This window comes from Nannobrachium achirus (assembly GCF_963921795.1).
Source record: "Nannobrachium achirus genome assembly, chromosome: 2".
Classification (NCBI taxonomy): Eukaryota; Metazoa; Chordata; class Actinopteri; order Myctophiformes; family Myctophidae; genus Nannobrachium; species Nannobrachium achirus.
Genome location: NC_137811.1, coordinates 29,802,453 through 29,946,311, shown reverse-complemented (window position 1 = coordinate 29,946,311; position 143,859 = coordinate 29,802,453). Strand labels below are relative to the sequence as shown.

The following is a 143,859-nucleotide window of genomic DNA, read 5'->3' as shown; positions in this document are numbered from 1 at the left end:
AGCGTGTTTAAATGTTGCATTTGTTTTTTACACCTCCGATCAGAGTTAAAGAGGGCTTCAGTAATTGTTCAGCCACATACTCATTCTGCCCAGGTTTGATGTTAAAATGTTTTACAGAAGGACTCACTAGAGGCAATTAAACCAGACACAATGTTATCATACAGCACTTGACACACTGTTCAGTAGAATGATGTGGGTCTTTACAGATCATATTTAAGAACATTAGGGAATCCTATGCAGTTCTATATAATTTAATACATTGTCTGACAAGATTGAATATCTATCAATGTCCTCTTTGGTCAGTTTTGTCCAATCCAGCTTCCACTTCAGTAACAGTCAGCTGTGGTACATTCTCAATATTATTATTATAGTCCACCAAAGAGTTTTTGCTCTGTTGGAACAGGCAGTATAGACCAGGATTCAACGACTGTAGTAAGATCATAATAAATACAGAGTACACGTAAGAATCATGAGTGAATGATGCAAAGCCCCCATTTAAAAATATTATTGTTCTAATTGTGCAAGGTCTGAGAGATGAGTCTGTTTCATCAGTGGGCTGGGTGAACAGACATACTCCAAATGATTTGATGAAATGTATTGGTAGCCGGGGGCACGGTGGCGTAGTGGTTAGCGCTTCGCCTCACAGCTAGAAGGTCCTGGGTTCGATTCCCGCCGGGGGACGCTGTGGGTGCTGGGGGCGTGTTTCTCCCTCCGCGTCATCAGCGCCCACACCTTAGGTGGGGTTGGCGATAGGGCCTTTCTGTGTGGAGTTTGCATGTTCTCCCCGTGTCTCCTAGGTTTGATACCCTCACAATAAACATGCAGTAATCCTGGTCTCAATAATGCCTCCCTCTGGCCAGCCGGGGCGCTTGATGGAGGGGAAGGAACTGGTTGGAATAACGTGTTCCTTCCACGCGCTACGTCCATCCCGGGGAAATCCCCCCTGTCAGGTGAAAAGAAACAACTTGGACTCCTCATGCATTGAAGGAAGCATGAGGTCAGTCCGTTGTCTCCCCAGGCGCGGCAGAGGGAGAGCAGAGCCCAGCCTGCCCTTGGCCCCTTTCGGGGACCCTGTTTAAAAAAGGTAAACAGGGTCCCGAAATCCCAGTGTTGATGTCAGTTGAGTTCACCTGTGTCAAGTTAGTCTTTGTTTATATACTGTATATGACCTGCGTGTTCAGTTACTTGTCACTTTGTTGTCATAAATGATGTGGTTAGGAATGTTAGTAATGGAAACAAAGATGTCATGTCATTGATGTCATGACAATGAGTTTAAAGGGAACACTTTTATTTCTAAAGCAATATATACCAAACACTAACTCAACTGTAAAGGGTGTGCTCACTATATTTACCCTTATCAGGTAGGGTGTTGACTGTAGAACCAAAAACAGTTTGTGGTTAAGTGTCTCCAGCTCAGGGACACCTGACACATTGCCGGGGCCCGGAATAAACTTGGGGCCCTCTGCTTCCCAGCCATGCTCTTTCAGCTATTCAGATTCAGATTCACTTTATTTGTCACTTAGATGCACTGGGTACATACATGTGAAAATATTACGCTCGGAAGCGCCAGTACAATAAAAGCATGATAATAAAAGCATATAAAAGACCTACAGTAAAAGTACGTAATAGACAAACACAAGGTATGGCAATAATAATCAGTCCAATAAAGTGCAAAGAGTTATTGCACATTCCTGACTTTGCATTTAAAAGTCTGATGACCTTTGGGAAAAAGCTATTCCTCAGCCTGGTGGTGCACGCCTTGAGGATCTTGTATCCCTTCACCCTCTTTGATTTGAGAGGGGAGAAAAGTCCTTTGTGGGGGTGGGTGGTGTCTTCAATAATCCTCAGGGATTTGTTGAGGCAGCGCTGGTTGTAGAGATCTTCCATCTTGGGCAGCTCACATCCGGTGATGTTCTCGGCAGCCCGAAAACATCACATGAGCTATGGCCGCTCAGTCAAGTTTTTTAGCCTTTATGTGTTGATAGAGACAGGAAATGCAGAGAAAGTGTGTGTGTGGGTGGGGTGGGGTGGGGTGGAGAATAACATTCAGCAAGGCTGGCCAGCTGGGAATCCAACCATGCATCTCACTGATCGGAGCACTGTGTGAAATGTGGTATGCGCCCAAACCTTAGCAAGCGCTTTCTGGTTTATTTTGTATTTCTCGCAGCCTCTCATAGCTGGGGAAAATAATGCCTCCCCCCTTTAGTTCTGGCTCTGGTGGTGTTCCGAACATGACATCCACTATAGGGTTTGCAGCTCTCTACTGAACATATAAGAGCTACTGGTGTGCACTGGATTGGACAGGATGTGTGTATGTATATTGTGCATGACAAAAGATGTTCCTTTATTGCAGATCCAGTTTTATGATCTTTTAGTGCCCAATGGCCTTAGGCGCATGGTTTATAATACCTTTTATGAACGAGAAAGATGAGCTATGATCCGTAAAATCTGGCAATTTGGATTAAATTAATAGACTCAGCTATTGTGGGGGTTTTAAACTTGTGATTGCTGAACAGTTCTTTAAAGTGCATTAATTAATGTTATATTTATTGTCTCCTCGCCAGGCTGATAGGCATGTTTTCGACCATGTCCGTGTGTCTGTCTGTCCATGTGTCCGTCCGTCTGTTACCAGCCCATTCGCTGTTGGCCCAGTCACGGCCAAACTGTGCACACACACTGCCTGGATGCCAATTCAGAACCTCTGCCCAACATTTTTCACATGGGCCTGTTCTAGCGCCACCATATGAGGCAGATTCTTTTATATTCCTCCTTCAGATTTTATCCACAAATCATACGAATCAGTGCACAGCATAGTCATGTGATCAAGACGGATCTGTCCGATAGTTCATATTTCATCCTAATTGGCTAACATTGGCTTCCAAAGTTTTGGGTCATTGGGGTCAGTTTGGTATTTCAGTTTGTTTATTGTCTGTGGTTATGAGCAGTTCTTTGCCATATTCGGTTTATTTTCTTGTTCGTATATGAGGGAAATTATAATCTTACCAAATTGTCTAATTAAGCACACTTTGTACGTATGTAGGCCTACACTTTGAAGTCGGGGTGTCATTGTTGGTGGATAGTGATTCAGTGGGCCTGTTAAAATTAGTGGAAACGTAGAGGACTTTATTCATTTTCAGCTACATCATAGCAAAGCTATGATGTAGCTTTGCTGGATAGCTTGACATCGGAGCAAATGTTGAAAGCACTATAAGGTGGATGATTCAAGTTTTGACAATCGTCTCAAGGGTACTGTTAAGTCTTCACAAAGTAAGGAGAGAGGCAGTAGGGGCGGAGGTTTCGGAGCCTTTATAGGTATATACCTGGTAGACAGCAGAATTTTACTTTTGAGCAAAGGAAAGAGTTATGTAATTTCAGTTGAAAGAGGAGAGTTTCGAAGAGGAGAATATGACGTGTGAAAGAAATAGCTAAGCATAGAGTTACAGCACTGCAGGCTGTTGATCACAGAAGGTATGCTTTCAGGTGAAGGTCAATCCAGGTCTTGTGATTCTGGTTCATCTAGATTCTAGGCCGGGTCTGACATATCTGTTAAGTTGAGGTTGTGCCAAGGTTTAATGAAAGTGATCCTGACTTATTAGGGGCTAAGCACAACGTTTTTTTCATTTACAAATAATCGCTGTGTTATCTCTACGGTGCTGTAGTTTTTTATGAAACTGGGCAGTAGAGGGCTATGTCAAGGGTCAGTGACACGAAGCCCACAACCATCGGCCAAAGGGGTGGCGCTTAGCAATCAATTGAATGCTGTTGTCCCAGTCTGGCCCTGCCTGCTGAACTGGTTGGAATAACGTGTTCCTTCCACACGCTACGCTCAACCGGGGAAGCTCCCCCCTGTCAAGTGAAAAGAAGCATGCACTGAAGGTAGCGTGAGGTCAGTCTGTTGTCTCCCCAGGTTGGCAAAATCTCGATATATCAATGTCCCGTTGTTTCGAGGTCCCTGTACTCCTGATCTCTTCTCGCCTGTCTATAAGGGAGAAGTGATAATTCCACTTTTGGCCTCATGGAAGGTGAATTTCCAGGGCTAACTCATCAGCCAGAACTGCACGAAAGAGGACTTGCGGAAAAGGACACATCATTTGACTCTTAGACAATTCCAGCAGACAGAGAACAAAACAAAAACAGAGAAAAAATATATAAAAAATATCAAGTCAAGTGCATTCATCATAAATAAACAATGTTTTTATTATTGTTTGATGTGCACTACACTGCTTTCATAATTATACATATTTAACTAGCCTATTGACTTTATCTCTTGGCATTATTTGAATTAGCAGTCCATAATAAGATGAAAAGGCAGTGGCTAAATAGATGTCATGCCCACAATGAGACGGTTGGGGCTCAGAGCAGAACATCCCATGGTGCCCTTGTGTTCTTTGCTTCGCGTGCGTGCGCATTAGTCCCTCCCTGGCAATACTGCTTTGAAAATGGTGACGGCACAAATGGGTTGCATTGTAAATTCAAGACATGATTGAACAAACAATAGCAGTAGATTGAAGCACAAGCTTCAGTGTCGGTTCACCGATACAGGAAGCAACGTCTCCCCTGTGTATGATGATGACTGCCAATTATCACAGACAGAACAGAATTTAGCCACGAGAGAGAAAGACACACACACACACACACACAAGTTAACAGGTCAGACAATGGTCTATTGATATGCATACAGCCGCGTTCTTTTGTTAAATCACCCTTGTGTGACACTAAAGCATTTGTAAACGTTGTCGAGGTGTGAGCTTGGGAGTTGTTTTGCATCGATTCATATCTGTGCACTTGAGAGCCATGACACTGATCAGAAAAGATAAGGGACAAAGGTTACGTTCACAAAACATGGCATGTGTACATATAAGCATATCACTGAGCACTTTATGGGTATAAGTAATAGTGTCTACACACCATATGGCAGCAATTATTATGGCAGAGACAGCACAGTACTCCTTTTTGGGCATCCCAAATTGTTGACACCCTCCAGTGTGGGTATGTCCTAGGCTGCCAAACACAAAAACAAATAGTTTGACTCTGCACCTATAACCCAGCTCTGAGATGATATGTAGAAGTGGTTGGTACAGTATTTAATGGCCATGGTCATTAAGGCTTCCTCTAGGCTAAGGTCAAAGGTGCAGGCTATCTCTGTACCGCCACAACATCTGATGTATTAGCTGTCAAAGATGTTATCACAGAGATAAATACACACACAACACACACATGCAGCACACACACACACACACACACACACACACACACACACACACACACACACGTGTTATGGCATATGAGGACACACACACACACACACACACACACAGAGCACACAAAAAGTCAGATGTGAAAATGTAACGTGAAATTCCCCTTTAAACAGTGTTGTTAGTACTGTTACTGAGGACTTGATATGGTTTATGGACTTTGCATGCGTGTGTGTGTGTGTGTGTGTGCGTGCACTTCGCCTGCTATGAGCCTGGGAATTCTAACACGTTAGAATTCCCAGGCTATAGAACCATTGATGTAAGATTAGAACAGCTGAAGCCTTATGCTAAATTTGAGGAAGTCCCACCTTAGGTGAGACTCAGGATGCTTCAATCTATTCTTCCCTGTTTTGTCACATAATGGCGTGAATGTATTATTTCCTAGTTCCTGTCTTTTTGTTGTCAACTGTTTTAATTACATTCCTCCCAAAACATGTTGTGGGAGTGACTTGGCTCAGTATATGAGATGATGCTTTGAATGTATGCGGCAGAACTTCTCTGAATAAAACCATGTAAGGATGTCTTATTTTGGCCTCGCGTCTTGGTAAATTGTTTTTTACTCAAAGGTTTAAAATCCTTTTGTATCAAATCACAAATCATATACTGTATATTAGCATTTTTATGGTGTATCTACTATCTATTCTGCATCTAGCATGAGGCACATCTATTCTGCATCTAGCATGAGGCAACATGTTTAACCAGCTCTCTCTCTGTGTGTGTGTGTGTGTGTGTGTGTGTGTGTGTGTGTGTGTGTGCAGGCAGGCGGGTGTGTGCGCAGGCGGGTGGGCGGGTGGGCGGGCGGGCGGGCTGGGGGGGGGGGGTAGCCATTAAACGAAACGGGTATTTCTTACATTGACTACATATTATCATGCAAGCACCAGTTAAAGTTACTTTCCATCCCTCATATACTGTATGCACAGTGCACATCCCATAACCCACACACTGCACATCATTTTGGAGCTCATATCTTTGAACGGGTAAGGGCTAGTTATATAGATTGGACATATGATCACCCCAGCCTGGAGCACATGGAGGTCGGATTATTATTATTCGACACTCCATGAAAACTGCCTCTACGCAGGGAATCAGGGATCCGCTCTCACAGGTGGGGGGAGGGGGGTGCTGCAGCATCCTCGTCTGGAGCTACTAGACGACCTGGTCTGGCCTGTGAGAGGATGAATTTGGATGCTCAGGGGCTCTCTGTGTGGGTCATCGCTACGATGCAGGGCGCTAGAGCCTCATCCACTAGGTTTCAGTATGTGGTCCCGTTCCAGGCTCTGGCAACCGAGGTCTTGAACTTCCTGCAGGACCTGATGGACAAGGGCCTGTCGTTCTCCACGATCAAGGTGTATCTTGCTGCAGTAGAAGCATGTCACATTGGCGTAGGCGGCAACCCGGTGAGCCAACACATGTGGGTTGCATGAAGGGGACCAGGTGTCTGCAACCAGTCCCGAAGTCCCTGGTGCCATCATGGGATCTGGTGGTAGTGCTGGACATGCTGTGTATGCCCCCTTTTGAGACTTTTAGAGTCAATGAGCCTGAAGTGCCTGTCTCTCAAGGCGGTTATGCTGGTGGCTGTAATGACGGCCAAATGAGTTTGCGACATTCATTCTCTTTCCATGAGGCCCGGAATGCTAAAGCGCGCACTTTGGTGAGACTTGAGTGGTTCTGAAACTGAATCCTGCATTCCTGCCCAAGAACCTTCTCTGTATGCAATCCGTTGGAACTTCTTTTCCTGCTTACGTGAACAGGACCTGGGCGACGACACAGTCTGACCGGATGTTTGTCTCGTGGGACACCTGCAGGTCCATGAGAAAACCGGTCACCAAGTTGAGGTTCCAAAGGATTGTGGAGACCATACTGTTGGCTTATACTGGGGTGGGCATGACTACGCCCGTGGGGCTAAGGGCTCATTCCACCAGAGGTATGTCGGCATCCTGGGGACTATGTAGGGGTAGCTCGATCCAGGTGTAGCAAACTGGTCATCTGACCTTTGTTAGCTTATACAGACTGGACGTGGTCAATACTTCCCTAGCGCGCACAGTCCGCACACGGTTCTCTGGGTGGCTGCCAGGCGAGCGGTGACTCTACCTGATGGCCCAACCGAGGAGGAAGATGGGTCCCAGTAATGGTTTACTGACCTTCCATGGCGCACTCCCTACAAGATGGGCATATGACTTTGCACAAGTTTCATACTTCCCATTATGCGAGCCCTCTCGTAAACGTAAACTATAGTTTACTTAGGTAACCCCAGTTATTTAACACCGGCGAGAGGGCTCGTCTGACGCCTGGAGTTCCTTCTTGTCTCTTTGTCCCACGACGAGAAGGAAAGGTTTGTGGAAGAAGTTGCTCTGTGACCCTCTGGGCTATATAAACTCCTCTGAGTGTATATGATATTTCTTCCATCTAACCCGACGTTAGATTCCCATTAGGTGAGCCCCCTCGCCGGTGTTAAATAACCAGGGTTAACTAAGTTACCTTTCCAAGTGGGCAGTCACTGTTCAGCTCTATGGCTTATAAATACTCCACTCCAGGTTGAATCTTAAATCACCGCCTCTGCAAGGTAAGAAAATACAATTCTGAACATTTACCTTCACATTTACATTGATATTTTTGTTCTCTCTCTCTCCCTCTTTGTGGTGTTGTAGTCTGACTAAAACAATACTGTATATTTTCAACAGGTTTGTGTCATGATTTCCAGGATCTGGACCTTGGTGAGAGTCCTCGCTTTACATGGGGAGATTGTTCTGTTGGTTCTGTTCATACAGAATGATACTGGAAACAGCCTGCTGTCCTCGAGGGCCAAGAGATCTGCTGTCCAGTTCTCCTGTGGCGACGTGGTTTGTCCATCAGGCGAGGACTGTATCACTGTTGACGGGAACCCTAGCTGTTCAGATCCCTGTGATCACTACACAGTAATGAACGATGTGTGGAGAAGCATAGATACAGTGAACGGTGTCCCTCGCTGTGACATCAAAGATCACGGGTGGCAAGGGTGGTATCGACTGACCCTATCGAGTGACAGTGCCCAGATACCAGACATATGTGTTGAAAAGAACAGGTGTAGTACACAAGTGACTCTGTGGTTGAACCAGACTCACCCTGCAGCATCAGAGGGAATTGTGCAGCGTGGCGTCTGTGGCCACTGGGGAGATGACTGTTGCCAGTATCCCTCACATCCCATCCATGTGAAGAACTGTAACATGAACTACTATGTCTACAAGCTTGTACGGCCGATCACTTGTAACCCAGTGGCAGCCTATTGTGCAGGTAATATAAGTAGGCTATAAGTATAGTATAAGTACAAAATAGATTCATAAAATATGAATCTATACTATATGGTGTTGAAGGTTGCAGTGTTTTGTTTTGTTTTTTGTTAAAGATGTGCTGTAATAATTAACTACTTCTTTTTTTTTTACCTTCCTAGATCTCTCCTCAAATTATCCTCAACCCACTCCATCTTCTGTCACTCAACCTCCAGTTACTGTCACTCAACCACCTTCAGCTCCTGTAATTATTTGTGGTCAGAGTCAAATCCAAATTGGCCTGGAACTGACTGGTCTTCAATCGTCTGGTTTGAATGGATCCTCTGGTCACCTGGCCGACCCGCGGTGCTCATCTTTCACAGAGCGTGATGGAACAGTGTGGTACCAAGTGGAACCGGCTGACACCTGTGGGAACATGTTGACGGTGAGGATTTGTCTGCTAACATGTCGCGGTTGTTACTTGATTGTCTCTGTTGGTTGTGAAGTTAGTTTTAGTTATAATTTTATTTCCCAGTCTGGCCCTGCCCGCTGAACTGGTTGGAATAACGTGTTCCTTCCACACGCTACGCTCAACCAGGGAAGCTCCCCCCTGTCAAGTGAAAAGAAGCATGCACTGAAGGTAGCATGAGGTCAGTCCGTTGTTTCCCCAGGTTGGCAAAATCTCGATATATCAATGTCCCGTTGTTTCGAGGTCCCTGTACTCCTGATCTCTTCTCGCCTGTCTATAAGGGAGAAGTGATAATTCCACTTTTGGCCTCATGGAAGGTGAATTTTCTATGAATAGTTGTCTAGTCATAATTCAGCACTGTTGGCTACTAAAGTGATGCTCTTGAGTGCATTACACAGTTGTATAAATCCATGTAAACCATGGATTTCCTTTTTAGGGAAAAATCAGTGACTGATATATTAACTTTTTAATTATTGATATATTAACTTTTTAATTATGTGTTGGATACTGATACTTTGTGTGCGGCTGGCTAGATGATTCACTGGACTGACCATTCAGTTAACCTCTGTCTTTCAGACCAACAGCACCCATGCCATCTACTCCAACAGTTTGTTTATCTATCCTGCAAATAACGTCTCACTACCTGCACCTGAGAGTTTTCCCTTCTCCTGTGACTATCCCCTGGCCATAGAGACCAGCCTAGATGTGGCTATAAGACCAATCCTTCAGTAAGTTATTTTCAAAGGTTTCAAGTCTATACAATATGACTTTCATACTGTTCTGAAATTAACTGAATCCGAAGGCTTCTTTAAAAATCAAACCACAATAATTTGCAAAATGGGTGGCAGACTGGCAGTAATCTCAAGTAGTTTTTCAATGTTTTATACATGCCAGACCATATGTACGGTTTGATCCTTCAAGTGCCATGTTTCCTTTTACAGGCTGCAAGGTTCACCACCAGTTATGGCTTCAACAGCTAACGTCACTATATCCTTGTTCCAAGACTCCAACTACACAGAGCCTTACCCAGCAGGCCCAGTCTCCCTTTCTGTGGGCTCTGCCCTGTACATAGGTGTATCTGTAGGGGAAACGGATCCGAGGTTTGTGGTCGTTCTGGACGACTGCTACGTCACTAACTCTACCAACGCTGATGAGCCCACGCAGCACTTCTTCATTCAAAACAAGTATGTTTCATTCTTCAGCATCTGTGTCCACAGTTAACACTAATGAAATGGCGGGTTGGATGGGAGTGTGGTATGGGTTTTGTGAAGTAGACCAGTGGTTCTCAACCTGTGGGTCGGGATCCCCAGGGGGGTCCCCAGATGATTAACTTAATGTGCAACATTGTTTTCTCACTCAACAGTAAACCAACCAACATAAAGTTAAAGTGTATAGAGGGTATCTGCACATTTCTTAAGTGACAATTTAAGCACTTTTTAACTCATTCCCTGCCAGGCCCGATAGTCCCGAGATTATTCCAATGTCTTTCCCCGCCAGGCCCGATAGTCCCGAGAATTAAAAAAAAAAAAAAAAAACAATTTTTTTTTTTTTCAAAAACATTTTTTGACCCCCATAAATGGAGTAGGCATGATAGCAATCGCGAAATTGCATGTTTAACCCCCATAGCAACCCCATCTTTCAAGCATGGCAGCCATTTTGGCAGCCATCTTTGTTAAACATAGTGGCTGTTATCTCATGAATGCCTGAACGGATTTCCATTCGGATTTTTTTGTTTGAAAGCTGTGAGCAATGTGGACACACGTGGTGCATTATCTAGGCATGGGTGTGCATGATCCGTGCACACCCAATTACATGGAAGTCTATGGAGACGAATGGCAGGTGGGAGTACGGAGGTATGTTAAAATGGCGGTCAATGTGTTAATACCTCTAAAATGACAAATTAGACATTGGCCAAATTGGCAAATATTAGAGGCAGAAATTGTGAAAATAGGCGTTGTGAGCATGTAGATCTGCTATTTTCACAATAGAACCATGTTATACAAAATGTAATGCCTCAACTCTTAAAGGACCACTTCACCTCTGGGACAACCAGATCTGCAACAACTGGTCATATGATGCAAAATGCATCATATGACCAGTTGTTGCATGCTGAAATACTAAAATATCTAAAAACACAGATTGAACACAAAAAATAACTCAGGATTGTGTTGATCGTGTCCCAAACAACAATAAAATAAGATCTGGTTGTCCCAGAGGTGAAGTGGTCCTTTAATGCTCGTCAGGGTGGGGGGGGTCCCCTGTTAAAATATTATTATTTGGGGGTCGTGGCCTGAAAAGGTTGAGAACCCCTGAAGTAGACAACCAATATGAATACAATCATTAGTCCATTATCTTTATAGGAAAAAAGGGAATATCCGCACTCTCTGGAGTAGTTTCTTGTAGATTTATTAAATCATTATTTCACAGCATCTCACCGAATAGACGGACCGGTTTCGGCCGTGTGGCCTTCCTCAGCGTCTCAAAACAGTTTTGAGACGCTGAGGAAGGCCACACGGCCGAAACCGGTCCGAAACTACTCCAGAGAGTGCGGATATTCCCTTTTTTCCTGTTACTTACTCGAATCCTGCACCCAGTAAACAAAAAGACTTTATTACTCTCGCAGAGAGCGCGTCATCTCCAGACGGTTTTGTACCGGCTAGGAGATTTGTCCTCCATTATCTTTATAAAATGAATGGAGAATGAGGGATGAAATAGTGATGTCACTTTACAACGCAACCTTTCTTTATTCCAGGTGTTCTACAAACCGCGGTCAGGTGACCGTGGTCGAGAACGGCTCTTCCCTCCGGGCTCGTTTCTCTGCCCTGCTCTTCCTGTTCCATGGAGACTACAGAGATATCTACCTTCACTGCAAACTCCACCTGTGTGACCAGAGAGCCTCCTCATGTGCTCCCGTAAGTTTCACACTTTCTTTCCACACTCTGCTGTTTCACACCAGACAGTTGAGTCAGTAGTAGTAGCACACTGTGTGCTTACTAGGGCATTCACGAATAGTGATTTTTAGTATTCGAATTATTCGACCTCAAAGTATTCGAATAGTCGAATATTCGACAGGACTGGCCAAACTGTCAAATATTAAGTAAGCAAGAGGCGGACATTGTGAAAATAGCCGATCTACATGCTCACAACGCCTCGCAGCATGTAGATCAGCTATTTTCACAATATTTATCTGCGGAACCGAGTCACATTAAATGTAATACCTACAATTCCAAGTGCTTGTCAGGGTGGGGGTCCCCAGTTCAAATATGTTTATTTTGGGGGTCACGGCTTAAAAGGTTTGAGAACCCCTGGTATAGACTCATTCTTATGACTTCCTATCTAGCCAAGCTTTATAAACTATATATTTTTTAAAGAGAAAACAATAAAAAATAAAAAAGATAAGCGAATATTCGACTTCGGTGAACAACGTCGAATAGTGACTTTGATATTCGAATATTCAAATATTCGAATATTTGGTGAATGCCCTAGTGCTTACTGCTGTTCCTTCACCATTCACAGGTTTGCCCAGGGAGGCGTCGTCGCTCCGTTCCCTGTGCACTGTACACTGCTGTACACGTCAAACCCATCTCCATTGGACCAATCACCTGTGAGTATCAAAAACAATAAGATTCTGAAGAATTGAAGTGCTGACATAATGTTAAAGTGGATTACATTGTGTTTCTGTGTTGTTTTTTCTCCTTTTTTTTTCTTCTCTTTTCTTTAGATCTTCAGGGGACAAGCTAGAGGAGTGAACCAGCGGTCATCTTTTAATGACTCCAATATATTCACTTTTCTATTCATATGAGTGCATGATTTTTACTACTAGAAGCTGGGCCGCCCTTCGGGCGGCCCAGCGTCTAGTCGGCGACCTGGCCAACTCGGGAACGATGTAAATAGGGAATGAATGCCCCGCCCTTTAATGCAAATCCCATTATACTGTTGTCATAGGACCCGTTTTGACCATCTGTGTCCATTTATGCCCATATATGGAGATATCTGTATCTGTCTGTCTGTCGGCGTCCATTTTATGTCCATATATGGAGATCACTGCAGATATAGTTCTGGGTCCATTTTATGCCCATATATGGAGTTATCTGTCTATCTGCGTCCATTTTATGCCCATATATGGAGATCTCTGTATCTGTCTGTCTGTGTCCCCTTTATCCCCATTATGGAGATCTCTGTATCTGTCTGTGCCTCCGACTGTGTTGCAGACACATGTGCTGGTTCCCCCTTTAATGCAAACCCCATTATACCTGTTGTCATAGGACCCGTTTTGACCATCTGTTTGCCTGTGTCCATTTATGCCCATATATGGAGTATCTGTCTGTGCCTCCGACTGTGTTGCAGACACAGTGCCGTTTCCCCCTTTAATGCAAACCCCATTATACCTGTTGTCATAGGACCCGTTTTGACCATCTGTTTGCCTGTGTCCATTTATGCCCATATATGGAGATATCTGTATCTGTCTGTCTGCGTCCACTTTATGCCCATAATGCAAACCCCATTATACCTGTTGTCATAGGACCCGTTTTGACCATCTGTTTGCCTGTGTCCATTTATGCCCATATATGGAGTATCTGTCTGTGCCTCCGACTGTGTTGCAGACACAGTGCCGTTTCCCCCTTTAATGCAAACCCCATTATACCTGTTGTCATAGGACCCGTTTTGACCATCTGTTTGCCTGTGTCCATTTATGCCCATATATGGAGATATCTGTATCTGTCTGTCTGCGTCCACTTTATGCCCATGGAGATCTTTGACCATCTGTTTGCCTGTGTCCATTTATGTCCATATATGGAGATATATGTATCTGTCTGTCTGCATCCATTTTATGCCCATATATGGAGATCTATGCAGACACAGTGCCAGTTCCGGAAAATGCTGATGTCAGACATCAGAATCCGAACCTTTCGTGCTGGTTCCAGAAAATCGTGTATCGGGTCGGGTCGAGGCCGAGCACTGCACTATGCGTCCATTTTTTGTTGACTCATGTGGCGTACGTGATGTCAGAGCCTTTTATGAAGTGATGTCACTATGAGTCAGCGCTTGCGCTGATTTCCTCCGGGAAAAGCCTGATGTCAACAATCAGCCCGCATAAAGGAGATTCCGAACGTTTCGCACCGGTTCGGGAAAACCGTGCGTCGGGTCGGGTCGAGGCCCGGCACTGCACTCCGTGCCGCGGCGGGGAACGTGCGTGCCGAATCTGAAGCCGGTGGGACGAACGGTTCTCGAGATACGCGGATTACAGACACACACGCAGAGACTTCTCGCATTTATAGATAGATATACGGAGATATCTGTCTATATATGCCCATATACTGTATGGAGATCTCTGTATCTGCCCATATGCCCATATATGGAGTTCTCAGTCTTATGCCCATATACGGAGATATCTGTCGGGTCGAGGCAAGATGCCCATATATGGAGTTCTCAGTATACAGAGATATCTGTCGGGTCTAGGCCCCTGTATCTGCCCATATGCCCATATATGGAGATCTCTGTATCAGTCTGTGTCCCTTTTATGCCTATATACGGAGATATCTGTCTATATATGCCCATATACTGTATGGAGATCTCTGTATCTGCCCATATGCCCATATATGGAGTTCTCAGTCTTATGCCCATATACGGAGATATCTGTCGGGTCGAGGCAAGGCCCGGCACTGCAGTGATGTCACAATGAGTCAGCGCTTGCGCCCGGCACTGCAGTGATGTCACAATGACCGATTTTGCGCCGATTTCCTCCGGAACAGCCTGATGTCAACAATCAGCCCCGCATAAGGAGATTCCGAACGTTTCGCGCCGGTTAGGGAAAACCGCGCGTCGGGTCTGGTCGAGGCCCGGCACTGCACTCCGTGCCGCGGTGCCCATATATGGAGATCTATGCAGACACAGTGCCAGTTCCGGAAAATGCTGATGTCAGACATCAGAATCCGAACCTTTCGTGCTAGTTCCAGAAAATCGTGTATCGGGTCGGGTCGAGGCCGAGCACTGCACTATGCGTCCATTTTTTGTTGACTCATGTGGCGTACGTGATGTCAGAGCCTTTTATGAAGTGATGTCACAATGAGTCAGCGCTTGCGCTGATTTCCTCCGGGAAAAGCCTGATGTCAACAATCAGCCCGCATAAAGGAGATTCCGAACGTTTCGCACCGGTTCGGGAAAACCGTGCGTCGGGTCGGGTCGAGGCCCGGCACTGCACTCCGTGCCGCGGCGGGGAACGTGCGTGCCGAATCTGAAGCCGGTGGGACGAACGGTTCTCGAGATACGCGGATTACAGACACACACGCAGAGACTTCTCGCATTTATAGATAGATATACGGAGATATCTGTCTATATATGCCCATATACTGTATGGAGATCTCTGTATCTGCCCATATGCCCATATATGGAGTTCTCAGTCTTATGCCCATATACGGAGATATCTGTCGGGTCGAGGCAAGATGCCCATATATGGAGTTCTCAGTATACAGAGATATCTGTCGGGTCTAGGCCCCTGTATCTGCCCATATGCCCATATATGGAGATCTCTGTATCAGTCTGTGTCCCTTTTATGCCTATATACGGAGATATCTGTCTATATATGCCCATATACTGTATGGAGATCTCTGTATCTGCCCATATGCCCATATATGGAGTTCTCAGTCTTATGCCCATATACGGAGATATCTGTCGGGTCGAGGCAAGGCCCGGCACTGCAGTGATGTCACAATGAGTCAGCGCTTGCGCCCGGCACTGCAGTGATGTCACAATGACCGATTTTGCGCCGATTTCCTCCGGAACAGCCTGATGTCAACAATCAGCCCCGCATAAGGAGATTCCGAACGTTTCGCGCCGGTTAGGGAAAACCGCGCGTCGGGTCGGGTCGAGGCCCGGCACTGCACTCCGTGCCGCGGCGGGGAGCGCGCGTGCCGAATCTGAAGCCGGTGGGACGAACGGTTCTCGAGATACGCGGATTACAAACACACACGCAGAGACTTCTCGCATTTATAGATAGATGATTTGATTTATGATTATTTTCTATTTCTCTCTTGTGAACAAATACTGTAAATCAAAATAATTTACTATTTGATTAATTACATTTGCTTGAAATGGCAAATCTGTGTCTGCTTATTCAAAGTTCATATCCCAAATAAAACAATATATGGTAAGTTAGCTATAATATAGAAATGTTTAGTATATGTAGTACATGCTACATTCCTCTCATATCTGCTAAACTGCATAACTCCAAGGTGTATAATTTTATGAATTTTGTTTGATACTCTGAGAAAGAAGAAAACAGACCATAGCATCACTTGCCTGCACTGTTTCACATGTGATTGTACATGAGGAAACTTTGGTATTGTGGATGTTGACACATTATTGTGTATGTTGACACTTATTATAGTGTCGTAATCCAATTGTCAGTTCAAATTAATTGCGATTCTAGGGAGCAGTTGATATCAAAACCAGCGCCTCATATCAGTCAGTCACGCATGTCATGCTTCATATATGTCCTTCCTTGTCCGTTTTATGCCCATTATATGGAGATATCTGGGCATAAAAGAAAATACCCTGATGTCATCAATATTAAGCCCATATCTGGGAATACCCATATATGGACATATTGTGTCAGTCTCATGTGGTCTGTCTCTTTTATGAATGTGGGAATGCTCATATCGGTCTAAGCGTGAAGAAAGCACCATTTGGACGCTTTCTCCCTTCCCTCCTAACTGCACTTAGTATTTAAGTAGACTACTGATCCTTTTGATCCTTTTTAAAGGAAAGTAGTGTAGACTAGTCTTTGTTGAGCTTTTTCTTTTGGGTGAAGTAGAATGTGTCCAGATCGAGGTGTACAAGTCCCTCACAAGGATAGCAATCTTAACGGTCGTTTTCGGTTTGTTCATCATATCCTGAGCTTTAGAGACGTATTCTTTGTGTAGTTGCCTCAAGCATATCAACTGACTGAATGGAAATGTGTCTTTCATAACAGTAGCCTACCACCCTTTGACTTGATGATTGTTGAGATGTATTGTCCTAACTCGAATAGTCAGCTCAAATAAATCTATATCTAGATAAAAGTGTAATTTGGATGCTTGCTCCGTTCCTTCCTAACTGCACGTATTGCATTGAATTACTACAGTGGGTTTCTCTTTAAATACATGATGCAATTGCAGTCCATGCCCATGTTTCAAAGGGATCTATGATATCTTGTGTGTGTAGACTAATCTTTTGCATTTTTCTTTTGGGTGAAGCTTTAGAAATGTATTCTTTGCATAGTTGACTCAAGCATATTAACTGACTTAATAACAGTTCCACCCTTTGATGTGATGATTGATTGACTGTTCTTTTTCAAACTTACCAACATACAAACAGAATGTATAGTTATTTCTGGCCTGAGGGCCTAACCCAATCTATAAGTCTGTCGAGATCAAGCTTAAGTGCCCCCTCTATTTCACCATTTGAGTACGACACAGCTGTACCTCTGTATCTGCAAATATCACATTTAGACAGTACATACGAAATATCATTGATACACAATGTATACAGCAACAAACCCAGATAGTAGCTCCCTTGAGGGACTCTACACTGAAGCTGGAATGGTGGTGGAAAAAGCACCATTTACATACAGTACACTGTTTCTGTTCTATGAGACAGATATCTGATCCACTCAAAAGCTTTCTGATCAAGATTACACTGAGAGAGTTTTTCTAATAAAATATGAATGCTGCACTAAAATAAAAAAATAACACCACAACAGACTTACTGTTATCAATATTCAACCTGCACTCATCCCTATTAAGGCTGTTGCAGTGGAGTGATCCTTACGATAGGCATGTTGATTTGGTGAGATGATATTGTTTAATTCCAAATAGTTCCACATATAGTTACACGCTACTTTCAAATACTTGGTTGAACCCTAATAGGTCAACTATTATCAAGTGGACAAGTAATTTGGGGTGCAGGTAAGCAAGGCTTTGCTAGTTAGTTGCTAGGGAGGTTTGATAGGAGAACAAAGGTTTCAGCCTAAACAAACTTGACAGTCATGAGCTGTGATATTTGTTTAACCAGTGTGCCTTCCACCACTGGTCTTGTTTTTATGGTTTGGAAGATGTGATAGTGGCTGGCGGGCACGGTCAGTGGAGTACAGCTGCATAAAGAGACTGGGGCTAAGGTTCCGGGTGGAGGAGGGTGCATGTTTATCACACACGCGCACTCTCTCTCACTCACACACACACACACACACACACACACACACACACACACACACACAATTTGAATTTCTGTTCAACAGCCATGGCAGCATGCTGCAGGAAGGGAAAGGAAAACAGTGTTTCTGTGTCCTTCCCACTCAATTGTAATATACACTACTAATATTAAAAACCTGTTTGACACATCACATGAACCCTGAGATCATGTTTACCTAATTCCATTAAACAAATCTGTTGAGCATACGCATTCATAATTTAAGCCTATGGCATTCTGTAACATAGGCCCCTCTTGCAAATGGTAGTTTGGGAGGCAATAACAGCTTAAAGGAGTAGCAAAAAGTGTGGTTCAGTTAGACATTGGACAAAACATAAAGTAGCTGGTATAGTGCCACCATGAATCTGATTAGATTGCATTGCAATCTGCATTCAAATCTCCAATCGGTCCAGAGTATTGCAAGACACACACACAGACACCCCCCCCACACACACACACAAAATAAATCAAAAGGCAAACAACACTGTAACAAAAAAAGTGAATGAATTAAAATAATGAATACCAGTCATCTATAACTGGGTTGAGAAATGACATTCAGTAGCTAAAGGTCTTGCAGTCCAGACAAACAGCCACGAAACTACACAAGCCTTAGGCTTAGGCCAATAATAGCAGCAAACAAACATGAGGCAACAGCCACACTAGGCCTACATGAAACAAGGTTCATGGCCTTTAACTAACTTTATGGTCATCCCTGCGGTTGCCATTAAGCTCCATGCCCCTATGAGTTCTGTTCTAGCCTTATTCTCTTTGGCACATCTGCTCAAAGACCATATTCACACAGTTGGCATTTTGCATTGGAAAAACCGGGATGGCATTTCATTAACCCAAGCAAAATGGACGTTGTGTGAATATGATCTATGGACGAAAGGGATGTATACAATGGGCCTGCTTATAGGCTACCTGCTGTAAATAATTCACCATCAATAGATTGCATATTGCTCACTATAAATCGACTGTACATAAAGATCCAAATGTATACGTTGTGCCTGGCTGTACACATATCAGTCTCACATCATATCCATATTCTTTGTTTTACATTTTATCTTTATTTATTATGATTATTGTTGTTGTTGTTACCTTACTTACAATTATTTTGTATATCTCTATTCTTTACCTGTGTTACCTGCTGCGGTGTTGCTATGACTCCTGAATTTCCCCTCTGGATCAATAAAGGATCTGGATAAGAGCTACAGTATGTGGTTTGTCTAGTTTGACCAACCGGTCTGAATGCTGTTTTACAGGGCCAGGGCCAGCACTAACTGAACATTATCATGGCAGCCATATAGACATTAGATAGTAGGATAAACACAAGTGTTTTAATCAATATGACACTAATTAAGGCTCTGTTCCATTTTGTAGCAGAGCCTTTCAAAGCCAATCAGGCGGAAAGCTTCAGTTTATTTTTTATTTTTTTAAATGAGGCCAATATGGAAGAGCCATTGTCGCTATTGCTGGCTGCAGAAAAACTACGAGAAATCTTGAACTCTGTTCAAGAGGTTTTGGCCGGACTTTACTATTGATTTTATTACCTTACATATTCATGAATAAATCAATCTTGTATGGTGGTGGTCCCTGGCATAAAATATTTTTCAGATGGGAGTCTGCAGGCAAATGCAGTACATGTTAATTTGGGGATCTTAACATGAACATGTCATGTTGGAGAACCACTGGTTTAAATAACATTGAGAAGGATGCCCATAAATGCAACTACGCTTTAGAAATAAGCCCCTCAAGGCCCCCTGGGGGCCTGGAGCCCACTTTGAGAACCACTGTCCACACAGATACAGGAAAACTATTTTGGGGGTCTTGTTCAGGGAGCCATAAATACTTTGTGGTTCCTTCGCTAGTTTAAAGCCTCGTTTCAATCAACATGATATGCATTTTGTAAAAATATATATTATATTTGATGTTAAAGCAGGATATGCTGAAGGAGGGGCTTGTGACCATAGCCTTGTGATGATGATTCTTTATGTGCTTTATTTTCGGCAAGCTCAACACCACATTCTTCCAAGTATCCCTGCGGTTACACGTGACCGTTGGCAGCCAATAGCATTCGAGATGGTACTATTTCTACCAATGAACGTTGATTTCTATAATGATGGCGGCAAAAAAAGCTTAATTTTCACAGCATAGAAACCAATGGTTTCCCACTGTCCATATTTTTTAGACTATGGTCTTGTATTTGTATTTAGTACGGCCTCATCTCATTTCTCCCCTCCGCAGCTGGGCGTGGCTAAGGCAGTTTAGACAGTAGACACAGAATAGCACCAGAGACCGCAGACAGATGACTATGGAACACACACACACACACACACACACACACACACACACACACACACACACACACACACACACACACACACACACACACACATCTACTGTACTTGTTTGTCTTGTTCTGGTGGTACACATTTTGTTCCCTGCTCCTATTTCCCCTCAGCCAATCTCCTCTTTATATTATTACAATCTCAACTTCCCTCTCCCTGCCCTTAGGCCAAGTCTGATTGCCCTGAGAGCCACCATCACCTATAGGACCAGTGTTGCCAGATTGGGTGTTTTTTCAGTATTATAAGACTCATTGGGCTGGAAATATTCTACTCGCTGTATCCAGTCCTTATTTAACACGCATGCATGCATGCACTGTTTCCGTATCCACTCTAGACTGGACATTTATTTGATCCAATAACAGCTATGTTGTGAGTACGCATAGGCGGCCCGGTCACTGTCACCTGTTTAATGCTGACACGGGAGGGAAACGATTTATTGTGTGTGGTTGGTTACTGGTTATTATATTATCTGTAGGCATATGTTTTGCATTTCAAACTCGATGTTGCGGAAATGGGCTGGTTTTAAGTTGTGCTTGGGCTGGAAACCGTCATTCTGATCTGGCAACCCTGATGAGGATTGGGTGAGGAGCCTGAGACTATAATATCGTCGTTGTCGGGTGAAAACCTTGTATGTCCAAAACCCTTCGTTTGCATTTATCATTTTAAAAATGATCTAAACTAGTGAAAACAGCCGATCTACAAGCACACGGCGTTGTGTGCTTGTAGATCTGCTGTTTTCACTACTTTTGTGCGACGGCCTTGTATGAGGAAGCAGGGCTTTACTTTGCGAAAGATCATACAAATTTAAAACTTGGAGATACGAGGTTTCCACCCGACAATGACGATATAAAGACTGTGTTCTTCTGTGTGTGTAAAGCTGGGTCATTGTGTTGTGTGTCAGGTGTACTCATTACCGGTGTTATGTGTACGCTATGTTGAGAGTGTTTCTGACGTCGGTAACTGACGCTCTGGAAAATCACATCAGCTCAAATTCAACTTGACACATCACAAGTGTACAGTGTTTTGCAAGTTTTCCCACAAACTGCAATTTATTATTTAAATAAATAAGAGTAAAAGTTACAGTAAAAATGTTAACTATAAAAATAACAAATTTGTTTTTTGGTCATACTCTCTGCCAGAGATGCTATGGTCATGCCAGTCTTACACGCACCAATCCTGCTCTTATTTATTCTTTAGGGCATATAATTAGGCCTACCTAATTATTATGCTAATAACAAATAATCAGCAATGCCTCTCCGATTTATGATCAAGTCATCATTCAGCACAAGGTAAGAGCAGATGTTGATGTTAAAAAATATGCATCTGGGAGTTGAATTCTCTTATTTATCTTTTAACAGAAAATTAAGAGCAAATATAAAAGACATTTAAGAGAATTGTGCTGCATGCTATGGGGCCTGTCATGTATTATACATACAGTACAGTAAGTACAGTGAGGAAAAAACAAACATGGGAATCAAACAATGAATTGTTTTTCTTTCTTTTTTTAAATATAAAAGTATGTTTGTCTCTGTTACTTTAGGAACAACCAGCAAGTTCCTAAATAATTATGTCCTCTTCAAAGTCAGCCTATAGCAACAGCATTATTAGGCTATCATTTGAAGCCTATTGTTTAGTATATTCCTCTCCTGAGATGATACCAGGGCCGGATCTACAATATGGGCACTTTGGGCACGTGCCCAGGGGCCCTTGGCACCAGGGGGCCCTAAAAAAAATAAAGAAATGTCAAAAAAAAAAAAAAAAATCATTTAGTTGTTATCTAATCCAAATGAAATGAATTAAATTATGCCCCCAAGACCCCCAATTTGGTGGTCACAAATGGTATTTTGTAATTTTTGGGGGGAAGGATATGTCTTGTTTTGACCATAGTAGTACTATAATAGTACATTGTTATTTAATTTTTTTCATTGTCAGTGGCCACACTGCCACTGTTTCTTACCTCAGACTGTTATTGTCTTAAATGTGTTCACTGGCTGCTGATATCGTTAAGTTACTTTTTAAAATATTGAAAGTGGTTAGTCTGGAGCCCTGTAGCGCGTACGCAGAGGGGGGCCCTTGGAGCTTCAGTGCCCAGGGGCCCTCAGAGGTGGTAATCCTGGCCTGGATGGTACACCTGTATCTATGTCTTAAACGTGTGTAAAGAAGGCTTAGAGTAAGACTAAAAATACCAAGGTTTTGGGCAACAGATTTGATATTGATGGATAAAGGAAAAAAGGGATGACTGAAAGTGAGAATGTAAATGAGCTGAGTCAATTAATCTCTCTCTCTCTCTCTCTCTCTCACTATCACACACACACACACACACACACACACACACGCGGCTACTTCGGGGTGCCAATGTCGACAGTAATAAAAGTGTAAAGCCTGTCTTTCACAGTCTCTACAACACGATATTGGAGGGAGTTTATTCCGTCTCTGTTCATGTTAAATCTTGTATTACTCAGCACGTTCCAGTTATTGGGATTAGGTTCATTGTGTAAGTCTCTGTCATGTTTTATCATTGTGTATCTGGCGACCTGCAAGTCGGGTCGAGAAATAGCCATGCCTCTAAAAACTATCCGCTTGTACATGCCGTCGTCTTCGCCGCCCCATCCCCAGAAATTATTGGAGAAACCGTTGACTCTGAGGAACTGCGCCCTGGAGAAGGCCAGGGCTCCGCCGACGAGCTGGTCGTAGCCCAGGGTGAAGTTGAACTTGTCCACGGCCACGGCCAGGTGTCGAGGCTGCGCGTAACACCTGTAGGGGTTGCGGTCGTCCATGGGGATGATGTCCACGTCGTGGAAGATGAAGCAGTCGTACTCGTCCTCCTTCAGCGCCTCTTGGAAGCCCGCGTTCATCAGCCTGGCCTTGTTGAACTTGCCGTCTCCGTGCTGGTTGATCACATAGAGGCCGTAGTGCGTCTGCTGCCGCTGGAGCAAGGGATGGAGATAGTGGAGCAGGTAGCTGATCTGGTGATGCCGGTTGCGGAACGGCACGATCACGGCCACTTTCTGAGCGGCCACGCACTCCGGGGGCTTGAAGCGCCCCCCGGGCTGAAGAGCCGGGTTCTCCTCCCTGACGGTGTCCAGACTCAGCGTCTGGTTGAGGTCCACCGGGTACGGACCGGACAGGTGCGGTGAAGTACCAGGGCACGGTCCCAGTTCCCCCACATGTTCTCCTCCTGATGCTGCTGCTGCTGCTGCTGTTGGCCTGGAGGTGATGCTTCTTATTTCTTCAGTTTTGCTCTCATTCTTCCACGTCCATGTGCCTGAGCCTGTTGTGTGCCAGCTGTCTCCGTATTTAACAGGTGATTCGCCGTATTTAAGGCACAGCAGGGCAAAACACACTAATATCAATAAAGTCACTAATGTGAGCCAGCGCCTTGTCCTCATGTTTGATTAATATTTGTCAAGGAAATCTTCCTCTGAAGACGATTAACCCCTGGCCCTTTGGAATAGATTGCTCGCATGCCTACCGCGGAATGGCCAAAGTTCATTATGAGTCAACACCCAGGCTGATTCCTGATAAAATAGCTAGTTCAACCTGTTGGTAGGCCTATCACTGTGATCACATGACTGTTCTCAAGTTTCTCTCTCTCTCTCTCTCTCTCTCTCTCTCTCTCTCTCTCTCTCTCTCTCTCTCTCTCTCTCTCAGTCTCTCTCTCTCTCTCTCTCTCTCTCTCTCTCTCTCTCTCTCTCTCCCCCCCCCCCCCCCCCCCCTCTCTCTCTCTCTCTTGCCCCCCTTCTCTCACCTCTCTGTGACTGGTGACCGTGATCTTATTTATTAACTGTGGCAACACACTGACAGCATCTTTGCAATCAATTTGGTAAAAAGGTTAGAAAGTATTTTTTTTAAAGTAAACTAATTAAAAGATTAAAGTAAACTCATTAAAAATATAGGCCTATACTCCAAAGTAGGTCTACCTATTGTCTTTTTTTTATTATTACATTTAATATAGCCGCAAGTTCCTATTTATTTAAATCTGCTCAGTTTGTATTGTAATAGCCAAAACGTTTGTTCTTGATGTAATACAAAATACAAAGAGAAAGCTAACTCTTGCCACTGTGTGCGACCCATTGCCTATATAAATGTTGATGATTCAGGATACCGCTCTAGAGAAAGTCAGAGCGTTTTGGTAACAAAAAAGGCTACTTCTCTATTTGCACATTGTACTTTGTACTACTTACCCCAGCAGAAACAGGAGTTATTTATAATCAGTCATTTGCTTTACAATCTCTGCGTGTGTCTCTCTCATAATGTTAAAAGCAATATAAACAGGAACACTTGGTTTAAAATCCCAGCAGTAGCCTACTGTACCCTCAAGCTATAATGTTTCCAACTCACTGTAATTGTGTTTTTGTAACATGAAGCTGTTGTCACTTTTGAACTCAGGACATTGCGTCTTGAGGTAGAATGCATTCTTACCAAGCAGGGTTCAGAGCGATGGGTAGTTTGTAGGAAAAAGGCAAAACACCACATAGATTCTCTTCAAAGTATTTACTGAAAAATATTCTGTGCAATAGCCTACATAAATACAGATTGGCATCAGGAAATTCAAAGATGCTTTGTTTGAAACTGAGACTTTTGTAACACACAACACCCTAGACATGTAGAACTCCAGAGTTTGTGTGTGTGTGTGTGTGTGTGTGTGTGTGTGTGTGTGTGTGTGTGTGTGTGTGTGTGTGTGTGTGTGTGTGTGTGTGTGTGTGTGTGTGTGTGTGTGTGTGTGTGTTTCCAGTGTGCTTGTAGCATGAGGCCAATCAAACAACACACACTAATTAATTGGATCATCAGATCATGAGTTGTGTCACTGTCAGTATAATCAAATTGAATCATCATGTAACTTTAGAATACAGACCTCATTTAGGACAATAGGGCAATAGATTAATCAACCCCCATAAAACATGTCTGGCAAAACATTGCAATGTATGTGGAAATTAAACCCTGCATAACATAGGCCTATAAGTAGCTACTAAATTAAACCAATCAGTCCTCTTCAGTCTTGTGTGTGTATTTTCATAAATTTTTTATGGTGTTAAAAGCAGGACAGAAAGAACATGATACTCTTATATCAGGTCATGGGTTTAAGTACCACCTGAGGTGTTGTTCATATCCAATGAATTCTATTGAAATCACTCAAAATTGACAAAAGACATGGATGAGTATGTTACTACTGGCTTTATTGTGTGTTTTACACTCTTTTAACTCTATGTGCCAATCCAGGTGTAAGAGAGAGAGACAGACAGAGACATCATCCGTGAGAGGGTAATGGGAAGAGCAGGTAATTATGCATGAGGGGAACATGAGTTGTAATGGAAAAAGGAATGTGGTTAGTCATGTCCGCTGGTCAGTGGAGGCTGAGAAAGAAGGATGGGAAGATGGGTGCGGATGCGGACCAAGAGAGGTTTTCAGGGGTTGGCTTCCATGGTATCTTGAATCCAGTATAGAAACTCGCACACTTTGACATACACACCAGGATAGCCAGGCACGGCACACCCCTGGCCCCATGACACCAGACCTGTGAGCTCTCCAAGACACACCAGAGGACTGCCAGAGTCACCCTGTACAAAACAAAAAGAGGGTGTTATAATTTTTCACCTGGTTTTGCCTACTGCTATAAAGATAGTTTTATATTGGATATCATCTACCACCGTTTTTTGGCCCCCTATGAGTGTGGTCATGATAATGTGCATTGTGCATCAATACAAATGTTCCATAAAGGCATGTGGAAGTTGTGATTAGAGCCATGTATGATTTTTCATAATCATCGAATTAATTATTAAGGTGATGTTTTATTTGTAGGCCTTTAATTACAAGGTAGGCTATTTGCAGTTACAATATTGGAGTGGTAGTGTAGTAGATTATATTAGAATTTCCACCACAGTAGTTATTAGCTTTATTATAACTTAAGAGCTGTTTCTATCAGTTTGGCAAGATATATCGTAGAAAAAAAGACAAACAAAGATAGTGGCTGTCCTTGCTCATTTGGTGCCCAAGGCAAGCTCAAACAATATAACAATATATACATTTGTTTTGTATTATCCCTGTGCTTATTCTAGTAACATAACTCCTGTGTAATCATGACACATGATGTATCAGCCACACAATACATTCATGTAATTTGCCATGGTTTGGTTGGATGGCCTATAGATAGGCCATTAAAAATGAGCCATGGAAAATGGGCCTGCGAGCTGCTGAACCTGTTTCATAAGCAATGTGGAACAAAACAAACAAGTTGTGCCAGGTGCCAGGCACATCCAGGTCTTCTGTTATGGAAATATGTACACACGCAGACAGCATACAATACCAAGCTAGAACTTGGTGTTAAAATTGCCAGGGTTGACGTTAGGTCGCTACGTTTGTTTACACAATTTAACCCATCCCAACTATAGGAGCACGCAGACGCAATCACAGGAAATCTCTGTGACCATACGGAGAGAAAACAAATACCAACTACGAGGTGTATTTGATATGCTATTGAACTGTACCTTTTACACATTTATACCGTAACTAATTTAATTAAAGCTACAAATCAGGAACTATTTCAAAGAATAAAACATGCCAATTTAGAGTGTATTTGATATGGTATTGAATGTGTATCAAACTGTACATTTTACACATTTATAACGTAATTAATCTTATACAAATCAAATACGTTTTATCGATAAAAGATTATCAAGTGTTATAATATCACAAGTTGACACAGTTACCTTTTCTGTTACAAGAAATACAAAGGAAAGAAAGAAGAAAGAAAAAGAAAACAACAAGAACAAAGACAAAAAAATAAAGCAAGATGACAAATAGAATGAGAAAAATAACCCCTTTCCCTCCCACCCATACTGCTCAGTGACATACATAACACATGATAAAATAACAGATTGATTTGTTAATTTGCGTGGATTTTAATAGACAGTCTGTCTAAATAGTGGTATGGTCCAAATCTTAAGTCCTTCTGTTTAGGTAACGAACAAGGAGCAAACCTTATCAAATTGTGCCTCGCTATCTTTTAATGAATACCTTATTTTCTCAAGGTTGAGTGTGCTAGTACAAATCAGAAACTATTTCAAAGAATAAAACATGCCAATTTAGAGTTTGTTATTACAATAGCATATCTGTTGTGGTTGGATATGATCTCCCTGCCCTTCCATTGAGAAATGTTGACTCTGGTGCCAAGTAGGACACCTGCTGGTTGACAATGTAAATAAAGTTTACGGACCATCCGGATTGAAGGTCAGACATCTTTGCATTTACCATTAACTTTGAAAAGCAATTACATATACTTTGGTCACACTTTCATTTGAGTGGACCTCAAAGCCTGGAGGTCAACTAAGTAGTTACCTACCCCTTTGTCACACAACAGTGTGCATGGACAAAACAAGTTGTGAGCTTGTAGATCAGTTATTTTAAGTATGTTTGAAAGCTTTACATTTTTATTGATCATTTTGATGAGATCCGTTACCAACCGCTGTAGCTGTACATAAAGGCAAACGTTCTCAACCACATAAAGCAAATAGGTCAATCACTTCACAAATGATGCTTTATTCTTGTCTTTCTGAGCTAGTACTTACATTGCATGCATCTCTGCCTCCATCCATGTACCCAGCACACATCATCCGGCGAGTGATCATACCGGGGTAGGCATTCTCGCAGTCTGCCTCATCCGTAATGGGCACATCCAGGCACTGCAGACGGACGGGCATGTTGACTGAAACAGGCCAAACACACAATTAGAAAGAGAGAAATGGTTGTGCACATACATCAGAAAACATACAGTATTTGGTAAAAGGCTTCAAAACAAAGAGGGGGAAAAGACATTGGGCAATGTTTGTACCAAAGTACACCAAGAGAAAACATCAAGTGTGTAAATCTGAAGCTGAGAAAGAATTATTACATTTGTATCCTGCCAATTTTTATAGTCCAAAAAGTTAAAGGGCCATTTCACCTCTGCGATTGTCTGTTTTTATCTGTTTTTTTTTTGTATCTGTTTTTTTTTTTTTTTTTAGATATTTTAGTATTTCAGCATGTACTAGTGATGCAATTGCATCACTTGTCATGCTGAAATACTAAAATATCAACTCAGGATTGAGTTGATCGTGTCCCAAACAACAATAAAATAAGATAGGGTTGTCCCGGAGGTGAAATGGCCCTTTAACTTAATTTGGAGTGTTGCAGGCATTGTGCTTTGCAGTGCTTTCTCTTCGTGTACGGAAAGTAACAAAAACGGTATAGTGGAAAAACACATGCATATCAGCCACTGTCACACCCGCAAGTCCATTTGAACCCCTGGTGGGCCCAGACCAGAATGCTGCAGTACAAGGATCAGTGTTATCAGCTCACCCTCGTCTCCCATGGCAGTGTTACCCCAGCCAGACACAGAGCAGGACAAGCCCCCATTGGGACAGAATGTGGGCAGAGCAATGGGTGCCACTGCCTCGGTCACCTCCACAGGGTGGTAAAGCTTGATCATCATGATGTCATAGTCCAGGGTCTGGTAGTCATAGCTGGAAACCGGTTAACACGTGAATAAGACGTGTATTAGAAGCGCCATGATTTGTTATGTTTTACAAAATCTATATTTAGAAAAAAGGGCTCACTTCTAAATTATATTATTGGTTTTAACAATTTTTTAAGAACATGTATGCATGATCGGACGGTGTTAATAAGGTTTTTGAGTAGATCATATTTAGAGTAATATATTTCATATATTTCAGTATATAATCTCCGATGCTGCATATGATTGTACAAAGTTTTCGGTACATAAGGAGTCCATTAGATTTGGTTCTGTTGCTTAAAAATACAATTGAATCACTTTATTTAGTATATATAAATCTACTTTAAAACCCACCAATAGTTTACACTGAACCCTATTTAACCCCTATAATACATGGACAAATTGTCCCCTTATTGGTAAATCATTGACTGTAGAGGGCCAAAGAGATTTGGAGTAGAGTTGGGTTTTCGCCAAATTCCTTTGGTGAAAATAGCAGATCTACCAGATCACAAAACACGTTTTCACCAGGGCAAGGGTTCCCAAACCTTTCTGGCCCCAATTCTCCAAAATAATAAGATTTGAACTGCATGGGAACCTGCACCCTGACAAGCACACAGCATTGTAGCATTGTACATTTAATTTTACTTTGTTCCACAGATATACAGTAGCCTATATACGCACTGCAAGGCGTTGTGAGCTTGTAGATCGGCTATTTTCACAATGTTTGCCTCGTTCTTACGTAATATTTGACAATCTGGTCATTTTGGTATTAAAAAGGTAAATTGTAACTTAAGAAATGTGCAGATACCCTTTATGAACTGTATTTACTGTATGTTGGTTTGTTTACTGTTGAGTGAGAAAACAATGTTGCACATGTAAGCTAATCATTGGGGGACCCTGTGACCCATGCTCTGCACTATAGGGGTTCATTTGGATGAAGGAAGGTTTTGCTCACTCTGGGTGCCAGATGATGGTGTTTGTCTTCACCAGCTGCTCGGTGCCCTCATACACACGGAGGTCGTGTTCTCCCAGCATCACCTGCATGTAGTAGGGACTGAGAGAGGACCGGATGGCATTATAACAAGGTCATACATCTACTGTCTACGTCTACAAACATTGCTAAAATAAAGTATTAATCAGTTAAAGTGTGTGTGTGTGTGTGTGTGTGTGTGTGTGTGTGTGTGTGTGTGTGTGTGTGTGTGTGTGTGTGTTTGTGTGTGTGTGTGTGTGTGTGTGTGTGTGTGTGTGTGTGTGCGCGCGCTCACGTGTGCACCTAGTACTCTATAGAGCAGGTAGCCCTGCTCTATAGAGTACTAACCAACTTAAGATGGTTCAGGGGCCAATCAGCAAAATACCAAAAGTCCAAGGGCCACAAGCTAAAAAGTACGGTCCTATTTTGGACGTTTAGAGAATGATTTTGTAACACACTACATGACTAGTCTAAAAATTAAGGACACATACAGATAACAGCCAAGGCCAAACCTCACTGAACAAAACGATTGTCATGGAATGATTAATGATGATGAGTCAAAAAAAAAGAAATCGGAGAGAAACTGAAAAATGACATCAGAAATTATTTGTCCACACTGAAAGTATAAAAACATTATGACCATGACGGGCTGCATAGACATGCCACAGGGCCCGCATGCGGCCCACAGGCCGCAGGTTGAATAACGCTGCTATAGAGCCATACTGTTGAGGAAGCTTAAAAGCACAATAATTGCATAATAATGCTGCTATAAACTGTATTGTACTGTATTATGTACTGTATGTGTTTCTGAGTTATTCTTGTTACTCACTTGTACCAACAGTGGGCGACAGAGAGCACCCACTGCTTGTTGATGAGAACTCCGCCACAGAAGTGATAACCGTAGTTGAGAGAGGCCATGTAGGGCCGAGAGTGAGGCTCACACTCCTGCCCTCCAATGATCCTCCCATCCTCACGGGGCACTGCCGCTGAGATACGGAGGGAGACATGAACACAAGAATATGTTAGTAACACAGATTCACAACCAGGGGTGTCACACTAAATTCTGTGCCCTGGGTACAAGGGTTCACTGCGGGGGGGGGGGGGGGGGGGGGGGGGGATATACAAGCTCACTGTGCTGCACCGAGTGCCTTGCTGCAAGCTTGTAGATCTACTATCTTTGAAAAATCTTGATTTTATTTAATTTTTTTGTCAGTGGTGCTCAAACTTTTTCATGTGAAGGACCCCCAAAATAATATGTATTTGGTCACGGACCCCCAGCTCAAAATATTTAGTTCCAGGGACCCCCCAGAAGCAAAATTTGAGTTACAAATGTTCGCTTAAAAAATACATATTCAAAGATTTTCACATATTTTCACGACTCAAAAATAGCTAAATTATAACATAATTAAGGCCCCTCCACCTTGGGCCCTAGTAACTCAGTCCCACTCCCCCCCCTTGTGACACCCCTGTTCACAACAATTCACACTGTATCGTAGGCCACTTAAAATTATTCGCACAGCTGGTTACTTATAAGCCCTGTATACTTCATCATATGACGAATTGTAGAAACACACAACATATTTCATGGCGATGCGTTGTGAGCTTGTAGATCTGCCATTTTTTAAACGCTCACAGAAGAAATCACAAATACAAATACATGCCCAAATATGAATCCGCAGTTTAATGTGGTTAAAGCATTTGTTAAATCAGATTTATTGATAGCCTAATTGTAATCTCAAAGGATAATACTATGTAGCTCTTAGAAGTTCTTTGAGCTTCCATGCAGCCTACAGTGTTTTTCTGTGCGTGCATGTGTGCATGGTCATTGCTGGTATATTATACTATGTGTGCAGTACCAGTGCATGCACGCGTGTGCATATTATGTGCTTCTTCTTCTATACGTCATGGTGTATTAGTGTGCATGTGTGGATTACCAGCAGCTCCAACCAGCAGTAGAAGGGCCAGCAGTCTCATCATGATGTCTGGTGAATGATCAGAAGACACCTGGAAACACCGTGGCTCCTATTTATATATCCAACCAACAAGTCCATTCTGAAACCCTCCACCCACCCCTTTAACCAAATACCCACATCCCAGTCCTCACCCCCTCACCACCACCTAAACCCCCGCTCGTGCCCCAATTACCTTATCGGTCTACTGCCACCACCCCTCCACCGTACCCCCCACACTCACACGCACACACACTACCCACTGTCTTCCAAAAATGTTCCACAGAGTAACCAAGAGCCAAGGTCATCATGCCTATTTTGACACTTCTGATGATTAACCCAGGCCAAAGGAACACTGGCAAACAAAGTTTTGGGGACGGCTGCCAAATGAACGACAATTCTCTTTTCTACATTTTTGTCAAATTATATAAGAATATGTAATGAAGCACATTTTGCAATGAGACATTTTAACAATCCTGCAGTACAAAAATGGAATGTAATATTATTCAATATAGGATGTTTGTGACATCAACATGTTAATATGCTCACCGCGTTGACATTTAAAAGGTCTCTTAAGACTATATTTTTGGTTGACTATGAACTGCAAGCCAAGAGACGTGAGAAAAATATCACCTGTCCACTGAAGTGGAAAACTTTGAAGTCTCATAACAGACAACACTTGTTCATGTATTAGATAATACAAGAAAAAGTAAATACTGTAGCTATATAGTTATCATGCTGAATCAAAATATCATTTTGCATATTAAATCTGTAAGTACCTGTACATGTGTGTTAATCTGCTGCCTGTCATGGTCAGGTATCCTTGGGAAATGGTCTACTCAAAGGTCTACTCTATAAGATTAAATATTTCGTTCAAATGAAGCTATTCTATGGTATTGAAATTGTGATTCTTTCTTTTTTCATTCCATGCCTTCATTCCACTTGCCTGCTGTACTGGTTACCACTATTGAATAGTTGACCTATAAGGCCTACTGCACAAAACTACAGGAACCAAAAACTAAATAATGTACATAAAACTTGCCCGGTGTACAGCTAACAGTGTAGCCCCTAAGACAAGGCCAGGGGTCATCGTCATGCTGGCTTGTGGTGGAAGTTTTGTCCAAATTACATTTTTGCCATGGACATGCAAATAAGCGGACAATAAACCAGAAACACATAAAGAGATAGTCCTAAATTACCATTACGGGTATGTAACTCTGAGCGTGTACAAATGAAAATGGATTTGTACACATGCATGTGGTTGCAACAGGTCCCTAATGCCAAATCTGAGACTCCTGCAGGAGGTGTGTCTGAAGCATGTTTCCAGACTTAAAAAGAAAAGGAAATGTGTATTATTTGAGGAATATTATTACGTCCCAACTTGCCAACTATTGTACATTTTGAAATCTTGTCCCCACAAGATTTCAAAATTAACAATAGACTCGGTGTAACACATCATTTTTTTCTGCACTGAATATGTTATGTTAACTAATTGACCCGAAAGAAAGAAAGAAAGAAAGAAAGAAAGAAAGAAAGAAAGAAAAAAATTACGATCCCATTAAAAGCAAAGTGAACATAGCAAGAGATATTTTTAATTGTATGAAGATTATGTGTGACTTTTCCCAGATGTGATGACATCAATTTAGGAGATTTTCTGGGTGGGAACTGGGGCAGAGGGAGTAAACAGGGTGTGGGTGGGATGGGGAGGGGGGTGTTCTTTCTGGGTAGCACACAGAGGAGATAGATGGCATGAGGTAAGGTATAAATGCTGTGAATGACACAACAGTCCTGTCCAGTCAGGTAGAGAAGACTTGAGTCAGCTGCAGGATGATCGGCCTTATTGTACTAACTCTCCTGGGTGCTGCAGGTAAAACATGTTCTGTTCACGCATGCACACGCGCACGCACGCACGCACACAAACACACACACACACGCACACACACACGCACGCACACACATTCAATTCTCAATTTTGTCTTTCTGTAGTCAGGGGTGTGCCGGGCATCTGGCATACCGGGCATATGACCGGACAAAAAAAATGTTGTCTCTCTTTTTTCAATTTGTTTTTCTTGCTACCATTTTAGAATAGTTACAGTAATTTTTGGGCTGGGCGGCCACTAAGCTACTGAAGTGGCCAACTTCAGCAACGGCCCACAGAGCAGAGAGTCATCACATGATTGGCCCACTGGCTTGTCTATCATCTGAATACTGGCCTAGTAGCCCAATCACAGGCTACTGTGGCCCAGGAGTCCCACCCAAATATTTAACAACTGATAAAAGCCCACACGTACAAGCCTCGACACGTTGTGGGCTTTCTATGTCCGGTTCACGCCGGTTGTGGTGGGCCGGTCTGGGCGAGGATGCCAGGGCCCAATTTATGTCCCAGTCCGGCCCTGTCTGTAGTGTAACAACTGTCTCTCCCCTTTCTGTCTTTCAGCGGCAGCCCCCATGGACAAGATCGTGGGAGGTTACCAGTGTGAGGCTCACTCCCAGCCCTGGCAGGTGTCCATCAACCTGGGCTACCACTACTGCGGAGGCTCCCTCATCAACGACAAGTGGATCATCTCTGCTGCCCACTGCTGGCAAAAGTTAATATTACATTGTGGCTTATTTTTAGGGCATTTTACTGCATCACTTTCATTGAATTTCATTATGTTCAAGAGAGATGAAGTATGGCCAACAATACATCATCAAGAAAACATTAAGAAATTGCAAACAATCAATGCATTTAATAGTGGATAAATGTATCCAAGTGTAAAATGAAAACAAGCAGACACATTTCTTTCGCCGTGGTCTGAAGACTCACCTCTTCAGACTCCACCTTAGCCCATAGCACTTACCGTAGCACTCGCCTCCCCTCAATGACCATATTACCATGTCATTTATATAGCATTTTTTCTATGTTTTTTATTAGTTTTTTAACGTATTTACTGAATAGGTGCTTAGTACTATTTTATTTAATACTATTTCTATGCATTTGATCTATTAATGTTATTGTATTTATTGATTTATTACCTTGCTTATTGTAAGCTCTGGTAAATGCCTAAATTGTAAATTTCTCTCTCTCTCTCTCTCTCTCTCTCTCTCTCTCTCTCTCTCTCTCTCTCTCTCTCTCTCTCTCTCTCTCTCTCTCTCTCTCTCTCTTCTTCTGTCTCTTAATTCAGCCCCTTCTCCCTGATCGCCATCCTGGGAGAGAACCACATCTGGAAGTACGAGGGCACAGAGCAGTACATGTCCGTCGATGCCATCTACTGGCACCAGAGCTACGATTACCAGACTCTGGATTATGACATCATGCTGATGAGGCTGGCCCATCCTGCCACTGTGAACGAGTACGTCAAGCCCGTAGCCCTGCCCAAGGCCTGCCCCAAGGCCGGTGACATGTGCCTGGTGTCTGGATGGGGAAACATCTACACTGATTCAGGTATATGGTTTGAGAGTGATCAAAAGAGTGAGTGATGAAAATAATAATTTTTGTTTGACGTGAAGAATTGTTGCTTTTTGTGTGGGAAACATGCAAATATGATCAGAAAATAGATGTGAGAAATAGTAAGCCTACGTATATTCTGCGGCCGGGAGAGGAAGACTATTTTCTCCCTCCTGTCTGTGTGTGTGTGTGTGTGTGTGTGTGTGTGTGTGTGTGTGTGTGTGTGTGTGTGTGTGTGTGTGTGTGTGTGTGTGTGTGTGTGTGTGTGTGTGTGTGTGTGTGTGTGTGTGTGTCCGTGTTTGATTGAGTGATTGAGTTTTAGACACATTTTAGACAAAAATGGAGAACATAGTCAATACATTAAAAGAATATAGTACAGTACAAGTACAGTTAAACACCCTGCCTAAAAGGAACATACCGAATAAGTCATTTTACAGTCTTTTTTTACGTCGGAAGTCCTAGATATTCAGCTCAAGGATATAACAAATAGCACAAAAAAATAATGTCATCACAGTTATAAAAAAAGTATATGTACAGGGTAGGGGAGATAAGGGGGGTGGTTCTAAGGCAAGGGGGGGGGGGGGGGGGGGGGGTGGTAAGGGGAAGCTCACTTCTTGCCTGTCTATGGGAGAATAACTACCTCCGCCTCTGGCCTCCTGAAAGATGAGTTTTCAGGGCAGTCTTGAAGTGTGTCCGTATGTCTATTCACCCTATTCCTGGCCCTCTCCATGGGCCATTGACTTTTACAGAGGGTACCATTGAGTTTTTCTCTGTGTGCTGCTTCATTCAACATCTTCTCACTTCCTCCCTAGTAAGGAAGTGAACACTAGCCTGATTTCAGACTCAGCTAAACAGTCCACTCTGAGAGTGGGCGGGATCTATGGGCTGGAAGCAGGCTAAGTGAACAATGAACTGAAGGGAATCGTGTGTTGCCAGATTTATCCAAAGAAACACTCTCAGTTTTAATACTTTACATGCAGGCGGCACCCCTCTATTGTATTATCTTTCTCCCTCCGTCTCCACCTTTCTATCACCCCATCCAGTGTTCAACCCATTTTACCTGCAGTGCTTGGATCTTCCTATCTTGTCTGATAAGGACTGCGACAATTCCTACCCTGGCCAGATAACTGACCGCATGGTGTGTGCCGGATACCTGGAGGGAGGCAAGGACTCCTGTCAGGTATTCAAACACTATATACTGGTGGATCATAATATGCTGTGTAAATAAAACAATGACCGCAGCTACTGCTCATGACAATATGTGAATCAATGTAAGTGTTTCATATGTAATGTTTTTGTCTCTTTTCCTGTCCTCTCACCACGCATCTTCTGTCTTCTCCTGTCCTCTCGTCTTCCCTGTGCCGTTTGTCTCCTCTCCTCTCCCCTCATTCAGGGTGACTCTGGTGGTCCTCTGGTCTGTAATGGGGAGCTGCAGGGCGTTGTCTCTTGGGGAACGGGCTGTGCTCAGCCTAACTACCCTGGAGTCTACACCAAGGTCTGCTCTCTGCTACCTTGGATTGATGAAATCCTCACCAACTACAGCTAGGCCTCAACATCCCTTCACAGAGGACCAGGAGCAGAGGACTGGAGACGTGCAAAGGAAAGGAGAAGAGAGAGTGAGAGAGAGATAGAGAGAGAGAGAGAGAGGTGTGTTACTCTCCAGTATAGCACCATCAATAAAATGACTTCCTTGATACCAGATAACATTGACTAAGTGTGTTTGTTTTATTTGAATATTTGTTGTAGTTGTTTATGAAATTGCTAACACAGATGTACTTTACCAGTACTGGGAGGTTTCCTTTGAACCTGTATTAAACCTGGCAAAACATATATAATTAAGAGCATATTCCTATTTACAATATTGTGGCCTGTCCAAAAGCAAGGTCTCCTTGAGGACAGGGTAGAGGGTCTAAAATAAACCAACATTCAAGTTAAAAACATAAAACACACACGCAATTTAATACAAAACACTGTAGAAAAGAGGGCACTCTTTCACACATTATTACTGTACCTGGATGAGGTCCTACAGAAGTGTACTCTTGAGTCCTGATTGGTTTGAAATTGAATACAGAGGCTGGATAGTCTAACACTGCTGTGTCAACATCTTTGTGTCTCAGCTATGGTACTGTTCCTCCCCACATACTGTAATCACTGTCAGTGGTTTGGAAAAAAGATGGCCCCCAAACAATCACAGAGCACATGTAGCTTTGGAGGAGATGCTAACATCATCACATTTGAAATCCCTGCAGTTTTACAAATAAAATGTGATAGTTTTGATTTTAGATTTTTCTTCAACCACGCCTTTTTTGATTGTAAATGTGCATGTTCACTGTGTTGACTGTGCTTTCAATTATTGTAGCAGTAGTTAGAGTAGTATTAACTTGCCTCCTTTAATGCAATGAGTAATATTTGCAGCAAGCAGAGAGAGAGAGAGATGGGTGGATGGATGGATGGATGGATGGATGGATGGATGGAAGAAGCCTCTTGGTGTTAATCCAAATTGTAGCATTACATATTTCACAAATCTCATGCAAGGCAACTGACAGGTTTTGTTTCTTGAGATAATATGTGATTATGCAGATAAGATTGGATCAGATATCTGTGTTAAACCTGACTCTCCGTCATGCAATTGAGCTTAGTTATTGTCATGTCTTGTGTGTAGACGGAAGGCAAGAGTTGTTTTTAAGTAGCGTGGTGCCAGACCGTGCCACTGACAACAAGTTTGTTCCTTATTGTTTACTTGGGCTTCTTTGACCTCATTCCTTTTACTTTGTACAGTATGTGCAGCCAGAGAGGTAATTTCAATTCAATGTATTTTTCATTTATTCATTAATTATTTTTTTTTAAATGTATTTGTTATTAGTTGTTTTATGTTTATTTATCATGATCGTTGTTTTATTTGTGTTAATAGTTTTGACGTTGGGCATTTGGCAGTTGGGCAATCAGGTGATAAGAATCAGGGGGAAGACAGCACACTGATTTAAGTTTATATGAATATGCTCTTGCATGAGAGGAGGGCATTACCTCCACTAGCAGTTTGTTCATTCTCCCCACACAGAGACGCAAAGGACAAAAGACTCAAAGAAATGATGAACACCATTTATAAGACATATTAAGCTGGTTACGTAATAAGTCACCCTCACATTAAGCCTGATAGCCCTGGATTTCACAATATATTTTTAGATAGTCCATGACAAAGAGACTGGGAAGGCCTTTAATCAAAAGATCAGAAACCTAGCTAGATCTAGTTTTTGTTCCTCATTCCCTCCATGAACTGCTGCTATGGAAGGGAGAAACCGGCATCTCTTTTTTTCCTTGTTCTCTCAATTACCCATACTTTGAGAGCAAGTTCAAGCTGCCAAGAATGAGGAAAGAGTGCTGACAGAGCAAGCAAAGATGAACAGGCTGTGAGACTTTTTTTAATGTAAATATATCTGAAAAGCTGAAAAGATTTGAAAAATAGAATAAGCAGTATTATTTTCTTGAAGCCTATGATAAATTGTCTGTTATTTTACTGAATAATACAAATAAAAATAAAAAACATTTCTCATTCATATTCACTGGTCCATATGATTAGAGTTCACATGCAGTTCTGATCAAATTCACAGCTATTTAGGTAGCCTGTCTCTGTGATCATTTTAGATGGACAATATGTGTTTTAGATTGATCAAACTATGGTTATCAAACACTCAACACTACAAACCTTTGGGGAAACCCATACAGTGTATCCTAATACCTACTTCCTGGGTCAAACCAGTTTGACATGTTGGAACAAATAGAACACAACAGAAGAGTTTTGTTGAAATGTGCGTTCACATCCTTGTAGCAAAATGAAATTGATGAGAAACTACAGCACAGAGACAATAAAATAAGACTTGCACATGCAAATATGCATTTTCATTTTCATTCAATCATAAATATGGGGATACATTGCACCAAATCGCTCCACCAAAAATAGATGATCTAAGCGGTGCGTCGTGAGCTTGTAGATCAGTTGTTTTGGCTAATGTTCCCCCCAGAATATGGATGCTCATTTCTCAGCTTTGCCAAGACATTACATTTTCAACTTAACACATTTTGAGTTGTATTGTCCATTTACATTGTTCTCCCCACAATACCTGTTCCCAAAGGAGGGGTATAATTTCCTTAGAATAATACAGATTCCTTGTGCAGTACAAAGTGCTTTGAAATTAGAGTGACAGTCCAGCACAAGGAAAAGAGGTCTAGATGTTGACGTTTTGGTGTCCAGTTAAATTCTTACTATAAATATTAATCTTCCATCTATTGTGCCATGATTGCTAATACAAGCCATCAGACATGGTAGGCTACAGTACATTCAATCATTCTAATGTAAATTGAATGAATGAATGAATGAATGCATGAATGAATGAATGAATGAATGAATGAATAAATGAATGCAACAATGTCTTGGAGCCAAATTGTCTTGGAATCAAATATTTGTAAATGTCCAATGAGCATCCCCAAACAGCAGTTTTATTATTGATTCCTCAACCCACTGATATTACAAAAGCCACATATCATTGGCACTATGACTTGAATGTGTCTGGTATGGCCAGTCAGACCAAAAGTTTGCAAAAAGATCCTGATACCAGATATTAAGTCCAGCCTCTTTCCTATTCAGATAGTCCATTGATTGGTTGGATCAGAGCCCGAAAATAGATTTGGCTCAGTCACTACCTGTGGCCACACCCCAGCCACTCATCCTAATCATATAATTGAATCCAAAAAATATTATGCTACGGATAACAGAAGCCTCCAGGTGACTGTGGGTGACAAAGAACTTGAGCAGTTATTGCAGTACTGTATAGGTTAATATCAGATGTTACCGATCATAGAATTACCTAATCCAATAACCTCAACAAAATACTGTCCTGTATTTCTCTGCATGTGCAACACCCAGTGATTACATTCAAAGGGCAGCCATAGGACAGGCATAAAAGGTAATGTATCTATACAATACATTATTTCAAAAGGTGTGGTTGTAAATTGTTCCCATGCAGTTGTGTGGTTTTAATTATTGACTTGCATGATGATGTGCATGATGATGTGATCTTGATAGTTTTTTTGTGTTATTGTAACCAATTTGAAAAAAGTCGGTAAATTAAAAAAGTATGTACTGTATACCGTTAATTTCAATGATGATGAATGATTAAGTTAAGATGAATGCTGAAATCTTTCAAAGCACAAACATATCATGCAGTGAGTTCATCTCCCATTGGAATTGAGGAAACCTATGATAAAGAGATCATGAGTGATGTCATGAGTGAAGCGCAGGACTATGTGAAAGTGGACCCTGCTCAGTCATCAGCTAAAGCAAAAGTGATTCAAGACCAGTTGGAGAATGTGAGTCTAAACATTGCCATTACTGGAGAGAGCGGGGTGGGAAAGTCCTCCTTTGTCAACGCCTTGCGAGGTCTTTCAGATGGAGATGACGGGTCAGCAGAGACCGGAGTGACTGAGACCACATTGAAAACCATTCGATACAGTCACCCCACCATGCCAAACGTTTACATCTGGGACCTGCCGGGAATTGGTACGCCCAACTTCAAAGCTAAAAAGTATCTCAAAGAGGTCAAGTTTGACACCTATGATTTCTTCCTCATAATTGGCTCTGTTCGGTTCAAAGAGAATGACATCTTGCTGGCCAAAGAGATCAAGAAGATGAAGAAAACGTTTTACTTTGTCAGATCAAAGATCGACCAGGATGTGCAGTCTGAAATTCGGAAAAAGAATGTAAGTGAGGAGCAGGTTCTCTCCAAGATCCGTCTCAGCTGCAGAGAAAACCTGATGGCCGTTGGAAGCCCCACCAAGGTCTTCCTGATCACCACAATGGACCTGGGGAAGTATGATTTCCAGAAGCTGGTTGACTCCCTGCAGGACAACCTGTCTGACCACAAGTGGTCTGCTCTGCTTCAAGCTCTGCCTGTATGCTCCCTGAGCATGATTGACAAGAAAAGAAGACAGCTTCAGAAAAGTGCAAGGGCCGTTGCTGCTGCCGCTGCATGCACAGTAACGGTCCCTATTCCTGGCTTAACAGTGGGCTGTGAGATTGGTATCATGGTAAAGTTCCTAGAGAAAGCCTGGGTGTCCTTTGGTCTGGATGAAAAGTCCATCCTGGCGCTGGCAGAGCGAGTCAACAAGCCACAAAGTGAACTGAAATCAGTGATGCAATCTCGCTTTTCCGAGGGAGTAAATCACGAAGTGGTGACCAAAATGCTTCGCACAACAGGCATGGTGGTGGCAAAGACAATTGAGGCTTTGTTGTTTGGTGTCCCGATCATTACATTGGGGATATCATTTGGCACAACCCTTCACATTCTATCTCAGGGAATCAAAGAAATGGCAGAAGATGCTAAAGCTGTGATTGTTGCAGCAGGTTTGTGTTGAACTTATTGTAAAGTGAAATGCAGGTTCAGTCATCTTGTACCGGTATTTACTGTAGATACAGTAATTACAAGATGTTGGGGTTTTCAGTGTAGGCATTAGCTTCTTAGGGGTAGACAAAGGGCCAGTTTTTGTATGGTAATGTAATTTGTAATATTAAGGAGGCTTTAAAACGTTCTTATAGTGTATGAATGTTGTCTTTTCCTGGCACACATGAACACACATTTTCCTTGTTTGATTTATATGACTTCTACAGTACTGTGCGCCATAATTTCTATCACACAAACAATGTTCTGAATAATGTACATATATTTACCATTCAAAACTACAATGTATGACTTTTCATTTAACACATTGCTGAATCTTACTGGATTTCTTATTACTAGTAAGACGCCTCAGGGCGACATGCAACCTCACCCTATCTGGCCAGTGATGTATATCGGACCAGTTACCCATATATGGAGATCCATGTACTGTATATAGTACATCCCTTTTATACCCATACATGGAGATCCCTGTCTGAACCAGCCTCCCAGATATGGGCTGTCTTCCTCCATATATGGGCATTCCAATATGAGTATATAAGTCCTGTTAGATATGGGCTTAATATTGATGACATCAGGGATCTCCATATGGGCATAAAAGGGATTCTGTTAGAGTGGTTCCCATGACATCACAACATACAATATATTTTATGCCCATACATGGAGATCCCTATCTGAACCAGCCACACAGATGTGGGCAATGTCTTGGCCATCTGGCCAGTGATATATATATCGATGACATCAGGGATCTTCATATATGGGCATAATAGGGATTCTGGGGAATACCCATATGGACTTTTACATAGGTGATGTCACCTGTGATTGATGTCACATTGATGTGTCAAGGGAACCAACCCATAGACTGTAAAAATGTGTACACACACGTCTACACGGACACGGACAAGCTGTGAGTCGCAATTACAGAATTTTTGAATTATTGTAAATGGGAAATGACTCAATAAAATAAACTAAACTGAAACCATATATATATATATATATATATGGTTGTGTGATTGTGTAATTGTTTTCACTGATTGTTGTCAACACTGCTTTATTTCTGTATTAATTATGTTTGTAATTCTCGGCATCATTGTAAATGAGGATCTCCCTCAATTGATCTTTTCGAGAAATTAAATAAAGGTTGAATGAATGAATGAATGAATGAATATACAGTATATACAGGTATATTGTCAAAATGACCTGAAATACTGTTCTGCAAAACATTTAAATGAATGATGTTGCTATTATGTATGTATGTGGCATTTGGTTTGAAAGGTAAAACAACTTATAGGTGGCACCAGGTCTAAATGGGTTTAAACTTAGTGTCAGGGAAGCCCAAAACGAGAGTGAATGCCAGCAGAACAGTATTTCAGGTAATTATGTACATTTTTTGAGGGGCGCTACCCACACGTTTAGCTGTGCTGCTCATTTACAAGCTGTACCTCGTTGTAAAGGTGACTAATCGACAATAAAAATGATATAAAAGTTCTGGTTTTATTAAAGGTAGATATAGTTTCCTTTTGTGCGTAATGTATATATGCTCGACCTCTTTGCACATTCAGACAGTCTTCTCACAGGTCGGGTAAATAACATGAAAGCCTTTGGCAGGGTGGAGGAATTTCCTAACAAATGTTTTTGTTTTTAGTTTTTGAACGTCATTTGTATGTTCCTTATGATAGAAATGGTTGACTGTATGGAGATAATAGCAATCGTCATTTGTTCATGTAGCCTACCGTTGATCGGTAACCAGATCACTCGCCCCAAATTCACACTCGCCCTGATTTCTTCCCGCCGACCTCACGCTGACTGCCCGGTGGGGTGGTTCTTGTGTTTGTTTTTACTGAGGATAAGGTTAGAAATAAGGTTAGGTTTTGTCATCATTTTACTGAGGTTAAGCAGTACTGTGTTGTATTGCAATACAATACAATACAATACAATACAATACAATACAATACAATACAATACAATACAATACGGTATTCAAATGCATACAGACTTGTTCCTTTGTTAAAACACCCATTTGTGCACACTAGCGTTTGTAAACGTTGTCAAGGGTGTGATCTTGGGATTGTTTGCATGTCCGAGCACGTGAGAGGCGTGACCCTGCTCAGAAAAGAGCGGGACGGTGCCTGCCCTCGTGACCGGAGCAATACAACACTGGGAATAAGGTTACGTTTAACCGCTTAGGCATAGTTTACCGAGGTTACGTTTAGGAATACCAGGCAGGTTCTACCATTCCGCCGGATAGACGCCTGAGGCGAGTGTGAATTGGGGCGAGCGATCTGATATTCCAGTTGAACTCAGTGCTGTTGTTAGGCCTACTTGTTAGTAATAGCAACATGGCTAGTTAGCCAAATAGCACACGTAAACCCCTGTTGACTTTCAGGTACATTCAGGTAATCCATGTCCAAGAACTGTACTCCATCGATTGAGTATGCCAAACACTCCAGGATAGTATATCCTGGATATTAAATAGCATATACTTTTAACATGTATGATGTATCATTGCCTCCAGGCTACCAAGGCAGCTAGTAGGGGAGAACGGGGTAAGATGAACCACTTTTTGCTTAAGTTGCCCTGGAAGCAAGAAAAAGTGAGATGGCAGCTTCAAAACATCTAGACATATTTCAGGATGTCTTCTATCATTTGAAATCACGAGTTAGCATCTATGACAAAGGGCCATAAAAGCATGCCTTATTAAAAAAAAAGTGGTCATGTGGCTCAACTTGCCCCAAAATCATGCAGATCGGTACACAGTATCTCTGTAGCCGTTAAATGGAACGGGTATTTCTTACATTGATGCTCCTACATATTAGCATGCAAGCACCAGTTAAAGTTACTTTCCATCCCTCATATACTGTGTGCACAGTGCACATCCCATAATCCACACACTGCACATCATTTCGGAGCTCATATCTTTGAACGGGTAAGGGCTAGTGTGTACCTCTGTCGAGGTGCCAGCTTGTCCACCCACATACTGTACATACAGACAGCACTGAACAGCACCGATCACAGTACTTGCGCGCTCTGCTGGCGCACAAGTTGGCCATATATGGTCACGAGTGCACAAGATGCAAGTTGGCACCTTGACAGAGTGTGTCTAGTGAATTTACTTATTTATTGTGTGGGAGAATCAGTGGGGACTAGGCAGGTCATTATTGAGAAATAAATCAGGGTGATCAGACCCTAAGCGGAGGGGTCAACCCTGATACTCATTGCATTGCGTTGTGAGCTCATAGATCAGCTAGTTTCACAATATTGATCTGTGGAACCGTGTCAAATAAAATCGAATGCCTCAACTCAGGGTGTGGGGGTTGTTGCCTAAAAGGTTTAGAACCAACTGCCCTAGGGTGCCAGGGAGGGCACCCATGAGACACCACTGGAAGTAGTTGTTGCTCCACACTCCAATAGGAAGCTGGAAGGGGCTGGCCTTCATCTCACACGAGCACACACGCACACGCACGCATGCACGCTTGCACGCACACACATACCGGTACACACACACACACACACACACACACACACACACACACACACACACACACACACACACACACACACACACACACACACACACACACACACACACACACACACAGCCCTCACATGGTGAAGACATTCAGTCTTCATATGGTGAAGAGTAGTACAACACTGCCCCCTCCAGACCACTATATCAAATTAAATTTACCATTTGGGGGGATCTATAAATACATAGTACAGACAAATCATCAGTATCAACAGCAACTGCATTACTCTTAAGTTAACACAGTTGAATAACTTATAATGCTCACACAGCAGTATCATCTGAGCCACAGATGCTGAATGTCAGATAATGATTGTAGTGGGGGGTTTATGATGACCTGTTGAGCTTCCCAGCAAGCGAATCAGTTCTAATAGTGTTCTAATTTTTCTTAATATACCAGAGAGTATTAGTGTCACTCTGTTTGTTTCTGGAGCAAAGAGAAAAAAGCAGACCACTTGTGGTCTGACAGGTTTTGTTGCCAATCTCTATAGGTTGTGCCAACATTTTCCTGTAAGACAGAGCACGGCACATTACAGTCAAAGGCCTCTTCAGTAACTTTAAAACACGTTACCGGGATTCTCACAACAGGTTTATGGGAATAATGCCTTAGTTGGTCTCCCTGAGGGTGGCTTCATACACTGATTATCACTCTCTGACAAAAAAACACCTTCTAGACTCAAGGTACCGGAGCGCAGGAGGCAGCTCCAGGAGCCGAGCTAAGCCAAGCGCCGGCATTAAATAAGGCTTGTGCTCAGGGGTCATCAACATGCCCTTACACAGACAAATCTGTCCGTGGCAAGACTTGTCTGTGGCCCATTTTAGTTTTATTTATTTCTTTTGAATGAAAAATATAGTCTATACATATATTATTTTTGGTAACTTGTAATTGTGTTGGGATGACATGCTCACTAATATGTGCATGAGATGTGTGGTATTGTACATGGTATTGTACATGATTGCATCAGATGAGGAGAAGACAGATTGAAGTAATGTTTGATTATAACTAGGCCTACCATAATTCCCTGAAAATAGCAAAACCTGTGTATAATCCTTTGTTGAAAAATATTTTCACCTTTGAGAGAAAGTGTTTGAAAGTGTCAATCAATAACAATATATAACTAATAACATGTTCCACATATCTCTTACTTCACACCAATGTAATGTCTGACTCTAAGACTGTCTCATCATGATAGAAGATTTCTTATCAATATATCACCGTAATGGTGATGGAAGGAAACCACAACTATCGAAGCTATCATACCAAAAATATTTTTTGAATTACCAAAAATATTTTTTGAATTGGTAAGGTAAAACTGGTAGAACTTGATCTACTCCTGACTTCAACTGTCCTCTGAAAAGCCAGCAAACTCTGCAATAACCATACTGACACGCACTCACTCACGTCTGCACCTGCAATGTAAGAACTGTACTGATAAGACCCAATTATTGAAATCCCAAATACGGAATAGACTTTCACCATGCCACTGCTAATAAGCCTCCAGGCAGTCTTAAGGTTTTCTTCAGAATACCTTAACCTATTTAACCCTGGCATCCCCCATTTGGGCATTGTCATTATAGGCCATGTAAATACATTTCTGAAATATTTCTAAGATCTACAATCTCTCAACATGTCATGATGTAATGGGTCATTGTGAGCTTGTAGATTGGCTTTTAAAACAATTGCTTATATTTCTTTTTGGCTCAGTAATTATTGCAGACATACTGTGGACTGCAGAAACGTAAAACCTAAAAAGAAATGCATGCATCCTGCACTTCTTGCATACCCAGACAGGAAGGCAAAATGTGGCTGCACACACGTGCTTAACCTCAATACCGCCATACTGCGGTTTGTGTAATACATTCCGCAGTGTCGAGTTCATTACCGCGATTAATCTTTAATCATTTGTCATATTTATTTATTTATTATTTCATTCCAAACAACATTTTGTGGAGATACCGCCATACCGGTAAAAGGTATTAACATGATAATGAAAAATCCATCCACCGCACCTGTATAATATGAATGATGCATGCACAATCAAACGCGGACAGACATAGCACACGCAAGCACACACCAGAAGGCAAAGCGTGAACGCAAATGCATTGATTGATTGATTGATTGATTGAAGACTTTATTAGAAGTTTGCATAGGAAAAGGTACATTTTCATGATGGTACAGTTCACTGGTACAAGGTCTACTTAAAGGAGATCCATGAAAAGACTAAGCTTATTTCCACAGGAAACCATTAAAGTATCTCATATAACATTGAATGTCAGACGAATAGAACACAGTATGCAGTAGATATGTAAAGGGCTCATAGCATGCATGAGCCATAGCAGCAACCTGCCGTTTCAATCTTTAATTAGCTGTATTTGCCATATACTAATACACGCACGCGCGCGCGCGCGCACACACACACACACACACACACACACACACACACACACACACACACACACACACACACAAAAGTCTAAAAATAATCTAAACAAATGTAAAAGCATGCCATATCTTTCCAACATAATTTTTGGAGCATTTTATTGGAATGATTATTCATCACTTTTACAGAAGTCATTGATCAACATGGTTGTTGTGTATTCATTCATTCATTCGTTCTTAATATACCGGGGTAGGCCTATTATCATCTTTCAATAGAGAGCAGAAACGGGTGGTCTGACAGGTTTTGTTGCTAACCTCTCGGGACAGCCTTTTCCTGGAAGACAGACAAAGCACGGCACATTCCAGTCATTAACTTTAAAACAGGTTAGCAGGCATTATTCCCATAAACAGTTTAGTTGGTACCCCAGGCCCAGAGGGTAGCTTCATACACTGATTATCACAGATAATCTGATTGTCTGATTTATTTATTGATTGATACATTTCCCTTTTTTACTCCTTGCATTTACAGTATACATATGCTACTGTAAGAAAACTGTCAAAACATGTAAAAGCATTTTATCAGTTTCAATTGCATAGAATAGGAAGAGGCCTCTTTGATCTATTCGGTTTCTGGTCAGAAACTACCCATTGACTTAATGTTATCATGTTACAGTATCTTGCATCACTATACTAAGCACAACCATGGCATATTCTGTCATCTACTTTTTCCCCTCATGGGGTTTGATTGATTGATTGATTGACAGTATACACAGAACAAAGCAAACGTCAAAAGGATGACACAAAAAAGTGTTTGTGTGCGTGCGCCTCCTTTTCATTGAGGACATAGGCGGCGCTAGGGGGGTGCTTGCAGGTGCTTTAGCACCTCCAAAGAAGCCCATAGCACCCTCCGTAGCACCCCCAAGAAATGCTCAAACTTTTTTTTTCTGTCATCAAATAAAATGATCTTTGTTCAAATCTGTGACAAAAAGATTCCTGCCCACTAGAAGTCCTTCATGATAAGTTAGGAGAAAAATAAAATGTGACAGAAATTATCAGTATCTGCATTTTGTGCAGCCTATAGCCTGCCCTATACATCACTCCTTTTGTTGATGGTATTACCATTTATTTAATGTGACTTAACACTTGCGATACTTGAATGGTACTGATTGAACAGTGATTTGCTTTGTCAATAATAGTACACTAGGCTTTTTTTGTTTTTGTTTTGTTTAACAGAATAGCGGATGTTGCACTGCAGCACAAGATATTTGGCTGTACGTATAGGCTTTTGGAGCCCAGCAAAAAATAAAATAAAAATAAATACAGTTTGTTTAGGCTCTTATACTGTATATAAATTGGTAGGCTATATCCACAACTACTTAGCACATCCATTAATAGCCAAGCTCCCTTCCAGCACCCCCATTAAGAATTGTATGGAGCCGCCACTAATTGAGGATGTCAGGATCTTCATAAAGAGACTCTTCTGACATGGTGAATCAGATAAAACAAAAATGTTAAAGTCTTTACTATGTATGGTTTCAGTGAATAGGAAGCTCAAAGTAAAGTTAATCGTGCTCAGGCCCAAGTTTTCAATCCACTCATAACCACATAAAATCAAACACAAACAGTTAAACACAACACTGTCATTAGGCTATATAAGGGATGATACTGTGCTGCTCAACAATGCCTGACAAAATAGTTTAAAAGTGATTCAAGATATTTATTCTTTATACAGCAATGGTGCTGGAAATGAGATCAGTTGTGCTCCCTCCCCCGAGTGTGGAATCAACAGCATGTATCTGCATAGTTGTCATAGATTCATGACAGGAACATATTTAACTGGCTGACTGACTTCATAAGTTTGTTATTTGCACCTGTGAATCCTGCCTGCAGCATTGCCTGCAACATTGTGCATAGAAGCTACATGCGTATGACAGCTATAGTCTCATCAGGGTCATCATGGCTGAACCTATCTATGAAACTGCTGAATCGAGTGGGGCAAGCTATCATAACGAGATAATGGGTGAAGTTATGAATGAAGCACGGAGCTATGTGACAGTTGATCCTGACCAGTCAGCAGCCAAAGCAAAAGAGGAACAATTCCTCTTGGAGAACGTGACTCTGAACATTGCCATTACTGGAGAGAGCGGAGTGGGAAAGTCTTCCTTTGTCAACGCCATGCGAGGTCTTGGAAATGGAGACGAAGGGGCAGCAGAGACTGGAGCGACTGAGACCACTTTGAAAGCCGTTAGATACATCCACCCCACCATGCCCAACGTTTACATCTGGGACCTGCCGGGAATTGGTACGCCCCACTTCAAAGCTAAAAAATATCTCAAAGAAGTTCAGTTTGACTCTTATGATTTCTTCATCATAATTGGCTCTCTTAGGTTCAAAGAGAATGATATCATGCTGGCCAAAGAGATCAAGAAGCTGAAGAGAATGTTTTACTTTGTTCGATCGAAGGTTGATCAGGATGTGCATGCTGAAACCCGGAAAAAGAATGTCACTGAGGAGCAAATTCTCACCAAGATCCGTCTCAGCTGCAGAGAAAACCTTGCGGCCGTTGGGAGCCCCAAAGTCTTCCTGATCTCCACCATGGACCTGGGGAAGTATGATTTCCAGAAGCTGATTGACTCCCTGAAGGACAACCTGTCTGACCACAAGTGGTCTGCTCTGGTTGAAGCTCTGCCTGTATGCTCCCAGAGCATGATTGAGACGAAAAGGAGAGACCTTAAAAAGAGAGCAAGGGCCGCTGCTGCAGCTGCTGCCGGCACAGTGCACATTCTTCTCCTTCCTGGCTTCTCAATTGGCTGTGAGATTGGTATCATGGTAAAGTTCCTAGAACATGCCTTGATTACCTTTGGCCTGGATGAAAAATCCATCCAAGCACTGGCAGTGCGAGTGAACAAGCCGCCAATGACACTGAAATCGGTGATGAAATCTCGCTTTTCCAGGGGAGTAGATAAGACCGTGGTGGCCAGTATGTTTCACACAACAGGCATGATAGTGGCAAAGGTTTTGGAGGTTATGCTGTTTGGTGTCCCGGCCCTTAACATGGTGATAGCATTTGCCACTACTCTTCAACTTCTAAATCAGGCAATACAAGAAATGGCAGAAGATGCTAGATTAGTGATTCTTGCAGCAGGTTTGTGATGAAATGATTGTAAAAATGATTGGCATGTAATGTTTTTGTACTGTAAATGCTTGAAAATCTGGTATTTACAAAAGGTTACAATAGTGAGATTAACATGATTTATGTACAGTATACTGTAGCAATGTAATTGTAAAACTACCCATTTTAGGAGAATTCAGAAGTTTTTTATACAGTATTACTGTGGTCTCTTTTTAGAGGTGATTTATAAGACACACTATATATTGCATAAACAGTATAGGTTTGTAAATAATGTACGGTATAACCTTTCATTTAAAACAGCTGAATCCATCTGGAATTATTAGAATTCCCGATCCTTATAGACGTAAGATAAATAACATCAATAACATATTTAAAATATTGTGAATGAATTCATTATAATCTTACCATGTTGTGAGTATGCTTGTAAAGGAATGTCCTAGAGACACCGTTTTAGAGGAAGGCGTGTAGATAGAAAGGACACCTGCTTTTTATTTTGTAATGTGAACGAGGAATTCATAACAAAATCATCAATTCAATCATTTGTAGAGGTGCATGGACACTGAATGAATTTATCTTTCTTATTATTGTCATCTGTTCATCTGTCATCAAATAAATATACTAAAATACATTTACTGGTAATGTTGTATTCTCTCAGCAAGGACATATTAATTTCCAGCCTAGTTATTACAGTATATCCAAGTCTATAATTTCTATACTGAGAGCTGATAATCACAAGAATAAAACACAATAAATCAAAATAAATAGAAATGGTCATACTGGTACATGAACATCACATTTTATTTACATTTCCCAGTTCACAATTTAATGTAGGAAATTCAGGTAAACATGGCAAAACAGCACGCTGCAGAATTTAATACACAGGGACTTTTTTATGTTGACCTAGTGTTTGATGGTAATTGTGACTGCAAACAGAGAATAATATTATATCCACAGTTCATGTGTACTGATTTTATTCCATTTGAATACGTAGCCTACATACAAATCAAATTATCAATTTATTTTGGATGGAAATGTATTTAATATAAAATAAAATTGCATTGAATTTATTTTGTTTTGCACCTGTTCCCACTTCCCACTTACATTTTGTACCTACCAATTCTGCCATGCTCAGCTGAAATTTAAACAAGGTCATACAAACAAAGTTAATGATAACAGAGGCGTGTACAGTTGTGATTAATGTGACTAATATTTTATTTGTTATTTAGTATTTTAGGGTTGAATAATCAGTTTCCCAATGTGTGTGTGCCATTATGTTCTGATTGATTGGTTGAAATAAAGACATCTTAACATTCAAAAACCTAATATATCTCAACAAACAAATGTATTTTGCTTCAGGGTATCTGAGAATATATCAGAATAGTCTACTTGTCGTCTGCCAGGTTTCGCTGATAACCTTGTAGTTTTACCCACCATTCTCTTGTAGAGTACATTCCAGCACTCGTCAGTTTCAGTACTGAATAATGCCTTAGTTGATATCTTGGGGTGGCTTATCCCCAGCAAGACCCAAATTAATTTCTACTTGGAAAAAAAAGTTCAAGTTCAACCTTTCAGATGGAGTTATAGGGGTACTTTGGAGAGGAAAATAAATCATGCTCTACATTTGGGGGATATCTTTCATAATAATAACATATGTACATTTTCTAGACATTCTAATGATCACCAAAAAATAAAAAATTACATGAATTTTACTTTTGTGAGGAATAGCTTCAGTGAAAAAGTGAGATGTTGTTCGTCCAGAATATCGTGGCCAATGGCATTGTATTACTAAACAATAGGATCCAATGGTTATGTTAAGGTGAAAAAAGAACAGGAATTTTTTTTTAATAAAATATAAATGTTGCCAAAAACATCGCTGGGCCTTGCAGGGATAATTATGCAATTATTATTAATGTCCGATTAATGTCTGAATCAAATGATCCCATCCCCTGTAGCACAGCCCCCTCCACTCCCGGGAAGGAGAAGACACAGACAGACAGCCTCAGTCTGGAGAAATGCTGGGTTTTCCATTTCAACAATTAAACATAAACAAGCATATTCACACATGAACAATGGGGGAAGTAACAACCAGATTTGGGTGGAAATATAATTTTTATATGCACAGATGTATATATAAATTTGTGTCTTTAGCTTTAGCTTTAGTGCTAGCCCAGTAGCCCTGTGGGAGCAGAAAAGTTGCTTTCTGAGGCCTGCAAGAGCGACCCTGCGGGCGATGGGAAGGGAATGTACATTGTACAGACATACAGTAAGTAACAGTCAATTAATTCATTTGATTGGCATTCCCACAATGACATAAAAAAAATATTAACTTGTTTTTAAGATGATTTATTAAGGTGACAGTACCACTTTAGGTGACATAGCCCCTTTAAGTAGCATTTATAGACAACATAGCATTTATACAAGAAAAAGGTAAAATCAACACACCACAGAATACAGAGGCTGACATCATTTTATTGGCATTCAGTTTGAAGACATATTTGACTAGTCCAGGTTACAACTTGCCCAACAAATCAAGTAGATACAACCACTACCCTCACAGCAATGACATATAGTTGTTGAGCTAAGTCATGAGCTAAGCGTACCGTACTGACAGTGCATGCATGGTCTAAACTTGCTGCTTGCTCTCCTACAGTGCGGACGTATCGCTGCTTGCTCCCGCTTAGGCTCGCTTGTGCTTACATTCTTCTGCTGATACTGATGTTTTATTTTTTCTCTGAGAAACTACAAATGGATCTTGGATACTTATAAAACTCCGGGATTGTTTTGCTGTACTGCAATATACTATTTTTTGCCACTTGGTGACTGGATACGTAGCATCTAGCTAACTAGCAAGATGGCCGGACCAACCATTTCTACAAGGGTTTATCAGAAACTGCTTCAGAGGATTGCAGTACTGGAAACGGAATTATTCCAATTAAAACAAACCCAAAGACTGGATAAACCACTCGCCTGGAATTCCCTTGGTGCAAAGCCAAAGATGAAAGAACGGACGACGGGCAGGACACCCTCCCAAAGCCCTCTTATCACCGACGAATGGCCGGAATTACCCCGGCACAGCGCTGCTTCGACCCCCCTTCATAAATGGGCAACTGCCAAGGGGAAAAACACTGCTAAAAAGTCAAACGCAGTCCAATCTCCACACACACCGAGTGTGCAGCTGGCAAACAGATTCACGCCACTGGCCGAGGATGACAGGGGTAGCATCTCCCCAAGCTGGCTAACAGAACAGCTACTAGAAGCCCCCCGAAGTCCCCCTGTTGACAGAGAGAACGTCCCACCCAGCAGGGTAAGAACCACCTCAGTGATTGATCCTGACATTTTGATTGTGGGCGATGCTGCTTTAAAAGGTGTCAAAAGCATAAGAAAGAAGAAGGCAAAAGTTATGTGTTTTCCCAAAGACACAGTCTCTGACATGAAAGACAGAATTCTGGATCTTGTCAACAAACACCAAACGGTGAAAACCCTGATTCTACATACTGGCACATATGACACAGAAGAAAAACAGTCAGAAATCTTAAAGGAGAATTTCAGGGCTCTATTCAACACATTGAGCTTCCTGAACAGTGACATAGAGCTTTGGATCAGCGGTCCCCTACCGCCTATGAGAGGCACAGACGAGAATTTCAGCAGACTGTTCTCTCTGAGCAAATGGCTTTTAGCTGCATGCACCGACAAAAATGTGCATTTTATTGACAACTTCAGTTTTTTCTTCGACAGAAGACACCTATTTGCTGATGAACGGCAACTAAATAAGCTAGGAGCAAAGATATTTTTGCAGAATGTTCTCCATGCTCTGGCCTTGGCCAGAACACAGCAATCCAAAACAACAGATTGTGATGAACAACTCTTATCTGCAACCCACGAAGAATCCATAACAAGAGATAGTGTTATGGTTACTGAACTGCCCCCCTCGGCCGAGGGGGGAACGGCCTTGGTGAACGGAGGAGCTACCGTTGTCCCTGCCCTCCCTGACGAGGAACTGATTATGGTGAACGGAGGAGCTTCCGTTGTCCCTGCCCTCCCTGACGAGCATGACAGTATGGTTACTGAACTGCCCCCCTCGGCCGAGGGGGGAACGGCCTTGGTGAACGGAGGAGCTACCGTTGTCCCTGCCCTCCCTGACGAGGAACTGATTATGGTGAACGGAGGAGCTACCGTTGTCCCTGCCCTCCCTGACGAGGAACTGAATATGGACAACATCTCCGCTGAAGAGTGGAGTAGACGAATGAATGCAGAGTTGGAGTCACTCAGGGAAATGTTCGAAGAGGACAGTAATGAAGAAGAGTTTTGTGGATTCCCTGCTTCAGCCGTGGCTGGCCCGAACAGTGAGCAAAGTGAACTGGCAACTGACAACGGAGAGTTGACAGAGGAAGAGGAGGGGGCGGGTACAACCGCCCCATCACCCCAATCCTCCTCTTTCTCCCTATCTCCAATGCCTCTTCTAGAATTCACGAATGGAATGAATGAACTCATTAACACTGCGTTAAAAATGACCCCGGCCAGACACACGGTCAATGGCCCGGCGGCACAACCACCACAGGACAAACGCCCGGCACCACAACCACCATCCCTGAAAACGCCTGAAATTGCCCCGGCCGTACCCCAGAAATCTGTGGCCTGGGTATTTTCGCCCCCACCCATCCCTCCACGACCACAACGACAGAAGACCCAGACCTCCCAGCTGGACAATACGTTTAGCCGTTGATGTCAGCTGGGTCCATTATACCCAGCAACTAACGTATCTGGACCCGATGCTCCTTCAAGCGCTTTTATTAAGCAGGCTCACAACATTTCTACTGTAATTTCAAATAGAGAGTCCAGGATAAGCAGTGGCTCTGCTAATTTAGCTAACTTAACTTACATTCCCTGTAGGGGCTATAGTACAGTAAAATGTCATAAAATAAACCTGGCACTTTTTAACATCAGGTCACTTTTAAACAAGTCCTCCTCTGTAAATGATATAATCTGTGAAGAGAAATTAGATATAATCTTTTTAACAGAGACATGGCTGGGCAACGATGGAGCTTTTGCACTTGGCGTCGCCTGCCCACCAAACTATCACTTTATTCAATCAGTGCGCGAAGGAAAAAGAGGCGGAGGCTTGGCATACATTTTCTCTGACATTTTTAAATTCAAGTGCCTGTCCCTTGGAAGTTTTTCATCCTTTGAATATCAAGCTAACTTATTTGAGAGTCAATCCTCTGTTCTAATGATTACGATATATCGCCCACCAAAATGTAGCAAAGCCTTATTTCTTACAGAAATATCTGAACTTCTATCTATCTGTTCCACGGACTATGAGAGAACCCTTATTGCTGGTGATACTAACTTGCATGTGGACACTGTTACTGATCTTACAGCTATGAGTTTCTTACAGTTACTGCATTCCCTTGATTTTGATCAGCATGTTACCGGGCCAACCCACAATCAAGGCCACACCCTTGATCTTGTGATCTCTAAAGGGCTAAATATTTCTATGGACAGGATTATCGCTAAGCCTGATTTATCAGACCACTATTTACTGTGTTTTAATATGACTGTCTCTGATCTAGAAAAAAACAATAGAGAATATACTATAAAAAAGAGATTTTTCGGTTCCTCGGCAGCAGAAGAGTTTGCCAGCCTTCTTGCGTGTGCACCCCGCCTTCCTGATATTCCCTCAGTAAATGATATGGTTCAACGTTTTAATCTTAAATTGGAGTCAGCTCTGGATATAGTGGCTCCTATGAAAACTAAAAAGAAATATAATTCCAAAGTAACACCCTGGATAAACGATCATATACGTTCACTCAAAAAACAATGCCGCAGAGCAGAGCGAGCTTGGAGAAAAAATAAATTAACTATCCACCTACAGATATTTAAGGCGTCAACAGCCACCTATAATAAAACCATGCGTCTGGCTAGGCAGGCCTATTTTTCCGGAATTATTAATGAGAATAAGAACAATGCTAGGGTCTTATTCTCTACCATTGAACGCCTTTTAAACCCCCCCCAGTCCTACAAGCAGTCACTCCCTGCCTCTAAAGCAAAGTGTAATGAGTTTGCATCCTTCTTTGACAACAAAATTGTTAACATTCGAGCTGGTATTACGAATAATACTGTCACAAATGCAAATGCGGTTAATGGTGCCATGTGTAAAAGCATCGATAAATCTAGGGGGAGCCTAGTATCATTTTGTGCAATTGATGAAGAGGAACTTCGTAAAACCATATCGCAAATGACATCGTCTTCTTGCTCGCTGGATGCAATACCCACGCCGTTTCTTAAAGAGGTTGTAGACTGTGTTATTGAAGATATCCTAAAAATAGTAAACAGCTCTATACAATCAGGTGTCTTTCCAGACTCACTGAAAACGGCTGTAGTTAAACCCTTACTCAAAAAACCCAACCTTGACCCGTCCGTGCTGGATAATTATCGACCCATCTCTAATTTGCCTTTTCTGGGCAAGGTCCTAGAAAAAATTATCTTTCATCAATTGGATGTGTTTCTGCAGAACAATAAGGTGCACAACAAATTCCAATCCGGCTTCAGGAAAGGACACAGCACAGAAACTGCACTTTTAAAAGTTATTAATGATCTTAGGGTGGCTGCTGATAACAAAGATGTGTCCGTTCTCCTACTGCTGGACCAATCGGCGGCTTTTGACACAATTGACCATACAATTCTAATACAACGTCTCGAACACTGGGTAGGACTGTCAGGTACAGCTCTGTCCTGGTTTTGCTCTTATCTGACAGGCAGAAGCTACTCTGTTAATCTAGCTGACTTCGAGTCAAACAAACACAACATCTGCTCTGGTATTCCACAGGGCTCGATTCTTGGTCCTTTATTATTCTCCCTCTATATACTGCCGCTGGGAGAACTTATTTCCGCTCACGGTGTGAATTTCCATTTCTATGCTGATGACACCCAGTTGTACCTTTCGGTGGCTACGGACGACCCCTGTGCTCTAGACCCATTGCTGACGTGCGTGTCCAGCATAAAATGCTGGATGAGTGAGAACTTTCTCAAGCTAAATGAGGACAAGACAGAAGTTCTCATAATAGGTTCTACTGCCCAGAGAGAATCAATAATAAATAGACTTGGTAACCTGGCTAAAGAAAATAACACCTCTGTTAAGAACCTGGGGGTGATCATTGATGCTGAATTAAATTTTAATACACACATTAATCATGTCACGAAGATTGCCTTCTTTCACCTTAGAAATATTGCGCGAATTAGAGCCTATCTGTCGCTGAACGATGCAAAAACGCTGATCCACGCTTTTGTTTTCTCTCGGCTTGATTACTGCAACGCACTTCTCTCTGGTCTGCCAAAGAAAACAACTGACAGATTACAACTTGTTCAAAATGCAGCAGCCAGAGTTTTAACACAAACTAAGATAAGAGAACATATTACTCCAGTTTTAGCGTCGCTACACTGGCTCCCGGTTGTTTTTAGGATTGATTTTAAAATTCTTTTACTTGTTTATAAAGCTCTAAATGGTCTGGCACCTTCGTACCTCTATAACTGCCTGCATAGATATGTTCCAACCCGCCCACTCAGGTCCTCTAGTGCAGACCTACTTGAGGTGCCAACAATGACATATAAAAAATATGGTGAAGCAGCTTTCTGCTTCTATGGACCGACAGCTTGGAATAAACTACAACTACACCTAAGACAGGCAGCCTCGGTGGATAGCTTTAAAGCACAGCTCAAGACCTATTTCTTTACTCTTGCTTTTAGCTAAATTTTTTAATCCCTATGCTGCTATTGACGTCCGCACGGCTCTGAAATTGTTCTTCAATGTTCTATGCTTTTATTTTTTCTTGCTTTATTGTAATCATTTTACTTATCTCTTTTTTATGTATTTTTTATTTCTATTTTACTTTTTCTCTGTTAAGCACGTGTGCTTCATTTTATGCTCTGTAAAGCACTTTGAGCTGCATTTCATGTCATGAAAGGTGCTATACAAATAAAGTTTTATTATTATTATTATTAAAGAATGACGGGTGCAGACTCACAGGATAAATATTTGTATTTTTTCATTTATCGCAGCAGTATCTAACAATTGGATGTGTTTCGGCTCCTCAGGCCTTCATCAGCATTTCCCGCATTTCCCCCGACCTGGGCAGACATGACCTAATATGTATAGCAAAATAAATATTTGTGTTTTTTCATTTACCGCAGCAGTAATCTAACAAACGGATGTGTTTCGGCTCCTCTGGCCTTCATCAGCAATTCCCCGACCTGGGCAGACATGACCTAATATGTATAGCTGTTTGCCGTATAGCTGCATTATGCCAATCACCATGCAATACACAATATAATAACAGTGTGAAAATGCATCAATGAGAATACAAAATTGGATACAACATTAAGTAGCCAAGTAAGGTAATACACATTAGAATAAAAAGTTTAATTACAAACCCACAGTAGTATACAGTAAAGTATACTTTTAATAGTATACTATTAAAAGCAATTCAACACTAATTCTTCATTTAGTCATTTTGGAAATGAATATGCTTCTCTTTGGAGGAGTAAACAGTCTCTGTCACCTCCACTTTTCAAAGTATTCACCTGGAATCTCAACCTACAGACCTCATGTCCGCTGTGGTATTAAAGTGCCTATATAGCTGGAGATTCCTGCTGTTACTTTTATGTTCACTGATTCTGGTCTTTAGTTCTCTTTTTTATTTATTAATTTGTTTATTTATTTGTATTTACATTTTTAGTTTGCAGGGACAATGCAAAAAATAATGTATCGTGTTAAAAACAGGAGACCATTGCATTTAGGGTTTCTAGGCAAGGATCATAAAATCCCTTGTCCCTCGTTAAGCCTTTCTACACCAGATGCTTACGAATGTAAAATAATAATAATAACTAGAAATACTGTTCCTACGAAACAGTGTGGGCTCGCTGCTTCCTCATTGGCTAAAATCCCTGCCTTTGTACGGCCAATGTTTTGTTGTTGTTGTTTATATCGGGTCGCACTTGTTGGTGGTGATGTCACCAAGAACGCTGCTCCTCATTGGCTAAAGGCCCTTCCTTTGTATTGTCGGTCATTTCTTTTAGGAGAATAAACTTGACCTATAAAGTTTTGGTATAACATACAGGTCTTGTCTTTCAGACGAGCCCACAATAATAATAACTCTGACATTTCCCAACATAACAAGGACATAAAAAAAAAATCAAACCTCGGTTCGAAGTGAAGCGGTGGACAGATAAAACCTCTATTCTGAATGTATTTGTGGCTTACTACATATTTTAAACCCTGAAGGCCAAATTATCATGTGAAGCTTGACCAATCCTCAAAGTATCCATTCATCTAACCGGGAGGGACATCGACATTTTGCTTTTTGAAAAAGCCTATTCATTCTGGACTGATATTTTACACGTACGGGACAGGAAAGACCTGTTCATTCTGGCCTGGAGTGACCATATATGGACATAAGGTAACATACTTTGTGTTTTTGAAAAACCCTGTTCATTCTGGACTGAGATCACCATATATGGTAATTAAACGGACATTCTGTGGGACAGGAAAAACCTGTTCATTCTGGCCTGGAGTGACCATATATGGACATAAGGTAACATACTTTGTGTTTTTGAAAAACCCTGTTCATTCTGGACTGAGATCACCATATATGGTAATTAAACGGACATTCTGTTTTTGAAAAAGCCTGTTCATTCTGGACTGAAATGACCATATATGGGCGTGATACACACAAAGCCATTCATTGGAAGCGGGTTTCACCGCTTCAAAAACATAATGTAAAACTATATAATTTCGTTTTAGAGATAAGCCTCCTGCTGATCACAAACAGACTGACCCACTGGGAGTTCTGCCTGTTCTCCCGATGGTGAGTCCAGTGTCCACCCCTGGCATCTTTTCTCCCTGTTCTCCCGATGGTGAGTCCACTCTTGGCATGCTTTCTCCTTGTACTCCCGAGGCTGAGTCCTCTCCTGGCATGTTTTCTCCTTGTACTCCTGTAGGTGAGTCCACCCTTGGCATGTTTTCTCCCTGATCTCCCGATGGTGAGTCCACCCTTGGCATGTTTTCCAGCATCACGATACTAAGCACAGCTTTGGCATCCTCTGCCATCTCCTTTATTCCCTCACGGAGTAGATGAAGCGTTGTGGAATAGGCAATCCCCATTGCTCCAGCACCACCAAGAGCAGGAATAGCGGTCAGAAAAACCTCAAAGGTCTTTGCTGCCACCATGCCTTTTGTACGCATCATTTTGGCCACCACTTTCTCATTGACCCCCTCAGCGAAACGAGACGTCATCATTGACCTGAGATCCTCTACTGGCTTGTTGACCCTCTCAGAGAGTCTTCGGAGAGATCTCTCGTCTAGCCCAAAGGAAATGAGGGCCTTTTGCAGAAACTCTTGCATGATCCCTATCTCGCATCCTACAGACAAGCCTGGGACGGGAATTGCAGCAGTGGCACAGGCAGCACCGGCAGCAGTTTCAGCACTTTTGTTAAGGTCTTCCATTTTCTTTTCTATCATGGTCAAGGAGCAGACAGGAAGAGACCGAATCAGAGCTGACCGCTTGTGCTCTGACAGGTTTCTCTCCAAAGAGTCAATCAGATTTGGCAAATCATACTTCCCCAGGTCGAAGTTGGAGATGAGGAAGACTTGGGGGTCCCCAAGAATCTTCAGGTTTGCTTCACAAACCTGTCTGATCTTGGAGAGCACCATATCCTCAGTGACGTTCTTTTTACAGGTTTCGGCGTGGACATCCTGGTCAATCTTTGCTCGAACAAAGTAAAACATTTTCTTCATCTTCTTGATCTCTTTGGCCAGCAAAATGTCATTCTCCTTGAACCGAACAGAGCAAATTATGAAGAAGAAGTCATAGGTGTCAAACTGGACCTCTTTGAGATAGTTCTTAGCTTTGAAGTTGGCTTTACCAATTCCCGGCAGGTCCCAAATGTAAACGTTGGGCATGGTGGGGTGACTGTATCGAATGGTTTTCACAGTGGTCTCAGTCACTCCGGTCTCTGCTGCCCCGTCATCTCCTTCTCTAAGACCTCGTATGGCGTTGACAAAAGTGGACTTTCCCACCCCGCTCTCTCCAGTCACAGCAATGTTCAGAGTCACGTTCTCCAACTCGTTGTGGGTCCTCTTTGATTTGGAAGATGGGTCAGTTTGGTACGATTTCATGTAGTCCTCCAATTCCCTCATCACCTCAGGACTGAGCATCCCAGGACTGGGAATCTCAGGATTCTCACAAGTAGTCTCTTCTGACATGATGAACCTGATAAAACAAGCATTATAGGAAGTCTTTATGTCTCTATGAATTACTTCACTGAATTCTTGGCATTAGGGCAATTCCAGGCTAAACCATATTCTCCCCTTAATTTTCCTTTTACCGTATCATGATTCTTCCTACCTGGTTTGGTGGATTTCTGTTATTGTCGCCCCTCTTCATAGATCTCCCGAGTCGTCCCGACCCCAACCTCACAGCGAAAATGCGGCTAAATATACACAGACAAAGGCGCACATTTTTCCCGTTCCAAAGTAACTTTTTTCTTCATGAATCTTCTTTTTATAGTTCCAAGAAACAAATCGACGTGCTGTTAGATCCACCACTTGCAGTAATCGATGAGCAGACGGCTGTGTTAACTTTCCACAGAGCTTAGGCGATTTCCGGTTAACTTACGCTTCTAGCGTAGTAAGCTTATAGAATACCTTTAGTTATGTACCTACGTTACGTAGATGCGTTAGTTACACTAAAAGCGTAGTAACCGAAATCGCCTGAGCTCTGTGGAAAGTAAACACTGCCGTCTGCCCGTCGACTACTGCAAGTGGTGGATCTAACAGCACGTCGATTCATCTCTTGGAACTATAAAAAGAAGATTCATGAAGATAAAAATTTACTTTGGAACGGGAAGAATTAGCGCTTTTGTCTGTGTATATTTAGCCGCATTTTCGCTTTGAGGATGGGGTCGGGCGACTCTGGAGATCTATGAAGGGGGCGACAATAACAAAAATCCACCAAACCAAATAAGAAGAATCATGATAAAAGGAAAATTAAGGGGGGAATATGGTTTAGCCTGGAATTGCCCTTGAAACTCAAGGTAACGTTAATAGTGTCCATGCAACACAAGATTTCAATCTAGTGTGTAAACACTGTCGGGTAGAAACCTCATACATCCCAGTATCAACTTTGTATGTTTCTCCATAAAGTGAAGCCCTGCTTCATCACACAAAGACTGTCGCACAAAACTGGTGAAAGTAGCAGATTTACGAGCACACACGCCTCAGCGAGGCGTTGTGTGCTTGTAGATACAGAATCAGTTTTGGACATACAAAGTTTCCACCCGACAACAACGATATACAGTACATGCTCGCAAGCGGAAAACACTGACATTAGCCATGACTTAATCAGTGATTTCTGTACTGCTCAATCCACAAAATGTTGTAATTCTTCAGTCAGTTATTCAAATAAAATGTAAATATTATGTATAACTCTTGCGTGAATGGGTTTCTCATTAGTTCTCAGTAGTTACGTTAAGCTTTCTGTATTATCACATCACACCACAGTCAAAAACGTCTGCAACGATGCATGAGAGCTTTGCATTGTAAATTAAATTCCCCCTCTATGCCCAGGGTGTAGAATGAAAAAGGTTTGTTCACTTACCACAAATCTTATGTCAGGGTAGAATAAATTTGAGGCACCAAATGTCAACAATGCCTGAGAAAAGGGTTTCAAAGTGTATGCAAGATTTTTATACTTTACACCTCATGAACTTTACACAGCATGTAATGCTGTGAAAGAGGTTAGTCTTGTTTTATGTGGAATCAGCAGCGGTGTGCGTAACAAGACATAGCTGTCATAGCTGCATGACAGTAATGTAATGAACTGCCAGACTTTTTTCTTTTTTGCACTTGAGCTTCCTGCTTGTTAAGTATACAGATACAGCAGGTACGGTATGTAATTTATTTACTCCATTTTATCCTTCGACAGCACTGCCACCCAAGTGTGGTACCATATCCTCAGTGACGTTCTTTTTACAGGTTTCGGCATGGACAAAATTTTGAAATGTTAGATAAAGAATGAATGAAACATTTCTTAAGGAATAACTCTTGAAGATTTTAGAATGTATGTAGCCAGGCCACCGCACTACAGTCCACAAGGTGGAAAAGTTTTTTGAAATGCCCAACCGTGTATTGTTGACCAAATCTTTAAAGTATGGGAGAGAAATGTCAATGGCCCTGACTTCATCCCTTAAAAATGTAGTTCACTGGCTTCCTTTAAAACAGCTGAAAATTCACCTTTAATGATGCCAAAGGAGGAGGTAGTTATCACTTCGCCCATAGACAGGCGAGAATCAATTAAAATAATGTATTTATTTTGAGCCAAATGAAATATTTGGAAGGGAATGTGCAGCACATTCAACCATTTGGATTTTTTTTCATCTTACCATGCTGCACAAACCGATCTTTGAAACAGCACTTTAAGAAACATTGTTGCGACCGTAGGTCGCATTTACTATCAAACCCTGCACAAAGTGTAAGTCCGTCAGTCAGTCAGTCAGTCAGTCAGTCTGTCTGTCACACCTCACACGTCACACTCTTGCCCTGCTCATATCTCCGCAACCGTTGCCAAAAAGTTCACCCGCTGAGTTATAGCTGTAACACCGTGATGTGACAGTGATTCTGATTGCGACCGTCAGGTCGCAGTTACTGTCAAAACCTCCACCAGCTGTGAGTCCGTCAGTCAGTCTGTCTGTCACACGTCACACGTCACACTTTCCCCCTGCTCATATCTCCGCAACCGTTGCCCCGATCCATGCCAAATTTTGCACACATACTCCTTGCCTGCCAAATCAAAACATCCACCCACTCAATTCACACATGACCCTCTTCTAGCGCCACCATGAGGCCGATTCTTGCTAAACACATTTTTGGACACAGCTCCTACAGTTTTTGCCCTAAAATCACGCAAATCGGTACACACTATGTCTACACTCATGTCATCAACATGGATCTGTCCCATATAGCGCCACCTTCAGGCCGATTTTTAAAAACACATTTTTGGACACTGCACAGATTTTGCCCTAAAATCACGCAAATCGGTACACAGTATGTCTACACTCATGTCATCAACATGGATCTGTCCCATATAGCGCCACCTTCAGGCCGATTTTTAAAAACACATTTTTGGACACTGCTCCTACAGATTTTGCCCTAAAATCACGCAAATCGGTACACAGTATGTCTACACTCATGTCATCAACATGGATCTGTCTCATATAGCGCCACCATCAGGCCGATTTTTTCAAACACATTTTTGGACACTGCTCCTACACATTTTGCCCTAAAATCACGCAAATCTGTATACAGTATGTCTACACTCATGTCATCAACATGGATCTGTCCCATATAGCGCCACCTTCAGGCGGATTGTTTAACTCATCTGGTGCCGATCCCGAACTAGTTCGGCTTTATTTCAATCCAATACAATCTTTTTTTTATTAATTCACTTACCCCGAGCTGCTTGTAGAGTCGTGGGTGGTCCTGGCTCGCTAGCCGCTAGCCAGCTAGCCGTTCTACTCTGTCCGACGATATATTCCATTAAAAATGGTTTAAAATACATTTTTGAGCTCCCCAATGTTCACCCGATGTTCGGCGCCGCTTCCGATGAGTACACGAGTGTGCCGATCCCGAAGTAGTTCGGCTTTATTTAATTAAATGAATAAAATGATAAGAGGCCTTCTGAAGCCTGGCCTGATTTTTGTAGCTACTAGCCGAAAGCTAACAACGTCCCGGCCGGCCGTAATTTGCGAACGCAATCGCCAATCTCCGCCTAATCCAATGAAAGACCGCATCTTTAAAGGCTTATATCTCTTTTTTGTGTTTTAGGAAAGCGGCGCGAGGTTTTTTTACGGCGAAATCGCCCAAAAATTATCTTTTAGATGACAAAATGGGAATAGCCATTCTGTTAGCATCTTCATCCGGGACATTTCCATGCCGTGCATGAACGTGAGCACGTGAGGTCCTGGAAGCTGAAGTCCTGGAAGCTAAAGCGCTCGCCTATGAGAGATGCGCTGGCATTCTTTGGCCCCTAGAGGGCGCTGGCACTCAAAGAGTTAAAACACATTTTTGGACACTGCTCCTACAGATTTTGCCCTAAAATCACGCAAATTGGTACACAGTATGTCTACACTCATCTCATCAATATGGATCTGTCCCATATAGCGCCACCAACAGGCCAATTTATTCAAACCCCTTTTTGGACACTACTCCTACACATTTTGCCCTAAAATCACGCTGCGACCTGGCGGTCGCTTATCTCCCGATTAGGGAGTCTTACTGGTATTTAAGTTTCAGAAGTACTGTATGTAATGGAAATACTTATTTGGGGATTTTGATTCAGTAGCAGTAGTTAATTTGTCTACATAATATTACAACTATACGTTTCATTAAGTTGTTTTATGTGTTTTATGTATTAATATGAATTAATGTGTCAACCCAAAGAAACAGCTATGATCTGCATCTATTTGAAAAATCATGGTCATTATGTAATGTATGCCACATCTTAATGGCTCTCATGCAGTGGTCCCTTCACAAGACGGGCCTAGAATGAAGACAAAGACACATAACAGAATAATACAGTATGTGTCACTGTTGGGCAGAAACCTTGTAATCTCAATATTTTAATGTGTTGTTTTGTAAAGTATTCCCTACTTCATGGTACAAGAGTGTTGTGTAAAAGTAGTGAAAACAGCCAATCTACAAGTTCACAAAGCGTTGTGGTGGGACAAGTTGTGGTGAGCTTGTACAGTAGATCTTCAATTGTTTTGAATTATTTTAGACTGTGGGTCTTATAAATAGTTAAGCAATGAAGAGTATCAACTTGTGGTGCATTCCAGTGGTGTAAAGTAACTATACGTTTACTTAAGTACTGTACTTTTAAACAGGTTTTAAGAACTAAAAACGAAATTACTAAAATTAAAAAAAAATATATATAGGTATATAAAGTGTCCAGAACATAAAAGTGTCTTACTGTTATCACGTCATAACACAAATAGTATACTACTTATCGATGCAGTGCTAAACCAAAAAGTTGACCCTAACCAAATAAAGTGTCCATAACAGTCATGCTACATACAGTAAGTGGCTCACTGTTATCTCGTCATAACACCAGTAATAATACTTAAATACTAAAAGTGCAGAGCCAAACCAAAAGTGGCCATTAGTCAGTGTAAAAAGCATTGATTGATTGATTGAATATTTTATTAGACAAAAGAACAGCACAAGTACAGTAAAAAGAAAAAAATAAGTAGTACAGCACAAGTACAGTCAAACACCCTGCTTAAAAGGAACACCCTAAAAAAGCCCTTGCGGTCTTGTTTCCGTTGGAGGTCCATTGGTATTCAATTCATCGACATACTGTTTAAAGTAGCATAAAATATTCAATATCATCGCATGAGAAGTGACAAGTGCTCACAGCAAAAGCAGCACAAATCCCCTCCCTATATATATCATGATAATTCATGTCTGTGTATTAATTGATACGTTTTCCTTTTTTAATTAGCATACAATAACAACTCGTCAAGTGGGAAACATTACTACGTATCTCACACTTTACATTTTCCAAAGCACAGAATACTTGGACTACACATTGTACAAAGTGATTTCATGTTAGCACATTATCCTGTATCACTGCACCATAGACAGTTTTGGCATCTTGTGTCATCTCGATTATCCCCTCAAGCAGTAGCTGCAGTGTTGTGGAAAAGGCAAGCACCATTGCTCCAGCATTACCAAACAAAGGGAAAAAGGTCAGAATGACCTCAATAGTCTTTGCTACCTTCATGCCTGGTGTACTCATCATACTGGCCACCACCACATCATTGACCCCAAATGAGAAACGGGACTTCATCATTGACCTGAGCACCACTTCTGGCTTGTTGACCCTCTCGGAGAGTCTCTTGAGAGATTTCTTGTCTAGCCCAAAGGAAATGAGGGACTGGTGCAGAAAGCCTTGAATGATCCCCATCTCACATAAAATAGAGAAGCCTGGAAGTGGAACTGCAGCTGTGGTAGAGGCAGCAAAGGCAGTAGGTACAGCAGCTATCGTGAGTTGTTTACGTTTCTTTTCAATCATGCTCAAGGAGCAAACAGGAAGAGAGCGAATCAGAGCTGACCGCTTGTGCTTTGACAGGTCATTCTCCAAAGCGTCAATCAGGTCTTGGAAATCATACTTTCCCAGTTCAAAGGTGGAAATTAGGAAGACTTTGGGGTTCCCAAGAGTCCTCAGGTTTTCTTCACAACTCTGTCTGATTTTGGAGAGCACCTGCTCCTCAGTGAGTTTTTTTTTACAGGTTTCGGCATGGACATCCTGGTCGATCTTTGATCGAACAAAGTAAAACAATCTATTCATCTTCTTGATCTCTTTGGCCAGCAAGACATCATTCTCTTTGAACCTAACAGAGCCAATTATGATGAAGAAGTCATAGGTGTCAAACTTGACCTCTTTGAGATACTTTTTAGCTTTGAAGTTGGGCGTACCAATTCCCGGCAGGTCCCAGATGTAAACGTTGGGCATGGTGGGGTGACTGTATCGAATGGCTTTCATAGTGGTCTCAGTCACTCCGGTCTCAGCTGACCCGTCATCTCCATCTGTAATACCTCGTATGGCGTTGACAAAGGAGGACTTTCCCGCCCCGCTCTCTCCAGTTATGGCAATGTTTAGAGTTACATTCTGCAGCTCGTCATACGTCTTCTTTGCGTTGGACAGTGGTTGATTTTGGAACAATCTCAAATAGTCATCCAATTCTCTGAGGATGTCAGGATCTTCATAAATATGCTCTCCCGACATGGTGATTCTAATAAAAAACAGAAATTATAGAAAGTCTTTAATGTCTACATATTGCTATACACATTCTAAGGTTAATAGTGCTCATGCTGTCATGCATAAGATATCAATACACTGTAAACAACATAATGTATTTTATGTGATTCCTGTGCTGCTCAATCCATGAAATATATGAATCAATTATTCAAATAAATGCCAACAAAAACCTAAATTCTATTATAAGGATTCCGTTTTAGACATATGAGTGCAAGTCAAGGGCACTGGTCTAGTAATATTAAAATAAAATAAAAACATTGGAGAATAATCAGAGCTATCCATGGAAACTTGGAATGTAATCGTGACTATCTTTCTCTCTCTATTCTAACTCATAAGGGTGTAGATAGAAAAACATTCATTTACTGTAAATCATAGGTCAGGGTTCAGTAAATTTGAAGAAGCAAATGGCAATGCTTGAGAAAATAGTTTTTAAGTTATCTTTATTCTTCACACCTCAATGAGGTCGTCTTGCCATCTTATCTCCCCAGGCAGTGTGTGCATGCATAGCAGCACATCAAATGGTTGCATGACAGCAATATAATTACGGTAAATGCCTGATTTGACTGTTGACAGTTTGGTTTTGGCTTCATGTGGAGAAAGGGATGGCACTCCATGCAACGGTAACCGGAATACTCACCTCAATACACGCTCGCCCTCATATTTTTCTGCTGACCGCACGGCACGGTGGGGCGGTTCTTGTATTCTTGTATTTGTTTTACTGATGTTAAGGTTAGAAATATGTTTAGGGTTAGGCATAGTTTTACTGTGGTTACGTTTAGGAATAGGGTTAGGTCTTTTCAGTTCGCCGGAATTGCGCCCGAGGCGACTGTGTGTTGAGGCTAGCGTTCTGGTATTCCGTGCAGCATGCTTATGTGGAATGTGTCTCATGTACATGACTGGCATGATTGGCATGAATGGCTGTGTGTGATGCTTAAAAGCCTGTAAGTCTAGCTTGTTTTCCCTTCTATCCGTGAGAATTGTCTCACCAATCTTGTTATTAGTGGAGGCAGAAAAATCATATGATTTAACTGTTTTGTTTTGTCAAACTCAAGTGGGTTGAGCCCATTTTCTCTGATGGTCTATCCACCTTGGTTACATTAAGGTTTAATTGTTAATCTAGGATTGTGGTGCACCTTGATAAACTTCAGTTTAAAGTAAATTATGAATCTAGATTGTTTTAAATCCATGGCTAAACAGTGATTTAATCTGCTTTAGGACTTAATTATTGATTAAACCCATCCATTAAGGGAGTTAAAATTGAATCAAGAGGAGGAAGGCCGAAGAGGAGGTTTATGGATGCGTAGAGAGACGTCACAGAGGAAGACGCAGAAAACAGAACCATATGGACCCTGACCGAAAGAAGAAGACCATCGTGTACTGTGCTGTCAACATCGCCTGGTTTATACTGGCTACCTGGTTTATACCTAAGGGCTATTACCCTATGGGAAACAAATTTGAACATATTTCCACTGAAATGTTACAGGTTATACACACTTTTGGTGGTAATGCATGTAGTATTGGAATATACTCTACTGTACTGTACATGTAGGCTACTGTATGTTAAATGGTAAATGGCACATTTATATTGCGCCTTTGCTTTAATCCAAGGTGCTTTAAATACGTAGATTGTGCATTACATTCCCCCATTCACACACATCACACACCGATGGTGTAGGAAACCATACAAGGCACCAACCTGCTCATAGGGAGCAATTAGGGGTTCAGCGTCTTGCTCAAGGACACTTCGACACTAACTCTGGGGGAGCCGGGATCACTCTACCTCCTGAGCAACTGCCACCCTACTGTTGTCATTGCATCGTTATGTACCTGTAGACTGTGGGTCTTATAAATAGTTAAGCAATGAAGAGTATCAACTTGTGGTGCGTTCCAGTGGTGTAAAGTAACTAAGTATATTTACTTAAGTACTGTGCTTTTAAACAGGTTTTAAGAACAAAAAATAACTAACTAAAATAAAAGAATATTATACAGTATATGTATATAAAGTGTCCAGAACAGTCAATGCTACGTAAGTGTCATACCGTTATCACGTCATAACACAAATAGTACTACTTATCGATGCAGTGCTAAACCAAAAAGGTGACCCTAACCAAATAAAGTGTCCATAACAGTCATGCTACATACAGTAAGTGGCTCACTGTTATCTCGTCATAACACAAGTAATAATACTTAAATGTATTCAGTGATAATGAAATGGCTGGGGGTCAACTTGTCCCTTACTGGCCTTACAGTGTGGAAATGTGTAGTTTTTTATAGATTTTTTTACACCATTATAAAGTTCTCGTTTTGATCATTAGACCCAATCACTGAATATCGGTAGGCCTACATCTCCAGCTTCAGGATATGTATGATACTGATTTACTGCGAGACTGTATGGCATTTTATGACTTCAGTAGTTTACAATCTAGGCATTTAGCAGACATTCTTAATTCAGAGCGACTGTGGTTCTCAAAACCTTTATTTTGAACATCATAACTAAACATCATAACATAACTACAGCCATACTCTACCCTGATTGGTCGAGGACTGGCTGGCCACCTCTGAAAACCGAATCTAGCTATGCTCGTAACACGGGCCATGGTGGAAGTCCTTATATGGTCAGCACACATTCTAGTGAGGAGAATGATTGGAAAATGTACCAATTATATTTTTATTTGAATGAAATACAATCACTGAATATACCTTTAACTACTAAAAGTGCAGAGCCAAACCAAAAGTGGCCATTAGTCAGTGTAAAAAGCATTGATTGATTGATTGAATATTTTATTAGACAAAATGTAGAACAGCACAAGTACAGTAAAAAGAAAAAAATAAGTAGTACAGCACAAGTACAGTCAAACACCCTGCTTAAAACTAACACCCTAAAAAAGCCCTTGCGGTCTTGTTTCCGTTGGCACAGTTGTTTCCAAAGCACAGAATACTTGGACTACACATTGTAAAAAGTGATTTCATGTTAGCACATTATCCTGTATCACTGCACCATAGACAGTTTTGGCATCTTGTGTCATCTCGATTATCCCCTGAAGCAGTAGCTGCAGTGTTGTGGAAAAGGCAACCACCATTGCTCCAGCATTACCAAAGCCAATTTTATGTGATTCCTGTAATCCATGAAATATATGAATCAATTATTCAAACAAATGCCAACAAAAACCTAAATTCTATTACAAGGATTCCGTTTTAGACATACAGTATAGTGCAAGTCAAGGTGAGAATAATGCTTATGTACATGAGGTGGTACTGGTGCAATGGTTGACAGGACTGTGCAGGAACCAAGTCACCTTAGCCAAAATTTGATCCTGAGTAGGCCAGTGGCCCAACGGGCACCGGTCTAGTAATATTAAAATAAAATAAAAACATAGGAGAATAATCAGAGCTATCCATGGAAACTTGGAATGTTATCGTGACTATCTTTCTCTCTCTATTCCAACTCATAAGGGTGTAGATAGAAAAACATTCACTTACTGTAAATCGTAGGTCAGGGTTCAGTAAATTTGAAGAAGCAAATGGCAATGCTTGAGAAAATAGTTTGAAAGTTATCTTTATTCTTTACACCTCAAGGACTTAAGATGATGTGGATGAGGTTTGTTTTGCTCTATCTCCCCAGGCAGTGTGTGCATGCATATAGCATCACATCAAATGGTTGCATGACAGCAATATAATTACGCCTGATTCGACTGTTGACAGTTTGAAACTATGTACCAAGATTACTTGTTTCTCTGGTTTTGGCTTCATGGGGAGAAAAGGATGGCGCTTCATGCAGCGGTAACCGGAATACTCACCTCAATACACGCTCACCGTCATATTTTTCCCATCTACCGCTCGGTGGGGCGGTTCTTGCATTCTTGCATTTGTTTTACTGAGGTTAAGGTTAGAAATATGTTTAGGGTAAATGTTTTGAGGCTAGCGTATTCCGGTATTCCGTGCAGCAGGCTTACTGGAATGTGTTTCATGTACATGGAGTGGCATGCGCTTGGCATGAATGGCTGTGAGGCTTAAAAGCCTGTCAGTCTGGCTTGTTTTCTCTTCCGTGAGAATTGTCTCACTAATATTGTTATTAGTCGTGGCAGAAAAATCGTATGATTTAACTGTTTCGTTTTGTCATACTCAAGTGACGTGAGCCCTTTTTCTCTGATGGTCTATCCACCTTGGTTACGTCAAGGTTTAATTGTGAATCTAGGATTGTGGTGCAACTTGATAAACTTCAGTTTAAAGTAAATTATAAAACTAGATAAAAGATTTAAATATTTTTTGTTTGTTTTTGTTTTAAATCCCATGGCTAAACAGTGATTTAAGCTGCTTTAGGTTATCCAATAAGGAGTTCAAATTGAATCAATAAGAGAAAGGCCAAAGAGGAGGTTTATGGATGATGTGAGAGACGTCACAGAGGAAGACGCAGAAAACAGAACCAGATGGACCCTGATGGGAATTGGCCGAAAGAAGAAGACTATTGTGTACTGTGCTGTCAACATCGCCTGGTTACAGGCTACCTGTTTTATACCAAAGGGCTATTACACTATGGGAAACATATTCGAACATATTTCCACTGAAATGTTACAGGTTATACACGCCTTTGGTGGTAATACATGTAGTATTGGAATATACTGTACTGTACTGTACATGTAGGCTATATGTTAACCCTTAAGTGCTGTTCGGGTCATTTTGACCCGTTTTACATTTTCATTTGGAAAAAAAAGGTAGAAGTTAAAAATGTTTCCACCTGAAACTCACTGGCCTTAAAGATTCTTCTGAGATGAACATGTAAAAAAAATATTTTTGCACTACACCCATGCTACACCCCCCTCATATTTTTTGAACCTTAAGTGCTGTTCGGGTCATTTTGACCCGGAAGCACAGAAATACACAGTATTATGCCAAAACACAGACACACAGTCACCCCCACTTCTAACACCCCCCTTCCGAAGCCCCATTCCGAACCCTCCCCCCCTTCCTATAAGCATGAGCAATATTGCCCAGTATTAAATGAAGTAGTTTTTTTTACATGGATTTCAGCTAAATCAGTAAAAACGCCTAGCTCTTTCAGTGTTTAATGTGATATAGCAAAGCAGAAATGCAAACATTTACCAAATATATCATATGAATTGTTTGGTATTGAGTCAAAGTCAATGTATCATGATGATTTGTTAGGTTAAAATTTATATTAGTGTTGTTTTTTTCAAACCAAATATCCACCGGGTCAAAATGACCCGAACAGAACGAAGGTGTAGTGAATCTGAACAGAACTTAAGGGTTAAATGGTAAATGGCACATTTATATAGCGCCTTTGCTTTAATCCAAGGTGCTTTACATACGTAGATTGTGCATTATATTCCCCCATTCACACACATTCACCGATGGCGTAGGAAACCATACAAGGCACCAACCTCTCATAGGGAGGAATTAGGGGTTCAGCGTCTCAACTGCGCCACATGAATGTTGGTCACGCAGCGGTATTGCAGCCTTTGAGGCCGTACTGATACTGACAGTACGTCGCGGCTGAGAATCTGGGGCCGTGTTTGAGAGAGGTACCTTTGGATTGCGAGAGGCGACCCACTATGATCATTCAACTCCATTTTGGCATGCATATACAAAGAAGTATTTGTTTTACGTATGTTGTTTTCTCAGTAAACCATTAGATGTTAAATTTGAATCATAATTCTCAAATATTTTCATGTCAAGGACCACAAATTGATACCGTATGTATTATATCGTTATATCGACACCCATTTGTAAAGATTTGCGCCAGGGACCCCCATAAGAGAAGATTCTGTAGGGAAAACAGTTTAGAGACTGAAACCAACTGTCATTCTTATACATTGAGATGAGAGAATCTAACCCGAATAGTGAAATTAAACATCATTACATACATTAAACATTATCAATAAACATTATTAAACATTTTGCTGGAGACCTGGATGCCTCTCATGCAGGGGCGTGCACAGACATTTTGAAGGGGGGGTGCTCAAGTGAAAAAAAAGGGCACCTTGTGCAGCGCGTGGAACCGTCGACTGCCAGTAGTTAGGGATGGGAAGTGTTGCATTGGTGATTCAATGTTTGAGGGACGTGATTTGAATGATGTCACGTGGACGGCGCTTACACATACATTACAGGAGTTAACAGGTACAGACAATGGTCTATTGATATGCATACATGCCCTGCTGTGACATATCTAGGCTATATCTATTGATATGCATGCATCAATTAAATGTGTATTTGGCTGCGGACCCCTATCTCAAAATATTTTGTTCCAGGGACCCCCAGAAGCAAATACTTTAGTTAATTTGGGTCTTGCCTCAAGCTAGATGCAGAATAGATACATGCTGTTTTGATTACAGATAGCCTACACATGTGGCAAGATTCCAGAGCATTTTGGGGCATAAATATATTAGAACCTTTTAATCCAGAATTGACCAATGTCACCATGGTCCATGCACACTGCACAAAACAACAAAACAAACACTGTACAAAAACATGGGGTCTGTCTGGGGGGCGTCCCAGATGAGTAAAGACCCCATCTAAAAGTAAAACAGGTTATTCTGTCTGCTTTCAAATTGTAGTAAATGAACTCAGGTTGTTTTAAAACCTACAAAACAACTCTAATATTATGAAAATCGGACATTAACTGGCTGGTGTACTGTTCTGGGAGGTTCCAAAATAGATAACCCCCAGGGGCGGGGGTCTAGAACATTTTACACCCATCATTTACTCATTTGATTCCTTGACCCAGAACACATAGGATTGGCATGTTTAATTACATTTCTAGGTTAGGGTTAGCCAAGATAGCACAAATTATGTATTTTATGTCGGCCATTTTGCATTTGGATTTTTGGATTCCCCATGCTCTGAAGATTCCAAAAATGTATAGTTTTACTAATCTTCAAAACTTTTGAACAAAAGTACACAGTGAACCTGACTAAAAAAGGGCACTTTGATCCAGGAAGGCAAAAGGGCAGGTGCTCTGGCACCCCCTAGTGTCTACCTGTGCACGTCCCTGCGGGAGTCTCATGGATCCCACTATGTGAACCACTGTTTTAGATTGTAAAAAGTACACATTAATATAAAACCTCTTAATCTTAATCATTATTTAAACAAAGACAAATGAAATAGACTTCACAGATAAAGTTCAAATGATTTATTTTTCAGTACAAAGGATGGAACACGCACATCACATGATGATTGGATGCATTAATTGGACTGGAGAATGATCAGGATCACTTAGTAGGTGGCCATGGTTTCCTGCAGCCACTCGTTGAAGATGCAGACCTAAACAAGAGACATTAGGAGTTAGTACAGGAAGTCACATCATGCATTTGTCAATCTAGGAAGTTAAACCTGACCGTAGATAATTCTTCCAGTGTTACCTTAAATGCAATATACAGAGTAAATAATATGATACTTATTATTTAAGGGGGTTTTAAGTCTCACCTTGGCGTAGACACCGGGGTGATCCCTCTCAGCACAACCGTATCCCCAGGACACAACACCCTGCAGCTCACCGTTGCACACAACGGGGCCACCGGAGTCACCCTGAGAGGAGGGACGTTAAAATTAGCCACAATTAGATGATGAACAATGATGACAGCGGTAACTTATTATTACATGAGTACCGGCAATGTAAATGACAAACCTGGCAAGAGTCCTTGCCTCCCTCCAGGTATCCAGCGCAGAACATGGCGTTGGTGATACTGCCAGGGTAGGCATTCTTACAGTCCTCATCAGAGAGGATGGGAAGGTCCAGGCACTGCAGCTTGTCGCCGCTGACGGCTGCGAGTCAAACAGATTTGGTGTGGAATGTGGTTTGAATGACAGAAAGGGTAAAACACAATATTTGTGATTAACAATATCTCCCCAATTTGCCTCCTAGAAGGATATTTTACTCACAGCTCATGGTGTTTCCCCATCCAGAGACCAAGCACATGGTGCCAGCGGGAGCGCAGGAAGTGGGCAGAGCCACAGGCTGCACATACTGGTTGAATTCGGCAGGCTTGCTCAGCTTGATCAACATGATGTCATTGTTGATGTTGTAGGAGCTGTATTTGGGGTGACGGATGACACGGGCGGAGTTGATGTTCTGCTCGGTACCCTCGGTGACCCTGATGTGGTGCTCGCCAAGACGGACCTGAACGCGGCTGGAACAGGAAGATAGGTGAGGGTTAAATTAGCTTGGAGATACAGGGGAGAAGTCTCTTGTGGAACTTGATCTTAAGCCATAGAAGTGGAACAGAGTAGGCTACATAACTTCTCCTCTTGACTCCCATAAATGTCCCTAACAAGGAAAAATAAGGGAAATACAGGTAGAGAGAAGGGTCTCTGTAGATATAAACCACACACTTCTACAGGTCATGAGCGATGATTGAGAGAATTGTTGTTGAAAATCATACTCATATCTTTAATACTGTCAAAAAAAAAATAATTGTCTTACGACTTGTAGCAGTGAGCAGCAGACACAACCCAGTTCTCGTTGACCAGGGAGCCACCACAGAAGTGGTAGCCAGAGTTCAGAGACACCGTATGGGGCTGGGAGTGTTTCTGACACTCATATCCTCCGACGATCTTGTCCTCCTCCGCAACTAAAAACACACACAGGGAATTAGTTTAAAAGATTGAGCAAAGTTTTGCATGAAAAAGCATAGTTATTTCGTTAATTGTATTATTCTTTCAAGCTTCAAATTGAAGTGGGAGTTTAGGTTTTCATTAAAAATATATATATATTGTGACCAAAAGTAAAATAAGTGTTTGACCACAAAATATTTCAGCCAATTTGGTAAACACCGACCACTAAGAAATCCATCTTAGAATTCAGTGGTGTATTACAAATATAAAGTGTGGACAAAGCTCTATGGTGTCAGGCAGCACATAACGGAACCCATAACAGAACACTATAGGCCTACTCACAGATGTTCTTATAGTTTTGAATGTTTAATTATTTTATTGTTTTATTTCATGTTTTAAATTATTATTATAAAGATATAATAAATATGCTAAAATAGCATATTTCCAAACTCACAAAATGTCTCATTGTGACATGTTATGAGCTTAATACTAAAATGAAGGATAATTAGTTTGCATTAGTTTTGTATGCCGTTTTGCTTAGTTTTGGTTTTGTTTTTGTAAAACCTTGTTTAACTTTTTATTTCAGTTAACTCATATTTGTTTCCTTATTTTAATCCTAGTTTTGTTTATTTCATTAGTTTAAGATTAGATTAGAGATCAGAGTTTTAGAACTACAATAAATCTGATACTCACAAGCGGCTCCGATGAGCAGAATGAAGACCAGAGACCTCATGGTTGCTGTGTGATCTTGTGGATGAGAGGACTTCACCTGGACCCCTGGTTTATATACCCAGGCAGGTGAGCTGCCCCCTTCTCCAGCTGTCCTCATTGGTTAGCTGAGAGCCAATCACCTGCAGGACGCTGAAAGTTAGATATTTTATTCCCAGAATGATGTGATAACCACACTTAACAGAAGAAGGTGGGAAAAAAATGATTTTTGACAAATACTTTTTACAGCTCTACAAGCCATTGGAGAACAACACTACAGTTTTACAGTTTTCAACTTAATGCTTTTGTGGGCCACACATTTAAATAATTACAGTTACATGCACATTATTTATTTTTATTATTACTTATCTTTTTAATCATATTTGTGTCAGGGCTGAAAATCCTCCTTGATGCAACAGGAGTCTAATTGATTTCAACCACATCTGCTTGAGGATTTCTTGATTGTACATATTCCTTAATTTGGTGTCAAACTCCCCAAAGTTTCCCCAGAGTTTCTGGGGAAGTACCCCCAGACGTGGGGTGTGTGGACCTTGCATGCAATCATACAGATATTCACTTTTAAGTCATGAATGGTTATTATCAAAGTTGGGTTGTGCGTGCTTGCGTGCGTGCGTGCGTGCGTGCGTGCGTGCGTGCGCGCGTGCGCGTGTGTGTGCGTTGACCTTTGTGACTCAAGTTAAAAGATGACTTATCCAGTTTTAGGGGATAGTGCTGGAAAAACTATCCCCTGTATTTTTAATGAAACAGTCCAAGTTATCTTATCTTCCTCTGGTGGCAGGCAGAACATGTGCTTTGAACATTCAGGGACAACCTCTATATTTAGATTCTAGAGCTATGTGAAATCTTTGAGACACAGATGGCTAGTTCTCATACAGTACAGCAACATTTATTTCAGATATGGAAATATTAGTGAAGTTTAAGACACATTTAAATCTGCTCTGAGGAAGGCTGGGGCCGAAACACTTTTCTTGCATCCTTTATTTTGGACCGTTTTTCCCACTTTGGTGGCTTTTGTTTTAAAGTTGAGGTTTTATTATTAATTAGAATTTAAACACTACATACTGTATTTGATTATAGACTATATAATATAATATAGTCTTAAACAACAATGGATAGCATTTTTTACATTGTTGTGCAAGCATTTTAGACGGAACAAGCCCTAGATCTGTAGATCGGCTATTTGCAGAATGTTAATCTATTATGACATGGTGTGCGTGGCTTTACAGTAAACAGTATTATGTCTGGGTTAGTATGCTGCTTCTCACACTGATCACCCATTTGGAGTCTACTTTAAATGTTCACTCAATGCTTATGTGCTTATTTTTGTAGCGTTAATGGTACACTTGAATGCTGTCATGTTAGTATTACTTGGTCACTGTAGAGTTGAAAAACACATTCACTTTCATTTGTCTGGTCCCCTAGGTCAATGGTTCTCAACCCTTTCAGGCCACGACCCCCCACATTATTTATTTTTTAATATAAAATATATATTAATTGTTGTGGAATGGTCTTTTTTCATTTCATTCATTTTATTTATGTTTTCCCTTTTGTTAGGTAGTATTAAACAGGTCTTAAAAGTCCTAAAATTGTGACTTTGCTGGCATGGAGACCCCTGGAGAATCATGTGAGAACCACTGCCACAAGTGTGTGTGTGTGTGTGTGTGCGTGCGTGCGTGCGTGCGTGCGTGCGTGCATGCGTGCGTGCGTGCGTGCGTGCGTGCGTGCGTGCGTGCGTGTAAATGAGAGCAAGAAAGAGAGAGACAAGTACCTTGTTTACCACCTAATACCATTTATTAATAAGTCACATTTACTGCACTGCATTGTAGGTGTTTGTTGGTTTTATTTGCATAATTTGTCCTTAATGTTATTGCTGTTGTTGTCAATGGAATTGTTTATTAGGGTTCCAAGTTGTAGGTGCTTATTGCATAACAAGTCATCATGGTTAATGGTTTTATCACAATATACATTTTGGTTTTTGGTGGATTGGCCTGTTTTAGGCTGTAGTTGGACTGGAATCCCTATAAAATTGCTGCTTTTTTGTTGAGCATTTGGTCTGATTCTGCTTGATTGAGTACATATTTCGGACCCTTGTATCCAGTCGATTAAATTGGCGCAATGAAACCTCAAGTCTACAGGGATAACACAAAAACACGAACTGACTGATTACTATATGGGACTCAGGAGTAAGATACTGTATGTATGCTGAAGCTAAGTTTACACCGTCTAGCCATGAACTCGGTTTTAATCTTGTTTTATAAAGTTGTCAGGCAGAGGAATAAGACTGCAAGGTCGAAATGTTGTATTATGCTGCTGTGCTATGAATAGAATTGGAGAATTTTAAAGTGAGTTGCGAGCCCCCCTTCTTATTTTTCAGTCTGAGGATATCATGATTCATGAGGCATTGATGTCCCCATGTAGCAAGGTCAAAGGTCATGGTAGGCCTTTTGTAAGTGTCGTTTATTTTATGATTTAGTATGATGATAGGGTCATTTCAATATACATGGTTCTTTAGAAAACATTGGCAAGAAAAGCCTTATAGGTTCTCTGCACTAACAAATACACGGTAGTGATTGTTATTTAAGTCAATGTCCACAAATAAAAGAAAAGTGAATCATTTATTAAAATGCTGTTTGGGAAACAGTGTACTACTACTACAGTATATCGACCTGTATCAATATCAGTATTTGGAGCAGTGTGTCAAATGCCGTCTTGTACATAATCTTACTTCATTTGAACATACAAAATAAATAAATGACAAATGAAATATCTCTGCTCTTTGAATGAATTGAAACACTATCCCTTGTATTTTTTATGAAATGTCCAAGTGTCCAAGTTATCTTATCTTCCTCTGGTGGCGGGCAGAACATGCATGAACATTCAGGGACAACCTCTATATTTAGATTCTAGAGCTATGTGAAATCTTTGAGACACAGATGGATAGTTCTCATACAGTACAGCAACATTTATTTCAGATATGGAAATATTAGTGAAGTTTAAGACAATCTGCTCTGAGGAAGGCTGAGGCCGAAATGCTTTTCTTGCATCCTTTATTTTGGACTGCCGCTTTTTCCACTTTGTGGCTTTTGTTTAAAGCTGAAGTTTTAGAATTAATTAGAATGTAAACACTACATACTGTATTGATTATAGACTCTATAATATAATATAGTATTAAACAACACAGCTGATCAACACTGTAGATCAGCTATTTTGCAGCGTCTCATGGTCATTATATGGTTTAATGAAAATGTACCTTATCCATGCTACTTTAGTGATTGTTATTTAAGTCAAGGTCCTTCAAATAAAAGAGCACAGCAAAGTGAATCATTTATTAAAATGCTTTATTCATTCAATATGTATAAAACACCAATCATACGGACACTCCATGGACAGCCCATGTTGGAGAGCTGTGTGACTGATCTGATCTGGAGGCTGAAGTCTGCTATCAGACCTAGTTGCTGGCCATGGTGGCATGCAGCCACTCTGAGGCCACGCAGACCTGCAGATTAAACAATAGGAAATGTTAACACATCTACTACAGCAGTGATTCCTAAACCTTTCAGGTCGAGACCCAAACGAGAGATCAGACGTTTGCCCAGGACCCAAAATAGTGAAAATAGCAGATGTACAAGCATACAACGCGTCACTTCGTGCTGTGAGCTTGTAGATCGGCTATTTTCACTACTTCTTAAATATGATTATTTTTTATTCATGGAATTTAATTCGATTTGTCTGTTTGTCTGTTTTAAAATGTATACAAATATACAGTATAAAAAAAGTATTGAAATATTTATATATTTTTATGGGATGGGATTTTTTACTCGATAAACCCATAAAAACTGGCCCATGACCCAAATGGGTCCCGACCCACTGTTTGGGAAACAGTATAGGCTACTACAGTATATCGACCTGTATCAATATCAGTATTTGGAGCAGTGTGTCAAATGCCGTCTTGTACATAAATCTTACTTCATTTGAACATACAAAATAAATAAATGACAAATGAAATATCTCTACTCTTTGAATGAATTGAAACACTATATATAAATATATTAGATGTTTGAGCCATACCTTGGAGTAGACACCAGGGTGGCCTTCCTCAGCACATCCGTATCCCCAGGACACAATACCATGCAGCTCACCATTACACACGACAGGGCCACCAGAGTCACCCTGAGAGAGAGAGAGAGAAAAAGGAGAGAGAGAGGAAAAGGGTAATCAATGAGGACCAATATTATGTTATATGTACAGCTGGAGCTGTCCATGCTGGCACACAGTAACACCTAAATGAAAAGCGGGTATTGTATAGAGAGCCACTGAAATGCGTACCTGGCAAGAGTCCTTGCCTCCCTCCAGGTATCCAGCACAGAACATGGTCTGGTCGATCATACCACCAGGATAGGAATTATCACAGTCCTCATCAGACAGGATGGGAAGGTCCACGCACTGCAGCTTGTCACCGCTGACGGCTGCGAGTCAAACCGATTCGGGGTGGAAAGTGGTTTGAATGAAAGTGGCTTTCTGAAAACTAGTTGCTTCAAAGATGTGTCTCCCAGGTGCTATACTCACCGGGGTCCATGGTGTTTCCCCAGCCAGAGACTCTACACATGGTGCCAGCGGGGGCGCAGGTAGTGGGCAGAGCCACAGGCTGCACATACTGGTTGAGGGAGGCGGGCGTCTTCAGCTTGATCAGCATGACATCGCTTTCAAGGGTCCAGGAGTTGTACCTGGGGTGGCGGATGACTCTGGAGGAGGAGATCCACTGCTCGGTGCCCTCATTTGTCCAGATGTTGTGCTCGCCAAGACGCACCTCAATGCGGCTGAAGGGAGTAGAGAGAATCTGGTCAAGAAGTGTAGGACACGTTGAAGTCATTCATTTGCATTCATACTGTAGATTGTTTATCAAACATGCTTGTTTTGAGTTATGCAAAAGAGGCTATATATTGTTCAGCTGAGAATCGTCCTGACGCTGGGAATATCTCTTACGACTGGTAGCAGTGAGCAGCAGACACAACCCAGTTCTCGTTGACCAGGGAGCCACCACAGAAGTGGTAGCCAATGTTCAGAGACACCTGATGGGGCTCTGAGTAGGGCTCACACTCATACCCTCCGACGATCTTGTCGTCCTCCGCAACTGAAAAACAGATTCATGATGTTAATTTACAAGAATTTGCAACAGAAATGCTCAGAATTGCCTGTGGCCTAGAACACTTGCAATTCTATATAAGCAGGTGTTTTCAATAATATAATTAGCAAATATTTATGTTCTCTCATCATGTAAAATTAAAAAGGGCATAGTGAAGAACTGACAGGTTTTGCAAGGCCTGGCTTGTAAAGTGTGAAAGACGGGCAGCTGTGGAATTATTTTATACTCACAAGCAGCTCCGATGAGCAGAATAAAGATCAGAGACCTCATGGTTGCTGTGTGATCCTGTCAATGAGAGGACTTCACCTGGACCCCTGGTTTATTACCCTCAACCCAGCTCTGCTAAGCTCCCTGATTGGCTGAATAATAGCATAATTTAAAATATTGGCAGGTATTCACAAGTTAGAATTGGCAGGCCTCCTGAATGTTGATGCAGGGAGGCCAGATCAGGCCAGTATCTAGTAATAATCTGAACTGCAAAGTCTGAACAGATGTATTGTTCACATAATGTTGTTACTCATTGGCAGGAAAGAAAACATCTGATCCATCCTAAAGTATTGAGAATCTACACTAATGGTTCTCAATGTGGGAGCTGGGGACTAATACATAAATGGTTTATAGTTAATACCTAAATTGAGCCTTAAGAGTCTGTGCTGTACCTCTGTACAAATGGAACAAAATAGACTCTTTGGTTCCATTTGTACACAGTTCCATTTGATTTCAATTAACGGGGCCAAGAATCACTGCTCTAAACTATTCTGTACATCAATAGCAATTTCATTAATTCTTACTTAATTACTTACTTTCTTACTTACTTTCCTACAGTAACTATTTTACTTCCCTAACTACAGTATTGTAACAGAGTGTGTGTCAGTATTGTGCTGCCTTTTTGGCCTTAGTTACTTTCCACCACTAGCTTTGAATAAGATAAGGGCTAAAGGCCTACATGTGAAATTTAAATGTGAATGCAAGTTATATAGCGTTCTACTTCAAACTAGAAAGAAAATCATTTCTAGTGAAAAGAAAGAAAGAAAGAAAGAAAGAAAGAAAGAAAGAAAGAAAGAAAGAAAGAAAGAAAGATGCATGGGGTGGAAAGCACAAATGAGTCGGACATACAGTATATATATGGAGAATTTAGACGCCGATGCCTCCATCAGCATTGATTGATCGAATACTATATTTGCATAGGAAAAGTACAGGGCATTACAGTTCTACTAAAAGGATTTTAACCACAAGAAAGCGCAATGGCTTGTTTGCATTGGGGTCCTTTTGTACTCAAATATTCAAAATGTATTGTAATCAAATTCATCTCTGAAGACAACATAGAGAGAGAAACTGTGATGCCCCATTGCCCGAGAAAAAACACCTAGAGGCGGCAGCCACTCGTAACTGGTAAAAACAAACCTAGCCCAGCCTTACCCGCCCCCTGACCCTTCTATTGTTAATATCTACTGTATATATTTTCCATTTTTCCTGCACTGTTTTTTTTTTCTGACTATCTACTGCATAGTACTGTGTTCTATCCGTCTGTCATTCAATGTTATGTGAGATACTTTAATGGTTTCCTGTGCAAATAAGCCAAAAGCTTTCTTGTATCTCCTTTTAGTTGACCTTGTACCAGTGAACTGTACCGTCATGAAACTGTACCTTTTCCTATGCAAACTTCAAATAAAGTCTTCAATCAATCAATCAATTAATCAATCAATCAAAGCCCTACTCTAGTGTTGTCATTGGATTGCCTTGTCTATTTTAGTGGCTCATGGAGCTCCAGGAGCCTACGAATTCACAGCTCATGAGAGACGCAGTCATGCAGGCATCAGCTCTCCATGCTCCTTTTGTTTGCCCTTTTGGACATGTTTTGCTTTTGATTTCAATCCACACACTATGCACTACACCTATGTTTCACTCATTCTCCATACAGCACACACTATCAGGGGTCATCACCATGTTGGCCTGTGGTGGACATTTTTGTCAAAATTCGATTTTTGCCACGGACACACAAAATGAGCAGACAATAATATTACCAGAAACACACAAAGAGATAACCCGATGGTCATTTGTACACACTCAGAGTTATGCATTTGAGAACCAGTAGCCTACTTGTAGACTCATAATGTGCCATAGTGTCGTAGTAAATCACGTCATAAGTCATATTCTGAAGAAAACCTGGAAACTTGAAATTCAGTAACTGGATATTATGATCCAAATAATAACATTACATGGTGTGTAAAACAGAAAATCAAACATATGTCACATTTATCCATGTGTAACGGAGGTGATCCAAACTTCCCCACCTGGCTTCGTACCTGGGTCTCCCGCGTGAAAGTCCAATATCTTAACCATTACTCCAAAGGGATATCCCTATGGAATGAGGGCAGATACTAGACTTTTGAGGCTTCAGGCTGGGTCTGCGACTCTCTCCACCACACTCACCCCCCTTTGACCTCCTCCTACGGAGAAGCCTGGATCCGGGTCACGGCACCAATGTAACGGAGGTGATTCGAACCTCCCCACCTGGCTTCGAACCCAGGTCTCCCACGTGAAAGTCCAATATCTTAACCATTACCCTAAAGGGGTATCTTTATGGAATGAGGGTAGATACTAGACTTTTGAGGCTTCAGGTTGGGGCTGCGACTCTCTCCGCCACACGTGTACGGACATATTGATGACCCCTGCACACTACTGATGACAAGCTCCAAACCTCATAGGATCTGTATGCTCTATTATTACATTTAATTCATGCTTTACTTGGTTATGTTAGCTTTGATTATTTAATAAACATTTGTTATTTCATTTATACCTTCGTCTCCCTTTCCCTTTATTTGTCATGGTAAGAGCCAGCTATAACTGAAACTCGTTCAGCAAGGGACTGGTTCAACCATGAATGATATACTGAAAAATCTAAAAGAATGGTTTCTAATATTCTAATCACTCCTAGCTTAATTGACATCAAACATCTTCCATTTGCACCCTAAAGAATTAAAAAGTATTCAACTGTCCGTGTTGTTCTTGACTTGTGCTTAATATTTTTTTGTTTGACTCATATATATTTTAATATAATATTTCTCACCACACACCACATAAAACCCCCAGAGCATTAACTAAAGATGTTTACGACAAATAAAACAAGAGAGAGATACGAGAGAAACTATTTATGTGAGGGGGGTTTGGGCAGTGTGTGCCTCAAAAAGGACCTTACATCATAAAGCATTTAATTATAAATAATTTTCCACATCCATAAAAACAAAAGCTTACCATGCCCTATGCTTTGTTCCATAACCCTAACTCTGCCCACCGTTAATTGACTGACAGTATCTGCGATGTCAGGAAAGCCACAAGGCGTACAGTGAGACCCAGGCACAGAGGCAAGTGAAGGCGAAGGAAAGCAGTTAGACCTATTCTGGGATAAACATTCACCTAAGCAGAAAATATGCTGACCACAAGTATAGAGGAATATACATGGAAACGGCATGCAGCTTTTTCCATAAATGGGAGACAATCACACATTTTGGGAAGTAGATGTACCTGTACACAAAATGTAACAGTATAGCACGACATTGAATTTGAACAATGAAACAACAATCACAACAAAGTTAAATGTAAGTATAGGTAGAGGTTTTAAGTCCTGAATATACAGGCAAATGAAATGCAGATTTTACACTTTCCGATTTGCCATATAATATAATATAAAGTGGAGACAATTATATGTATTTACTATAGGGAGTAGAAACGCAATGAAAACAATCACAGCAAAGTTCAACTTAAGTCTGAAAGTCTTTATTATGCAAGATGGAAATATAGTTCAGTGAGATGGCAACACTGGAGGTAGAGTGTTTGAGGTATGACTTCTGAGGTGATGGTTGTTGTTTAGGCCGACAGGAAGTAGGATCAGACTTAGTAGCTGGCCATGGTTTCCTCCAGCCAGTCGTTGAACAGGCACACCTAGAAATGGAGACGGAAATATTTATTATACAATACTAAGATTGGCTTATGTATTTAAAGGTGTAGTTGTGTATTGCATAGTTCAAGATTCAAGGGTATTATTGTCACGTGCATTACAGCTGTTAAAGCCAGTGACATTCTTGTATTTTTTTAGATTACAGGTTTAGATTTCACTGTGCCTTTAGTGGCCAAAAAGACAGATAGAAAACCAATAAAAGGTTTCTCTCATTTCTCAGATTTGCTATAGCAGCAGCTGCCGTGTAGTAATGCAGTCCTTTCTTTTATGAATGACTTGTGTGACTTTGACTTCTATATAAAGACAAACAAACAGAAAAACTGAAATTCATAGAGACACAAAACTTGTAGTTATAAATAAGATGTTTGAGGCATTCTGTACCTTGGCGTAGACACCAGGGTGGTTCCTCTCAGCACAGCCGTATCCCCAGGACACAACACCCTGGAGCTCACCGTTGCACACGAAAGGTCCACCAGAGTCACCCTGAGAGAGAGAATTCATTTCTCAATACAAATCGATATCAAGAGTCAAGAACATCAATATTGTAAAAGGAATGACCAATAGGTTGTCCTGACACTTTGCTTTACTATTGAGATAAGGGGGACCTCTGCAGGTGAACCTTGTTGACTACAGTACCTGGCAAGAGTCCTTGCCTCCCGCCATGTATCCAGCACAGAACATGGCATCAGTGATCATGCCAGGGTAGGAGTTGTCACAGTCCCTATCAGACAGGATGGGAAGGTCCAGGCACTGCAGCTTGTCACCGCTGACGGCTGCGAGTCAAACAGATTTGGTGTGGAATGTGGTTTGAATGACAGAAATGGTAAAAACACAACATTTGTGATTAACAATATCTCTTTAATTTGCCTCCCAGAAGGATGATTTACTCACAGGAGCTCATGGTGTTTCCCCAGCCAGAGACCAAGCACCTGGTGCCAGCGGAGGCGCAGGAAGTGGGCAGAGCCACAGGCTGCACTTGTGGGGTGAAGGTGGCGGGCTGGCTCAGCTTGATCAGCATGATGTCATTGTTGATGTTGTAAGAGCTGTATTTGGGGTGACGGATGACACGGGAGGAGGAGATCCACTGCTCGGTACCCTCATTGACCTTGATGTGGTGCTCGCCAAGACGGACCTGAACGCGGCTGGAAAAGGAAGATAGGTAAGAGTTAAATTAGCTTGGAGATACAGGGGAGAAGCCTCTTGTGGAACTTGATCTTAAGCCATAGAAGTGGAACAGAGTAGGCTACATAACTTCTCCTCTTGACTCCCATAAATGTCCCTAACAAGGAAAAATAAGGGAAATACAGGTAGAGAGAAGGGTCTCTGTAGATAAACCACACACTTCTAGGTCATGAGCGATGATTACTGTCAAAAGAAATTAATTGTCTTACGACTTGTAGCAGTGAGCAGCAGACACAACCCAGTTCTCGTTGACCAGGGAGCCACCACAGAAGTGGTAGCCAGAGTTCAGAGACACCTGATGGGGCTGGGAGTGTTTCTGACACTCATATCCTCCGACGATCTTGTCCTCCTCGGCAACTGAAAAACACACACACATGAAATTAGATCTTCTCTGTTCCAAATGGGAATTTCAGTTAGCAAACTGTTGAACCTAACTATAAGTCACTTAAATTTATCTTAGGTATATATGTGTCTTTAGGATCTAGGCCTATACTCACAAGCAGCTCCGATGAGCAGAATAAAGACCAGAGACCTCATGGTTGCTGTGTGATCTTGTGGATGAGAGAACTTCACCTGGACCCCTGGTTTATATGGAGTGATCAGTCCCTACAGGACACACCCCACACACTTGGTGGACCAATCAGGATGCTCAGGATGATCTGATAAAATAACAGTTGTACAGACCATACCGAAATCAAATGGGTTGGTCTTTCTTGTCAAAAACAATATATAATTTGCTGACAGTATTTGAAGAAATAATCGTCAGTTCGTCACCCATTTCTAAAATAAATAACTAGGCCTATATTTGTTCAATCTTACAACTTGAATCTTAATTCATTAAACTTCCATAATGAAAAGAACATTATTGATAGCTATTTCTTTGTTTGGAAGAACTAATCTGATCATGAAAGCATTGCAGATTGTCCTGACAGTCATGGATATTCTGTATTCCTTACATAGTGGTGCTTTGTACATTTGACACAAAAATAACAAAAATGTGAGAGGACCTTGCAGTGCCAGTTAGTATACAACGTCCTGGTTTTGTCCCTGGTACATGGTGCAGTTTACTCCACGAGTGGAGTTCTGCAGGTGGCCTGGTTCACACACACTTTATCAGTCCCTGCATGTTCCAATAGTCAATGTACAATTTCAGATCAACTGTTCAACTCACAGAGGAAGAAAATGGAAGCATGAAATGGTTGCATGCAGCTGCATACTGTGTTAAGTTTTTCACTGGATGTTAAAGACAAATGGTGCTATAGAGAAACCAAACAGACCTATTCCAGGTTGAACATTTTCCTAATAGCAGTCCTATTTTACTAAGTATAGAAGGTGGTCAAATCCTGAAATACAGTACACATGGAAACGAGCGATATACAGCTTTTATCACATTCCAATTTGGTATAATAATATATAAATGGGAGACAATCATACAGTACATTTGGGGAAACACAATGAAAACAATCACAACAAAGTTACATTTGAGTAAAGACTTTATTATGCAAGATGAAATAAATACTGGAGGTAGCGTGTTTGAGGTATAACGGCTGAGGTGATGGTTGTTGTAAAATATACTGTAGGCCTACAGGAGGTAGGATCAGACTTAGGAGCTGGCCATGGTTTGCTCCAGCCAGTCGTTGAACAGGCACACCTGAAAATGGAGACAGAAAAGATTTAACATGCTCAGCTTGGCTTTTGACCTATTTTAATAGAGTATAGTTGTTATTGTATTGTTATGGTTCAACGCTCCTTTTCTCGTCCTTAGAATAATGTACATGTACAGGTGTTGCAACATGCAGTGAAAGTCTTGTATATATAACTTATTCAATTATGGATTAAATAATAGCAAGAATAATAATAGTAATAAATAACAAAATAAGATTAGCAACCAAAGAAGCTATATAAATAGCATATCATGGTGTACAATACAGTAAGTAGGCTATATAGCTATCTACAGTATTTGCTATAAAAAGTTTAGGATTACAGTTTTTGAAAGGACAGAGCAGTCCTTTACTGTAATATTATTGTTCATATTAAGTATAGTGTATTGTACTAAATATATTGATTTCTTAGTACAGTGTTTTACTGACAGTGATGTATTGTTTAACATACTACTCTGCAAGGTTCCAAATTGCCTCTCAGATATAAATAAAGCTTTTTGCATGAATTGAATTGAATTGAATTAGTAATCATGAGTGGTGCCTAAAATGATGCACCTCAAAAAACCCAAATCCTAATCCTTGCTTTTATGAATCGCATGTCTCCATTCTATGAATAAAGACACTAGACACAATTCATAAATAATATGCTTGAGCCATACTGTACCTTGGCGTAGACACCAGGGTGACCCTCCTCAGCACATCCGTATCCCCAGGACACAACACCCTGCAGCTCACCGTTGCACACGACAGGGCCACCAGAGTCACCCTGAGAGAGAGAGAGAGAGAGAGAGAGAGAGAGAGAGAGAAGGAAGAAGAAGAAACAAAGGAAGAAAATGTAATTCAACATCAAGACCATCAATATTATAAAAGGAATGACCACTATAGGCTGTTCTGACACACTGCTTTACTATTCAGATGGTGGAGAAGGAGGGCCTTTGCAGGTGAACCTTGTTGACTACAGTACCTGGCAAGAGTCCTTGCCTCCCTCCAGGTATCCAGCACAGAACATGGCGTCAGTGATCATGCCAGGGTAGGCGTTGTCACAGTCCCTATCAGACAGGATGGGGATGTCCAGGCACTGCAGCTTGTCACTGTCATCCCCTGGGGTACATACAGGTCAAAGTGGAAATGGTTAACGTAGATATTAGGCCTAACTAATTTGTTTTGTTATGGCCATTTAGATGCACTTTTTCTCAGGTTCACCAGTAACTGAGCTTTAACAGGTGCTATACTCACAGTAGCTCATGGTGTTGCCCCAGCCAGAGACTTTGCACATGGTGCCAGCGGGGGCGCAGGAAGTGGGCAGAGCCACAGGCTGCACATACTGGTTGAGGGTGGCGGGCTTGCTCAGCTTGATCAGCATGATGTCATTGTTGATGTTGTAGGAGCTGTAGTTGGGGTGACGGATGACACGGGAGGAGGAGATCCACTGCTCGGTACCCTCATCTTCTGCGATGTGGTGCTCGCCAAGACGAAGCTGAACGCGGCTGGAAAAGAGAGGGAGGCGTGAGAAGGTTTAGGCTCATCTTAGAGTCAATAAGTATGGATGAGTAAAATCTATCTATCTATCTATCTATCTATCTATCTATCTATCTATCCTGATTGAGGTATTTTTATGCCTCATGGCTCAGACTTAATCAATTCAGACGAAAAAACGAAAAATATCAAGTTGTCTTACGACTTGTAGCAGTGAGCAGCAGACACAACCCAGTTCTCGTTGACCAGGGAGCCACCACAGAAGTGGTAGCCAGAGTTCAGAGACACTGTATGGGGCTGGGAGTGTTTCTCACACTCATATCCTCCGACGATCTTGTCCTCCTCTGCAACTGTAAACACACATGGAATACACTATTAGAAATGTGTCCATCATAAACAGAAGGGATATCTAAACAGTTAGAAGCCAGTTGAACATACAAATAACTGACCTCCCTAGTGGTCAGTCCGTACATTGGTCAGTCCCTACAGGACACTCCCCCACACTTGGTGGATCAATCAGGATGATCAGATAAAATGTTATTCAACAGTTGTACTGACCAGACCAAAATGTGTTGCTCCTGTAAGAAATGTGCATAATCTGACGATTTATTTATTTGTATGTTTATTTGACAGGGGCAATACAAAAAAACAATGTAGGCCTATCAAGTTATAAAACATGAAACCATTGCATTGTATATACCGTAGGGTTTATAGCCAAGGCTAATTTGCAACCCAAGTCACTGGTTAGGCCTTTCTATACAAATATATATACCTAAACAAGTCTATTATAAAAACATTGCATGCATGAAGCTCTAGCCTCGCATAGCCAGGCTTTACTCATCTGCGAAGAGAAAAGCCTGGTGACAATATAAGGCAGAAAGCGTTCAACTTCCGCCGTGTGAGCTTCCCCGGAAGTGAGCTTCCCCGGAATTACCCTAATGTAACTTCCGTTAAACGCAGCACTTCCGCTAGAAATCTTGGAAACAACCGGAAGACATATTGTCTATACTATAGGGTGATGAAGCTCTAATCTAAAAAAGTACAAAATCAATAACTTTCCCAAATTACAGTCAGAAAGCAGGGACATTAACATTCTAAAATGTGCCTACATATGTTCGCAGCTTAATTGGTTTGATTTTAACCAACATTTAACCTTTTCATTAAATATTTTGAGGTCAATTTGTTTTTTTTATTTCAGTTGGTATAGAGCATTCCACTAGTGTATCCCTTTACAGAATACGATGACTGACCAAAAGTGGTGCTGCGCATTGCTACCTTGTGGTCGTCATTTGATGATCCCCTTTGGATTCTATTTGTACCTGTCCCTTTCACTTGTGGACAATGTACTGCTGGGCCAAGATCATTTACAATTTTAAAAATCAATTAATAAAACTGTCAAAACTAAGCATGTTGTATTTTCTAAGAATTATGCAATGGTGCCATCTCATTTGTTTTTTATCCATTATTTTCAGTGCTTGTTTGTTGAATGTCAGGCCTGGCTCCAGACAGTAACACAGTATGATACCGGTATATGGGAAAATATCATGGCATGCATAAACAGTTTGGCAGCGTACAGTGGTATATATTGTCTGGTCATTCTGAAACAGTTCAGGCTGTTTTTAGAGTCTTGCTTAACTTTTTTATATGATGATCACATTTAAGTTGCGAGCCAAGAATGACACCTAGACATATGAAATCACTGACTTCCTCAATTTCCTCTTGATCTATTTTAATGTTTAGTTCATAATTGACTCTCCTTCTTAATGGAAAGCTCATTGCTACTGTCTTTTTTAGATCAAGAGTTAGGTGATTCCTTTTAAGCCATTGGGATACACCCTCCATTTCACGGGTTAGTATCTCTTCTGCTTTAGAATGCTGACATGCATGGAGCCACGAGCCACGTGTGGAGTTCTGCAGACGGCATGGTTCACGCACGCACGCACGCACGCGCACACACACACACACACACACACACACACACACACACACACACACACACACACACACACTCACACACAGGACATGGTTTCACCTATATGAAATCAGCCCTCCAGGCCGAATTTTGAAATCTTTCAAAGAAACATTGTTTTGAGGGTGCATAGAAATTCAGGGCTGAATTTATCAAATCCTGCAAATGAGGGTCTTATCAAATAATGTACATTGTTCAATGTTGGACACATTTATTTTGTCAAAGATTTTGTAATAGTTTTGTGATTGAACAGTCAGGCCCTTTTCTTCAGTAATTAAAAGTTAAAAAGTTGCACATTTTCTATCAACCTTCAATTCAGGCATCAAATTATGTGTATTTGATACCTGGCGGAATGATATATATATTTTTTTTTAACTGTATCCATTGCATGCGTGCGTGCGTGCGTGCGTGCGTGCGTGTGTGTGTGAGAACCAGGCCATCTGCAAAACTCCACTCCTGGCTTTTAGCTCCATGCATGTCAAGGTTAGAAACAAAACAAGTTGCATAATTTTACAAATCCAGAACACTGTGTACCCACTGCTACGATCCACTGGACAGTCCACTCATTTCTGTTCATTTTACTACATATAATTATGCAGTTGTTCACAGCATCAAATGTACCAATGGTGCAATGCATTGCAATGCTTGCATAATCAAATAATCCAAAACAAAGTGTATGAATGAATAATGAATGAATGAATGAATGAATGAAAATTACAAATGACAAATAAAAAATAGAAAAAAAATCACACCCAATGTGAAGTGAGCGTGGTCATAACGTATTCAGACTAGGATTTGAGTCTAGGATGTACAGGCTATGCTACACACACACATTTTACTATGGCAAAACGCTGAGGAAAAAGGTTACAGACACACGCACAGCCACTCTATGGAGCGGCATGCTACACACACACATTTTACTATGGCAAAACGCTGAGGATAAAGGCTACAGACACTCTATGGAGCGGTTTACCACCGCTCAAAAAGTGTCATGCCACCATTTTGGCCCATCCCATATGGGATTATATGACACATTACACAAAAAGAAAACAACTATGAATATGAATAGCTACCAGGAAGTTCCTGCCATTAGGGAATGAAGTATGAATTGTGATGTCAGTAGTAAGAATGCATTATACACAGGAATGCTGGGCACACCAGTCCTTGTAGTGGTGACGTCCCACTGCAGAAGAATCCAAATAATTACTCCTCAAGAGACATAAAGGTGGCTGCACACACTAGTGGCCCAAGTAACTATATTTTTTTATGGACTAAGAGAAATAGATCAAAACCAACATTTCGGGAGATGCAACTGCCTTCTTAAAGGACAACTCCGCCCTAAATCACTTCTAGGCTCATTTTCCTACTTGTATTGATCCAAAAAGACTGTCCATGGGGTCTATTAGGCAGAAATGCCCCTGTTGTCCAGTTTCCCCAGCAGAACCCAGCAGCTCTCATGGCATAGAGTGGAGCCTATAAGCCTATCACTTTTAAACTATTTGTTGTGGTCAAAAGTGTTTTTATTTTTCATGAATGTGTTACTAGTTGTCATTACAAACACATCCATGTCATCGTTTTCCCACACAAGCCATCACACTCTGCTAAACAGATGTTATGCTTTTATGTGTTTTGCCAAGTCCCGGAAAAGATACCCTGTGATTGGCCAGTGCAGTCACTTTGATTGGCACTTGTGCCGAATGATCACCCCAAAATATTATTTATGAGATTGTGGTGGCTTGTGTGCGACAACCAAGGCATGGAGGTGTTTGTAATGACAACTAGTACCACATTCATGAAAAAGAAAATCACTTTTGAACACAACAAATAGTGTAAAAGCTATAGGCTTATAGGCTCCACTCTATGCTATGAGAGCTGCTGCGTTCTGAAGGGGAAACTGGACAATAAGGGCATTTCTGCCTAATAGACCCCATGGACAGTCTTTGTGGATCAATATAAGTAGGAAAATGAGCCTAGAAGTGATTTAGGGCAGAGTTGTCCTTTAAGCGTAGCTAAGTAGTAAGAATGCATAACATTTCTAGTAATTTCTGTCGTTAAATGTTTGGATGAATTGAGTTCAAAAGCTCTCCATTGGAAACAAGCCTTGTATTGTACTGTACTTTCCTGTGCTTGTCTTTGGAAACTGTTAATAAAGAATTCAATCAGTCAATCAATGAACCAATCAATCAATCAATCAATCAATCAATCAATCAATGTATTTGTTTATTTCAGAGATGGCTGAAGTGATATTCATTTCATTAAATATCATCATCATCATCATCATCATCATCATCATATCGTCATTGTTGGGTGGAAACCTCGTATCTCCAAGTTTCAAATGTGTACGTTCTTTCGCAAAGTAAAGACCTGCTTCATCATACAAGGCCGTCGCGCAAAAGTAGTGAAAACAGCAGATCTACAAGCACACAACGCCTCGCATCGCGAGGCGTTGTGTGCTTGTAGATCGGCTATTTTCACAAGTCTAGATAATTTTTTGAAGCGGTGGAAACCGCTTCCAATGAATGGCTTTGTGTGTATCACGCCCATATATGGTCATTTCAGTCCAGAATGAACAGGCTTTTTCAAAAACAGAATGTCCGTTTAATTACCATATATGGTGATCTCAGTCCAGAATGAACAGGGTTTTTCAAAAACAGAATGTCCGTTACCTTATGTCCATATATGGTCACTCCAGGCCAGAATGAACAGGTTTTTCCTGTCCCGTACGTGTAAAATATCAGTCCAGAATGAATAGGCCTTTTCAAAAAGCAAAATGTGTGTCCCATGTCCATATATGGTCATTTCAGTTCAGAATGAATAGGCTTTATATGTCCTGTACATCTAGAATATGTGTGCGGTGTCCCTCCCGGTCAGATGAATGGATACTTTGAGGATTGGTCAAGCTTCACATGATAATTTGGCCTTCAGGGTTTATCTGTCTTATTTAAACACTTTATATTTATTTATATATTTATTTATGTATTTATTTAATTACAAATTCTTATTTTAATGTATGTGTTTTAATCTATTTTATTTTTTAAACCTATTATACCAACTGTCATACCAGCTCTCCAAATACATTCAGAATAGAAGTTTTATCTGTCCACCGCTTCAATTCGAACCGAGGTTTGATTTTTTAAATGATAAATACAAAATGAACGGTTTTGGAGATACAAGGTTTTCACCCGACAATGACGATATTAATATATGTGCGGTTGCCCGACAGGGCAACACACTGTAGTCCTGGGGAAACTTTATTTTCTCCACTAGATACATTTTTTGTGAATCAGATGCCATTGGAAATTGAAGGAAAAACATTTGAAGAGTGGTGCTAGCCCGAGTATTGGTTGAGCTTCACATGACAGTTAACTTGCTGCAGAATTCCCAATTGCATCTTTCTAGATATTATTATTGCCAGACCCATGAAATGGGTAGGCCTACATAAGCAAATGTCTGTCCGGGTTTTCTATATAAAGGGTATATATGATGATGACATGATGATGACATGCCTACAAAAGGCATGATGTCATAAATGATGATGACAGACAGGGGGTCTGGCACAACCAGGTTGACCTGGTCTAGTTATACAAATTCCTTACTGGAACAACACATTTTGGTTGTATCTGTTTGTATCTGTTCATCCTGATTGGTCCACCAATTGTGTGGGGAGTGTCCTGGGGGGACTGACCACTGTAGGGACTGACCACTAGGGAGGGACTGACCACTGTAGGGAGGGACTGACCACTCCATATAAACCAGGGGTCCAGGTGAAGTCCTCTCATCCACAAGATCACACAGCAACCATGAGGTCTCTGGTCTTTATTCTGCTCATCGGAGCTGCTTGTAAGTAGGCCTATAGGCCTAGATCCTAAAGGCATTTACCTTTCTACCTAGACATATTTAAGTGACTACTATATATGTTCAACTGGTTTCTAACTGTTTAGACATCCCACTTCTGTTTATGGAAGAGGACAAAATATCTAATAGTATATTCTATGTGTGTTTACAGTTGCAGAGGAGGACAAGATTGTTGGAGGATATGAGTGTGAGAAACACTCCCAGCCCCATACAGTGTCTCTGAACTCTGGCTACCACTTCTGTGGTGGCTCCCTGGTCAACGAGAACTGGGTTGTGTCTGCTGCTCACTGCTACAAGTCGTAAGACAACAAATTATATTTTCAGTCTGGATTTTGATTGACTCACCTCATGAGAGATGGATAGATAGATACATCCATTATACTCATCCAAACATATTGATTACAATTTCATTAAATAAGAAAATAAGTAGCAACAAAGTGGTGAGGAACTCTAACATGAGCCTAAACCTTCTCACACCTCCCTCTCTTTTCCAGCCGCGTTCAGCTTCGTCTTGGCGAGCACCACATCGCAGAAGATGAGGGTACCGAGCAGTGGATCTCCTCCTCCCGTGTCATCCGTCACCCCAACTACAGCTCCTACAACATCAACAATGACATCATGCTGATCAAGCTGAGCAAGCCTGCCACCCTCAACCAGTATGTGCAGCCTGTTGCTCTGCCCACTTCCTGCGCCCCCGCTGGCACCATGTGCTTGGTCTCTGGATGGGGCAACACCATGAGCTACTGTGAGTATAGCACCTCATGTTTTAAAAGTGATCATGTTAAGCATACCGGTAAGAGTGCATCCACCATAGATACAGGTATACTGTACCATAACAATTTACAGTAGGTGTCTATTATATTTACACATCAGTCCCGAAATCATAACACATAACGTACAATGGGCCCGATTCATCAAGCACTTTACGGGCAAATTACACCCATATTTTGATCTTACCGGCATTTAGGACACTTCCCATGTTAGGGATTTTTGAAGGGATTTTGAAGGTAAGACAGAAATATAAGTCAGATTTAGTCACTTTATTTACACTATATTTATGACCAGATTGATGAATCGGGCCCAATATGCCTAACACTGACCATTGACCATTTACGTATGTAAAATACATAGTAGACCTAATCTCTCCATTATGTGTGCAGAACAGATCCCTCTTCGTTACTCTTCTTCATCTTCATAATAATCTACAGAAACATTGTCATTAAAACCAATTATAATCATAATGGTTTTCATCCTTAATGCAATTCACGCTTTGCCAAAACAATGATTAGGATTAACGTTTCTTCCGTTGTTTTAAACTATTTCCACTTTGACCTGTATGTACCCCAGGGGATGACAGTGACAAGCTGCAGTGCCTGGACCTTCCCATCCTGTCTGACAAGGACTGCAACAACGCTTACCCTGGCATGATCACTGACGCCATGTTCTGCGCTGGATACCTGGAGGGAGGCAAGGACTCTTGCCAGGTACTGTAGTCAACAAGGTTCACCTGCAGAGGTCCTCCTTCTCCACCATCTGAATAGTAAAGCAATGTGTCAGAACAGCCTATTAGTCATTCCTTTTACAATATTGATGGTCTTGATGTTGAATTGTATTGAGAAATTAATGTATGTCTTGTTCTCTTTTGTTCTCTCTCTCTCTCAGGGTGACTCTGGTGGCCCTGTCGTGTGCAACGGTGAGCTGCAGGGTGTTGTGTCCTGGGGATACGGTTGTGCTGAGGAGGGTCACCCTGGTGTCTACGCCAAGGTACAGAGTGACTCAAACTTATCTTCTTATTTATGAGTTGTGTGACTTTATTCATAGAATAGAGACATGCCATTTATAAAATCAAGGATCTTGCCAGAGATGGATCTGAAGAAGAAAAAAAAAGAAAAGAAAAAAAAGGGTGTTTTGACGTGCATCTCGTAGAAATTGTGAAATATGTTACGCCTGACTTTTAGGACAATTGTTTATCTTATTTGCCAATTCAATTCAATTCAATTCAATTCAATTCAATTCAATTCAATTCAATTCAATTCAATTCAATTCAAATCAATTCAATTCATGCACAAAGCTATATTCACACATGAGAGGCAACTTGGAGCATTGCATACTTGTATGATAAAGTTCAGCACAAACACTGTAAGAAAACAATATCTTTAGTACAATACGCTGTAGCGTACACATAATATCAATGATGAAAACTATAACCAGATTGGTATGTCTTTACAAAAACTATCTTTTCTAGTTTATCTTTTCATCCCAAACTAGCTCATAACAGCAAATAGATCATATTGTTATAATGTGATCATAATAGTTATATGCTTGCACACCATTGTTGATATGCTATTTATATAATGTTTTTGTTTGTTATTATTTTTAATTAAATCATTTCCTTATGTTTTGTTATCACTATTGTCAGTCTCATTAATATTTTATCCACCAAGTTGAGTAAGCTATAAATACAAGAATATCACTGTCTGTGCAACAGCAGCATGAGAAATAAACCCCTGGAACCTTGAACCATAACAATACAATCCACAAAAGCCAAGCTGAGCATATGATAAATCTTTTCTGTCTCCATTTTCAGGTGTGCCTGTTCAACGACTGGCTGGAGCAAACCATGGCCAGCTACTAAGTCTGATCCTACCTCCTGTAGGCCTATATCTTACAACAACCATCACCTCAGCAGTCATACCTCAAACACTCTACCTCCAGTATTTATTTCATCTAGCATAATAAAGTCTTTACTCAAATGTAACTTTGTTGTGATTGTTTTCATTGTGTTTCTAATCCTCAAATTACTGTATGATTGTCTCCCATTTATGTATTATTATACCAAATTGGAACGTGAAAAAAGCTGTATATTCGTTTCCATGTGTATTTCAGGATTTAACCACCTTCTATACTTAGTAAAATAGGACTGCTATTAGGTAAATGTTAAACCCGGAATAGGTCTGTTTGGTTTCTCTATAGCACAATTTTTTGTGAGCTGAACAGTTGATCTGAAATTGTACATTGAGTATTGGAACATGCAGGGAATGATAAAGTGTGTGTGAACCAGGCCACCTGCAGCAGAACTCCACTCGTGGATCATAGCTCCAGCCACGTCAAGGTTAGAAACGAAATAAATTGTACCAGGGACAAAACCAGGACATTATATACTAACTGGTACTGCAAGGTCCACTCACATTTTTGTTATTTTTGTGTCAAATGTACAAAGCACCAATATGTACGAATGTCTATATCCATGACTCTCAGGACAATCTGCAATGCTTTCATGCTCCGATCAGTTCTTCCAAACAAAACAATAGCTATCAATAATGTTCTTTTCATTAAGAAAGTTAAATGAATTAAGATTCGAGTTGTTGTAAGATTGCACAAATTTGGCCTAGTTATTTATTTTAGAAATGGTTGACAATTATTTCTTCAAATACAGTCAACAAATTATATATTGTTTTTGACAAGAAAGACCAACACATTTCGGTATGGTCTGTACAACTTTTATGTTATCAGATCACTGTCGCTTATCTTCCGATTAGGGAGTCTTACTGGTCCTGAGCATCCTGATTGGTCCACCAAGTGTGTGGGGTGTGTCCTGTAGAGACTGATCTCTCCATATAAACCAGGGGTCCAGGTGAAGTCCTCTCATCCACAAGATCACACAGCAACCATGAGGTCTCTGGTCTTCATTCTGCTCATCGGAGCTGCTTGTGAGTATAGGCCTATATATCCTAAAGACACATATATACCTAAGATATATATTTAAGTGACTCATAGTTAGGTTCAACAGTTTGCTAACTGAAATTCCCATTTGGAACAAGATCTAACTTTATGTGTGTTTTTCAGTTGCCGAGGAGGACAAGATCGTTGGAGGATATGAGTGTCAGAAACACTCCCAGCCCCATCAGGTGTCTCTGAACTCTGGCTACCACTTCTGTGGTGGCTCCCTGGTCAACGAGAACTGGGTTGTGTCTGCTGCTCACTGCTACAAGTCGTAAGACAATTAATTTCTTTTGACAGTATTACAGTTTTTCACGATTGTTAACACACGTTTTTCACTACAATAACGGCTTTCTCAAAACTGCACACACAAAACTGAAAACCTCACACACAAAATGCTAAGCCTCACACTCCCTTCCCAAGATGACACTTTTGCCATCAAATCACTTACTGTAACTGTGTTCACAAAATGGACTTGCGTTTTCATTTGGTACACACGCCATATTTTCAAATGACACATACCATTCATTCAGTACACACAACTAAGCATTTGCTGCACACTACCAAGCATTTACAGCACACTGGAGTGCAAAATTGAAAACACACCATTGAATTGGAAAACACCATATGCATTACATTGACTCTGGAGAATGAGCTATTTCTCCTTTTGTAAAATTACTCAGTGTTGGCCTACTTTTTTTTATATAGTCAAACATAAAACAGCACACAAATATGCATCCAAAAAGTTTTATTTGGGTACATGATTTACAGTAGATTTAGGCATCATGCCTCCGGTCAGAGATGGGCACAAAATATAAAAAAGTATTTTGAAAGAAAATCTAAATACTTGGTCAGTATTTGGTCTAATATTGACCAGGATAGTCACCAAGATACTATCCTGGTGACAATATCCTGGTATTTGTATCTTTGTATTTCAAATCATTTTTGTATTTTGTGCCCATCTCTGCTTCTGGTTCCTGTCTCAGTTATTGTGTGTAGTGTTTATACAAAAAGGTGCTTGTGTAATTGACATCAGACTTGAATGTGTAGAGTTTTGAATAGTTATGTGTTGTGTGTTGATACTTTGAGATTTTACATGAGAAGTGTGTGCAACAACTGAACATTGTGTATAGTGTTTCGGCAACAAGGTGAATTGTAATTGACATCCGTGTGTTATAGGATGATGCTTTGAGATTTGACGTGAGAAGTCGGGGCAAGCAATAGGTAGCAATAGGAAGTTAAGGTTGCGAGAATTGTGCTGAATTTTAGATTCTTGTGTGTTACACTGTAACAACACTCTAAAGATATGAGTATGATTTTCAACAACATTTCTCTCAATCATCGCTCATGACCTAGAAGTGTGTGGTTTATATCTACAGAGACCCTTCTCTCTACCTGTATTTCCCTTATTTTTCCTTGTTAGGGACATTTATGGGAGTCAAGAGGAGAAGTTATGTAGCCTACTCTGTTCCACTTCTATGGCTTAAGATCAAGTTCCACAAGAGCCTTCTCCCCTGTATCTCCAAGCTAATTTAACCCTTACCTATCTTCCTTTTCCAGCCGCGTTCAGGTCCGTCTTGGCGAGCACCACATCAAGGTCAATGAGGGTACCGAGCAGTGGATCTCCTCCTCCCGTGTCATCCGTCACCCCAAATACAGCTCCTACAACATCAACAATGACATCATGCTGATCAAGCTGAGCCAGCCCGCCACCTTCACCCCGCAAGTGCAGCCTGTGGCTCTGCCCACTTCCTGCGCCTCCGCTGGCACCAGGTGCTTGGTCTCTGGATGGGGAAACACCATGAGCTCCTGTGAGTAAATCATCCTTCTGGGAGGAAAATTAAAGAGATATTGTTAATCACAAATGTTGTGTTTTATCACTTTCTGTCATTCAAACCACATTCCACACCAAATCTGTTTGACTCACAGCCGTCAGCGGTGACAAGCTGCAGTGCCTGGACCTTCCCATCCTGTCTGATAGGGACTGCGACAACTCCTACCCTGGCATGATCACTGACGCCATGTTCTGTGCTGGATACATGGCGGGAGGCAAGGACTCTTGCCAGGTACTGTAGTCAACAAGGTTCACCTGCAGAGGTCCTCCTTACCTCCTTATCTCAATAGTAAAGCAAAGTGTCAGAACAACCTTTTGTTCATTCCTTTTACAATATTGCTTGATCTCGATTTGTATTGAGAAATGAATTCTCTCTCTCAGGGTGACTCTGGTGGACCTTTCGTGTGCAACGGTGAGCTGCAGGGTGTTGTGTCCTGGGGATACGGCTGTGCTGAGAGGAACCACCCTGGTGTCTACGCCAAGGTACAGTATGCCTCAAAAGTCTTATTTATGACTGTGTGTCTCTATGAATTTCAGTATTGCGTGTGTTTGTCTTTATATAGAAGAAGTCATCAAAGAAATGACTTTGCATTACTACACAGCAGCTGTTGCTATTGCAAATCTGAGAAATCTGAGTGAAACCTTTCATTGTTTTTTTTATCTGTCTTTTTGGCCAAGAAAGGCACAGCGAAATCTAAACTAACCTGTAATCTAAGATATAAGATATAAATACAAGAATGTCACTGGCTTTAACAGCTGTACTGCATGTGACAATAATACCCTTTAATCTCGAACTATAAGTGCAATACACAACTGTATCTTAAAAATACACAAGCCAATCTTAGTATTGTATACTAAATATTTCCGTCTCCATTTCTAGGTGTGCCTGTTCAACGACTGGCTGGAGGAAACCATGGCCAGCTACTAAGTCTGATCCTACTTCCTGTAGGCCTAAACAACAACCATCACCTCAGAAGTCAGTTGCCATGACTGAACTATATTTCCATCTTGCATAATAAAGTCTTTCAGACTTAAGTTGAACTTTGCTGTGATTGTTTTCATTGTGTTTACTCCCTAAATACATGTAATTGTCTCCATATTATATTATATTATATTATTGCGACCGTATTTACTACCAAAACCTCCACGGGCTGTCTGTGAGTGAGTCAGTGAGTCCGTCACACTTTTGCCCTGCTCATATCTCCACAACCGTTGCCCCCATCCATGCCAAATTTTGCACACACACTCCTTACCTGCCAAACTACAACCTCCAAGGACCCCCGGAGCTCCAGGGACCCCCAGGTCCCTGGGGGACCCCCAGGTGTAAAAAAATGTCTGTCCGTGAGTCATACATCACACGTCACACTTTTGCCCTGCTCATATCTCCACAACCGTTGCCCCCATCCATGCCAACTTTTGCACACACACTCCTTACCTGCCAAACTACAACCTCCAAGGACCCCCGGAGCTCCAGGGACCCCCAGGTGTAAAAAATGACCAAATGTGCAAAAATTACCAAATGACCACCCCCACGGGGCTGCTCACGGGGAATTCCTGGGGACCACCCACTCCTGGTGCTCCAGAACGGATGCAAAAGTGGTGGCGCCCCCAGTGGAGGACCCCCTCCACTGCAGCTCACATAAAATGCCCTAACTCGTCCTAGGAGCGTCCGGGAGAGCCGGGGCCGGTACCTATTCGTCCACCTACGGTCGCTTATCTCCCGATTAGGGAGTCTTACTGGTATTATATTATATTATATTATATTATATAGCAAATTGGAAAAAGTGTAAAATCTAAAAGTGTAAAATCTGCCTTTCATTTGCCTCTATATTCAGGACTTAAATCCTCTATCCCTAGTACTAAAATAATATTGACAGGGGTCAGGTTTGTTCTTTCTCTCTCTCTCTCTCTCTCTCTCTCTCTCTCTCTCTCTCTCTCTCTCTCTCTCTCTCTCTCTCTCTCTCTCTCTCTCTACATCAAAACTCTTCACCAAAAAAAGGCAATCTAAGCTCACTGTGTGTCGCATTGTGAAGTTGTAGATCTGCTACTTTAATGTTTGTTCCCCCAGAACAGGGATGCTATTGTTTCAAGTAGAAATGCTGCTATTCACCCTAGCAGCATTTCCTTTAACATCCACTGGAAAACTTGATATAATTTATATACTATGACGCTGCCTGTAACAGTTTCGGAGCTGTGACTTTGTGAAGCTTGTGCCCATTATACTTTGGAACAATGGCACGTCAGACTAATGGCATCATGGCACCGAAGCAACAACCTAAACCCTTAACCATGCTCCTACACCTAACCCCTTTTGTTCCCTTTAAATAAACAAGAGCTGGTCCAGACCACTGGCATAGCGGGCACCTATAGGTTCAATGTAGCATCATAGGTTTGAGTCCCGATCCCAACGGCCTTTACTTCATGTCACTCATGTCACACCCCATCTCTCTCGCCATTTCCTGTCTACCTACTGTTCTATCAGTAAAGGAATAAAAAGACCAAAAATAAATAAGAGCTATCGCCTTAACAATAATTGGGTGAAGTGGGACATAATAGGCCTACTTTGTATAATCTGATAAATCAGACAATATCCTAAGGAGGTCTAAACAACACTAAATTGACACTAAACAGTGGTTATTGGAAAATGTTAAAACCGGAACACTACACAAAAAGAATAATCAAAGAATTACTCTGAGTTTACTCTGAGTAAGAACAAGGAGATCAGCTTTGATTACAAACTGTGACAAATCCAAACGTTCTAAAAACAGCAGGTTCTGTTTTAATCAAATTGCATCCAGATGTGAGGGGGGACAGGAAGGGATCATTATTTTTACTTTTATTTTTGACAATTTACTTACTGTTTTTGTATTTCCTTATTTTTTTTGATTTCAAATGCATCGTTGGTATGTTGTTTAAGTTGTCATTAATTTCTATCCTTTTCCTCTCCTCATGCTTGATTTTGTGAATGAGTGTGACGTGATGCTTTCCCGGGACATTGTGGGAAAAGACTGTGGTTGGGTAACTAGGAGAAGGGACTCGGCCAATGGGGTTGAGGTGATGTCATGGCGGACCAATGGGGGAGGCGGCGGCGCGAGTGCCTCTGTACATGAATGAGAGAGCGGCTCAGTTGAACAGAGACGCAGAGCAGAGAGGACGTAGGGACAGAGCGGAGAAACCCAGAGCTAAGAGCGGGGACTCAGTGGAACGAGTACGGGGACAATGAAGTAAACTGATAACGAACCTTGAAAACCTTGTCATTAGTACCTAGTCGCGGAGAGACGGGCTGCCACCCTTCCAGACGAGAGACGAGAGGTGGAGAGCTTGGCCGGACAGTGGAGAGAGGAGATCGCAGTGTGACGAATCCTATCAACGCAGGAGGCAAGCATCGCGCTTGCCTTTGTGTGTGAGTAACGCTTTATGTCACGCTGCCTACGACTGCCTGCTGTTCCCTGTGTAGCCTACTACTGTGGTTGGGACTAGTTATCTGGCGGTCTTCTCCTGTATTTCCAGGGTGCAAAGAAGTAGACGTGTGACGATTGGCCGCTGTCCCGTTCCGTTCTCACTGGAGAGACTGAGTTCCCTGGGGTTGACTGTTGGAACTGTGTAGTAACCGAGTACGGGAGGTGGAATACTCGAGTAGTGGTATTGTAGCACTTTGTGCCGCTCTCTTCGTTGGGTATCCACGTTGTTGAGATAGGAGACACGCTTTAAGTGACTGAGTGAACTGGGAAACCATTGGGTATTGCTTTGTGCATTGAGTATCTGATAAAAGTAACTGAGCACTTGTAACTCTAAGCTCTGTGATTGGCCCCCTTCATGGCCTCCCACACTGCTGAGTACTGAGTAAGACGCTGAAAAGTAATCAAGTAATTGTATTGAAACGCTCTGTGTTCGGCCCGTTCCATGGCCTCCCACACTGCTAAGTGATTGAGTATAAAGAACTAGTAACTAAGTAATTATATTATAACGCTCTGGCCCTAGCTGCTCTCGCCACTTTGGTGGCTGTACTGTGTTAGATTATTCCCGGCGTTTAACCGCCATTATACTGCTTTTACGGTCCCCCCTGACTGGGGACAGTAGTTTTAGTATAGTTTTAATATTAAATAAAGTTGTGTCTTAATTGCATTTTATAATTGTTGGGGCCCCCCCTTTTAGTTTTAGGATTTCATTTCTTTTTATTTTTGTATTTGTACCTGGCGCAGATGCCCTTGTATTAGGGACCAATAAATACCTGTACCTTGTACACCCCTGAAACACTGTTTGGTCTCCATTCTCTCTCTGGGGTTTGCACTCCCCAAGGTTGCTCTCTCATCGTATAACAAAAGAACCTGGGTGCTTATGGTAGGAACCTTTTATGGTTTCGTTGGTTTAAACCCAACTGGCGTTGTTCGGCAACACTGTAATGATTAACTGATATGAAGTACAACTCAGAAAGTAATGATATATAGATCTTTTATTGAATGAAAATATTGTTATACTTGAACGTGATATTGAACTTGACCCAGTTAAAACACTGGTGGTTAAATGTAAGAGTTGGCCGGCTTACATAATTGACGTTGGGTCGGCAGGATACGAGAGAGAGCAACACGAGAGAGACCAAACAATTGTACACCATTTTGTTTCTCTGTCGAAGCTAATATGATGATGATGCCTGTATACCCGGGAGCCCCGTGGCTGCCCAAGTTCGGAGGAACAGAGGGGGAGGAAAAGTATAAAGAATGGAGAGACCAGATTAGAGGGCTGTTGGGAACACAGGACATGACTGAAGCAAAAAAGGTAGCTATTTTGTTTAAAACGTTAACGGATGATGCTAAACGACAAGTGGTGGTATTAGAAGAAGGGGAGCGAGACACGGTGGACAAAATCTTGAAATATTTTGATACTTTATATAGAGAAACTGTTCCGGTGTCTAAAGTACGGTCACAATTCTATAACTGCACTCAACGGCCAGGTGAGAGCGTGAGCGCTTATATTCTGAGACTTAGGGAATTATTCTGTAGGCTGCGGCGACATGATCCAACCACGGCCCCCTCCGATATCGTTCTACGAGATCAAATGCTTATGGGGCTGTCAGAGGGTCCATTGAGCCAAGCCCTACGAGTATATAGCCGGAGAAACCCCGAAGACGATTTCGCTGCGCTGCGAGAAGAGGCCTTATTATTAGATACGGAGTATGGGGGCATAAGAGCGCCCGAAGTAATGTGTCACGCTGTTAACCGTACACCTGCCTCTAACCCCCCACAGACGAGTGACTGGAAAAAAGCCTTGAGACAGGAGATTATGGAGGACGTGAAAACACAAATGAAGGGGTTCACGGACGAACTCATGAAGGAGATCCGCCCGATGCTGCAGGCTGCCGCTCCCACTGTACCACCACCGCCGCCTAATCGCCCATATGAAGCGGCTACCTATGCGCCACCACCGCCTAACCGTCCATACAAGCCAGCCGCCTATGCCCAGCCGCCGGCGCAGCGTTACGCACCAGCAGGTCACCAGTATGGGTCAAACCGGGGGTTTGAGTGGGATGGGGAGGGCAGACCTATATGTTGCCAGTGTAACCAAGCCGGGCATATAGCGAGATTCTGCAAAGGAAACCGGCCACAGTTAAACTAGCGGGCCCGGTTGCCACAGTCCGGGCAACCGGGGTAAAAACCCCGTTTAGTGGGGCGAGGGCTAATGAGGCGTTTGTGGGCGAGTGCCCGCTTATCGACATTACTATGGAGGGAGTTCCATTACAGGGGTTACTAGATACGGGGTCCCAAGTCACCCTTATGCAGCAGAGCTTGTTTGACCAACGTTTCCCCTCAGCTAAAATAGGCAAGCGTCCCCTAGTATTTAAGTTAAGAGCGGCCAACGGCCTTGATATCCCCTATACGGGCTATGCGGTATTGGATATGGAACTGGAGGGAATCACAGTGCCCGGGAGGGGGGTGGTAGTTGTAAAAGACGAGCATTGCACGCACCCGTTGATTGTCGGCATGAATGTCGTCAGTGCGTGCTGGGATGTTCTCTTCAAACGGCCCGGGAGAGCTGTTTTCTCTTCCAGCAAGGGAAAGGCCGTTTGGAGAGAGGCATTCGCTGCTTGTAGGCGGGTGGAAACGGTGACTAACGAAGATGGTTCCTTGGGCTGTGTGTGGCTTGCCGGTCGCAGGCAAATTCGGGTGCCCGCCCGCAGTGAGGTCCTTGTATGGGGGCGTGCGCGAAGAGGGCCTGCTGGCGGAGACTTCGAGGCTCTACTAGAAGCGGAATCCAATAACCACCAGCTGGGAGTGGCGCGTGCTGTGGTGACTGTGCGGGGGGGTCGAGTCCCTGTGCGCCTCTGCAACCCGCATGCGTTCAGTGTCCGGGTGGGCCGCTACCAAAAGCTGGGGAGGTTGTACCCGGTGGACGCCGCCGATGTCCGGGGACAGCGGGACCTGAGCCTGTCGATGGGAGAGGATGGAGCGGTGGAGGTCGCGCTGGTGAGCGCCGAAGAGGACGAGCAGGAACGCACTCTGCCCCAAGAGATGCAAGGATTGGCGGACCGCACTGATCTACCGGAGGAGCAGCGGAGTGAGCTGCAGAGAATGCTGTCCACCTGGGAGAAGGTGTTTGCCGTCCACGACGAGGACTTCGGCCAGACCGACGCTGTACAGCATCAGATTCCCACGGGGGACGCGGCTCCTATTCGCGAGCGGCACCGGCCGCTGCCACCCTCTATGTACAAAGAAATGAAGACGCTGCTGAACGGTATGTTGGAGAAGGAGGTTATTGTGGAGAGCCGTAGCCCATGGGCGGCACCGATCGTACTAGTTAAAAAGAAAGATGGCAGTTGGCGGTTTTGCGTGGACTACCGCAAACTGAATGCTGTCACGCACAAGGATGCCTTTCCTTTACCACGCATCGAAGAGACACTAACGAGCCTGACGCAAGCGAAATGGTTTTCCACGCTGGATCTAGCAAGTGGGTATTGGCAGGTGGGAATGGACCCCCGCGACCAAGAAAAGACTGCTTTCACGACACCCTTGGGGCTGTTTGAGTTTAAGAGAATGCCGTTCGGGTTATGTAATGCCCCTGCCACTTTCCAGCGGCTCATGCAACAGTGCCTTAGTGGCTTAGTGACGGAATCCCTGTTGGTTTATCTCGATGACATTATTATTTACTCACCTGACTTCTCCTCCCACCTACAGCACCTCGAGAGCGTGTTCCAGCGACTGTGGAAACAAGGGTTAAAGCTACGGCTCGATAAATGCAAACTCCTACAGCGCGAGGTGAAGTTCCTGGGGCATGTGGTGGACCATGAAGGAGTGCGGCCCGACCCGGACAAGCTGGTGGCCGTGAGGGGGTGGGTCGCTCCTACGACTGTCCGGGAGGTTCGTGCATGGTTGGGGTTCGCTGGGTATTATCGCCGGTTCGTGCCGTCTTTTGCTGCGGTGGCACGGCCGCTAACTAGCCTCTTAATCGGCATTCCGACCGATGCTAAATCACACCAGTGTAAAATAACGTGGACCCCTGAATGTCAGTGTGCGTTTGATGCTTTAAAAACAGCGTTAACCCAAGCCCCTGTGCTAGCTTACGCTGATTATAGCCAGCCGTTTGTGGTCTATACGGACGCCAGTAACCGCGGCCTGGGCGCTGTGTTGGCCCAGGTCCAAAATGGTAAAGAACGGGTTATTTCCTATGCGAGCCGGAGCCTGCACCCCACGGAGCAGAATGATGCAAATTATAGCTCCTTTAAATTGGAACTCCTTGCCCTTAAATGGGCTGTGACCGAAAAATTTAGAGACTATCTTACTGGGGCTCAGTTTACCGTATATACAGATAATAACCCGGTGGCCCATCTTTCCACTGCACGGTTAGGTGCTGTCGAGCAGCGCTGGGCGGCCCAGCTGGCTTCGTTCACATTTGACATTAAGTATAGACCGGGTAAAAGTAATGCGAACGCCGATGCCCTGTCAAGATTCCCTGTGCACACCGGGATTGTCGCGGCTGTAGAATTGGCTGGGGGGGTTAACGAAGAAGACGGACAGAAGAGGAGTGAGTGGCGAGACGCGCAGCAGAGGGATGTTGATGTGGGAACTGTAGCCCGGTGGGTGGAACGAGGGGCTCATCCGGCGCTGAGTGAGAAGAGCAGCCGGTCGTGGGGGGTTAATCAGCTGTTACGGCAATGGACGAAATTGGAGTTACAAGGAGGCGTGTTATACCGCCGTGTGACTGACCCGTATAACCGGGAAGAATATTGTCAGCTTGTCTGCCCAGGTCCCCGACGTCAGGAGGTGTGGAGAGGGATGCACGAGGCAGCGGCGCATGCTGGCGCGGAGCGCACACTGGCACAGCTACGGCGCCGGTTCTACTGGCCGGGCATGGAGGGAGAGGTACGGCGGTTCCAACAGGGATGTGTCACCTGCAGCCTACAGAAGACTAGGTTAGAGCCCCGGGCCCCCTTACAGCCCTTTAAGGTGTCATACCCACTAGAAGTGGTAGCTATTGATTTCCTCACCTTGGGGAGGCCTGCAGACCCGTGGCAGAATATTCTGGTGGCCACAGATCTATTTACTAGATATAGTTGGGCGATTCCGACTCGTGATCAAACAGCGCCAACTACTGTCCGTGCCCTTTGGGCATATGTTATTCAGCCTTACGGTTGTCCAGTCCGTTTTCATTCGGACAGAGGCCAGAACTTCGAGTCGGCCTTAATGCAGGAGCTGTGTAATACCTATGGTATTACTAAAAGCCGTACTACGCCCTATAATCCGGCTGCTAATGGGGGGGTGGAGAGGTGGAATCAAACATTATTGAACCTATTACGCTCCCTGGATGCAGATAGACAGGAGCGTTGGGCAGAACATTTGCCAGAGTTAGTACACGCTTATAACAACACCCCCCATAGCGCCACTGGCTACGCCCCGGCCTTTCTGATGTTTGGTCGGCACCTAAGGCGCCCTGTAGATGTAGAGCTGGGGGTAGTGCCATCTCAGCCTAGGATGGGAGTGAGGAACTGGGTACAGGATCATCAGCAACGCATGAATATAGCTTATCGCACTGCCGGTCAGAAGATGACGAGCGCCGCAGACCAGCGGAAGCGGACTTACGATCGTAGGGCAGGTGTTCCTCCGCTGCTACCTGGAGAACGGGTATGGGTGCGTAATAGGAATCGGCAGGGGCAGGGAAAGTTGGCTTCTTGGTGGGATCCGGAGCCATTTGTAGTGCTGGAAACCGTGGGAGAGGCTGGCCTAGTGTATCGTATCCAGCCAGAGAAAGGGGGGCGGGATCGAACGGTACACAGGAATGCTCTCAAGGTGTGTATAGCTCCTCCACAGGTGGCCGCGAGGTCTGAGCCAGAGCCAGTGTCTAAACCAAGGGAGCCAGTGTTCCCCCAGTGTTATGGGTTTTTTCCTACGGGACCCCGGCGTTCAGCTCGAATTAATTTGGGACAACCTCCTGCTAGATACAGTCCAGCGTAGCACCTTTCGCAGGGACTGCTCAGATTAAAACAAGGGGGAGTGTGAGGGGGGACAGGAAGGGATCATTATTTTTACTTTTATTTTTGACAATTTACTTACTGTTTTTGTATTTCCTTATTTTTTTTTATTTCAAATGCATCGTTGGTATGTTGTTTAAGTTGTCATTAATTTCTATCCTTTTCCTCTCCTCATGCTTGATTTTGTGAATGAGTGTGACGTGATGCTTTCCCGGGACATTGTGGGAAAAGACTGTGGTTGGGTAACTAGGAGAAGGGACTCGGCCAATGGGGTTGAGGTGATGTCATGGCGGACCAATGGGGGAGGCGGCGGCGCGAGTGCCTCTGTACATGAATGAGAGAGCGGCTCAGTTGAACAGAGACGCAGAGCAGAGAGGACGTAGGGACAGAGCGGAGAAACCCAGAGCTAAGAGCGGGGACTCAGTGGAACGAGTACGGGGACAATGAAGTAAACTGATAACGAACCTTGAAAACCTTGTCATTAGTACCTAGTCGCGGAGAGACGGGCTGCCACCCTTCCAGACGAGAGACGAGAGGTGGAGAGCTTGGCCGGACGGTGGAGAGAGGAGATCGCAGTGTGACGAATCCTATCAACGCAGGAGGCAAGCATCGCGCTTGCCTTTGTGTGTGAGTAACGCTTTATGTCACGCTGCCTACGACTGCCTGCTGTTCCCTGTGTAGCCTACTACTGTGGTTGGGACTAGTTATCTGGCGGTCTTCTCCTGTATTTCCAGGGTGCAAAGAAGTAGACGTGTGACGATTGGCCGCTGTCCCGTTCCGTTCTCACTGGAGAGACTGAGTTCCCTGGGGTTGACTGTTGGAACTGTGTAGTAACCGAGTACGGGAGGAGGAATACTCGAGTAGTGGTATTGTAGCACTTTGTGCCGCTCTCTTCGTTGGGTATCCACGTTGTTGAGATAGGAGACACGCTTTAAGTGACTGAGTGAACTGGGAAACCATTGGGTATTGCTTTGTGCATTGAGTATCTGATAAAAGTAACTGAGCACTTGTAACTCTAAGCTCTGTGATTGGCCCCCTTCATGGCCTCCCACACTGCTGAGTACTGAGTAAGACGCTGAAAAGTAATCAAGTAATTGTATTGAAACGCTCTGTGTTCGGCCCGTTCCATGGCCTCCCACACTGCTAAGTGATTGAGTATAAAGAACTAGTAACTAAGTAATTATATTATAACGCTCTGGCCCTAGCTGCTCTCGCCACTTTGGTGGCTGTACTGTGTTAGATTATTCCCGGCGTTTAACCGCCATTATACTGCTTTTACGGTCCCCCCTGACTGGGGACAGTAGTTTTAGTATAGTTTTAATATTAAATAAAGTTGTGTCTTAATTGCATTTTATAATTGTTGGGGCCCCCCCTTTTAGTTTTAGGATTTCATTTCTTTTTATTTTTGTATTTGTACCTGGCGCAGATGCCCTTGTATTAGGGACCAATAAATACCTGTACCTTGTACACCCCTGAAACACTGTTTGGTCTCCATTCTCTCTCTGGGGTTTGCACTCCCCAAGGTTGCTCTCTCATCGTATAACAAAAGAACCTGGGTGCTTATGGTAGGAACCTTTTATGGTTTCGTTGGTTTAAACCCAACTGGCGTTGTTCGGCAACACTGTAATGATTAACTGATATGAAGTACAACTCAGAAAGTAATGATATATAGATCTTTTATTGAATGAAAATATTGTTATACTTGAACGTGATATTGAACTTGACCCAGTTAAAACACTGGTGGTTAAATGTAAGAGTTGGCCGGCTTACACAGACTAGCGTCTGTCTGTATTACGTGAAATGACTTATAACCTACTTGAAATTATAAAGATGAGTTCTATAAGGAACATAAGGTCGAAACGTTCTGTGTTGAAGAAAATACGTTTTGGGAGCCTTAAACCAGTTTGCAGGTGTTTTTAAAATCAAGGATCTTGCCAGAGTGAATCTGAAGAAGAAAAAAAAAAGAAAAAAAAAGGGGGTTTTGACGTGCATCTCGTAGGTCACTAACGGAATTGTGAAATATGTTACGCCTGACTTTTAGGACAATTGTTTATATAAGTGGCCAATTCAATTCAATTCAATTCAACCCAAACAATATCTTTAGTACAATACGCTGTAGCGTACACATAATATCAATGATAAAAACTATAACCAGATTGGTATGTCTTTACAAAAACTATCTTTTCTAGTTTATCTTTTCATCCCAAACTAGCTCATAACCGCAAATAGATTATATGGTTATAATGTGATCATAATAGTTATATGCTTGCACACCATTGTTGATATGCTATTTATATAATGTTTTTGTTTGATATTATTTTTAATTAATTCATTTCCTTATGTTTTGTTATCACTATTGTCAGTCTCATTAATATTTTATCCACCAAGTTGAGTAAGCTATAAATACAAGAATATCACTGTCTGTGCAACAGCAGCATGAGAAATAAACCCCTGGAACCTTGAACCATAACAATACAATCCACAAAAGCCAAGCTGAGCATATGATAAATCTTTTATGTCTCCATTTTCAGGTGTGCCTGTTCAACGACTGGCTGGAGCAAACCATGGCCAGCTACTAAGTCTGATCCTACCTCCTGTAGGCCTATATCTTACAACAACCATCCCCTCAGCCGTCATACCTCAAACACTCTACCTCCAGTATTTATTTCATCTAGCATAATAAAGTCTTTACTCAAATGTAACTTTGTTGTGATTGTTTTCATTGTGTTTCTAATCCTCAAATTACTGTATGATTGTCTCCCATGTATGTATTATTATACCAAATTGGAACATGAAAAAAGCTGTATATCGTTCGTTTCCATGTGTATTTCAGGATTTAACCACCTTCTATACTTAGTAAAATAGGACTGCTATTAGGTAAATGTTAAACCCGGAATAGGTCTGTTTGGTTTCTCTATAGCACAATTTTTCTTTAACATCCAGTGAAAAACATAATACAGTATGCAGCTGTATGCAACAGAGGTGTGACTTTGTGTGTGCCCCTACTGCTGTACTTTGAAACAATGGCATTGGCACTAAAGCAACACCCATCTCCAGCCCTGAGTCTTTCCATTTTCTTCCTCTGTGAGCTGAACAGTTGATCTGAAATTGTACATTGACTATTGGAACATACAGGGAATGATAAAGTGTGTGTGAACCAGGCCACCTGCAGCAGAACTCCACTCGTGGATCATAGCTCCAGCCACGTCAAGGTTAGAAACAAAGTAAATTTTACCAGGGACAAAACCAGGACATTGTATACTAACTGGTAGCATACTGCAAGGTCCACTCACATTTTTGTTATTTTTGTGTCAAATGTACAAAGCACCAATATGTACGAATGTCTATATCCATGACTCTCAGGACAATCTGCAATGCTTTCATGCTCAGATCAGTTCTTCCAAACAAAACAATAGCTGTCAATAATGTTCTTTTCATTAAGAAAGTTTAATGAATCAAGATTCGAGTTGTTGTAAGATTGCACAAATATAGGCCTAGTTATTTATTTTAGAAATGGTTGACAATTATTTCTTCAAATACAGTCAACAAATTATATATTGTTTTTGACAAGAAAGACCAACACATTTCGGTCTGTACAACTTTTATGTTATCAGATCACTGAATGGCTACGATTGCCTTCTAAAGATTGTGTATGCGACGTGGCGGTCGCTTATCTTCCGATTAGGGAGTCTTACTGGTCCTGAGCATCCTGATTGGTCCACCAAGTGTGTGGGGTGTGTCCTGTAGAGACTGATCACTCCATATAAACCAGGGGTCCAGGTGAAGTCCTCTCATCCACAAGATCACACAGCAACCATGAGGTCTCTGTTTTTCATTCTGCTCATCGGAGCTGCTTGTGAGTATAGGCCTATAGATCCTAAATACACATATATACCTAAGATATATTTAAGTGACTTATAGTTAGATTCAACAGTTTGCTAACTGAAATTCCCATTTGGAACAAGATCTAACTTTATGTGTGTTTTTCAGTTGCCGAGGAGGACAAGATCGTCGGAGGATATGAATGTCAGAAACACTCCCAGCCCCATCAGGTGTCTCTGAACTCTGGCTACCACTTCTGTGGTGGCTCCCTGGTCAACGAGAACTGGGTTGTGTCTGCTGCTCACTGCTACAAGTCGTAAGACAATTAATTTCTTTTGACAGTATTACAGTTTTTCACGATTGTTAACACTCGTTTTTCACTACAATAACGGCATTCTCAAAACTGCACACACAAAACTGAAAACCTCACACACAAAATGCTAAGCCTAACACTCCCTTCCCAAGATGACACTTTTGCCATCAAATCACTTAACTGTGTTCACAAAATGGACTTGCGTTTTCATTTGGTACACACGCCATATTTTCAAATGACACATATTCATTCAGTACACACAACTAAGCATTTGCTGCACACTACCAAACATTTACAGCACACTGGAGTGCAAAATTGAAAACACACCATTGAATTGGAAAACATCATATGAATTACATTGACTCTGGAGAATGAGCTATTTCTCCTTTTGTAAAATTACTCAGTGTTGGCCTACTTTTTTTATATAGTCAAACATAATACAGCACACAAATATGCATCCAAAAAGTTTTATTTGGGTACATGATTTACAGTAGATTTAGGCATCATGCCTCCGGTCAGAGATGGGCACAAAATATAAAAAAGTATTTTGAAAAAAATCTAAATACTTGGTCAGTACTTGGTCTAATACTGACCAGGATAGTGTCACCAAGATACTATCCTGGTGACAATATCCTGGTATTTGTATCTTTGTATTTCAAATCATTTTTGTATTTTATGCCCATCTCTGCCTCTGGTTCCTGTCTCAGTTATTGTGTGTAGTGTTTATACAAAAAGGTGCTTGTGTAATTGAGATCAGACTTGAATGTGTAGAGTTTTGAATAGTTATGTGTTGTGTGTTGATACTTTGAGATTTTACATGAGAAGTGTGTGCAACAACTGAACATTGTGTATAGTGTTTCGGCAACAAGGTGAATTGTAATTGACATCCGTGTGTTATAGGATGATGCTTTGAGATTTGACGTGAGAAGTCGGGGCAAGCAATGAAGTAACCGTTAAGGTTGTGAGAATTGTGCTGAATTTTAGATTCTTGTGTGTTACACTGTAACAAAACTCTAAAGATATGAGTATGATTTTCAACAACATTTCTCTCAATCATCGCTCATGACCTAGAAGTGTGTGGTTTATATCTACAGAGACCCTTCTCTCTACCTGTATTTCCCTTATTTTTCCTTGTTAGGGACATTTATGGGAGTCAAGAGGAGAAGTTATGTAGCCTACTCTGTTCCACTTCTATGGCTTAAGATCAAGTTCCACAAGAGCCTTCTCCCCTGTATCTCCAAGCTAATTTAACCCTTACCTATCTTCCTTTTCCAGCCGCGTTCAGGTCCGTCTTGGCGAGCACCACATCAAGGTCAATGAGGGTACCGAGCAGTGGATCTCCTCCTCCCGTGTCATCCGTCACCCCAAATACAGCTCCTACAACATCAACAATGACATCATGCTGATCAAGCTGAGCCAGCCCGCCACCTTCACCCCGCAAGTGCAGCCTGTGGCTCTGCCCACTTCCTGCGCCTCCGCTGGCACCAGGTGCTTGGTCTCTGGATGGGGAAACACCATGAGCTCCTGTGAGTAAATCATCCTTCTGGGAGGAAAATTAAAGAGATATTGTTAATCACAAATGTTGTGTTTTATCACTTTCTGTCATTCAAACCACATTCCACACCAAATCTGTTTGACTCACAGCCGTCAGCGGTGACAAGCTGCAGTGCCTGGACCTTCCCATCCTGTCTGATAGGGACTGCGACAACTCCTACCCTGGCATGATCACTGACGCCATGTTCTGTGCTGGATACATGGCGGGAGGCAAGGACTCTTGCCAGGTACTGTAGTCAACAAGGTTCACCTGCAGAGGTCCTCCTTATCTCAATAGTAAAGCAAAGTGTCAGAACAACCTTTTGTTCATTCCTTTTACAATATTGCTTGATCTCGATTTGTATTGAGAAATGAATTCTCTCTCTCAGGGTGACTCTGGTGGACCTTTCGTGTGCAACGGTGAGCTGCAGGGTGTTGTGTCCTGGGGATACGGCTGTGCTGAGAGGAACCACCCTGGTGTCTACGCCAAGGTACAGTATGCCTCAAAAGTCTTATTTATGACTGTGTGTCTCTATGAATTTCAGTATTGCGTGTGTTTGTCTTTATATAGAAGAAGTCATCAAAGAAATGACTTTGCATTACTACACAGCAGCTGTTGCTATTGCAAATCTGAGAAATCTGAGTGAAACCTTTTATTGTTTTTTTATCTGTCTTTTTGGCCACCAAAGGCACAGTGAAATCTAAACCTGTAATCTAAGATATAAGATATAAATACAAGAATGTCACTGGCTTTAACAGCTGTAATGCATGTGACAATAATACCCTTGAATCTCAAACTATAAGTGCAATACACAACTATATCTAAAAATACATAAGCCAATCTTAGTATTGTATACTAAATATTCCCGTCTCCATTTCTAGGTGTGCCTGTTCAACGACTGGCTGGAGGAAACCATGGCCAGCTACTAAGTCTGATCCTACTTCCTGTAGGCCTAAACAACAACCATCACCTCAGAAGTCATACCTCAAACACTCTACCTCCAGTGTTGCCATGACTGAATTATTATTTCCATCTTGCATAATAAAGTCTTTCAGACTAACGTTGAACTTTGCTGTGATTCTTTTCATTGCGTTTACTCCCTAAATACATGTAATTGTCTCCATATTATATTATATTATATTATATTATATTATATTATATTATATTATATTATATTATATTATATTATATAGCAAATTGGAAAGTCTAAAAGTGTAAAATCTGCCTTTCATTTGCCTGTATATTCAGGACTTAAATCCTCTATCCCTACTCCTAGTACTAAAATAATATTGACAGGCGTGCTCTCTCTCTCTCTCTCTCTCTCTCTCTCTCTCTCTCTCTCTCTCTCTCTCTCTCCATCAAAACTCTTCACCAAAAAAAGGCAATCTAAGCTCACTGTGTGTCGCATTGTGTTGTAGATCTGCTACTTTAATGTTTGTTCCCCCAGAACAGGGATGCTATTGTTTCAAGTAGAAATGCTGCTATTCACCCTAGCAGCATTTCCTTTAACATCCACTGGAAAACTTGATATAATTAATATACTATGACGCTGCCTGTAACAGTTTCGGAGCTGTGACTTTGTGAAGTTTGTGCCCATTATACTTTGGAACAATGGCACGTCAGACTAATGGCATCATGGCACCGAAGCAACAACCTAAACCCTTAACCATGCTCCTACACCTAACCCCTTTTGTTCCCTTTAAATAAACAAGAGCTGGGCCAGACCACTGGCATAGCGGGCACCTATAGGTTCAATGTAGCATCATAGGTTTGAGTCCCGATCCCAACGGCCTTTACTTCATGTCACTCCCCATCTCTCTCGCCATTTCCTGTCTACCTACTGTTCTATCAGTAAAGGAATAAAAAGACCAAAAATAAATAAGAGCTATCGCCTTAACAATAATTGGGTGAAGTGGGACATAATAGGCCTACTTTGTATAATCTGATAAATCATATCCTAAGGAGGTCTAAACAACACTAAATTGACACTAAACGGTGGTTTAAGGAAAATGTTAAAACCGGAACACTACACAAAAAGAATAATCAAAGAATTACTCTGAGTTTACTCTGAGTAACAACAAGGAGATCAGCTTTGATTAGAAACTGTGACAAATCCAAACGTTCTAAAAACAGCAGCTTCTGTTTTAATCAAATTGCATCCAGACTAGCGTCTGTCTGTATTACGTGAAATGACTTAGCCTACTTGAAATTATAAAGATGAGTTCTATAAGGAACATAAGGTCGAAACGTTCTGTGTTGAAGAAAATACGTTTTGGGAGCCTTAAACCAGTTTGCAGGTGTTTTTAAAATCAAGGATCTTGCCAGAGTGAATCTGAAGAAGAAATAAAAAAGAAAAAAAAGGGGGTTTTGACGTGCATTTCGTAGGTCACTAACGGAATTGTGAAATACTAGAATTTCGCCCGCCTTCGGCGGGCTCATCCTAGTGCTCACATGCACACACGCACAGCTGCTCCAAGCCATGTTGCCCACAAAAAGCACAGTAATGCTTCTCTCTCTGTGTGCGCGCTTCTGCACTGACTGTGCCTGTGAGGGGCACGTGTCTCTCTCTCTCTCTCTCTCTCTCTCTCTCTCTCTCTCTCTCTCTCTCCACGCGCTTCTGCACTGATAGTCTCTCGGAGGGGCTGCGCTCTCTAGGGGCTGTGTGTGTGTGTGTGTGTGTGTGTATGTGTGTGTGTGTGTGTGTGTGTGTGTGTGTGTGTGTGTGTGTGTGTGTGTGTGTGTGTGTGTGTGTGTGTGTGTGTGTGTGTGTGTGTGTGTGTGTGTGTGTGTGTGTGTGTGTGTGTTTGTGTCACTGGCGCCTGTTCAATGGAGCCAAGGGGAGCAACGGCTCCCCCAGATCTGCCGCCCCCCCCCCCCCCCCCCCCCCCCCGCAGGAATATTGCGTGCCGATCAAACAACGTGAAGTGCTTTTGCGTACTTATTTAATTATTTATTTAGCGTCAGACCCTAGCTCTGGCGTCACTTACTGCACGTTAACACGTACGTCCTTTAGACCTAAAATAAAAGTAGTGTGTTGACTAATCATTACAAGTGTCTCTTATTTCTCTTATTTTGAAATCCGATTTTAGAGGAAGTCCGTCTTAACCCAGCTGCCATGACACTCGAAACTCTAGTGTAACTAAGTAAACACGGACCCACGTGGATTAAAAACAATATATTATAGCCACAGTTCATATTTACGATAGGATATTTAAACCATGCTGTGACTTAAACAAGAACACACTTTGGAAATACGGCACGTTAACCTCTCGGAATCTCCGCAGCAGCATATATGTGAGTAGAGCATCTCATCTGTCTCTCTGTCTGTGTCTCTCATGCTGGTTTATGTCGCATCACAAGGCTTTCACGTTGTGGGAGCAGAGCTTGTTGCTCCAATAAAACGCTTGCTGTGCAGTTATCAGGTGCAAACGACGCATCGCCGGCGTCTTTTCTCTTTACTAGGCTATTATTTATATTGTCTTGCATGAGCAACTACGAGGTGTGCACTGTGCAGCATATCTTGATACAATACTGCCATAGTTCTCCATCTATTCATCATTGCTTTTAAAAATGGCACTGTTGAATAGGATAACTATTTAATGTGCAGCTCTGAAAGGCTTGCATAGACCTAGTGTTCTATTTATTTGGTCATGTCAGAGCCTATTAAAAAAAAGGTGCGCACCAAGCAACATATCCAGGTCCTCCCCTGAAGCCCCAAAGACACCCGAAAATGACTTAATAAAGGAAACCCGTTTTAGTCGTTTTAGACGACTTTATAACCGCAAATAACCGATTTTCGCGGCGCCGCTTCGCGGCGCAAAAAAAAAAAACAAACAAAAAAAAAAGAAAATTCCAGGATTTGTGCTCCCCCAAGTGGGGACAGAGTTAGGCGCCGGTGGTGTGTGTGTGTGTGTGTGTGTGTGTGTGTGTGTGTGTGTGTGTGTGTGTGTGTGTGTGTGTGTGTGTGTGTGTGTGGCTACGCCCCCCTCGGTTGAAATAGGATCCGCCGGTCCCATAGCTGGGAATGAGCCAATGGAGGGCGGTCACCATGGCGACGGGGGGCGAATCAGCGGACGGCTGTGCCGTGCATTCTACTGACATCTGAGCTAGCTATGAGTTGAAGTCAATGTAAAGGGGGCGTGAATGGGCTTGGAAGTGGGATGCGGCTCTAAGAAAAATGTAATAGTAGATGTTACGCCTGACTTTTAGGACAATTGTTTATCTTATTTGCCAATTCAATTCAATTCAATTCAATTCAATTCAATTCAATTCATGCACAAAGCTATATACACATGAGAGAAAACTTGGAGCATTGCATACTTGTATGATAAAGTTCAGCACAAACACTGTAAGAAAACAATATCTTTAGTACAATACGCTGTAGCGTACACATAATATCAATGATAAAAACTATAACAAGATTGGTATGTCTTTTGTAGCGCATTGTAACGGGGACAGACTCCTGTGTGTTACCGGCTGATACCGACAATAAGCCACTCCTGACCGACTTGTTTGTGCACATCTTGTACCTGTATTTAGGCCTGGTGCTGAACATCAAGCTAAATATTACCAAGAAGAAGGTAAAAACACCTGCAAACTGGTTTAAGGCTCCCAAAACGTATTTTCTTCAACACAGAACATTTCGACCTTATGTTCCTTATAGAACTCATCTTTATAATTTCAAGTAGGCTAAGTCATTTCACGTAATACAGACAGACGCTAGTCTGGATGCAATTTGATTAAAACAGAAGCTGCTGTTTTTAGAACGTTTGGATTTGTCACAGTTTGTAATCAAAGCTGATCTCCTTGTTACTCAGAGTAAACTCAGAGTAATTCTTTGATTATTCTTTTTGTGTAGTGTTCCGGTTTTAACATTTTCCTTAAACCACTGTTTAGTGTCAATTTAGTGTTGTTTAGACCTCCTTAGGATATTGTCTGATTTATCAGATTATACAAAGTAGGCCTATTATGTCCCACTTCACCCAATTATTGTTAAGGCGATAGCTCTTATTTATTTTTGGTCTTTTTATTCCTTTACTGATAGAACAGTAGGTAGACAGGAAATGGCGAGAGAGATGGGGAGTGACATGAAGTAAAGGCTGTTGGGATCGGGACTCAAACCTATGATGCTACATTGAACCTATAGGTGCCCGCTATGCCAGTGGTCTGGGCCAGCTCTTGTTTATTTAAAGGGAACAAAAGGGGTTAGGTGTAGGAGCATGGTTAAGGGTTTAGGTTGTTGCTTCGGTGCCATGATGCCATTAGTCTGACGTGCCATTGTTCCAAAGTATAATGGGCACAAACTTCACAAAGTCACAGCTCCGAAACTGTTACAGGCAGCGTCATAGTATATAAATTATATCAAGTTTTCCAGTGGATGTTAAAGGAAATGCTGCTAGGGTGAATAGCAGCATTTCTACTTGAAACAATAGCATCCCTGTTCAGGGCTGGGGGAACAAATATTAAAGTAGCAGATCTACAACTTCACAATGCGACACACAGTGAGCTTAGGTTGCCTTTTTTTGGTGAAGAGTTTTGATGTAGAGAGAGAGAGAGAGAGAGAGAGAGAGAGAGAGAGAGAGAGAGAGCGAGAGAGCGAGAGAGAGAGAGAGAGAGAGAGAGCAAACCTGACCCCTGTCAATATTATTTTAGTACTAGGGATAGAGGATTTAAGTCCTGAATATACAGGCAAATGAAAGGCAGATTTTACACTTTTAGACTTTCCAATTTGCTATATAATATAATATAATATAATATAATATAATATAATATAATATAATATAATATGGAGACAATTACATGTATTTAGGGAGTAAACACAATGAAAACAATCACAGCAAAGTTCAACTTAAGTCTGAAAGACTTTATTACGCAAGATGGAAATATAGTTCAGTCATGGCAACACTGGAGGTAGAGTGTTTGAGGTATGACTTCTGAGGTGATGGTTGTTGTTTAGGCCTACAGGAAGTAGGATCAGACTTAGTAGCTGGCCATGGTTTCCTCCAGCCAGTCGTTGAACAGGCACACCTAGAAATGGAGACGGAAATATTTACTATACAATACTAAGATTGGCCTATGTATTTTTAAGATATAGTTGTGTATTGCACTTATAGTTCGAGATTCAAGGGTATTATTGTCACATGCATTACAGCTGTTAAAGCCAGTGACATTCTTGTATTTATATCTACAGGTTTAGATTTCACTGTGCCTTTGGTGGCCAAAAAGACAGATACAAAAACAATAAAAGGTTTCACTCAGATTTCTCAGATTTGCAATAGCAACAGCTGCTGTGTAGTAATGCAAAGTCATTTCTTTGATGATTGTGTGACTTTGACTTCTCTATAAAGACAAACACACGCAATACCGAAATTCATAGAGACACACAGTCATAAATAAGACTTTTGAGGCATACTGTACCTTGGCGTAGACACCAGGGTGGTTCCTCTCAGCACAGCCGTATCCCCAGGACACAACACCCTGCAGCTCACCGTTGCACACGAAAGGTCCACCAGAGTCACCCTGAGAGAGAGAATTCATTTCTCAATACAAATCGAGATCAAGCAATATTGTAAAAGGAATGACCAATAGGTTGTTCTGACACTTTGCTTTACTATTGAGATAAGGGGGACCTCTGCAGGTGAACCTTGTTGACTACAGTACCTGGCAAGAGTCCTTGCCTCCCGCCAAGTATCCAGCACAGAACATGGCATCAGTGATCATGCCAGGGTAGGAGTTGTCACAGTCCCTATCAGACAGGATGGGAAGGTCCAGGCACTGCAGCTTGTCACCGCTGACGGCTGCGAGTCAAACAGATTTGGTGTGGAATGTGGTTTGAATGACAGAATGGGTAAAAACACAACATTTGTGATTAACAATATCTCTTTAATTTTCCTCCCAGAAGGATGATTTACTCACAGGAGCTCATGGTGTTTCCCCATCCAGAGACCAAGCACATGGTGCCAGCGGAGGCGCAGGAAGTGGGCAGAGCCACAGGCTGCACTTGCGGGGTGAAGGTGGCGGGCTGGCTCAGCTTGATCAGCATGATGTCATTGTTGATGTTGTAAGAGCTGTATTTGGGGTGACGGATGACACGGGAGGAGGAGATCCACTGCTCGGTACCCTCATTGACCTTGATGTGGTGCTCGCCGAGACGGACCTGAACGCGGCTGGAAAAGGAAGATAGGTATGGGTTAAATTAGCTTGGAGATACAGGGGAGAAGGCTCTTATGGAACTTGAGCCATAGAAGTGAAACAGAGTAGGCTACATAACTTCTCCTCTTGACTCCCATAAATGTCCCTAACAAGGAAAAATAAGGGAAATACAGGTAGAGAGAAGGGTCTCTGTAGATAAACCACACACTTCTAGGTCATGAGCGATGATTGAGAGAATTGTTGTTGAAAATCATACTCATATCTGTCAAAAGAAATTAATTGTCTTACGACTTGTAGCAGTGAGCAGCAGACACAACCCAGTTCTCGTTGACCAGGGAGCCACCACAGAAGTGGTAGCCAGAGTTCAGAGACACCTGATGGGGCTGGGAGTTTTTCTGACACTCATATCCTCCGACGATCTTGTCCTCCTCGGCAACTGAAAAACACACACACACACACACACACACACACACACACACACACACACACACACACACACACACACACACACACACACACACACACACACACACACACACACACACACACACACACACACACACACACACACACACACATGAAATTAGATCTTCTCTGTTCCAAATGGGAATTTCAGTTAGCAAACTATAAGTCACTTAAATGTATGTTAGGTATATATGTGTCTTTAGGATCTATTCTAGGCCCATACTCACAAGCAGCTCCGATGAGCAGAATGAAGACCAGAGACCTCATGGTTGCTGTGTGATCTTGTGGATGAGAGGACTTCACCTGGACCCCTGGTTTATATGGAGTGATCAGTCCTCACAGGACACACCCCACACACTTGGTGGACCAATCAGGATGCTCAGGATTATCTGATAAAATAACAGTTGTACAGACCATACCGAAATGGGTTGGTCTTTCTTGTCAAAAAACTATTATATCATTTGCTGACTGTATTTGAAGAAATAATAGTCACCCATTTCTAAAATAAATAACTTGGCCTATATTTGTGCAATCTTACAACTCAAATCTTGATTCATTAAACTCTCTTAATGAAAAGAACATTATTGATAGCTATTGTTTTTTTTGGAAGTACTGAACTGAGCATGAAAGCATTGCAGATTGTCCTGACAGTCATGGATATTCTGTATTCGTTACATTGGTGCTTTGTACATTTGACACAAAAATAACAAAAATGTGAGTGGACCTTGCAGTACCAGTAAGTATATAATGTCCTGGTTTTGTCCCTGGTAAAATTGACTTTGTTTCTAACCTTGACGTGGCTGGAGCTATGATCCACGAGTGGAGTTCTGCTGCAGGTGGCCTGGTTCACACACACTTTATCATTCCCTGCATGTTCCAATAGTCAATGTACAATTTCAGATCAACTGTTCAGCTCACAGAGGAAGAAAATGGAAGGACTCATGGCTGGAGATGGGTGTTGCTTTAGTGCCAATGCCATTGTTTCAAAGTACAGCAGTAGGGGCACACACAAAGTCACACCTCTGTTGCATGCAGCTGCATACTGTATTATGTTTTTCACTGGATGTTAAAGAAATATTGTGCTATAGAGAGACCAAACTATTTCCTATTTTACTAAGTATAGAAGGTGGTTAAATCCTGAAATACACATGGAAACGAACGATATACAGCTTTTTTCACATTCCAATTTGGTATAATAATACATAAATGGGAGACAATCATACAGTACATTTGAGGATTAGAAACACAATGAAAACAATCACAACAAAGTTACATTTGAGTAAAGACTTTATTATGCTAAATGAAATACATACTGGAGGTAGAGTTTTTGAGGTCTGACGGCTGAGGTGATGGTTGTTGTAAGATATAGGCCTACAGGAGGTAGGATCAGACTTAGTAGCTGGCCATGGTTTGCTCCAGCCAGTCGTTGAACAGGCACACCTGAAAATGGAGACAGAAAAGATTTATCATATGCTCAGCTTGGCTTTTGTGGATTGTATTGTTATGGTTCAAGGTTCCAGGGGTTTATTTCTCATGCTGCTGTTGCACAGACAGTGATATTCTTGTATTTATAGCTTACTCAACTTGGTGGATAAAATATTAATGAGACTGACAATAGTGATAACAAAACATAAGGAAATGTATTAATTAAAAATAATAACAAACAAAAACATTATATAAATAGCACATCAACAATGGTGTGCAAGCATAGAACTATTATGATCACATTATAACCATATAATATAATTGCTGTTATGAGCTAGTTTGGGATTAAAAGATAAACTAGAAAAGATAGTTTTTGATTGCACAAATATAGGCCAAGTTATTTATTTTAGAAATGGGTGACTATTATTTCTTCAAATACAGTCAGCAAATTATATATTGTTTTTTGACAAGAAAGACCAACCCATTTCGGTATGGTCTGTACAACTGTTATTTTATCAGATCATCCTGAGCATCCTGATTGGTCCACCAAGTGTGTGGGGTGTGTCCTGTAGGGACTGATCACTCCATATAAACCAGGGGTCCAGGTGAAGTCCTCTCATCCACAAGATCACACAGCAACCATGAGGTCTCTGGTCTTCATTCTGCTCATCGGAGCTGCTTGTGAGTATGGGCCTAGAATAGATCCTAAAGACACATATATACCTAACATACATTTAAGTGACTTATAGTTTGCTAACTGAAATTCCCATTTGGAACAGAGAAGATCTAATTTCATGTGTGTGTGTGTGTGTGTGTGTGTGTGTGTGTGTGTGTGTGTGTGTGTGTGTGTGTGTGTGTGTGTGTGTGTGTGTGTGTGTGTGTGTGTGTGTGTGTGTGTGTGTGTGTGTGTTTTTCAGTTGCCGAGGAGGACAAGATCGTCGGAGGATATGAGTGTCAGAAAAACTCCCAGCCCCATCAGGTGTCTCTGAACTCTGGCTACCACTTCTGTGGTGGCTCCCTGGTCAACGAGAACTGGGTTGTGTCTGCTGCTCACTGCTACAAGTCGTAAGACAATTAATTTCTTTTGACAGATATGAGTATGATTTTCAACAACAATTCTCTCAATCATCGCTCATGACCTAGAAGTGTGTGGTTTATCTACAGCGACCCTTCTCTCTACCTGTATTTCCCTTATTTTTCCTTGTTAGGGACATTTATGGGAGTCAATAGGAGAAGTTATGTAGCCTACTCTGTTCCACTTCTATGGCTTAAGATCAAGTTCCATAAGAGCCTTCTCCCCTGTATCTCCAAGCTAATTTAACCCATACCTATCTTCCTTTTCCAGCCGCGTTCAGGTCCGTCTTGGCGAGCACCACATCAAGGTCAATGAGGGTACAGAGCAGTGGATCTCCTCCTCCCGTGTCATCCGTCACCCCAAATACAGCTCTTACAACATCAACAATGACATCATGCTGATCAAGCTGAGCCAGCCCGCCACCTTCACCCCGCAAGTGCAGCCTGTGGCTCTGCCCACTTCCTGCGCCTCCGCTGGCACCAGGTGCTTGGTCTCTGGATGGGGAAACACCATGAGCTCCTGTGAGTAAATCATCCTTCTGGGAGGAAAATTAAAGAGATATTGTTAATCACAAATGTTGTGTTTTTACCCATTCTGTCATTCAAACCACATTCCACACCAAATCTGTTTGACTCGCAGCCGTCAGCGGTGACAAGTTGCAGTGCCTGGACCTTCCCATCCTGTCTGATAGGGACTGTGACAACTCCTACCCTGGCATGATCACTGATGCCATGTTCTGTGCTGGATACTTGGCGGGAGGCAAGGACTCTTGCCAGGTACTGTAGTCAACAAGGTTCACCTGCAGAGGTCCCCCTTATCTCAATAGTAAAGCAAAGTGTCAGAACAACCTATTGGTCATTCCTTTTACCATATTTTGCTTGATCTCGATTTGTATTGAGAAATGAATTCTCTCTCTCAGGGTGACTCTGGTGGACCTTTCGTGTGCAACGGTGAGCTGCAGGGTGTTGTGTCCTGGGGATACGGCTGTGCTGAGAGGAACCACCCTGGTGTCTACGCCAAGGTACAGTATGCCTCAAAAGTCTTATTTATGACTGTGTGTCTCTATGAATTTCGGTATTGCGTGTGTTTGTCTTTATATAGAAGTCAAAGTCACACAAGTCATCAAAGAAATTACTTTGCATTACTACACAGCAGCTGTTGCTATTGCAAATCTGAGAAATCTGAGTGAAACCTTTCATTGTTTTTTTTATCTGTCTTTTTGGCCAAGAAAGGCACAGTGAAATCTAAACTAACCTGTAATCTAAGATATAAGATATAAATACAAGAATGTCACTGGCTTTAACAGCTGTACTGCATGTGACAATAATACCCTTTAATCTCGAACTATAAGTGCAATACACAACTGTATCTTAAAAATACATAAGCCAATCTTAGTATTGTATACTAAATATTTCCGTCTCCATTTCTAGGTGTGCCTGTTCAACGACTGGCTGGAGGAAACCATGGCCAGCTACTAAGTCTGATCATACTTCCTGTAGGCCTAAACAACAACCATCACCTCAGAAGTCATACCTCAAACACTCTACCTCCAGTGTTGCCATGACTGAACTATATTTCCATCTTGCATAATAAAGTCTTTCAGACTTAAGTTGAACTTTGCTGTGATTGTTTTCATTGCGTTTACTCCCTAAATACATGTAATTGTCTCCATATTATATTATATTATATTATATTATATTATATTATATTATATTATATTATATTATATAGCAAATTGGAAAGTCTAAAAGTGTAAAATCTGCCTTTCATTTGCCTCTATATTCAGGACTTAAATCCTCTATCCCTAGTACTAAAATGATATTGACAGGGGTCAGGTTTGTTCTTTCTTTCTCTCTCTCTCTCTCTCTCTCTCTCTCTCTCTCTCTCTCTCTCTCTCTCTCTCTCTCTCTCTCTCTCTCTCTACATCAAAACTCTTCACCAAAAAAAGGCAATCTAAGCTCACTGTGTGTCGCATTGTGAAGTTGTAGATCTGCTACTTTAATGTTTGTTCCCCCAGAACAGGGATGCTATTGTTTCAAGTAGAAATGCTGCTATTCACCCTAGCAGCATTTCCTTTAACATCCACTGGAGAACTTGATATAATTTATATACTATGACGCTGCCTGCAACAGTTTCGGAGCTGTGACTTTGTGAAGCTTGTGCCCATTATACTTTGGAACAATGGCACGTCAGACTAATGGCATCATGGCACCGAAGCAACAACCTAAACCCTTAACCATGCTCCTACACCTAACCCCTTTTGTTCCCTTTAAATAAACAAGAGCTGGCCCAGACCACTGGCATAGCGGGCACCTATAGGTTCAATGTAGCATCATAGGTTTGAGTCCCGATCCCAACGGCCTTTACTTTATGTCACTCCCCATCTCTCTCGCCATTTCCTGTCTACCTACTGTTCTATCAGTAAAGGAATAAAAAGACCAAAAATAAATAAGAGCTATCACCTTAACAATAATTGGGTGAAGTGGGACATAATAGGCCTACTTTGTATATGATAAATCAGACAATATCCTAAGTAGGTCGGGAGTGGCTTATTGTCGGTATCAGCCGGTAACACGCGGGAGTCTGTCCCCGTTACAATGCGCTAGACCCCTGGGAGATGGACTGCTGAGGTGGAGCGCCACACCTACCATCAGCTCCCAGTACTTGCCGCACTACTTGCCGCACCCAAGCCGTGCTACTCATACGCTGAGTTGGCGGTGCCCGGAATCGAACCCATGATCTTGTGGTCCAAAGGTGAGATATATGTGTAATATATGTGTATAAAAGGTCTGCAGTTTCTATTGGCTTGGATTTCCCAACAATGATGTCACTGGTAGGCGGGTTTCTGAACTGCCCACAGCCCTCCTCCTCACAACAATGGTACCATTATTACCAGCTTGGCAAGCTGCTGGTCTACAGATCGTCAGCCACCTAGCTGCCACAGTATGATGTTACATCATTTTGCGTTACTTTCTCCTCATTCGCTGGGCCCTTTAGCCCAGAACAATCTTTGCCCTGCATTTTTCACATCTGCCTTGTATAGCGGCACCAGACGTAAAACATTTATTTATAGCTATTTTTATCGCTTTCCAATTATTTAACTGACAATAAGTACATTTTTGTTTTCTTTTTGTTTATGGTGTAGCTGTCTATATAAAAGCATGTTGCCTGTACCCTATATCCGTTTTGTATGTCCCTTGTAATTCATGTTGAAGGCATAATTAAGTTGCATATGGAAGCTTATAACCTTAATAAATATATTTAATGTAATCATGGGTGACGCCTTTGACAACATCTGGGTCCTGGTCCTGGTCCCAAAATAATATGTATATACCCTCAGACCCCCATATGAAAATATGTTGTGCCATTCCAATTATTTATTATATTAACATTTTTCGCATTTGCATCAAAACACAACGTGAGCTTGTATAGGACTTCAGATATATAGGGTTAAAGTGGTTAAACTGATTGATCCTATATTAACTAATTTAATATACCTGGAACCCCCACAAGGTCCCTGGAGTTACCCAGGCCCAACTTTTTTTCAATTTGTTGTAATGTATTCACTATGATTTAAGTTTACATTTTGTGCCAATTCCCCTCATGACGGGGGACTATTTATTGCACATTGTGTGAACTGTGGCTTAATGATAGGGGTGTAACGATACATTTAATAGGGATACGATGCGCATCATGATACATGGTTGACGATATGATACATGGATGATTTTGGTTCATTCGTGGCGATACGATACGATTCAATGATTTAAAATCGATATAGTAACTCATTTAGCAAAGAAATTAAATATGTGTGAAACGTGTCAATAGTGCAGGTCGAGGTCAGTGCAAGGGAAAATCTATTATTATGGATATAAATAAGTAAACACGGTGATTCTCTAGCAAATACATGGACATTATATTTCAACACATATGGACAAACCTGCACCTCGACATGAACACAGAGATTACACACATTTATCGATAGACAAAGAGTAGCTATATGGAATGTAATAAAAAAAGAAGAAACAAAATAGACCCATCCTTTTCTATTTTCCCTCTTAAAATTTGCCTAATACTTAGTCTCTGTAAAATTGATTATTTGCTGTGCAAATGTTTCAATACCGATTATCTGCATTGTAAAAACGATACGATACAAAACAGTACGATATTTTTCTTTTGCATATCGATATAGTAGATCATTGCAAATTAAAAATGATGTTTCGATTCAGTTACTATCGTTACACCCACTTAATAACTAAATGGGTACAGGAGGAAAAAAATCACACCCGTGTGAACTGAGCGGTGGTCGTGGGGGGGGGGGAGGGGGGGGGGAGGGGTGCCTGTGGGGGGGGGGGAGGGAGGGGTGCCTGTGTGTGTGTGTGTGGGGGGGGGGGTGCCTGTGGGGGGGGGGGGGGGGTGCCTGTGTGTGTGGGGTGGGGGTGTGTGTGTGTGTGTATTGCAGTTGATGCTCAGGGCAGGCTAGACTCAACAGCACCTCTCTGGTCACCCAGGGTACTCAGGCTACACCAGAGGCTACATACAGACAGACAGACACACACACAGACACACACACAGACACACACGGCCACGCTATGGAGACGGTGTGACCACCGCTCAAAAAGGTTAGAAAACAAAGAAGAAATGATATATCAGGTTGCACTTGTCATTGGCTGGCCCCATAGGGAAGGAGGAGAATGTAATGTAAATTCTCCAGAATTCTTACCAAATATGGCTTTGGGGCCAGCCAATGAGGAGAAAGTAACGCGAAATGAGGAAAAGGAATACTGTGGTTGACGATCTGTAGAACAGGTCTGCGACCTGATAAAAATCGGGTGCATCCCCACTATTCTTGATAGTGACCTCCGGGACTCAAATCACTCAAAGAACCCTGAGCTCATTTGTCCACACTGGCATGGCCTCCACAATCTTCTCCGCCTCCATCATCCCATGATAACGGAGGAAAGCGTAGCTACTGTATCTCCTCCCTCAAAGCTTCATTGCTTTATGCTTTCAACGCCATCATCTGCTCTAGACTGTCTCATCCCAAGCAAGCTTTCTGTAGTCATCTTTATTATATTTCGCTGTCTGGCAGAAGCCAGCTTAAAAAAAAAACTCTACCTCCACTTGAACTATCCCCCCCCCCCTTCGGTCCGACAAAAGAGATACAGACTTTCTCCTCGTATATTTTTTAGCAATCCAGGAAGTTTGAAGCCATGAGCAGGTCCAGTGCGACTTCCTTTGCAATGATGAATTCTGGAGCTTCTGGGGCATCGCCGACCTGGTTAGAGTAACGCTTCTTGTAGGAGAAGAACATGCAGACCCTAGACAGGATATGAGAGGGGATCTCCTTCAAGTTCACTTCATTGACTTCATCGTCTGTAACCTCGCCTGGCCCACTCAGCATGGCCTTGATGGTGCCAGAGAGGAAGGCGTGGTCTTTCTTCACAACAAATTCATGGCCATCTGAAGAGACCAACTTGATATACATGGAATCTGGCCCCTCACAGCCACCGACAGGTTTCTCTACAACACCGTCCATTACGTCTGAGTAAACTGTTTATAAATCTAACACTATTAAGAGAGATTCTACTTCGCTTATGGCTTTGGTTCTGTTTTCAGTCATGGGACAGGGGCCATGATTTGAATGATAATTTGTGACGTGTTGTTTACGTCACCATAACATTATGATGACATTTGTTTCCATGACTTCATAGACTGTAGAAAATAGCCCAACATCCATCAACATGAAGCATAATACATATTAATTTGTGTGGTTGCCCCTGCAGGGCAACCAGACTATAGTACTTGTCCGACTTTATTCCATCCGTCCATCTTTCCCATCTTTATTTTGCCGCACTATCCTTTTGGTGGCACGCACTTGGGCCATAAGTATGTCAAATCGAAGTTTTAAATCAGCTTTGACGGTTCTCGCATAATGCATTTTGGTCAATGCCCTTGTGCAATTTCAGTTCGATTTGCCAACGCCACTGAGGAGAAACAGACACATTTGGGAAACTCTTTAAAAAATAATAGCCAGTCCCTGCTTGGAAAATTAAACTTCATCAGCCCCAACATATTATGACGGTAAATGCCATGTGCAATTTCAGATCAATTCAAAAATGGGATGAGAATGCATAGGGACAGGCAGAGTTTTATTTTTGATTGACAGTTGTGGTGGGGTAGGTATACTGGGGAAGCCACAAGGCGAGCACCACAATGAGACCCAGACACAGAAGCTAGTTTATTAAAGGGAAGTAAAGGGGTTTGTAGGAGCATGGTGAAGAGCTGATGGTGGTGAGTATTGCTTCGGTGCCATGCCAAGTCACAACTGCAAAACTGTTGGAACATTGACATGGGGAACATAAAATTGCTATAAGCTTCACAATGTGACACACACCGGATATTTAGTAAATCGTTTATGGTGTAGAGAGAAAAATGAACATTGCAGGTATCACTGACCCCTAGCTGTCAATATTATTATTATTTTTTTTTTTTATAATTTTTATCCCACGATTTTGCAACCCATTTTCACCCAGTGCCAATTGCCTATGTAATCCTGGGCTCTGCTCTCCCTCTGCCGCGCCTGGGGAGACAACGGACTGACCTCATGCTTCCTTCAATGCATGGGTAGTCCAAGTTGTTTCTTTTCACCTGACAGGGGGGATTTCCCCAGGATGGACGTAGCGCGTGGAAGGAACACATTATTCCAACCAGCTCCTTTCCCCTCCATCAGGCGCCCCGGCTGGCCAGGGGGAGGCATTATTGAGACCAGGATTACTGCATGTTTTTGTGAGGGTATCAACCCTAGGAGACAGGGGGAGAACATGCAAACTCCACACAGAAAGGCCCTATCGCCGACCCCACCTAGGGTGTGGGCGCTGATGACGCAGAGGGAGAAACACGCCCCCAGCACCCACAGCGTCCCCCGGCGGGAATCGAACCCAGGACCTTCTAGCTGTGAGGCAAAGCGCTAACCACTGCGCCACCGTGCCCCGTCAATATTATTTTCATACTGTAGGTGTAGAGGGTAGTTGTAGTTGGGGTGGTGGATGACACGAGAGGATGAAATCCTCTGCTCGGTACCCTCATCAACCTTGTTGTTGGAGAAGGTTGTTGCTTGTTGTACGGGCACAAACAAAGTCACAACTCTGAAACTGTTGCATGCAGCTTCAGGCTGTAGGCCTATAGTATTACGTTTTTCACTGGATGTTAAATAAAATTGGTGCTATAGTGCAACCAAACAGACCTATGTGTATTGTAGGTTGAACATTTACCTAATGGCAGCCCTATTTTACTAAGTATAGAGGGTTTAACACAAGTGGTTAAATCCTGAAAATTATACACATGGAAATGATATACAGCTTTTTTCACATATGAATGGGAGACAATCATATTCAGGGAGTAGAAACACAATCACAACAAAGTTACATTTGAGTAAAGACTTTATTATGCAAGATGAAATAAATACTGGAGGTAGAGTGTTTGAGGTATAACGGCTGAGGTGATGGTTGTTGTGAGATGTAGGCCTACAGGAGGTAGGATCAGACTTAGGAGCTGGCCATGGTTTGCTCCAGCCAGTCGTTGAACAGGCACACCTGAAAATGGAGACAGAAAAGATTTAACATGCTCAGCTTGGCTTTTGACCTATATTTAAGGTATAGTTGTGTATTGTATTGTATTGTATTGTTATGGTTCATGGTTCCAGGGTTTTATTTTGTATGCTCATCTATTGTACTAAGATATATTGTTTTCAGTGTTTGTACTGACGATGTATTCTTTATTCTACTATGCAAGGCTCCAAATTGCCTCTCAGGTATGACTGAATAAAGCATTTGAATTGAATTGAATCACTCTGGCAAGATTCTTCGGCATGTCTCTATTCTATGCATAAAGACAAACAATTCGTAAATACATTGAGCCATACTGTACCTTGGCGTAGACACCAGGGTGACCCTCCTCAGCACAACCGTATCCCCAGGACACAACACCCTGCAGCTCACCGTTGCACACAACAGGGCCACCAGAGTCACCCTGAGAGAGAGAGGAAGAGATCAGAAAGAGAAAGAGGAGGAAAGTGGAACAAGACATACATTAATTTGTCAATACAATTCAACATCAAGACCATCATTATTATAGAAGGAATGACCAATAGGCTGTTATGAAACACTGTCTGCAGGTGAACCTTACCTGGCAAGAGTCCTTGCCTCCCTCCAGGTATCCAGCACAGAACATGGCATCAGTGATCATGCCAGGGTAGGAGTTGTCACAGTCCCTATCAGACAGGATTGGAATGTCCAGGCACTGCAGCTTGTCACTGTCGTCCCCTGGGGTACATACATACAGGTCAAAGTGGAAATAGTTAAAAACAACGAAGGTAAAGTAAATCTGAATCTACTGTATGCTTTTATCGAAGAATAAATCATTCAACATGGCATTAATGATGACATTTGATTTTAAGATAATGTTTCTGAAACACATTATTATGAAGATGGTTAAGAGTAACGAAGAGGAGTCTTTTATACACAACTGAATTGTTATGGACCATTTAGATGCAGTTTTGCTCAGGTTCACCAGTAACTGAGTTTAAAAGGTGCTATTACTCACAGTAGCTCATGGTGTTGCCCCAGCCAGAGACTTTGCACATGGTGCCAGCGGGGGCGCAGGAAGTGGGCAGAGCCACAGGCTTCACATACTGGTTGAGGGTGGCTGGCTTGCTCAGCTTGATCAGCATGATGTCATTGTTGATGTTGTAGGAGCTGTAGTTGGGGTGACGGATGACACGGGAGGAGGAGATCCACTGCTCGGTACCCTCATCTTCTGCGATGTGGTGCTCGCCAAGACGAAGCTGAACGCGGCTGGAAAAGAGAGGGGAGGCGTGAGAAGGTTTAGGTTCATGTTAGAGTTCCTCACCATCTGTCAATCGATCGATCGATCGTATCTTGATTGAGGTATTTTTATGCCTCATGACCAGGCCTGGAATTTCATCATTTTAGGGCAAGGCCACTCGGCCTTTCTTGTTGTCCATTGTTTGAGGGCACAAAGGCCAAATGCCAGGGCAGGAAGAACATCAAATAAAACTAGATTTTGGTCCATTGAAAGAATTAAAGGGAGGGTTAAGCATGATTTTAAATTTAATGTAGACTATCTGCTGTGAAATAAATTATGGTATTTACAATCTGAACCATGCTCAGCCTTGCGCCAATCAAAGATACAGGATTGGTTTAAAAATGGAGACTCAACAAAACACACTACATGACAAGAAAGAGACACTGGTGTCTACATATTGACAAGACAGACAGAGGAGAAAGTTGTACAGTCCACTGTGGCCTCAGGGCATGCCATTTTTTGGAGGGGCACAAGGCCAAACTGAGGTGCAACGACGGCCATGGCCTTCATGGCCTCCCTGAAATTCCTGCCGTGCGATAGACACATGTCATGAGTTGAGTTCAGCAAGATTAAAATCCAGACTAAATTATAAAAAAATATCAAGTGTTGTCTTACGACTTGTAGCAGTGAGCAGCAGACACAACCCAGTTCTCGTTGACCAGGGAGCCACCACAGAAGTGGTAGCCAGAGTTCAGAGACACTGTATGGGGCTGGGAGTGTTTCTCACACTCATATCCTCCGACGATCTTGTCCTCCTCGGCAACTGAAAAACACATCACACTATTAGATATTTTGTCCTCCATAAACAGAAGGGATGTCTAAACTGTTAGAAACATACAAATAAATCATAACTATGTCTAGGTAAAAAGGTAAATGTCTTTAGGATCTAGGGCCTATACTCACAAGCAGCTCCGATGAGCAGAATGAAGACCAGAGACCTCATGGTTGCTGTGTGATCTTGTGGATGAGAGGACTTCACCTGGACCCCTGGTTTATATGGAGTGGTCAGTCCCTCCCTACAGTGGTCAGTCCCTCCCTAGTGGTCAGTCCCTACAGGACACTCCCCACACACTTGGTGGACCAATCAGGATGACCAGATAACATTATTCAACAGTTGTACTGACAGGAGCAAAATGTGTTGCTCCTGTAAGGAATTTGTATAATATGATGGTAAAGAAATTAATAGCATTTCAGCTATTTCATTTCTGAAATAAACAAATACATTCCTAGAATGGTGTGCATTCTTACTACTGACATCACAATTCATGTACTTTATTGCCTAACAGCAGGGACTCACATGCGTACTAGTATCTATATAGTACTTTGTTTGGATTAACACATTTGTGCATGCAAGTATTGCAAATGATATCCTGCATGAGTTTAAAAAGAGAAAAAGAAGAGCTGCAGGGATCAATGGCTCTACAAACAGGTGCTCTTTTATGACACGGGTAAGAACATACATGACCCAAAAGGGTTTTCAAAGAAGTTGTGTAGATTGCAGACTTGCAAAGAAAATAAATCCAAGACACTCCATATGTGACTTATTTTGAGGCAACAATGTACAGTATGAGTATATGACCAATGCGTATCAACCTATACAAAGGTCTTCATAAGGTTCTAACAATTTGGCTAATCAGTCACACTTTATACAGCCATGGGAAATGTTCCAATAATGTCCGTCATATAGGCTACTGTACCGTGTCATCATATGTCTGTTGAATAAATATCAAAGTGAGCACAATAAATAAATAAATAAAATAAGGCAACACCCAAAGTGAACAACACCAATATACATTTAAAAACATTGGGAAACATGACAGAAAATATTAAATCGGTGTAATAAATATTGACACGGTAAACCAAATCAAAAAACATGATCAGTCAAATAACATCAGAGAAATGGCAATTATTCGACTTCATCATTTAAACTTGGATCATTGTGGCTTTTAAAGTAACAATCCAAAAGGTTTCCCTTTGGAGCGGCATTCTATGATATCCTGAATTATTTGTACATTTTGATGCTGTGAACGATTGCATAAATGTAGTCATATGAACACTATGAAATGAGTGGACTGTCCAGTGGCTATACCAGAGGGTTCACAGTGTTCTGGATTAGTGTTTTGTTTCTAATCTTGACATGCATGGAGCCACGTGTGGAGTTTTGCAGATGGCCTGGTTCACACACACGCACGCACGCACGCACGCATGCTCGCACACACACACACACACACACACACACAGACACACACACACACACACACACACACACACACACACACACACACACACACACACACACACACACACACACACACCACACACTTTTTAAAATTCACTTACACCAAAGCTAAGTTACAGTAGATTGCAGAATTATTATGAGAACCTAAAAATGTCACCATAGATCACTTGTACATTTTCAATCACTGTAAAGTATTTTAAAATTACAGTCCATGGCAATATAAATGTTTGATTGTAAGCTTATTTTAAATCAAATAAATATGTCAAACATTGTGCTTCTACAAGCAGCAATATTGCATAAGGACCTTGTTTGCAAGATTCCAAATTACAATTATTTCCGTCCCGAGCGAAAAGGTTTGGGAGAGGATTCAAAGACTTAGGCCAATTTGTGTTTGCAAACCTGACTTGGGCCAAATTATTAATGGAGTAAGTGACTTACTTACTCCAGACCTTTTTTTTTTTGTTTAAGTCACATCTTTGACTCAGGCAACATACTGTAAAATGGCCTAGGTAACACTCTTGACATAGGCCATTATACAACTGGGGAGGAACAGCAAACAGCATGTTCCTTTTCAATATACTCTAAGTGATTTTACCAGAGGTGGCCATTGTCATGAAGCAAAATAAAAATGTCCTCAAAAAACGACTTAGCCCATTATTTTAGCAAGCTGACAATTTGCAATTCTTGCATGCACAAAGGTATAGCTATCAGGAATGTGAGTCCCTGCCATTTCTTTTCTTTTCTTTTTTTTTTCTTTCAGAAATGGCTGAAATACTAATATTAATTTATTTACCATCATCACAAATTCCTTAGCAACACATTTTGGTCTGGTCAGTACAACTGTTGAATAACATTTTATCTGATCATCCTTATTGGTCCACCAAGTGTGGGGGAGTGTCCTGCAGGGATTGACCACTAGGGAGGGACTGACCACTGGACTGACCACTCCATATAAACCAGGGGTCCAGGTGAAGTCCTCTCATCGACAGGATCACACAGCAACCATGAGGTCTCTGGTCTTCATTCTGCTCATCGGAGCTGCTTGTGAGTATAGAGGCCTAGATCCTAAAGACATTTTTACCTGGACATATTTAAGTGACTTAATTGTATGTTCAACTGGCGTCTAACTGTTTAGATATCCATTATTTTTATGGAGGACACATTTCTAATAGTGTATTCCATGTCTGTTTACAGTTGCCGAGGAGGACAAGATCGTCGGAGGATATGAGTGTGAGAAACACTCCCAGCCCCATACAGTGTCTCTGAACTCTGGCTACCACTTCTGTGGTGGCTCCCTGGTCAACGAGAACTGGGTTGTGTCTGCTGCTCACTGCTACAAGTCGTAAGGCAACCCTTGAGTATAGTATATTGTAGTACTGCTCAAAGAATTAAGGGAATCATTTTGTTCCCTTAATTTCTTTAAGCAGTATATTCATAGTCTGGATGGTACTTCTATCAGTAGGTGACACCAGGGTGTATATGGAAGACAAGGGAGTCTACCTGATAATGTGCTAGTTATATTATTATTATTAACATACTCAACCATACTTATTTCTTAAAATAATGTTGTATAAATGAGAAAATAAGTACAAAGTGGAGAGGAACTCTAACATGAGCCTAAACTTTCTTTCGCTTTCTTTTCCAGCCGCGTTCAGCTTCGTCTTGGCGAGCACCACATCGCAGAAGATGAGGGTACCGAGCAGTGGATCTCCTCCTCCCGTGTCATCCGTCACCCCAACTACAGCTCCTACAACATCAACAATGACATCATGCTGATCAAGCTGAGCAAGCCCGCCACCCTCAACCAGTATGTGCAGCCTGTGGCTCTGCCCACTTCCTGCGCCGCCGCTGGCACCATGTGCAAAGTCTCTGGCTGGGGCAACACCATGAGCTACTGTGAGTATAATGTAGCACCTGTTAAGTTCAGTTACTGGTGAACCTGAGAAAAAGTGCATCTAAATGGTCCATAACAATTCAGCTGAGTATAATATTTACACATTATACATTAGGCCTAATCTCTAAATGGTATCTATCTATAAATGCGACAAATCTCTGTCTGTTTGTTTGTAATCCGCGTATCTCGAGAACCGTTCGTCCCACCGGCTTCAGATTCGGCACGCGCGTTCCCCGCCGCCGCGCGGAGTGCAGTGCCGGGCCTCGACCCGACCCGACTCGCGGTTTTCCGAAACCGGCGCGAAACGTTCGGAATCTCCTTATGCGGAGCTGATTGTTGACATCAGGCTGTTCCGGAGGAAATCGGCGCAAGCGCTGAGTCATTGTGACATCACTTCATAAAAGGCTCTGACATCACGTACGCCACATGAGTCAACACAAAATCTCTGTGAATGTGTATGTATGTATGTAATCCGCGTATCTCGAGAACCCTTCTTCCCACCGGCACGCGCGTTCTCCAGATATGGGCATAAAGTCTGACATCAGAGTTTTCCGCAACCGGTACTGTGTGTGCAGAGATCTTCATATATGGGCATAAGTGGACAAAGACAAACAGATGGTCAAAACGGGTCCTATGACAACAGGTATATTGGGGTTTGCATTAAAGGGTGGGGCATTCATGGGGTTTGTTTGCATTAAAGGGTGGGGCATTCATTCCCTATTTCAAATTCGGCACGTGCGTTCCCCACCGCAGCAGGTAGTGCAGTGCTCGGCCTCGACCCGACCCGATACACGATTTTCTGGAACCAGCACGAAAGGTTCGGATTCTGATGTCTGACATCAGGATTTTCCGGAACTGGCACTGTGTCTGCATAGATCTCCATATATGGGCATAAAATGGATGCAGACAGACAAATACAGATATCTCCATATATGGGCATAAATGGACACAGGCAAACAGATGGTCAAAGATCTCCATATATGGGCATAAAGTGGATGCAGACAGAGAGATACAGATATCTCCATATATGGGCATAAATGGACACAGGCAAACAGATGGTCAAAACGGGTCCTATGACAACAGGTATAATGGGGTTTGCATTAAGTTTGTCTCCTCCTCCATCTGTTTGTCTGTGTCCCTTTATTCCCATTATGGAGATCTCTGTATCTGTCTGTGCCTCCGACTGTGTTGCAGACACAGTGCCGGTTCCCCCTTTAATGCAAACCCCATTATACCTGTTGTCATAGGACCCGTTTTGACCATCTGTTTGAAAAAGCGACAGAAATCTCATATATGGGCATAAAATGGACGCAGATAAACAGATATCTCCATATATGGCATATATGGGCATACAATGGATGCAGAATCACAAAGATCTCCATATACGGGCATAAAAGGGACACAGACAGACAGATACAGAGATCTCCATATATGGGCATAAAATGGACGCAGATAGACAGATATCTCCATATATGGGCATATATGGGCATAAAATGGACCCAGAACTATAACTGCAGTGATCTCCATATATGGACAGAAAATGGACACCGACAGACAGACAGATACAGATATCTCCATATATGGGCATAAATGGACACAGGCAGACAAATGGTCAAAATGGGTCCTATGAAAACAGGTATAATGGGGTTTGCATTAAAGGGCGGGGCATTCATTCCCTATTTACATTGTTCCGAGTTGGCCAGGTCGCCGACTAGACGCTTCTAGTCATCCTTAATGCTGCATTCTTATTCTATTCATATGCTCCGATAAAAGCATAGGTTTAGATATACTTCTCCTTCATTGTTTTTAACAAATTCCACTTTGACCTGTATGTACCCCAGGGGATGACAGTGACAAGCTGCAGTGCCTGGACATTCCCATCCTGTCTGACAAGGACTGTAACGGCGCCTACCCTGGCATGATCACTGACGCCATGTTCTGCGCTGGATACCTGGAGGGAGGCAAGGACTCTTGCCAGGTACTGTAGTCAACAAGGTTCACCTGCAGAGGTCCTCCTTCTCCACCATCTGAATAGTAAAGCAGTGTGTCAGAACAGCCTAGTGGTCATTCCTTTTATAACAATATAAATTAATTTATGACTTATTCCACTTTCCTCCTATTTCTCTCTCTCTGTGTCTCTCTCTCTCTCTCTCTCTCTCTCTCTCTCTCTCTCTCTCTCTCTCTCTCTCTCTCAGGGTGACTCTGGTGGCCCTGTCGTGTGCAACGGTGAGCTGCAGGGTGTTGTGTCCTGGGGATACGGCTGTGCTGAGGAGGGTCACCCTGGTGTCTACGCTAAGGTACAGTGTGCATCAAACGTCTCATTTAGGAGTTGTTTGTCTTTATTAATGGAATAGATACATTTGCATAAAATCTAAGATCTTGCCATAACAAACAATACAATACACAACTATACCCTATAAATATAGGTCAAAAGCTACGCATTTGCTAAATCTTTTCTGTCTCCATTTTCAGGTGTGCCTGTTCAACGACTGGCTGGAGCAAACCATGGCCAGCTACTAAGTCTGATCCTACCTCCTGTAGGCCTATATCTTACAACAACCATCACCTCAGCCGTCATACCTCAAACGCTCTACCTCCAGTATTGCTGTTATTTTTTACATCTTGCATAATAAAGACTTCAGACTTACACATTTAACTTTGTTGTAATGGTTTTCATTATGTTTCTACTCCCCATAAATACATGATTGCCTCCCTTTTAATATTACATAAAATTAGAATTTGATAAAAACATTAGATGGTTTGCCTAT

At 42.0% G+C, this 143,859-nt stretch overlaps 17 protein-coding genes across 18 annotated transcripts; 7 read left to right on the top strand and 10 right to left on the bottom strand.

Moving 5' to 3' along the window:
* Positions 1-21,564: 21,564 nt before the first annotated feature.
* On the bottom strand, positions 21,565-24,022 carry LOC308304885 (beta-1,4-galactosyltransferase 2-like). Its single transcript, XM_080749513.1, has one exon. It carries the CDS (start codon positions 23,929-23,931, stop codon positions 22,882-22,884), a length of 1,050 nt encoding a protein of 349 aa, XP_080605639.1. The 5' UTR covers positions 23,932-24,022; the 3' UTR covers positions 21,565-22,881.
* Positions 24,023-25,704: 1,682 nt separating this feature from the next.
* LOC308309174 (trypsin-like) lies at positions 25,705-32,020 on the bottom strand. Its single transcript, XM_080754657.1, has 6 exons — positions 31,935-32,020; positions 30,830-30,986; positions 29,986-30,084; positions 28,877-29,040; positions 28,108-28,244; positions 25,705-26,100 (listed from the first exon to the last, which is right to left on the bottom strand). The coding sequence occupies exons 1-6, from the start codon at positions 31,975-31,977 to the stop codon at positions 25,948-25,950; spliced, it is 753 nt and encodes a 250-aa protein (XP_080610783.1). The 5' UTR covers positions 31,978-32,020; the 3' UTR covers positions 25,705-25,947.
* Positions 32,021-33,748: 1,728 nt separating this feature from the next.
* LOC308309180 (trypsin-2-like) lies at positions 33,749-37,080 on the top strand. The gene is made up of 5 exons (XM_080754667.1): positions 33,749-33,816; positions 34,387-34,537; positions 35,114-35,373; positions 36,420-36,556; positions 36,770-37,080. Exons 1-5 carry the CDS (start codon positions 33,777-33,779, stop codon positions 36,920-36,922), a joined length of 741 nt encoding a protein of 246 aa, XP_080610793.1. The 5' UTR covers positions 33,749-33,776; the 3' UTR covers positions 36,923-37,080.
* A 3,564-nt stretch (positions 37,081-40,644) lies between these two features.
* On the top strand, positions 40,645-41,784 carry LOC308297599 (interferon-inducible GTPase 5-like; the record flags this gene model as incomplete). The annotated part of the gene is made up of 1 exon (XM_080741104.1): positions 40,645-41,784. The coding sequence occupies one exon, from the start codon at positions 40,645-40,647 to the stop codon at positions 41,782-41,784; it is 1,140 nt and encodes a 379-aa protein (XP_080597230.1).
* A 7,960-nt stretch (positions 41,785-49,744) lies between these two features.
* On the top strand, positions 49,745-50,881 carry LOC308297593 (interferon-inducible GTPase 5-like; the record flags this gene model as incomplete). Its single annotated transcript, XM_080741089.1, has 1 exon — positions 49,745-50,881. The coding sequence occupies one exon, from the start codon at positions 49,745-49,747 to the stop codon at positions 50,879-50,881; it is 1,137 nt and encodes a 378-aa protein (XP_080597215.1).
* A 16,632-nt stretch (positions 50,882-67,513) lies between these two features.
* On the bottom strand, positions 67,514-68,698 carry LOC308297592 (interferon-inducible GTPase 5-like; the record flags this gene model as incomplete). Its single annotated transcript, XM_080741088.1, has 1 exon — positions 67,514-68,698. The coding sequence occupies one exon, from the start codon at positions 68,696-68,698 to the stop codon at positions 67,514-67,516; it is 1,185 nt and encodes a 394-aa protein (XP_080597214.1).
* A 7,165-nt stretch (positions 68,699-75,863) lies between these two features.
* Positions 75,864-78,128, bottom strand: LOC308309165 (trypsin-2-like; the record flags this gene model as incomplete). The annotated part of the gene is made up of 6 exons (XM_080754640.1): positions 75,864-76,009; positions 76,172-76,273; positions 76,374-76,510; positions 76,628-76,875; positions 77,169-77,316; positions 77,993-78,128. The coding sequence occupies 6 exons, from the start codon at positions 78,126-78,128 to the stop codon at positions 75,962-75,964; spliced, it is 819 nt and encodes a 272-aa protein (XP_080610766.1). The 3' UTR covers positions 75,864-75,961.
* Positions 78,129-81,364: 3,236 nt separating this feature from the next.
* Positions 81,365-83,475, bottom strand: LOC308309211 (trypsin-2-like). Its single transcript, XM_080754712.1, has 6 exons — positions 83,402-83,475; positions 83,012-83,159; positions 82,595-82,845; positions 82,355-82,494; positions 82,097-82,198; positions 81,365-81,524 (listed from the first exon to the last, which is right to left on the bottom strand). The coding sequence occupies exons 1-6, from the start codon at positions 83,439-83,441 to the stop codon at positions 81,477-81,479; spliced, it is 729 nt and encodes a 242-aa protein (XP_080610838.1). The 5' UTR covers positions 83,442-83,475; the 3' UTR covers positions 81,365-81,476.
* A 3,590-nt stretch (positions 83,476-87,065) lies between these two features.
* On the bottom strand, positions 87,066-88,873 carry LOC308309239 (trypsin-1-like; the record flags this gene model as incomplete). The annotated part of the gene is made up of 6 exons (XM_080754746.1): positions 88,809-88,873; positions 88,521-88,668; positions 88,021-88,271; positions 87,766-87,902; positions 87,511-87,612; positions 87,066-87,113 (listed from the first exon to the last, which is right to left on the bottom strand). Exons 1-6 carry the CDS (start codon positions 88,846-88,848, stop codon positions 87,066-87,068), a joined length of 726 nt encoding a protein of 241 aa, XP_080610872.1. The 5' UTR covers positions 88,849-88,873.
* A 1,041-nt stretch (positions 88,874-89,914) lies between these two features.
* On the bottom strand, positions 89,915-92,717 carry LOC308297583 (trypsin-2-like; the record flags this gene model as incomplete). The annotated part of the gene is made up of 6 exons (XM_080741060.1): positions 89,915-89,962; positions 90,637-90,738; positions 90,937-91,063; positions 91,205-91,459; positions 91,651-91,798; positions 92,699-92,717. 6 exons carry the CDS (start codon positions 92,715-92,717, stop codon positions 89,915-89,917), a joined length of 699 nt encoding a protein of 232 aa, XP_080597186.1.
* A 4,485-nt stretch (positions 92,718-97,202) lies between these two features.
* Positions 97,203-99,907, top strand: LOC308309249 (trypsin-1; the record flags this gene model as incomplete). The annotated part of the gene is made up of 6 exons (XM_080754757.1): positions 97,203-97,257; positions 97,424-97,571; positions 97,767-98,017; positions 98,620-98,756; positions 98,935-99,036; positions 99,860-99,907. The coding sequence occupies exons 1-6, from the start codon at positions 97,218-97,220 to the stop codon at positions 99,905-99,907; spliced, it is 726 nt and encodes a 241-aa protein (XP_080610883.1). The 5' UTR covers positions 97,203-97,217.
* A 1,020-nt stretch (positions 99,908-100,927) lies between these two features.
* LOC308309191 (trypsin-1-like) lies at positions 100,928-114,865 on the top strand (the record flags this gene model as incomplete). Of its 2 annotated transcripts, none has more annotated exons than XM_080754681.1 (6): positions 100,928-100,982; positions 101,119-101,266; positions 102,553-102,803; positions 102,922-103,058; positions 103,208-103,309; positions 103,707-103,754. In XM_080754681.1, the coding sequence occupies 6 exons, from the start codon at positions 100,943-100,945 to the stop codon at positions 103,752-103,754; spliced, it is 726 nt and encodes a 241-aa protein (XP_080610807.1). The 2 variants fall into 2 exon arrangements, with proteins under 2 accessions (XP_080610807.1, XP_080610806.1); XM_080754680.1 differs by lacking the exon at positions 103,707-103,754 and adding an exon at positions 114,818-114,865 and having other exon boundaries at positions 100,943-100,982.
* Positions 114,866-116,102: 1,237 nt separating this feature from the next.
* Positions 116,103-143,611, top strand: LOC308297575 (uncharacterized protein; the record flags this gene model as incomplete). Its single annotated transcript, XM_080741050.1, has 14 exons — positions 116,103-116,142; positions 116,277-116,424; positions 117,697-117,947; positions 118,066-118,202; positions 118,344-118,445; positions 118,837-118,872; positions 124,854-125,070; positions 136,826-136,947; positions 140,103-140,241; positions 140,392-140,539; positions 140,843-141,093; positions 142,933-143,069; positions 143,287-143,388; positions 143,564-143,611. The coding sequence occupies 14 exons, from the start codon at positions 116,103-116,105 to the stop codon at positions 143,609-143,611; spliced, it is 1,878 nt and encodes a 625-aa protein (XP_080597176.1).
* Positions 123,935-125,869, bottom strand: LOC308309303 (trypsin-1-like; the record flags this gene model as incomplete). Its single annotated transcript, XM_080754844.1, has 6 exons — positions 125,800-125,869; positions 125,396-125,543; positions 124,871-125,121; positions 124,616-124,752; positions 124,373-124,474; positions 123,935-123,982 (listed from the first exon to the last, which is right to left on the bottom strand). Exons 1-6 carry the CDS (start codon positions 125,837-125,839, stop codon positions 123,935-123,937), a joined length of 726 nt encoding a protein of 241 aa, XP_080610970.1. The 5' UTR covers positions 125,840-125,869.
* On the bottom strand, positions 126,965-137,916 carry LOC308309270 (trypsin-1-like; the record flags this gene model as incomplete). The annotated part of the gene is made up of 6 exons (XM_080754797.1): positions 137,862-137,916; positions 137,574-137,721; positions 136,677-136,927; positions 136,260-136,396; positions 136,002-136,103; positions 126,965-127,012 (listed from the first exon to the last, which is right to left on the bottom strand). The coding sequence occupies exons 1-6, from the start codon at positions 137,899-137,901 to the stop codon at positions 126,965-126,967; spliced, it is 726 nt and encodes a 241-aa protein (XP_080610923.1). The 5' UTR covers positions 137,902-137,916.
* On the top strand, positions 127,591-129,550 carry LOC308309288 (trypsin-1-like; the record flags this gene model as incomplete). The annotated part of the gene is made up of 6 exons (XM_080754820.1): positions 127,591-127,678; positions 127,915-128,062; positions 128,343-128,593; positions 128,712-128,848; positions 128,992-129,093; positions 129,503-129,550. Exons 1-6 carry the CDS (start codon positions 127,639-127,641, stop codon positions 129,548-129,550), a joined length of 726 nt encoding a protein of 241 aa, XP_080610946.1. The 5' UTR covers positions 127,591-127,638.
* On the bottom strand, positions 133,261-133,611 carry LOC308309203 (elongin-C-like; the record flags this gene model as incomplete). The annotated part of the gene is made up of 1 exon (XM_080754701.1): positions 133,261-133,611. The coding sequence occupies one exon, from the start codon at positions 133,609-133,611 to the stop codon at positions 133,261-133,263; it is 351 nt and encodes a 116-aa protein (XP_080610827.1).
* Positions 143,612-143,859: the final 248 nt, after the last annotated feature.

Coding starts and splice junctions, on each gene's coding strand:
- LOC308304885 (XM_080749513.1), bottom strand. CDS start 23,931: ATGAGGACAAGGCGCTGGCTCACATTAGTGACTTTATTGATATTAGTG.
- LOC308309174 (XM_080754657.1), bottom strand. CDS start 31,977: ATGATGAGACTGCTGGCCCTTCTACTGCTGGTTGGAGCTGCTG. Junction 30,085..30,829: donor GTCGCCCACTGTTGGTACAA/GTGAGTAACAAG, acceptor GTCCTCTCTCAG/TCCCTACTACATGCAGGTGA. Junction 29,041..29,985: donor ACCATCATCTGGCACCCAGA/GTGAGCAAAACC, acceptor ACCGGTTTCCAG/CTATGACTACCAGACCCTGG.
- LOC308309180 (XM_080754667.1), top strand. CDS start 33,777: ATGATCGGCCTTATTGTACTAACTCTCCTGGGTGCTGCAG. Junction 34,538..35,113: donor GCTGCCCACTGCTGGCAAAA/GTTAATATTACA, acceptor CTCTTAATTCAG/CCCCTTCTCCCTGATCGCCA. Junction 36,557..36,769: donor GAGGCAAGGACTCCTGTCAG/GTATTCAAACAC, acceptor CCCCTCATTCAG/GGTGACTCTGGTGGTCCTCT.
- LOC308309211 (XM_080754712.1), bottom strand. CDS start 83,441: ATGAGGTCTCTGATCTTTATTCTGCTCATCGGAGCTGCTT. Junction 82,846..83,011: donor GCTGCTCACTGCTACCAGTC/GTAAGAGATATT, acceptor TACTCCCTTCAG/CCGCATTGAGGTGCGTCTTG. Junction 81,525..82,096: donor ACCCTGGTGTCTACTCCAAG/GTATGGCTCAAA, acceptor TTTAATCTGCAG/GTCTGCGTGGCCTCAGAGTG.